General features: G+C 45.7%; 2 protein-coding genes and 2 pseudogenes across 27 annotated transcripts; 3 read left to right on the top strand and 1 right to left on the bottom strand.

Moving 5' to 3' along the window:
• Positions 1-9,315: 9,315 nt before the first annotated feature.
• On the top strand, positions 9,316-17,677 carry LOC129050309 (golgin subfamily A member 6-like protein 7; annotated as a pseudogene).
• Positions 17,678-24,186: 6,509 nt separating this feature from the next.
• LOC129050004 (protein WWC3-like) lies at positions 24,187-44,272 on the top strand (annotated as a pseudogene).
• LOC112131910 (histone-lysine N-methyltransferase, H3 lysine-36 specific-like) lies at positions 28,004-113,837 on the top strand. 26 transcript variants are annotated; one of them, XR_010137352.1, is made up of 21 exons: positions 44,576-44,667; positions 45,274-45,376; positions 48,668-48,792; positions 52,919-53,028; positions 57,064-57,140; positions 59,517-59,635; positions 60,758-60,913; positions 61,012-61,155; positions 64,180-64,305; positions 71,783-71,885; positions 84,025-84,257; positions 85,010-85,145; positions 88,705-88,826; positions 91,294-91,452; positions 91,538-91,654; positions 92,068-92,211; positions 92,304-92,428; positions 94,100-94,278; positions 101,070-101,204; positions 109,219-111,545; positions 112,845-113,837. XR_010137352.1 is itself a non-coding variant. In XM_063716518.1 (4 exons), exons 2-4 carry the CDS (start codon positions 45,355-45,357, stop codon positions 51,227-51,229), a joined length of 279 nt encoding a protein of 92 aa, XP_063572588.1. In that variant the 5' UTR covers positions 28,004-28,099; positions 45,274-45,354; the 3' UTR covers positions 51,230-51,244. The 26 variants fall into 26 exon arrangements, 4 of the variants coding, with proteins under 4 accessions (XP_063572588.1, XP_063572586.1, XP_063572587.1 ...); XR_010137353.1 differs by lacking the exons at positions 57,064-57,140; positions 60,758-60,913; XR_010137345.1 differs by lacking the exons at positions 44,576-44,667; positions 45,274-45,376; positions 48,668-48,792; ... (5 more) ...; positions 64,180-64,305; positions 71,783-71,885 and adding an exon at positions 94,358-94,455 and having other exon boundaries at positions 83,608-84,257; positions 91,341-91,452; positions 109,219-109,289; positions 109,390-111,545.
• Positions 103,283-111,232, bottom strand: LOC112131784 (golgin subfamily A member 6-like protein 7). The gene is made up of 8 exons (XM_054545941.2): positions 111,069-111,232; positions 109,413-109,541; positions 108,242-108,292; positions 108,060-108,153; positions 107,871-107,977; positions 106,536-106,594; positions 106,066-106,207; positions 103,283-105,768 (listed from the first exon to the last, which is right to left on the bottom strand). The coding sequence occupies exons 1-8, from the start codon at positions 111,150-111,152 to the stop codon at positions 104,635-104,637; spliced, it is 1,800 nt and encodes a 599-aa protein (XP_054401916.2). The 5' UTR covers positions 111,153-111,232; the 3' UTR covers positions 103,283-104,634.
• Positions 113,838-134,000: the final 20,163 nt, after the last annotated feature.

Below are 134,000 nucleotides of genomic sequence, written 5' to 3' on the forward strand. Positions count from 1 at the left end.
CTCCTGACCTCTAGTGATCCACCCGCGTCAGCCTCCCAAAGTTCTGGGATTACAGGGGTGAGCCACCTTGCCCAGCCTATTTCATATTTTAAATATTAAAAAGTAGAACCTGGCCAGGGGTGGTGGCTCACACCTGTAGTCCTAGCCCTTTGGGAGGCTGAAGTGGGAGGATTGCTTGAGCCCGGGAGTTCAAGACCAGCCTGGGCAACAGAACAAGACTCCATAGTGAGAAAAAAAAAAAAAGAATTAGGAATTTTGTCACAGTGCATTGTTTCTTCTACCTGCTTATTTTTAGAATAGGAAAACAAAACAAAGGCTGTTTTTCCTAATTTTGCCATGAATCCCCCCTTGTTCCAAATGACAGCATCACGAAGCAGCTTCAAGACAAAAAGCTTGGGCACTGCCCAGCTTGCCCGCTGCCCATCGACTTCTGTCCTGGGGACACAGAGGGTAGCAGCATCCCCGCCTGCACCAGTGCCATCCTGCTGATGTGATAGGCTAGCAAGATTTTGGTTAAAATCATGTCTGTGATTGTAACCGTCTGTATGAATTATTTTAAAGAAATAAAAATCCCAGAAAGAGAAAAAGAAAAAAAAAAAAAAGAAACAGTGAGGCTACTAAGCAGAGTGTCCTCAGGCAGTGGCCTCACAGAACTGCCTGCAGCCCTCTTAAGAGCGGCTTGGCCACTGCAAGACAGGACACAGTCAGCTGGGTGGGCTGGGCCCAGAACAAGTTGATGCTGAGACAACGGAACTTGCACCAGAGATCAAGAACCCTTGAAGGAGTGGACATCTCAGCCAACACCAGCATCCAGGGCTGAGTAGGCACAAGAGAAGACCCACACAGTGCGGCCAGAATGAGCTGGAGGACTGGGACTCAGGCCCCAACACCGCTCCGCCTCTTCCATCCTCATTCTGGTCTAGATCCATATTGAGCTCCTCGCCTGCGAGGTGTTACTATTTCATGCAGTAGACAGACAAAAGCAGTCCACTGTTGGCCGGGCGCGGTGACTCATGCCTGTAATCCCAGCACTTTGGTAGGCTGAGGCAGGCAGATCACCTGAGATCAGGAGGTCAAGACTAGCCTGTCCAATATGGCAAAACCCTGGCCCTCTAAAAATACAAAAATTAGTTGGGGATGGTGGTGGGTGCCTGTAATCCCAGCTACTCGGGAGGCTGAGGTGGGATAATCACTTGAACCCGGGTGGAAGTTGCAGTGAGTCAAGAAGGCGCCACTGCACTCCAGCCTAGGCCACAAGAGCGAGACTCCGTCTCAAAAGAGAAAGCAGCAACAACAAAAATTCCACTGTCAAGACAGCAGCGTGACCACATGCTACATCTCTTTCTTCTATAGAACATCATTAGACATAGTAAAAAAAAAAAAAAAAAAAAAAATGTATTTTGAGACAGAATTTCGTTCTGTCGCCCAGGCTGGAGTGCAATGGCATGATCTCAGCTCACTGCAACCTCCACCTCACAGGTTCAAGCGATTCTCCTGTCTCAGTCGGCCGAGTAGCTGGGATTACAAAAAATACATATATTTTAAAGCAGAGTGACAAATTCATAACTAAGCATGGAGTGAAAGAGGGGACCCCCAGGGAATTGAGATGGTAACATCTTTCTTTAAAAAAGAAAACAAAGTGTGCAAAATGGATGTCTTCTTGTCACTTCACACAGCCTACTGACATAGTGCCCCAGCCCCAGCCCCCAAACTCACTGTCCTGCTCGGGGACCCCCAGAACACACTGAACATTGAGGGCACACCACCTACTCTCCTATCCTCACCTCATTCATGCAGGAAATGGCTAAATAACTCAGAAGAGAAGCCAAAAAGAAAATGCACACGGGGAACAGGAGAGAGCAGTCTGCCATTCAAAACACACCTAGACAAGCCTCTCATAGCAGACAAGGGCAGAACCAGGAATTAACACATGTGGGGGAAGATATACATCACAAATAGACAGTAAAATCCGTGGAAGAACCAAGGGAATGGCGAAGCGGAATGTCAGGAAAGGACTTTATAATATGTAGGCCTTAGAGAAATAGAGAAGGAACTGAGACAAAAATCAGTTTGAATCCTTGGAAATAAAAAATGTCATGACTGAAATTAACAATTCAGCAATTACTGAACTGAGAGCTGAACAGAACTTGTAAAGAGTTGTGTGTGTGTGTCTGTATACACATGCTCACGCACACATACAGAATGAAACTTCAGAATATCAAGGACAAAGAAAAAGAGAAAAAAGGTACCGGGAGAAGAGATGATGAATGATGCATAAAACATTGAAAATCAGGCCAGGCTCAGTGGCTTATGCCAGCACTTTGGGAGGCCGAGGCAGGTCGATCGCTTGAGCTCAGGAGTTCAAGACCAGCCTTGGCCACAATGCGAGACTTTGTCTCTACTAAAAATAAAAAAGTTAGGCCAGGCGCGGTGGCTCACGCCTGTAACACCAGCACTTCGGGAGGCCAAGGCGGGTGGATCACGAGGTCAGGAGACTAAAACGGTGAAACCCCGTCTCTACTAAAAATTAAAAAAAATTAGCTGGGCAGGGTGGCGACTGCCTGTAGTCCCAGCTACTCAGGAGGCTGAGGCTGGAGAATGGCGAGAACTCGGGAGGTGGAGCTTGCAGTGAGTCGAGATGGTGGCACTGCACTCCAGCCTGGGTGACAGAGTGGGACCCCATCTCAAAAAATACATAAAAATAAAAAAATTAAAAAATTAGCCAAATATGGTGGTGTGCACATGTAGCCCCAGGCTGAGGTGGGACAATCGCTTGAGCTCAGGAGTTTGAGGTTTTAGTGAGCTATGATCATGCCACTGTACTCCAGCCTAGGCAACAGAGTGAGACCTTGTTTCAAAAGAAACCCCAAAACCAAACAAAATAAAATCACAAAAATGAAAATATATCAGATTTCTTCTCATTTTTTAGCTGTATTCTGCATATGAAAGACAAAAATGCAGGACCAGGCCAGGCATGGTGGCTCACACCTGTAATCCCAGCACTTTGGGAGGCTGAGGGAGGTGGATCACCTGATGTCAGGAGTGGGAGACCAGTCTGGCCAACATGGTAATTACATTTTTTATTTCCAAGAATTCAAATGGATTCTTGTCTCAGTTCCTTATTTCTCTAAGGTCTACACATTATAAAGTCCTTTCCTGACATTCTGCTATCACCACTCCCTTGGTTGGTCCATGGATTGTACTGTCTATTTGTGGTGTATAATTTCCCACGTGTTAATTTTTGGTTCTGCGCTTGTCTGCTATGCTAACGTTGAAGCAAGGATGATAATAGAACCTCCCTAAAACTGATCCTGTCCTTGTCCAGGGGCTGAACCCACTTTTGTAAGATGAATGAAAGGCCACAAGATTAGGATTTGGGGTGGGGATCCTGAATTCTGTGAAAATACAGGCATAGTTTCTGTAATCCCTTACTGCTCAGGAGTCATGTGGCCAGAGGTCACAAGATTTGTGTCTTCCCCAATGACTCCTGTAGATAACATCACTATCGTGGAACCGAAGATTGGCCTTTTGGGATGTTTCTTAGACTCACCCCACCTGGACTTAACCTGTGGCCTCATCCAGACGTGGACTCAGTGCATGAGGACCATGTCCACACCCCTGTGATTGCATCCCCAACCACTTGGGGTAACATCATTAATTCTTTTGCACGTGGAAATCCAGTTTTCCCAATACCATTGTAATTCCCCGGTGGGTTCTTCCTGCTTGCTGCACAGACAAAACCAGTTCACTGAGGCCATGGTATTGCAGAAAGGAGTTGAATTAACTCAATGCCAGCCACATGGAAGGACTGGAGTTATCACTGAAATCTGCCTCCCCAAAGGCTCAGAGTTTAGGGTGTTTCAAGGAAAGTTTTGTGGGCAGGCAGGGGACTCAGGAATGGGTGCTCTTTAATGGTTAGGGCTTCTCTAGGTGTGTTCTGAATGGCAGACTGTGCCCCACAGGCAGCACCCGGAGACATCTCTTTGCAGCGTATCAGCCCAGGCCTCCAGACTGGCCTCTGCTCGCCTCTCCTGTTCCGCATGTGCATTTTCTTTTTGTTTTTGGCTTCACTTCTGAGTTATTCATTTAGCCATTTACTGCAGGAGTGAGGTGAGGATAGGAGAGTACTTGGGGTGCTCTCAATGACCAGTGTGGTCTGGGGGTCCCTGAGCAGGACAGTGAGTTTGGGGTCTGGGGCTCAGGTGCTATGGCAGTAGACTGTGCAAAGTGACAGGAAGACATCCGCCTTGCATATTTTCCTTGGTTTTAAAGAAAGACGTTACCATTTCATGTTATATTTGTTTTCTGAGACACAGTTTTGTTCTGTCACCCATGCTGGAGTGCAAGGTGTGATCTCAGCTCACTGCAACCTCCACATCCCAGGTTCAAGCGATTCTCCTGCCTCAGTCTCCCAAGTAGCTGAGATAACAACCAAAAAGTACATTTTAAAGCAGAGTAACAAATTGATAACTAAGTGTGGAGTGAAAGAGGGGACCCTGGAGGACTGGAAATGGCAACGATAGACTATGGACTACGTTTCTCCCATGGCTGATTTGGCCTATGCCCAGGAATGAGCAAAGACAGCAGGCCCGTGAGACTGGAAGCAAGATGGAGTCAGCCATGCTAGACTTCTCTCACCATCATCTTTGCAAAGCTGGTCTCACCATTTATTGAAGTGAATATTCTCTTTTTTTTCTTTGAGACGAAGTCTTGCTCTGTTGCCTAGGCTGAAGTGCAATGGTGCGATCTCAGCTCACTGCAACTTCCATCTCCTGGGTTCAAGAAATTCTCCTGCCTCAGCCTCACTATGCCTGGCTAATTTTTGTATTTTTAGTAGAAACAGGGTTTCACCATGTTGGGCCTTACAACACACATCAGCCCATCTCCTCTCCTGCTTGGCAGGTATGGTCATGATCCTCATTTCCCAGTTAAAGAAACCAAAACTCCATTATGATGTTTCACCATATTGGCCAGGCTGGTCTCGAACACCTGACCAAAAGTGATCCAAGTGCCTCAGCCTCCCAAAGTGCTGGGATTACAAGTGTGAGCCATCGCACCCAGCCAATTAGGAGTAAATATCCAACATTTAGCCAGGTGCAGTGGCTCACTCCTTAACCCCAGCACTTTCAGAAGCTGAGCTGGGAGGATCACTTGAGCCCAGGAGTTTGAGTCCAGGCCTGGCAACATAGTGAGACCCTGTCTCAACAAAACATTTAAAAATTAGCCAGGCATGGTGGTGTGCACCTCTAGTCACAGCTACTTGGGAGGCTGAGATGGGAGAGTATTTGAGCCCAGAAGGTCAAGTAAGCTGTGGTTGTGTCACTGTACTCCAGTCTGCATAACAGAGCAAGACCCTGTCTCAAAAAAAGAAATCCAAAATGTATAAATAATTGATACAACTCAAAACAACCCAATTTTTAAAATGTTAAAAAAAAACTTGAAGAGACCTTTCTTTAAAGAAGATATAAAAATAGCAAGTAGGTATCTGAAAGGTGTTCCGCATTGTAGATCATTAGGGAAATGCAAATCAAACCCACTGAGATACCCCCTCACACCCCTTATGACCATTATCAAAAAGTCAAAAGATAAATGTTGGCAAGAGTGTGGAGAAATGGGAACTTTTGCATGCTATGGATGAGAATGTAGATTGGTACAGCCATTCTGGAAAAGAGTATGAAGATTTCTACAGAAATTAAAAATAGAACCACCATATGACTCAGCAATCTCTCTCCTCAGCATACAGCCAAAGGAAATGAAATCATTACTTTGTAAAGATACCTGTATTCTCATGTTCACTGCAGTCTTAATCACAATAGCCAAGATATGGTAACAATCTAAGTGTACATCAATGGATAAATGGATAAAGAGACTGTGGCACACATACACAATGGAATATTATTCAGCCCAGAAAACAAACAAGGTCTTGCCATTTGCCACAAGATGGATGAGGCTGGAGGATGTGATGCTACGTGAAATAAAGCATACACAGAAAACCAAATATTGTGTAAACTCATTTATATGTGGGATTTAAAAGTGTAAATAAATCTACAGAGATAGAGAGTAAAATATTGTTTACCAGGTGAGGTAGGAGAGGGGAGGAATTGGGGACATGGAGGCCAAAGGATACAAAGTAGCAGGTATGAAGGATGAACAAGTCTAGAGATGTAATGTATGACATGAGGACTGCAGGGAACAAAATTGTTCTGTATGTGAAATTCATGCTCAGTGAGTAGATTTCAACTGCTCTTGCCACAAAAGCAACAAGGAAATGGGGAACTATGTGAAATGATTGGTGTGTTAATTTCTTTCAGTATAGGAGTCTTTTTACAATCTGTATATAACACATAACATTATGTTGTAAGCCTTAACTGTACACAAGAAAATTTATTTTTAAAAAAGAAAAATTGACAAAGACTGACAAAGCAAAGACTAAGTAAATAAAAACAGGGGTAACTCTATTTATATCTGTTAAACAAAAAATGAGCAACCAACTGAGGCAAGTGCCTCCATCAATAGACCTTTGTTGAGCACAATTTCATGACACCCCTGGAAAAAACACAAGCCACAGAAACACCTGTGCCCTGTGCTTTCCAAAGAGGGTTTTGGGAACTGAGCACGTAAGGGGAGAATGGAGGCAGGACAGAAGAAAGGGAGGGGGAGCAGGCAGTGAAGGGGTGGTTACATTCTTAGGAAGCTCTAATTAGTGCTCAGTAATCTTCATTTTAGGTAAGATAAGGTAAACATCTGAAAAGAGGGAGGAAAGAGTCAATTATGCAGCCATCTTAGGGTAGGTGGAAGAGTGATTGATCTCATGTTCTTGTTCTGTACCTGGGAAGATAAGCCTGTAATCAACATTGTCAGTGTCAGATTGAATAGAACTCAGTTTTACATTTTAAGCTGAGGTTGCAGAGCCAGAGTTACAACTGGCATATGTTTATTTTATAGGGGGACATAGATCCGGAAAGATTTAGGGGCTAGCAAGTAATGTCCCTTTGAACAATTTGTAAGGGGGGCCATATGGAGAGGTACATGGCCTTTTGTGGTAGTGGGGACCTGGCTTATGTCTAATGCCATCACACAGGATTGTGAAATGGCAGCTATCTCTTTGGGGAGAAAGAATGGCAGTGTTGCACGACTCAGCTCCCAAACTCATGTCTCCCTTAGCATAACAGGTTTGGTGGTTCCAAGACTTTATTTTCTTTTACATATTAAAAAATACTCTAATGAAAGAGCTATGTGAGAGATAAAGAGGGTATTTCCTAATGATAAAAGGGTGCAACCAGCAGGGAGAAAAAGGAATTCTAAATTTGTTTATGCCTGGTAACTTAACCTTAAAACACACAGAACAAAGCTTAACAAATGAAAAAAAGAAATAAGTTGATGATCATTGTGGGAAACTTTAATATCTGTCTGTCAGCCACTGAAAAATAAACAGCCAAACATCAGTAAGGAAATAGAATCTTTAAAGGATGCATTTAACACGCTGGACCTAATTGAGATACGTGGTACACTACACTCAACATGCAGAATACATACCCTTTTCAAGTGCAGAAGCAATATTTATAACAATCATATTTATGATCATTGAGAAGACACAAATTCCAAAGAGTTTTAGTTATACAAATATTTAATCAGAGTGGAACTATAAGTTTGGAAATTAAGCAAAACATTTTCAGTATGGTAAAGGGATGAATAAAATCAAAGTTTGCTTTTTTGAAACACTAATAAAATTGATGGCCCCTGCAAGATTGATTAACAAAACAGACAAAAGGCACAAACTCTAACCGCAGACCTTATAAGTATTAAAAAGATAAATGAATAATAGAACAACTTTGAAATTTTAGATAAAATGAACAAATTGATTCAGCAAACACAGGTTACCAGAATGAATATTCAAATATATGTAATTGAACCTGTAATTAAACACCTTAAAAAGAAAACTACAGTCTCTCATGGCTTAATAAGTGAATTCTTTCCAAATGCTTAAGGAAGAAATAGCACACATCTTACATCAACTCTGTCAGAAACAGGAGAAGAAACATTTTCCAAATTGTCTAACCAGCATAGCTTTAATACTATGTATTAAAACCTCACAAGTCTGGGTGCGATGGCTCACGCCTGTAATCCCAGCACTTTGGGAGGCAGAGGCGGGCAGATCACAAGGTCGAGTTCAAAACCAGCCTGGCCAACATGGTGAAACCCCGTCCCTACTAAAAATACAAAAAAAAAATGAGCCAGGCGTGGTGGCATGTGCCTTTATTCCCAGCTATTAGAGAGGCTGAGGCAGACGCCGTGACAGTGAGTCGAGACTGCGCCACTGCACTGCAGCCTGGCAACAGAAGGAGACTGCATTTCAAAAAAAAAAAAAAAAAGGATGAAAATTGAATTGCAGTATAATCTTAAAACTTTTGAGAAATCTATGTTTTTCAGTTAAAAAGAGACAGACTCAGCCTTTTGACCTTCCTCTTTCCCTCCTTGGAAGGCAGTCCAAGAGCTGGAAATACAGCAGCCACTTTGTAACCACAAGAATGAAAACATGGCTAAGGAAGTATCAGGAAACTTAAAAGAACCCTGGACTGCCTTCCTCTGCAAATTTTAAGTGACAATAATGAAATCTATATTTCTTTAAGTCACTGAATCAGATTAAATTTATGTAGCCCTAAATGAGGTATTAAATACTAAAATACACACTAAAATACAAAAATTTTGGTCTTGAACTGTTGATCTCAGGTGATACACCCATCTCAGCCTACCAAGGTGCTGCGATTACAGGCATGAGCCACCACACCCACCTCAAAACCTTTGTGTTTTTAAAGATATTAGACATGTCTCTAGTTTGAAAAAAAAAAAAGCCCTTAACAATAATGTAGGAGAATAAGAGAAACTTTTTCCAAAAAAGAGAAATCACTGTGATTATTTTATCTTATTGGAATGTTGGATAATATAGTCTGCTTTATTAATCATCAAGCATGCTGTAAATTTTCCATTATAATAGGATTTGTACCTCAATTAAGGTGATAAAGTTTTAAAGTTTAGAAAGTGAAAGCCAGCCCCGCCCCTCTCCCAGAGTGCGCGGGGACAGCAGTTGCATAGGCAGCTTTCCTTGTGACATCACAGGACCTTCATGACACGCTGCTGTCTGGCCCCACCTCCTTTCCCTTTCATCTTTCTCATTGACCAATGGGCTTGCAGCATTAAGGCCACGCCCCTATTCTGCATTCTAGTGCAGCCCTGGTGACGCCTCCTCTGGCTCAGTCACATAGCTGCGTGGTACGTGACTGGAGGCATATCATTGTCCTCGCCTGGATCACGCCAATGTGGCCCCAACCCCACCTCCCCACCCCATGATGTCAGAAAAAACCCAACAGAGCAAATTGGCTGAGGCCAAGGAAAAGGTAAAATGCATCAGATTGTGACACCCCAAACCCAACCCTGCCCCAGGCCCCTCTGACAGCAGAACAGCTGCCAGAGTCCATGTCACTCCAGAGGTACACCGGGCTGGGCCCCCCCAGTGCCTCTGGGCTCCCCTAACCAAAATCTTGTGTCAGCCCCAACCCCTCAGCAGTCTGCCCCTGACCTCATCTGACTTTGAGCTGGCGACTCATGGGGCTCCCCACTCTGTACTCTGCCCTCACCCCCTCTTGCTCAAAAACTGACCTCCCTGGGCCCTTTGGGCTCATGTTTCCAAGGAACTGGATGCCCCAGCACCTGCTCTCACCAGTCACCCCAGGGTGACTTTGGGCAGGTGACTCCTGGGACTCCCCGCTCCATACTCGGCCCTCACCTACCGCTGCCCCAAGCCCAACCTCCCTGGGCTCTTTGGGCTCACGTTTCCAAGTACCTGGGTCCCAACCATGTGAACACCACCCCAATCTCAAAGAGGCAACTTGGGCATGGCACTGATATGTCCCCCATCCCCCACCACACCAGGGAGGAGTGGAACGTACTGATGGCACAGTCCCTCTAGGAACTGTCATTACTGCTGCAAGACTGGCCTTTGATCTTAGGACCCATCCCCTAAGTGTTCTCATGGTTCCTCTGGTTGCAGCACAGATTTCCAGCTGGAAGGGGAGTGGGGACCGTGTGACCTAGGAGTGAGAAGTTTCAGGATGCCTTACTCCCTTAACACAGACGTTGACAGTTTGAAAAGCCTACACCTCCCTTGTGAACTCAAAATGTTGACAGTGTCTCTGGGTGGCAGTGGGAAAACAGGTTTGGTTTGGTTTGGTTTTCTCCCAGGCTTCTACTCTTCAGAGAGACTTCAACAGTTTTTCCTAAGTTCTCCACCTCATATTTGAATTCTCCATGGTTCTGGCACCAGAGTGCCCATCAGTCAGTGATCTTTGAAGTGAGATTTGCTCATCTTCTGCAGAAGAGATCTTGGGAAACTGAACTTGACAACTTGAATCTTCCTCATCTCATCTCATCCTGGGGTACTTTGAGTACCACAGGATACATATGAGGCATCTTTCTGAAGCATCAGTTTTCCTTGATTCTCTTGGGAGAGACAATACATTAATGTTCTTAGGGATGATAGTCACATAGATTTCTGAGTATACAAGACTTCTCTCTGAAATGCAGCTTGGGTTGTCCTCTTTTGTTTAATTCCCACATTTAACAGAAAGGCTGCCTTCTGCCCTGAGGATACATGACTCTAACAGGATGTGTGACTGTAAACCACACAGTGTACACCTTCCTGCCTACTTTTTATTTTTCTACCTCTGCCTCTGGTTTTGGTCCCTGGCAGCTGCTGATTTGTGGCAAAACCACAGAGCTCACAGTCAGAAGACTGAGTTTAAGTTCCATTACTGCCTTTCTTTTAGCCACGGTATCAATCCCTCCCAGTCACTAAGTGATTGCGACAGCACCTCGTACAGTTGTTGGTGGCATTAAATCAGATGGTCTATGAGAGTGTTTTGTATAAACTGTAAAGTGACTGTAGGAGCTTGTAGTTCTCATGAGTATCACTCCTCCTCTTTTCCACAGTTTACAGACTATCATCAGTGGAACAGTGCTGGTGTTGGTACCGGAGCAACCGACACCAAACAGAAGAAAATAAATAATGGCACTAACCCTGAGACAACCACTTCTGGTGGTTGCCATTCAGCTGAGGATGTGAGTCTTGGCTGGCTGGTCTCCTGAGGACAGGGGACACAAGGGGAGGTTGAGGGTAACTGTTAAGATTGTAGAAGGAAGAACTGCCGGGTACTGGTTAAGAATTCTGGGTTTGAATCCTACCTCTCTCTCCATCTGTGAGGGACATGATTTACAGCAAATTGCTTGAGTTCTTTGGACCTCTCTTTTCACATCTGTAAAATAGGGGTGGTAATGTTTTACTTACATGTGTGAAGTTTAAATCAGATTTGTTATTGTTGTTGTTTTTGTGTTAATCCCTAGTCCAGCACCTGCTGTAAACGCCTCTCCTCTTTGGGCTTCCATTTCCTGAGGAGGTACAGTTAGAGTGTCAGAGGTTTCTGTTTGCTCTGAGAGTCTGTGATTTAAAGATTCACTAGAATGGAAACCTTGGGGCCAAGGGCTCCTGTCTGCCTTTTCCATCCTATATCCCAGCTGTGAAGAACTGTCCCCGGTCCCCATGTACTTGGTCAATGCTTGTTGAATGAACACATCTTTCTAAATCACAAGCTAGCAGAAGGGTGGGCTTTTCTCACATTCCATGTCTGAAGGTTTCTGTTACCGTCTTTTCCAGAGAATCTAGTTTCAGACTTTCAGTTCTGTGGCTGTGGGCAAAAACCAACAAAGAACCAAATCCTTTTTCTTTGGGAGTTAAGGAGTGTTGACCAGTTCATGCTCCCACTGGGTCTAAGAACTTTGCCCTTAAAATCCATTCCTGACCCCTGCTTACCACTTCCTGGCCTGGAGAATAGAGTCAAGGGGCCACCCTCAGTCACCTTCCTTTGACTCTCCCCACAGAAACAACAGAACCGAGCTCAGCTGAAAGAAGTAACATGGTTTCTTTGTTTGCTCATGACATGACTGCTGGGTTTGGGGGGCACTCAGATGTAGAGGCCCAAGTCTCCTCTCGCCTACTCCCAGCCTGGGGAGGAAGGCTCACCTCCCAGATTCCAGCCCATCCCCACAGGGTCCCTGATAACCTGGTCCCATGGGTGGGCCTGTCCTGGGGCAGGGGGCTATTCTGGGGGCATGTCTCTTGCTGTGGATCTCTGCTTCCCCCTAGTAAGAGCTCTGTCTTCCTCTTCCTATAGGAAAAGAAGGTGAGCCATCAACATCAGCCAGCCCTAAGGAGGCAGCTAGAGGTGAGTGGAGGGTGTGAAGTTCCCTCCTGTCCTCTGGATGAGGTTTCTTTGCTTCTCTTTCAGCACTTGCTTGTCTTTTCTCCCAAAGGCCCAGGATCATACCGTACAAATCCTTATGTGTCAGAAAACTGAACTGGAGACAGTGCTCTATTACAGCCAGGATGCTGCCGGGAAATTTGAAGGTGGGAATCTGGGCACCCCATCATCCCTCAACCTCGCACTTTCACAGGCCTTTAGGGGGAGTCCTTTGGGCCGCATCTCAACCTCTCTCATTCCAGGAGAGTCCCAGGATCTGGCAGGCCACCTGCATCATTCCTGGCACTTTGAAGGAGAGTTACAGCGGGCCCTCTCCTCTGTGCCCACACAGCACAAGAAGGCAGACAGGGTGAGTCCAACCACCTGCCCAGTCCCATGGGAGCCCAGCTTTGCAGATAGAGGAATGAGCCTAAAGGTCCCTTCTGCAGGATGCAGCGTCCTGCCCAGAAGACAGCATGGGCCATTTCTTGCTGCTTTTGTGTGTGGTTGTTAGAGGCAGGTTAGGGCTGAGTCAGCTGCTGTGGGTGAGTTGCGGGGTGCTGTGGGGAGCGAGCACTGGACACAGAGCTCCGAGGCCAAGTGCCCACCCTGCCCATACTTGGCTGCACCCTTGGTCAAATCCTAGGTGGGGGTTAGGGTACTTGTACCATGAAGGTACAGAAGAGTATCTTTAGTATGTTACCATTTGTGTAGAGAGAGGGAACACATGTACGTGTGTGTGTGTGTCTCTGTGTGTGTACGTATTATGGTAATATACATAAAACATGTTTGTAAGGATTCATAAAAAACTCAGGAGATAGGAACAGTATTGGGGGGAAATATTTCCCTTCTGTACCTTCTGATGTTTGGACTATGCCAATGTATCATTCTTTCAAAAATCAACAAAGGATTAATTTCCTTCTCCTTATCTGTGTCCCTACCCCCAGCGAAAGAATGGGCTTAGAGAATCAGATATACCTGGGTGTTGAAATCCCAGCTCTAAGTGATCTTAGGCAAGCACTTAACCTTTAATACCCCATGTTTTTCATCTACACAATAGAGGTGATCATGGTAACTGTCTCCTATGGTGGTTGTGAGGATTAAATGGGATTGTTAGCATCGTGCCTGGTGAAGCACTCAATAAAGGTTCCAACAGTGGTAGTAATAACAGTAATAGCAATAGCAATATTATCTCATCTCTCTGGGACCCTGTTAGCCAGCTATCAATTCAATCTCTTTCCCTGTCCCTTCCACCCTTACTGAGTTCTTTGAAAAACAAGTGAGAGCCAGGTGCGGTGGTGCATGCCTGTAATCCCAGCTACTTAGGAGGCTGAGGCAGAAGAATCACTTGAACCCAGGAGGCAGAGGTTGCGATGGGGTGAGATCGCGCCTGTGCACTCCAGCGTGGGCAACAAGAGAGAAACTCCATCTGAAAAAAAAAGAAAGAAAGAAAGAAAGAAAGAAAGGAAAACAAATGAGACCATGGGCTTGGAAATGTCTTCAGAACATGTCAGGTGTGATTGAGAGGGAGCAAGAGTTACTGTGGAGTAGTCACTGTAGCTGTCGTTACTGGTCAGCCAGCTGCTCCTCTGCCTGCTCTATCCTGACTTGACCTTTCTCTATTTGTAGTACATCGAGGAGTTAACAAACGAGAGGGACGCCATGAGTCTGGAGCTGTATAGGAACACGTAGGATGGGGGAAGGTGGGATGGGAGGTCTGGGAGCCCTTAGTGGGGGTGGTGTGCTGGGAGGTGGGGTGTACAGGTGAGCATGGTGAGAGGCTCATACAGGTTTTCATGTGGGCGCAGGGAAGCTCCAGTGCTGACTGTGCCACTGACTCATAGGGTAGCCTCAGGCAACTCATGTCCTCTCTCTGGCCTGCCACCTGGGACTTTTAATTCCTGGGGTCCCTTCCAGTGCCATGATTCTGTGGTTGTGGGGTGAGGCAGAGCGTCGATCACCAAAGCAGTCCTTTCTGTTCTTCATTCATTCCTTTCTCTACTGCCTCTGGCTATAGCATAACCAATGAGGAGCTGAAGGAGAAAAATGCCAAACTACAAGAAAAACTTCAAATCGTAGAATCTGAAAAGTCTGAGATCCAGCTCAACATCAAGGAGCTAAAAAGGAAGCCAGAGAAGGACAAAATCCTGCTGCCACAGGTGAGAGACTGCAGCCCTCAGAGCTGTGGGAGCAGCATCCAGCTGGGACCATGGTCAAGGGATCATGCAGGGTATGGGGAGTGTCCAGCCAAGAGTTGGAAAATTTGGGCCCTTATTCTGGTCCCGCCATAGAATCCTCTAGAGTGTGCTAAAAATCTACAAAGTGGGGACCTGCCTGGGAAATCAGAACCTCAGGGTTAGGGCTTAAAATTTCTTTTTAAAGAACCATAGATGAAAACCATTGTTTTATAGATTACATTTATATAGTTAGCTTATGAGTCTATTTCCTTTTCAGGTTCAAACCAACACTTTACAGGAGGAGAAGATGTGGAGGCAGGAGGAGAAGCTTCAGGATCAGGAGGAGAAGATACGGAAGCAGGAGGAGAAGCTACGGGATCAGGAGGAGAAGATACGGAAGCAGGAGGAAAAGATGCGGAGACAGGAGGAGAGGCTGTGGGCACAGGAGAAGGAGCTGCGGGAGCAGCAGGAGCAGATGTGGGAGCAGGAAAAGAAGATGCAGGAGCAGGAGCAGCAGATGAGGGAGCAGGAGCAGCAGATGGGGGAGCAGGAGGAGAAGATGTGGAGACAGGAGGAGAAGATATGGAGACAGGAGGAGAGGCTGTGGCAGCAGGAGAAGCAGATGCGGGAGGAGGAGGACAAGATGCGGGAGCAGGAGGAGAAGATGTGGAAGCAGGAGAAGGAGCTGCGCGAGCTGGAGGAGCAGATGCAGAAGCAGAAGGAGCAGATGTGGAAGCAGGAGGAGCAGGTGTGGAAGCAGGAGGAGCAGAGGCCCAAGCTGGAGGAGCAGATGCGGAAGCAGGAGGAGCAGATGCGGAAGAAGGAGGAGCAGATGAGGAAGCAGGAGGAGCAGATGCGGAAGCAGGAGGAGCAGATGCGGAAGCAGGAGGAGCAGATGTGGAAGCAGGAGGAGCAGATGAGGAAGCAGGAGAAGGAGCTGCGTGAGCTGGAGAAGCAGATGCAGAAGCAGGAGGAGCAGATGAGGAAGCAGGAGGAGCAGATGCGGAAGAAGGAGGAGCAGATGCGGAAGCAGGAGGAGCAGATGAGGAAGCAGGAGGAGCAGATGAGGAAGCAGGAGGAGCAGATGCGGAAGCAGGAGGAGCAGATGAGGAGGCAGGAGGAGCAGATGCGGAAGCAGGAGGAGCAGATGAGGAAGCAGGAGGAGCAGATGAGGAAGCAGGAGAAGGAGCTGCGTGAGCTGGAGAAGCAGATGCGGAAGCAGGAGGAGCAGATGAGGAAGCAGGAGGAGCAGATGAGGAAGCAGGAGGAGCAGATGCAGAAGGAGGAGCAGATGAGGAAGCAGGAGGAGCAGAGGCCCAAGCTGGAGGAGCAGATGCGGAAGCAGGAAGAGCAGATGAGGAAGCAGGAGGAGCAGATGCGGAAGGAGGAGCAGATGAGGAAGCAGGAGGAGCAGAGGCCCGAGCTGGAGGAGCAGATGCGGAAGCAGGAGGAGCAGATGAGGAAGCAGGAGAAGGAGCTGCGCGAGCTGGAGAAGAAGATGCGGAAGAAGGAGGAGCAGATGGGAGAGGTGGAGGAGCAGATGTGGAAGCAGGAGGAGCATATGCGCGAGCTGGAGGAGCAGATGCGGGAGCAGGACGAGAGGCTGCGATTGAAGGAGGAGAGGCTGTGGGATCAGGATGAGAAGATGCGCGAGGAGGAGGAGAAGATGTGGATACAGGAGGAAAGGCTTCAGGAGCAGGAAAAGGAGCTGCGGGAGAAGGAAGAGCAGATGCAGAAGCAGGAGAAGATGCGGGAGGAGGAGGCGAAGATGCGGGAGGAGAAGAAGAAGATGCGGGGGCAGGAGGAGAAGATGTGGGAGAAGGAGATGATGGGAGAGCAGGAGGAGAAGATGCAGGAGGAGCGGTGCTCAGAGCCCTGCCTCCCTCCCTCCAAAGACCTTTCTGATAGGAGCCACCCTGGCAGCGTGGAGCCTGCACGAGAGCCCGGGAAGGGTTATTCCCATGACAACCGCACTGCACAGCAGATGATGCAGCTGCTTGGTGGAAGGAAGAACGCCCAGGAGCGCCCAGTCTTAGGCAGCACCTCCTGCATCCCATTCTTCTACCGAGGAGATAAGAAAAAGATGAAGATCATCAGTATCTAAAAGCCGGCACTGTCAACAAGGCCTACAGAAGTGTAAGCCGCCGTGGAACTTTGTGAATATAGTCTGAGAACAAACTTGAAAAAAAGAGAAAAAAGAAAATTTATTTTAAATTGTGGCAAAATACTGGCTTGGTGCAGTCGCCCACACTTGTAATCGCAGCACTTTGGGAGGCCTAGGCAGGTGGTTCACCTTAAGTCAGGAGTTCAAGACCAGCCTGGCCAACATGATGAAACCCCGTTAAAAAAGTTAGCCGGGCATGGTTGCGCACGCCTGTCATCCCGGCTACGCGGGAGGCTGAGGTTGCAGTGAGTCTACATCACACCACTGCCTCCAGTCTGGGTGACAGAGTGAGACTACATCTCAAAAAAAAAAAAAAAGTTTCTACCTGAGGACTATAATATCTATGTACGTTTCTATTGTTTTTTTCTTGGTCTTTCTCATTTAGTCTTGTGTTGTCTTGTCTTATGGCATGCCTAGTAAACTTTTATCTGCCTCCAGAGAGTAATGACTTTGACTTTATGGCACACAATTGGAGTAAGAGCAGACCACCTTCATCTGGTTTGGGACTAAGCTAGTTCAAAGCAGGTTGTAGGTTTTGTGACAGCTGGTCTATGTTTTATTCATTTGGACTCCTAGGGGTGGCCCTTCCAGGGTCCCCACCAAGGTCCCATCTCCTTCCTGGGATCCAAATTCTCATTAGGTCATTTCAGCCCTGTGAGAGTGCCAAACATTCAGCTAGGCTCTCCAGCCTCTTAACTATCACTTCACACTCAGTTTCTTAGCCTCTTAGCCCTCTACTGTTGACCAATCACCAAATGTGGGAAAAGCACTATAGACTGTCGGGGTCACTTCCTAGGCCTGGTCACTCAAGTCCTGGCTGAGATCTTCAATTACCTTCCAACAACTGTTTTTGATGGTGGGGGGGACACATTTTTTTGTGAGAGTCTAAATAGTTTCTGTGGCATAAATGCATGGTTTAATGGTGCCTGGGTTGTAACAGAAAAGTGTATGGGCAAAAATCATAAGGGAAAAATGATTCATATTTTATGTCTGTCTACATTAGACCTGCTCAGGGAATAGAATTTGGGAATCACATAATAAATAAGAAACTGCATGCTTGATTGAACGCTTGCTTTCTTCACTATCAGGACATGGGGACATATATTTTAAGGCTTTTAAAGGCATTTGGGAGAGATTTTATATAGGCCATAAAATGCATTACCCCTCAAAAATAAGAATCACTGAAGAATATAGTTGACTCACAGAAAAAAAAAAAAAATCCTCTCTAATTTTAAGCCGCTATTAGTTCTCTTTACAAAAAACTTGGGAAAGTTATTATTTTTATTTTTTTGCAAACTTTAACCATGACCTCGCTTTACTTCCATGTATTTAATTTCACTGAAATTATATTTCAAAGAAAAGTCTTTCTGGAAATTGTTTTTACTTTAATACCCAAAATTGGAACAACAGCACTCACAGGAGCAAGGCTCCAACCAGTGGATCAGCTGTTTGGCGTGGATGTAGAAGAAGGTGCATTGAAACTCAGTACATCTGTGTTTAGCCTTAGGCAGAAAGTCTGTTTCTTCAAGTAAACCTAATGTACTAAAGATACTCCCTGCAGATGGCTTGTTTCCAGCCCATGGCAAGGTAGACAAGTCACATGGCTTTAAAGGCAACGCCGTCTTGTCTGTCTCATGGGGACATAAGAACAATCGATTGTTGAAGGAATCCTAGGGCTTTTGGCTTCCAGTACAGACAGACAGATGTGCCTCTCTCGACCTTGCTGAAGCAGGCCCCAAATATTCACTCCTAGAACATGGAGACAAAGAAAGAAATTGAACTTTCCAATATATTCCAGTTTCTTCTAGATTCAAATATAGCTCTGAAATGAAGATGAGATTGTTTGCATTGTTGCATTGTTTTGAAATTTTATTATTAAACCCCACAATTTGAAGGCACGGAAATGTTTGCCTAGCATTCAGCACACCCCAAACATTTCCAGATGGGTTGCAAGAAGTCAACCTCATCCAGATTTTGTTTCTGCTGGAGATGTCGTCCCTTGCTGTATGTCCTTGCATATTTTTCCTGCCAGCTGTGGGAAGTGACAGGACATGGTTTAATTTGGGCTGCTGTTCTGTTTCTTTAAGCCTGCAGCAGACAGCCCTTTTGAAACTCACCCTTTGCCTCTCCTCCCTCCTATAATTCATTTTTTCCTCATTTTTTTTCTGATAGTGCATATTACTTGAGATTTTCCTGGAAAAGTTGTGATTATCTGGAATTGGATCTTCTGCCACCTTCAACAGCTCGAATCCTTGTAGGCTAGCAGCTAACCTAGAGCTGGCAGACTCAAATGGAATCTTGATCTCTTCATATTTAAGGCTCAGAAAACTCAAAAGGAGTGCTTTGTAAAATACTTCTGTTTATATTATATGTATGATAATTAGCATGAGTACAAAACGGGCAAAATTTAGCTGGGCTCAGGTAGACTTTCCTATGGATCAGATAAATGGAAATGAAAAAAAGTATGAGGACACAGATTTGCTGATTGTTCTCCATCTTTTATATTTATTTCTTAACTTGTCTTGGTCTACTGTAGAATGTTCCAGAAATGTCATTGGGTATAATGTCTGATTTAGCACTGACTTATTTGTGGGTTTGCTTCGAGTATATTTTCCTTGGGCTTTGGGTATATGACTGCCACAAATTTTAATTACACTAATTAGACATAGGTGGATGGTTAAGCCCAGTTGGAGTCCTAGCCCTGTTCAGCTGCCTCTGTCATTAGTTTTTCTGGTGACATGGTTTGGCACCATCTTCCAACACATTTTCCGGAAATTAGTTTTAAGTTCGAAAATAACTTGTCTAATAAAGCTACTGACATTCAACTAGTGTCTTTAACTTGTTGAAGTGGACTTGAGTAAAATGCATACATTTAAACTGTAACTTGTGTACCCATTTCTTTCCTTAACTGTGGGCTTTCAGATTTGTTTGGTGGCTAGAGAGGGAGTCATGCCCGATCCTCATGAGTCCCTGTGCTCATGTCTAGTTTAGGTGAAGCCTGACTTGGCTCAGGGCTGGTTGGCAGGTTTTAACGTGTGTGGCAATGCTAGTCAATTGGGGATATCCACATGGCTCATAGTGTAGAGAAGGCTTCTGAGGTCTAGACCCAGCAGGTGGGAAGCCAGCCTTGGTTAGTGCCGTGGACCACGGGCACAGGAGGAGTCAGTCTCAGGAGCACCTCTGCCCTGCATCTCCCTCGGAGGATATAGGGCCATGTGTGCCTGCCACTTCCCTGTTCTCACAGCTCTTTGTGATGTCAGAGAAGCCTTTGGATTTTGTTTTTGGGAGAGTATGCCAAACTATGGCCTCCACAGCACGGGGTTCAGGTTGAGTTTGCCATTCCTAGTTGCTCCCTGGAAACATATCCCTCCTCTTTAACCCTACTTAAAGGGTTTAAAACATTCTACTCTTACTTTTAAAGGATGCTTTAAAAATACAGGCCACATCTGTTTCACTTAATCTGCATTCAACAGCACCTCATGACACAAAAAGTAATGCAGTCTGTTTGCCAAGCAAGCACTTGGAAATTTCGAGGCACGGAAACTGATAGGAGCCTCCGTTTTTCCACCTTGAGGATTGTTGCACTTTGCATCCACCCAGGTCATCTCTCAGCAGCATCCACGCTCACAGGGCTGCCTCTCATCCTCTCACATATTTTCAGGTGTGTTTGTTCACTATTCAATGCACTCAGCTTTTGTCAAGTGCCCACTTGCTCTCTGCAAGGTGTTTTGAATTCACGTATGGCCAGGGGCTCTGGTGCAGGGAGGAGCACACAGAACCAGAAGACATGGAGCATGGGGCTTCCAAGGTCTTCCCTTCAGGAAGCCAGATTATGAGGGCATTTCTCCTTTGTTACTTTGCTAAAGCGGCTGACAGTAGTTAGACACAGCTGAGGAGGCGGGAGGCCCGCAGCGCTTCTGGGGGTCCAGCATGCTGTTTAGCTACTGATGAGGGTGGGCAGAAGAAACAAGCAGACTCCCTCCTGCTCTGGGACAGTTTCACGTAGGAAACCAGGAGTCTGAGCCGCCCAGAGTATGGGCATGTTGAGGGCTGCTGGCCTTTTTGTCAGGTCTTCGGAACAGGCACGATGGGGTTATTGTCATCTCGAATCTCAGGCTAAGGGAGCTTCAGGAAAAGATTTCTGCACCATTTTTTTAGGACATTGTTTCCAAATCCTTTAAAGTCTAAGGGTCACTTGGTGCAATCATTTCACTACTTATTTGGCAAAGGGAGTTTACAGAATCAGTGTGGAACGTGGAGACGATGTGAAGATGGCGTTTTCCGTCCGCTGATGTCCTTGTTTCCTCCCTGTCTCTCTTGCAAAGTCGCCAACATCCAGCAGCAGCTGGCCCAGCTTGACAATGAGTCCCGGCCAGGCACGGCCGAGGCTGACAGGCACCGGCTGCAGCTCATCAAGGAGAAGGAGGCCCTGCGGCAGGAGCTTCAGCTCATCATTGCACAGCGCCGCTCCGCGGGAGATGTGGTCCTGCTGGAGGAGGAGCGGGAGCGCCTGGAGGAGAAGCTGCGATGTGCCCGGGCCACCTCCGCACAAAGCGCCATGGAGAGATGGGTCAGCGGGGACAGGACCTCCAGCAGAAAGCCTGCTGGAAAAACTCCACAGGGTGGCTTGTGTGTGGCTGAAGAGTGTTCCTGATGATCGCTCAGAGCTTCTCCTGCCTGGATGTTCCCTGGTCTAGGAGGGGCATGCGGTGGGGGACACTGCCTTCTGCTCCCTGGGTCTCTGGAGCCTCTGCTCTGAAGCAGGAGGTGATAAGGGGGAAGGAGTGAGGGAAGATGGGTGACCTCCACCTCCCACCATGCCCCACCCTTCCCGAAGTTTGTGCTTGGTGCTTTCACCTGCCTTTGTGGGACAGTGCCCTGAGCAGGCTGTGGTCCCACTCCGGCCCGGGCAGCTCTGTTGCATGGGGGGAAGAATTCCCTGTTCCTGACAGGGTGAGCATGGTGGGAATCCACCTACTGCTTTCCTCTCCAACTTTGATTTCTAACCAGGAGAGCCTGCTCTTCTCTGGCATTAGGAAGCTGGCCACCTGTCGTGCATCTGTCCCGAGGCTCCTTCACCACGCAGGACAAGCAAAGCCAGCATGGTGGCTTTGGTATTCGGTGCCACTGGGTCGTTCAGCCTTTCCTCGTGTGCCATGTGTCCTGGTTTCCACTTGCTGTGTGAGATTGCAGATTGTGTCAAAGGCTGGGCCTGCCTTCCACACTTAACAGCAGTTTCTCTGTGGCTATCAGCTGGGCTTTGGAGAGCAGCCCCTCCCCCACGTGTTAAAGTCTCGCCCCCGGAGCTCACATGAGCAGCTCCACAGAGACTCTAATAGACGCTTGTATGATTGGATCTGTTCAGATGCTCTTACTCCTACTGTTTCACAATGGGTGTCTGTATTGTTGGCGTCCTTTATGCTTGGATGTTCATGGGTCATCTTCATAGGAGACAAGTCTGTGGCTTGGCACGAGGGGCTCATGGCAGCCTCAGGAAAGCAGTGGTGTCTGGAGAGTTGAGCTCAGAGCCCTGGGCAGGTGAATTTCATTTTGCCTGAGATGGTGGCATGCCCTGTCACCTCACCCAGAATCAACCACGAGGAGAATCTGAATGTGAAAGGGACTGTGCAGCTGAAGTTTTCTACTGTGCTCTTGCACGGCTGCATTTGTTTTCAGCTAAACATTTCCTTCTGTTCCACCCCTGATATTCTTGTATGTGTGTTCTGCATAGGAGGACCTGGGAGTTGCTGTTGCTTCTCTGTGAAGGGGGGAGGACTTGGCCCCACAAATGTCGCCTGCATCTCAGGGCCCCACACCCATGCTCATTTGACTGTGGCTGCTGTCAACATGTGGAAATCCAGCACACACACATGCTGTGGCCCCTGAGTACAAGTCTGCAGCCCTCCATGGAGCCAGTGTTAGCCCCGATGCCTGGGTTCAAGGGTGGGGACAGCAAAGCCAGACCAGCTTTGACTCACATGGGGGCCTCACGTGAGACCAGCCCAGGTGCTGAGTCCTGGGACTCAGAGCCCTCGACCAGGACCTAATAGCCCCAAGTGTGTTTCCTGAATCTGCCGCTAAATGACCTTGGCGGGAGAAGCACATCCACATGTGCTAAGCACTGGCACGCACATCTCATGGGGGTGGGGCGCTTGTAGCTCTGGGCCTTCTGTGCCGGTACACACAGGGCCCATTTCTCCACGCCACCTCCCTTCAATGGAGGGGTGCTTGCAGTGTGCAAGTATGGGGCCACATGGTAGGAGGCTTCCCCCAGCACAGGCTGGCAGCATTAGGAGACTGGCGTGGGCCAGGTGCAGAGAGAGTGAGGTTGGCGCCTTAAGGCTGAGCTGTGCCAGCTGTAGAGCTGGGCCCAGTCTTCCTGTCTCACCTGCAGTGTTATCAGCAGCAAATGGGAGGCGTTTGCCTGGCTGGGGTGTCATCCGGGGGGAGAAAGAGAGAGATGCTCACCTCCTTCAAGCCTCCCGCCCTGGCAGATGATACGTGCAGCGGCCTCCCAGCTGCTCAGAGCCGGCATCTCTGGAGGGAGCTGGTGCACATCTCCTGGGCTGAGGGAGCAGGCTTGAGGTGAAGGACACATACCTAGATAATCTCTCGGAAGGCTTGTGTCAATGCTTGTGATATCCTTTGTTATTTTAGCTTGCTCATGTTAGTGTGTGGCAGGCATTTATACAAGATGCTGATGTTCAACAGAGAACCCCACGTCTCTATTGCAAGATGCCTGTCATCCTGAGAAATCCTCTTTCCAAGGATGACTGCTTTTATTATAGGGGTGATTATAAAATGAAAGATCTATCAAAAAGCAAAAATTTGGTTCTGCTGAACCTGAAGTCATGTTTTCCTTTGTCATAATTTAATGGCATCTTTACAATAAAGTACTTTATGTAAAGTAAATGAAGACAGTAAATTAGACTTTATATTTTCTTAATCTGTTAGCTTACTTTTCTACTCCTTTTCATAGCAGTGGTAAATATTCTTTGAAGTTCATTTCCTTTGAATTGGAGACACAAGGCTATGTGCTTTAGGAGTTGGGCCCTGGCCAGTTTTCTGCCAGGAAACTGTAACCCCTTTTCTTTTTGTTGAAAATATAAGTACAGAAGTCAGGCAAATGTCTAAGACTCTTATTCTAGCAGTTTATTTTCCAGCCAGTTTTTAGATGTCTCAGTTATTGCCAGCGTGGCCCCTGTTTGGTAAGGAAGTTACATTTTTAGTCATCTGCAACTTTCAGAATAACCAGCATAAAATTAGACTGCATATGTGGCACTCATGGGCACTTGTGTGTGATCTTGTATCCAGATGCACTGTCTCTTGCACACTCCAAAATGCACCTATTTGTATAATGACAAATGTGTTGTATTGGATAGAAGGGGGGAATTTGATCTAAAACTTTTTTCACTACAGATAAAACAATCTGAAAATAAGTCATGACTAAAGGCAGTCTAAAACCGAGCCGTACATATGAATGTATCTGTATGTCATCTGTGTGAAAACAGAGCTGGAATGTGCTGATGGATTTAGCGATGGGTTGGAAATTCTACCTGGTCACTCAAGAGTGGAGCCAGTTTTCAGTAGGAACTCAATTTAGATTCTATTAATTTGGGATTTGAGCTAATAGAATTCAGGTTGGGTTAGAATTTCTGAAAAGCATTAAGAAAAAAGTTAATAGCCTTGGACCAGGCTTGGGTAAATTCCCTACAACAAATCGCTTCCTGGGGCTGGTCACTGTTTGCCACTGGATACGCTCTGCTGGTGTCATCTCTGCCCCTGGGGTCCTCTGTGACTTAATAGTGTCCTGGTGCTTGTGAGAGTGGGTTCCAAGTTACAGCTCCAAAGCCCAATGAGGGATGTATTTTGAACTCACTTTTAAACTCCCTTTGAAAACTCTCAGCTCCCCATCTTCTGAAAAAGATGGGGTTTTTGAGGATATCGCCCTTGATAAGCATCAGATAGGATGTGAGTATCACAGAAAATTGGGGAAATGTTTTTCAGTAGTAAAGGAAATGCCTGTTTGTTGGTAATGTGCCTTGGCTTTAGGGTCAAGCCAGCCTGACCGAACTTTGAACTTGTGTAGCAGAGGCAAGCTACTTTATATGAGTTTCTTCATCTGAAAAGCAGGGATACAACCCAAAGACCGGTAAGGAATGAGGCAGTGCATACAAAGCAGTGTGGCTTTCTATAAGCCCCTCAGTGGAACTTCAGAATTGCTTTTTCTTTTTTTTTTTTTTTTTTGAGACGGAGTCTCGCTCTGTCACCCAGGCTGGAGTGCAGTGGCGCGATCTCGGTTCACTGCAAGCTCCGACTCCCAGGTTCATGCCTTTCTCCTGCCTCAGCCTCCCAAGTAGCTGGGACTACAGGCACCCATGACCACGTCCAGCTAATTTTTTGTATTTTTGGTAGAGACAGGTTTCACTGTGTTAACCAGGATGGTCTCGATCTCCTGACCTCGTGATCCGCCCACCTCAGCCTCCCAAAGTGTTGGGATAACAGGTGTGAGCCACCACGCCTGGCCCCAGAATTGCTTTTTAAACATTACTTTTATCTGTACAAGCTATCAAAACATTTTCCTTAAAAATTAAAATATCATAGGTAAGTGGAATCTTAGAACATTCTACTCAAGAGTTTATTACACGTGTTCTCAAATATTTTGGTCTCAGAACCTCCTTCCAATGTTAAAATGCAGTGGATTCCAAAGAGCTTTTGTTTGTGTTGGTTTTTTTAAAGTTCTTTTTTCTAACTGTTTGGTTTTGTTTTTCATTTTTCCCCACCCAGGGACCTGTCAGTGTTTACGTGGATTTTTATCTGTCAGTATTTACTAATTTAGAAGTTAGCCCTGGGGAATTTTTAAAATATTTATTTATTAAAGATAACAATAGGCCAGGCACAGTGGCTCACGCCTGTAATCCCAGCACTTTGGGAGGCCAAGGCAGGAGGATTACTTTAGTTCAGGAGTTCGAGACCAGCCTAGGCAACACGACAAAACCTCTTCTTTACAAAAAATACAAAAGTTAGCTGGGTGGGGTGGCACGTGCCTGTGGTCCCAGCTACTTGGGAGCCTGAGGTGGGAAGATGGCTTGAGCCCGGGAGGTGGAGGTTGCAGTGAGCTCTGATCACACCACTGCACTTCAGCCTGCACAACAGAGCAAGGCCCCATCTCCACAAATAAAAAAAGACAATAAAAACCCTATTATGTGTTAATATTAGTAACATTTCTATGACTGATAACTTTTTTGAAACAAAAAACTATAGTGAGAAGAGTGATATTATTTGCCCTTGCTGTCCATCTCTTTAGCATCTGGCTTGCTAGAAGGCAGCTGCTTTGGCCCTTGGTGCATTTGGCCAGTTGAGATGGGGTCATTTTGAGAGAACACATGAAGACCATCTAGCTGCCTACTGAATGCCTTTGGGAAGGAGGAGAACTCATGGGACCCTTGAAGGCGTTTTAGGGATCCGCAGGGGTCTTTGGATCACGCTTTGGAAAGCATTGGTTTCAATATATGATATTGAACTTGAAAGTGGGTTGTGTCGTGGCTCCATGTAGGACGATGCTTGTACTCTCTCGCCAGCTGACCTCTGCATGGCACCATTTGGAATTTTGTTTGCATCAAGAGAAACAAAGGCTCATCAGAATTTCTGGCATGTGGTTGAAACTCATAAACAAACTCAGACTGGTTTGTCTTCCTTATCCTAAGTTGGTGGCACATCTGTTTCCTTTATGGGTGATAGCAGCTCTTTGTCGATCACCTGTCATTTGCAGTACATTATTTTATCTATGCAGCATCAGTTCCCTGAGCTGGAGATTGTGGACTCCATTTTTACAGGTAATGAAACTAAGGGCTCAGAGAGGGTGAGACATTTGCCTAAGGCCACACAGCTTGTGAGTGACCGGCCAGGTGGGATTCTCTGAATCCCAGGCTGCTGTCGGACACTGTGTCTGGTTTCCTCTCACTCCCACCTAGCCAAGCTCTTCAAACCCCTTCAGCATGTCCCGTTCCCTGTTGGTGGAAAGAGGAAGGTATTAAAGGGGCCTACTGTGGCCACACGTCACAGTGTCATTTCCATTTGTAAACCAGGAGTGTTTCCTTCTAGAGGTGAACATATTTATTCATGGAGTTGTCCAACAACTGTTTATTGAGTGCCTATCCATGGTAGGCTCGATTCTAGGTGGTGGGCTTTATTGCAGTAGGAACAAATTTTATTCTAGAAAATTACTAAGTAGAAAAAAGTAGAAGGAAGGAAAACAAAAATACCTCCAACCCCGTAACCTGGAGATGGCAACGGCTGCTATTTTGTTTCATTTGCTTCTAATGTTTTAACTGTATAAATTTAGAATGATATTTGTTCTTGTCTAGAAGGTGGCCTAGTATGAGGGAATCTGATTTGTTCCAAGGAATTTGAACAGATGACTGCGTGCTCCGCATTTGAGCTCATCTGCTAGTTATCTGTCCTTCTGCTCACTTACCCCTCTTCCCATCCATCCAAGCAGCCATCCCCAGACACCCGTCCAACCACCCACGAAGCCACCCACCAAGCCACCTACCCAGTCAGCCATCCACCCACCCAGCCACCCACCCACCCACCCAGCCACACATCCAGCCACCCACCCACCCAGCCACACATCCAGCCACCCATGCACCCACCCAGCCACTCATCCACCCATCCACCCACCCAGCCACCCACCCACCCATCCATCGATCTAGCCACCCATCCAGCCACCCACCCACCCATCCACCCATCTAACCACCCATCCAGCCACCCATCCATCCAGCCACCCACCCACCCAGCCACCCATCCAGCCACCCACCCACCCATCCACCCATCTAGCCACCCATCCAGCCACCCACCCCATCTAGCTGCCCGCCCATCTGTCCACCTGTAGCTCACCCACCCAGCCACCCACCCACACATTGACCCATCGCTGTGCCCACTCCTCTTCTCACGCATCCCCTCCCCCGTGCACTGTGCCTGGCGCTTTCACAGAGTAGCAGGCCCTGCTCAGGGTGCCAGGGATGTGTGATCTTGGCCCTTGTGACCTGGGTGCTTTGAGAATGGGGGGTCATTGCAACCTGATTCAGCTAGAGGGAATTCATAGTGGAATGTCTTGTTATGAAAATATTCTCCCTGTCTTTGAAATGTACTCATCGACTGTTTTCTTACCTACAGGATTCTGCTTCAGGAAAAAAGGAATTGTCTACTTATGCAGCTGGAAGAAGGCACCCACTTAACATCCTCCCTCCAGTCCCAGTTAAAAAGGTAGGTTACTTTCAAAGAGAAAACTGTATTTGTTCATAGTGTTCCAATGACTGGTACGTGAACTCGTTTCTTGTAGCTTATTTTTCTCCTACTGGAGCTCGACCTGAAATGTTGTTAACACAGAATGGATACATTATACATTTAACACGCTACTGCTGTATGACTCAAGGAATATGGAGAGAACCACATTTGGCTTCAGGGTAAGAGGCCTGAAGTCAAATGTATTCAAGGATTTTGTAACCTAATTAACAGTTTCAGGAGTGTACATCTATACACATGCACATTTTTCTTTTGGGTTTTTTTTTAAAGCATATGAATTTTTTAAGCTAGTAAGATTTGGCTGCTCAAGAATGGCTCTGCGCACATTCTTCAGCCCTTACCATATGGTAGAGTGCAATGTCAAGGGCCTTAGATGTGTCATTTTCTCAGATATTCCTCCTAACAATGCCCAAGGTGGGAACTGTTCTCACCCCAGCCCCAGTGAGCCCGTGGGAGCCCAGAGGGGATGAATGGCTTAAGCAAGTGTACCTGGCTAGTAGGTGTTCCAGCCAGGACTGGGACTGGGACTGGGACTTGGGCACGGGTCTCTGCTGTTGCCGACTTGACTGCTCTCTGCTACTCTTTCCGTGCTCACAGGGTGAGCAGGGGTGGCTGCCCTGCCATCTCAGATGACCATACTGTCTCATTTCAGCCTGTGTGCCAGCACCCTGCCAGTGTCCTCGGAGAGCAGCCGTGGTCTCTGGCCTCCAGCTGGGGCTCCCTGAGCTCGGTCAGCTTCATGGACATCTACAGCCTCCCGCAGTACGAGAAGCCCATCGCTGAGGGCAACCAGCTTCTACACTTCCACCTCATTCCCTTCAATGCGCTGGGGTGAGATGCCCCCTTTTCAGAGCCCCCAGGTCCCTCCGGCTTCCACAAGCAGAGGCAGTCCCTGGACACACCCCAGTCTCTGGCATCGCTGTCCTCCCGCTCCTCCCTGTCCTCGCTGTCACCCCCAAGCTCACCCCTGGACATGCCCTTCCTCCCTGCTGGCAGGACTCGCCACTGGCGCAGCTGGTGGACAGCTGGGAGGGGCCAGGCCTGGGGGCCCTGGACACACTGTGGGGCCACGCCTCAGCTTTGGGTGACGAAGACTTACCAGGCGTGGCAGCCCTTGAGCCACACGGGGTCCCTGGGGATGGGGAAGGGTCGCACGAGCGAGGACTCCCACCAGCTGGCGCTCCCCTGGGTGGAAGTAAGTGCAGACACGGCCTCCTGCGGGGTGAGGGTTATGTCCAGGGAGGAAACTGTGGGGTCCAGAGTGAGGACGGCTGGCTTTCCAGGTCCATGGTGAGCTCTACGTTTAGGAATATTGATGTGATCGGGAAGAGCACACACCTGCTCTTTCTGATCTGTGTTGGGGAAAGATCATTGAAGTTGACAAAGTTGTCTTTCCTAGGTATTTGGCTTGTTTTCAAAAAATACTTAATTGTTGAAAACTAGGGTAAGAACCACACAGTCTTCCACATTCAGAGGCTGCTAGAGATGGATCAGGGCCTTCGTGACCTTTGCAGCATGCCTGCTGAGATGGAACCGTCAGTGTGTGCCCACCTGAGACCATTATGCCAACAGGTGTCTGCTTGTAACTAGTGGAAATCTCGACTTCTTTTGTTGCTTTGACATCTCTGTATCTTTTATAGTTTTCAAGAACATAATTCTATCAAATGTGGAAGTGAAAATAATTGGGTAATTTCAAAAGACATGCCTGTACGTATCAGTCATTTCTACTGAATTGGTTTCTCTGGTGGTTCTTCAAATGGAAAAACACAGAGCTCCGTGGAGCCTCATCCATTCAGATGGTGTTGGTTCAGCTCCTCCTTGGAGCTGGGGTCTTTCTGCTTGTAGCCTGCTTGGAAGACCAAACTGCTATGGAAGGGAATATTGATCCCATGTGCTTTTGTGAGCCACCCATGGCAACTTTATCTTCCTTTGGTTTTAAAGAGGATCAAGAACAAGGTCTCCCGTTCCTGAAGTTCAGCCCATTTAATTGACTTTTATTTGCACAGCAAAAATGTTTTAAATGTTCCATTGAGGCAAACACTAGATAATTTGTGCAGCATAGTGGATCTCAGCCAGGGGTGTTTTTGCCTCCTGCCCCTGGGGAACACTTGGCAATGTCTGGAAACATTTTTGGTTGTCACAACTAGGGGATGGGAGATGCTCCTGGCATCTGGCGAGTGTAGGCCAGGGATGCTGCTAAGCACCCTACCATGCACAAGGCAGCACCCCCTCCCCCTCGAGAATGGTCCAGCCCCAAATGTCAAGAGGGCTGAGGCTGAGAAACCCTAGTCACATACCATGGAGTATTTATGCTTCAAAGGGTAGAAGTAAAACTAGAGAGCAGAACCAGTGTGGTGTAGTGGAAACAGCTTCAAACTAGCACCTGGGAGACCAAGCTTTTGTTCCCTGCCCTGTCCACTTCTAGCTGTGTGACCTTGAACACATACCTGGACTGAGTCTCACCTTTTCCACCCTTGAATGCAGTCAACTCTGTGACCCCTTCCATTCACCACCATTCTGTTACCCAAGAGATAGATGGATTGGTGGATCAATAGATAGGTTCATCACTCTATAAAATAGTAGTCTGTTGGCACTTATGTGCGTAACCAGAGGCCATCATGTCCTCAGACTTCCCCATGGCTTTTTGGCATCTCTATTTTGGTGTCTGCCCCTGTGTTTGCAAACACACTTTGGTATCCCCAGATATATTGTTTCTGAAGTCCATACATGCAGGTATCCTTCATTAGCTTTGTTCCTCTTTATAACCACACGTTGATTGCTCCATGTTTATTCCGTTCAGTCAAAAAGGAAATATCCAATTAGGACTTTTTTCTTAGTCTCCCTCCTCTCTCCCACCACCTTCTCCTTAAGGGATTGAGAGTCCAGAATGTCAGTCTAGTTAGGCATAAAATCTGCACAAGGCCCAAGGGCCACTTTGGGACAGAGGAGAGACAGAGTGGGAGAGAGAAGCGCTGACTTAATTTCACATCCTGATTTCTTTATTTTTTCCTTTGCTTTCCGTGGCAGATGCTATAATGGTCGAAATTTCTGACTGGGAAGTATTTGCTTACGTGTGTAGACGCTGCCATCTCGTGGTGGAGTCATAAGTCATTCGTGATTATTACTTGTATTACACTGCCATCTTGTGGCGGATTCATATATGACATTGATGATGAATTCTTGTATGGCACTGCCATCTTGTGGCGGATTCGTATATGACATTGGTGATGAATTCTTGCACGGCACTGCCATCTGGTGGCGGATTCTTATATGACATTGGTGATGAATTCTTGTATGGCACTGCCATCTGGTGGCAGATTCTTATATGACACCGCCGATAAATTCCCGAGTGACACTGCCATCTGGTGGTAGACTCTTATATGACATCGGTGGTGGTTTCTTGGGTGACACTGCCGACTAGTGGTAGCTTTTTATGATACTGCCATCTGGTGGTAGTTTTATACGTTACATCTATTACATTGTTTCAAGGACACATATGTATTATGTTGTTCCAAGGACACATTTATTTGTGTCCTTAGAAACTTGACATACTTGACCCTGCTGGGTGTCCCCAGAGGGCCGGGTTGGGTAGCCAGCTTCAGGCATGGACACTGGGGGGCTCCTCGCCTCCCCTGCCCCATCATGTATCAGCTGTGCTGGGAACATTGCAGTCTAAGTTCGTCCCCCAGCAAGTCTTAATAAGACAAAATTTTTGTAAGATAAAAATCAAGGTTGTCCAAACTTGCAAACCAGCCTCTGAATGATTTTTTCCTTGTGTTTTCAATCAATTGGAGGAAACAGAAGGCAGGTCAAAGGAGTGGGGCAATACACTGTGGTCTTTCATGCTATTTACGTTTTTGTTACAGTTTTGTCTTCCCTGGATTTTAAAAAGTCAAATGTGTTGCGATTATGAAATACTCATCTATTTTTATCTACCCATTAGTATTAGCTAATCAAAACCTGTAAAAATCTTGACTTTGCTCATATTGATGTTTTTATGATACTGATACTCCGTTTAATGTTGTTGGCTTAAATTCTGCAGTGTTTTCACTTTGTGCCTTTTTTTTTTTTTAATCTGTTCTCATGCGGCTCGACAGAAGTGCTCACTGTAAGTGGCCTTGGGAGTCCCCTTGCTCAGTGTTGTTGCTCAGGCCCCAGGCATACCTTTGTGCTGTGGATGGATGTGTTCAGGATGGCTGGGGTGTGGCCATTGAGGGTTATCTTATAGCTGCACTTCAACACAACTTAGCAATTGGCCTTATCATTATCTCATTGTTAATATTCATGGTGGCTACAAAAGCTGTTTAAGAACTTTCCTAGAAGCTTTCACTGTTCATTCCCTGTGTGTGTTTGTTTCTGGAACGTAATGGCGTTCATTGCTGTCATATGCCACCTGGCAGCTTTGCTATGCTGTGGTTTTCACTATATTTTCTTCCTTTTTACCTAGCAGTGTTCACGTCCTTGGCTCTTAGTGTCCGTCTTGAATGATGAAAAGGGAGTAAAGAGATTTTCACATGAACATGGGGAAGATTTGATCCTTCTCTCCCTGGCACTGCTCGTGAGGGTCCACTTCTGTGCCTTGAAGCCTCAGGGCAGGCATCCTGGGTGTGGAGCGTGGAGTCTGTGCTTTTTCTCAGCCGGGGCAGTTGCCGATGGGACTTCCTCCTGGCAATTCCTACTTCCACCCACCCTGTGGGTCCAGTGACTCAGCCTGGGCTTCGAGGATTAGCTCCTTCATTTCTTTCCTCTCTGCATTGACTTCTATGGCAATGATGAGAGAGAAATGTGGCCAGACTTGTGCCTTGGGCTAGGGTGGTTGCAGTGCTTAGCCTCGTTACCTGGTGATGTTTCCTTGCAGGCATCCACAGCTGAATCTGGGGACCACGCGTGTCAGGGCTGGGAATGCAAATGGTAGTGGTGGTTTCCTTTGCTGGGGGTTGATGCAGTGGATGGGGGTGCTTCCATTTGCAGTTTAGGGCCAGGTGTTTGGGTCCTTCCACGTGGCGGGGATAAAGAGGAGAGCTGGCGTCTGGAGTCCTGATCTGTCTGAGAGGCAGTGACTCCGGCCACCCCAGGATGGAGGCCAGCTTCCAGCCCTGGCTGATGGGGGAGAAGCAGCAAATTCCTCGGATGTGGCATGGCGGACCTTTGGAAGATTCACTCGGCCTCCACTTGACCTCGCAAGGCCAAAGGCCACAGCCCCATGTGCTCCGTGTGCTGTTGAACATGTTTGTATTTCATTGGCGTGGATGATAGTTTGGTTGAAAGGAGAGATGGTCGCCAGTGGAGTCAGTTTAGGAAGGCACAAAGGTCAACCCTTTCCGTTTCTAGAACTCAGCCAAAGAAAAGTGCAGAGATGAAAGCGGGAGCTGGCTTTGAGTGACGGTGGAGTGCCCAGCTGGGGCTTCCAATTTGATTCCATATTCCAGCCGAGTGCGCCCCTCCAGAAAGCAGACTCCTGGGCTCACAGGTGCATTTAGCGTGGGAAGATTATATACACGTTTGTATTGGTTTTGTTAAAAGGAACTTATTGCTATGAGGAAATGGGTAGAAATGGCTGATGAAATGTTAAAAGGAAATGTTTCAATGGCTATTTTTGGCTCTTGAATAAAATAGATGTGAAAGATAAAAATAGGCGTGCCAGGAATAGCAGCGTGCTAACCCAGAAGGGCGGCTGGAAGGCTCCTGCCTGCTGTCACTGAGACGACCAGGCTTGAGCCCCAGCTTCCTCCCCCCGGGGCCGCAGGCCTCCCAGGTGGTGTTTTCAGAGGATGAGTGTGGGTTCAACTGTGTCCTCTGCTTTGAAGGTTGCTAATTTTTCCAGCGTTTATTTGGATAACTAAAATGTTTTTTTCTTGAGTATAAAAGCAGTATTTGTTGTATAAAACATGGGAAATATCCGACAGCATAAAGAAGGCAGTGAAAACCATGACCTCTTGGCGAGCGCCACTGCTGTTCCCATCAGGCTAATGCTGCTTTCGTGTCTCGTGGGTGTGCGCGGCTTTCAGAAAGTGCCATTTGAGGGGCTTCTCACCATCATCTTATGTTCTGTGTGTTCATTAAGGGGGTGGAAATAGATTTATGAATCCAAGAGGTAGCCAGAAGTTCATTTATTCAATTTTCCAATGTGAAAAACAACTAGAGCGCAGCATGTCACCGTGTGTGTGTCCCAGTGAGTCTCTGGAACACTCAGTGATGAAGTGTGTGCTCCAGCGTCAAGGACCCCGGTCCCCGGTGCTGTCATTTCCTGACCCTGTGTGTGTCCCTTACTTGCAGCAGTGACTCTTTGAGAAGACAGTGCCAAGAGGTTGGAGAGGAGGGTACGCTGCATCTCCACATGCCTGTCGGATTATTCACTAGCCAGCGACAGTGGGGTGTTTGAACCTCTAACCAAAAGGTCTGAAGCCAGTCTTACTATTTTGTTCTCCGTATGCAGAATCACCTGTGTTACTGGAAATCACAAAAAGATTCTGTACTGAACCTTTCATGCATTGACACTTTGTTCATTTTTTGAGCGGTAAGATATTTTTCTAGCTTCTTTCACCTTTGGGTGATTGGGTTTTAGAAAGAAGTCTTTCTCCCTGGCCCTGGGGGCCTAAGGCTTGAGTCTGATGGAGCTCAAAAAGGAGAATCAATGTATGCATCTTTTTATATATTTTTTATTTTTTTGAGATGGAGTCTTGCTCTGTCACCCAGGCTGGAGTGCAGTGGAGCTGCCTCGGCTCACTACAACCTCCGCCTCCTGGGTTCAAGTGATTCTCGTGCCTCAGCCTCAGTATGTTACTCTATTTTTTATTTAGGAAAAGAGTTGGTAAACTTTTCTTAAAGTGCCAGATAGTAAATATTTTAGGTTTTATGAGCCATAAGGTCTCTGTCACCTAATAGATGCACCCAGTACGGAATTTCTCACTTTAATTTCCAGTCTTTTGTGCTATCTGCTGGTTTCATTGTGAGCTGCAAGGAAATAGAGAGCTGGAGGATTGAAACCTAGTCTGAGAAGTTACTCTGTGAGAGAAGCAAACCCCAAAGGTAGAGTGGAAACAGCAATTATAAGAGGAAACGCGGCCAGTTGTGGTGGCTCAAGCCTATAATCTCAGCACTTTGGGAGGCTGAGGCGAGCAGATCACCTGAGGTCAGGAGTTTGAGACCAGCTGGGCCAACATGGTGAAACCCCGTCTCTACTAAAAATACAAAAAATTAGCCAGGTGTGGTGGCATGTGCCTGTAGTCCCAGCTACTTGGGAGACTGAGGCACAAGAATCACTTGAACCCAGGAGGTGGATGTTGCAGTGAGCCAAGATCATGCCATTACACTCCAGCCTGGGCGACAGAGCGAGACTCCGTCTCAAAAAAAAAAAAAAAAGAGAAAACGCAATAAGACACAGCCTGTGGAACCTGCCAAGAAGAAGACAAAAGAAGGAGACTGTCTAGGATTGAGATCCAATTTGTGTGAGGAGGGTAGTGATGGAGGGGGCTAAGGGGCATGATGTGACAGCATAGGGACCTGTTTTAATGAACAGTGTTCATGGGGAGTTTTGAGAGACGTTGGGATGGAATTATGACCTTGCCACCTCAATAATTAACTAATTTGTCGGGCGCGGTGGCTCACGCCTGTAATCCCAGCACTTTGGAAGGCTGAGACGGGCAGATCGCGAGGTCAGGAGATCAAGACCATCCTGGCTAACACAGTGAAACCCCGTCTCTACTAAAAATACAAAAAGATTAGCCAGGCAAAGTGGCGGGCACCTGTAGTCCCAGCTACTCGGGAGGCTGAGGCAGGAGAATGGCGTGAACCCGGGAGGCGGAGCTTGCGGTGAGCCGAGATCGCACCACTGCACTCCAGCCTGGGCGACAGAGTGAGACTCCATCTCCAAAAAAAAAAAAGAAAACTTAACTAATTTGATGGGTTTGTGTAAGTCACCACCCTGCTCCCACTTTGAGACAGGGTTTTGTTCTGTTGTCCAGGCTGGAGTGCAGTGGCACAATCCTAGCTCATTGCAGCCTCGTACTCCTGGGCTCAAGTGATCCTCCCGCCTCAGCCTCCCAAATAGCTGGGTGGGACTACAGGTGCTTCCCACCACACCTGGCTAATTTTTTAAGTTTTTGTAGGGACAGCATCTCGCCATGTTCCCCAGGCTTGTGTTGAACTCCTGGACTCAAGTAATCCTCCGGCCTGTGCCTCCGAAAGTACTTGGATTACAGGCGTGGGCCACTTTGCCTAGCTGTTTTCATCATTACTTTGAAGAAAAATATATACTTTGATATTTTGATCATAAAACATGATAAGATTTTGCTATTTTTTTTTTTTGAGATGGAGGCTAAAGTTCAGTGGTGTGATCTCGAGGGGTTCAAGCAATTCTCCTACCTCACCCTCCTGAGTAGCTGGGCCTACAGGTGTGCACCACTACACAATTTTTGTATTTTTAGTAGAGATGGGGTTTTTCCATATTGGCCAGGCTGGTCTCGAACTCCTGGCCTCAGGTGATCCGCCCACCTTGGCATCCCAAAGTGCTGAGATTTCAGGCATGAGCCACTGTGCCCGACCTGTAACAAGATTTTTTAAAGGACATACCCAAAATTCCATTTTTAATCTTTCAATTTTTTTCTTTTCTTTTGATCCATAAAGCAATTGCATATATATTAAATCTTATTCTCCTGCATTTTGCCTACATGACATATACTTTTATCTTATAGAGATAATGACATATAATCAATTATATATATTATTATTATTTTGTTTTTACAGATAGGGTTTCGCTGTGTCATTCAGGCTTGAGTGCAGTGGCACTGTCTTGGCTCACTGCAGCCCCTATCTCCTGGGCTGAAGCCATCCTCCTGCTTCAGTCTCCCATGTAGCTGGGACCACAGGTGTGTGCCACCACAGGCAGCTATTTATTTATGTTCAGTAGAGGCACGGGCTCACTTTGTTGCCCAGGCTGTTCTTGAACTTCTGGGCTCAAACCATCTGCTCACCTTGGCCTCCCATGTCTGTTATATTTTTTGATAATTCTGTTTAGATGTACAGTTCTCAGTTTTTTAGCATGAGACAATAACACAACCATATGACACTAAATTGATGAAGTGTTTATAAAGTGGTTTTGAAATTCATGTGGTAGTGCCAATTATATAATATTCTGTTGAAATGTCATTCTGATATTCTACATAATCCACAGAGATGTTGTTTAAAATGCAGGTTGAGCATTCCTAATCTGAAAATCCAAAATGCTCCAAAATCAAAATCTTTTTGAATATTGACATAATGCCACAAGTGGAAAATTCCACAGTTGACCTCATGCAATGGGTCAGTCAGAACACAGGAACACAGCACAGTTTATTCAACATCCCCCAGGGAAAAACTATCCTTCCAGCTCCCTTCAGCTTAGATGTATCTTTTACGTGCATGGCCAGATTTTCCCATGCAATTATAGCCATAAAAGGTGATAAAATGGCACACGTGCAGGCTGGATGCATCAACAGAAAGTTTTCCAAAATAACCCACATGGGGCAAAAGCCTCCTTGCATTATTCATTGTGTTTTGAAATTAAAAACAATTTTTTTCCTGCTTTGTGGTATAAATCTTTTGTTGAACTTTTCAGAAAGCCTGCAGATATCCCCATGGATAAGAGTAATAAGAAAAGAGGAAGAATTTATGTTTATGTATAGTGCAGAAAGTAAGTCAGGCTCTTGGAGAAACTAGACAGTGGTGTAAGTGTGAAATATCTTACAGAAGAGTATGGTGTTAGAATGACCACCATGTATGATATGAAGAAACAGGAGGGTAACTGTTGATGTTCTGTGCTGAAGGTGATTAACAGAAGTTAATGAAATATAGAAAAACACCACATGAAGCTAATAATGAAGATCTCCATTGTGTATTGAGAGTGGCTCCATCAGCAATGCAGTGAACACATGCAACTTACTGTGCACTAATCATGAAATAAAGATATATCATGATGAACTGAAAATTGAAAGGAACTGTGAATATTCAACAGGCTGGTTGCAGAAATTTCTGAAAAATCATGATATTAACATTTTAAACATTTGTGGTGCTAGGGCCGGGCATGGTGGCCCATGCCTGCAATCCCAGCACTTTGGGACGCCAAGGCAGGCAGATCACCTGAGGTCCGGAATTTGAGACCAGCTTGGCCAACGTGGTGAAACCCCGTCTCTACTAAAAATACAAAAATTAGCTGGGCATGGTGGCGCGTGCCCGTGATCCCAGTTACTCGGGAGGGTGAGGCAGGAGAATCAGTTGAACCCGGCAAACAGAGGTTGCAGTGAGCTGAGATCATGTCATTGTACTCTAGCCTGGGCAACAAGAGTGAAAAAATCTCTCAAAAAAAATGAAAAATAAAAAATAAAAATAAAAAAGATTTGTGGTGATAAAGCATCTCCTGATTTTTTTTTTTTTTTTTTTTTTTTTGAGACAGGCTTTCACCATATTGGCCAGGCTGGTCTCGAACTCCTGAGCCACCGCACCTGCCCCAAAGGCATGAATTTCTTACCAGTTAATTATTATGCTAACAGAAAGGCATGGATATCTAGGGACATCTTTTCTGGTTGGTTTCACAAATATTTTGTAGCAGTAGTTGGTGCTTATTTCAGGGAAGCTGGACTGGATGATGACTGTTCCTCCTTAAAACTCTTCAGCTCATCCTGCAGCTGCAATTTTATCACAAATAATGTTTATGCTGTGTGCTTTCCCTGAAGTGTGACTTCACTGCCATGTGACCAGGGAATCCCTAGATTGATGAAGAGTAAACATAAAAACACTTTCTTGAACAATACGCTGGCAGCTGTGAATAGATGTATGGGTGTGAAAGGGTTTCAAAAGGAGTGAAGGATGCCATATGTGCAGTTGTCAGGGCCTGCAACACAGTGACTAAAGGTACAGCTGTGCATACCTGGCACAACTTCTGACCTTCAACTGTATTCACTGATGATAATGAACAAGGTGGTGATTTTGATGGTTTCTTCAGGAAAGTGAGAAAAATATGTAACATCCTTACATATGCAAACAATATACCTTCAGTTTGTCAGTAAGCTGGAAGAAGCGGATAACAAGAAAGCTTTTAATATCGACAAAGAGGCTCCGGTTTCTTCATTCACCCATGGTGATAGAGCTGACATTGATCTGAATCAGGGTGATTGTGATAATGACGACATTAACACTGCAGAAAAAGTACCTATAGATGACATGGTTAATGTATGTGACGGGTTTACTGAAGGACCAGAACAGTGTTCATTCATAACAAAAAGAAATCATGTCAGTTTATAAAATGAGAGCCTTGGGCTGGGCACAGTGTCTCACGCCTGTAATCCCAGCACTTTGGGAGGCCGAGGACGGCAGATCACTTGAGGTCAGGAGTTCAAGAACAGCCTGGCCAACACAGTGAAACCCTGACACTACTGAAAATACAAAATTAGCTGGGCCTGGTGGCAGGCGCCTGTAATCTCAGCTACTCGGGAGGCTGAGGCAGGAGAATCATTTGATCCTGGGAGGCGAAGGTTGCAGTGAGCCGAGATCACACCACCGCACCCCAGCCTGGGTGACAGAGCGACACCCCATCTCAGAAAATAAATAAATAAATAAAACGAGATCCTTCTAGACAATACTCATTGTTAATGAGACAGATGACTTTAGAGGAAACATTTTAAAAAGCCATCCCTCAGAATGCCTCTTTATTCCTAGAGGACTCCCTGGAATTCTTCTCAACTGCTTCTGATGATGTTTCTGCTTACTTTTTTTTTTTTTTTTTTTTGAGAAGGAGTCTCGCTCTGTCGCCCAGGCTGGAGTGCAGTGGCACGATCTCGGCTCACTGCAAGCTCCGCCTCCCGGGTTCACACCATTCTCCTGCCTCAGCCTCCTGAGTAGCTGAGACTACAGGTGCCTGCCACCATGCCCGGCTAATTTTTTGTGTTTTTAGTAGAGACGGGGTTTCACCGTGTTAGCCAGGATGGTCTCGATCTCCTGACCTCACGATCTGCCCACCTCGGCCTCCCAAAGTATTAATTTTTTTTTTTTTTTTTTTGAGATGGAGTCTTGCTGTGTCACCCAGGCTGGAGTGCAGTGGCCTGATGTCTGCTCACTGCAAGCTCCGCCTCCCAGGTTCACGCCATTCTCCTGCCTCAGCCTCCCAAGTAGCTGGGACTACAGGCACCTGCCACGATGCCCGGCTAATTTTTTGTAATTTTTTAGTAGAGATGGGGTTTCACCGTGTTAGACAGGATGGTCTTGATCTCCTGACTTTGTGATCCATCTGCCTCGGCCTCCCAAAGTGCTGAGATTACAGGGGTGAGCCACAACGCCCAGCCAAGTATTAAATTTTTTATTTGAAAAATCTCCTCTCTCCAAAGATCTCCCAGTGTTTCTGCAGAGGTCTTTACTTAGGTAAAGAGAAGAAGCAATTCTTGGCTGGGTACAGTGGCTCACGCCTGTAATGCCAGCACTTTGGAAAGCAAGGTTGGTGGATTCCTTGATCCCAGAAGTTCCAAGATCAGCCTGGCCAACATGGTGAAACCCCATCTTTGCCAAAAATACAAAAATTAGGCGTGTGTGGTGGAGTGCACCTGTAGTCCCAGCTACTCGGGAGACTGGGATAGAAGGACCGCTTGGGCCTGGGAGGTCAAGGCTGCAATGAACCAAGGTGGTGCCACTGCACTCCAGCCTGGGGAACAGAGTGAGACCCTGTTTAAAAAAAAAAAAAAATTATTTGTGAGGGTGAAAATTAAATGCCTTTGATTGTGCATAGCTATCAGTTATTCCTTGTTTTAATATTTAGTTTATTGTGAAATATAACACATATAGAAATGTACATAAAACAAAACACAGGGCCAGGCCCGGTGGGTCAGGCCTATAATCTCAGCACTTTTGGAGGCCGAGGCGGGCGGATTACTTGAGGTCAGGAGTTTGAGACCAGCCTGGCCAACATGGTGAAACCCCATCTCTACTAAAAATACAAAAATTAGTCGGATGTGATGGTGCATGCCTGTAATCCCAGATACTTGGGAGGCTGAGGCAGGAGAATCGCTTGAACCTGAGAGGCAGAGGTTACAGTGAACCAAGATCGTGCTACTGCACTCCAGCCTGGGCAACGGAGTCAGACGCTGTCTAAAAAAAAAAAAAAAATAGTCTGGGTGTGGTGGCTCATGCCCGTAATCCCAGCACTTTGGGAGGCCGAGGCAGGCAGATCACCTGAGGTCAGGAGTTCGAGACCAGCCTGACCAACATGGAGAAACCCCGTCCCTACTCAAAGTACAAAATTAGCTGGGCGTAGTGTTGCATGACTGAAATCCCAGCTACTTGGGAGGCTGAGGCAGGAGAATCGCTTGATCTGGGAGGCGGAGGTTGTTGTGAGCTGAGATCATGCCATTGTACTCCAGCCTGGGCAGCAAGAGCGAAACTCCGTCTCAAAAAAAAAAAAAAAACAAAACAAAAACAAAAAACACAGTGTAACATGTTATTATAAAGTCACTGCTCAGGGACCAACTTGCCCACTCCTGTGCCTCTAGAGGGAAGCTCCCTCCTCCCACTGTTCTTTAGAGTTTTATATCTTAAGCACAGGAGTCAACAAACTAGGCCTATGCATCACATCTGGCACCCAGCCTTTATTTTTTTGAGATGGCATCTCACTCTGTCACCCAGGCTGCAGTGTGGTGGCACAATCTCAGTTCACTGCAATCTCCGCCTCCCAGATTCAAGCAATTCTCCTGCCTCAGCCTCCTGAGTAGCTGTGATTACAGGTACGGGCCATCATACCCGGCTAATTTTTGTATTTTTGGTAGAGACGGGGTTTCGCCATGTTGGTCAGTCTGGTCTCGAACTCCTCATGTCAGGTGATCCACCTGCATTGGCCTCTCAAAGTGCTGGGATTACAGGCATGAGCCATGATGCCTGACCCAGCCTTTTTTAAAATGAAGGTTTTGGCTGGCGTGGTGGCTCACTTCTCTAATCCCAGCACTTTGGGAGGCCAAGGCAGGTGGATCAGCTGAGGTCAGGAGTTTGAGACCAGCCTGGCCAACATGGTGAAACCCCATCTGTACCAAAATACAAAAATTAGCTGGGCGTGATGGCAGGCACATGTAATGCCAGCTACTCAGGAGCCTGAGGCACGAGAATCACTTGAACCCGGGAGGCGGAGGTTGCAGTGAGCTAAGATCACACGATTGCACTCCAGCCTGGGCAACAAGAGCAAAACTCCATCTCAAAAAAAAAAAAAAAAAAAGGATGTCCTTTTTTGTCTCTCAACCCTGTGTTTTATTTTTTTTTATTTTCAGACAGGTTCTCGCTCTGTTGCCCAGGGTGGAGTGCAGGGGCCCGGTCTTAGCTCACTGCGGCCTCAACTTCTCCGGCTCACATGATCCTCCCACCTCAGCCTCCCAAATAGCTGGGACCACAGGTGGGTACCACCATGCCCGCCTAATTTTTGTATTTTTTGTAGAGATGGGATTATGCCATGTTGCTCAGGCTGATCTCTACCTTCTGGGCTCAAGTATCTCTCTGCCTCCACCTTCCAAAGTGCTGGGATTATAGGCGTGAGCTACCATGCCCAGCCCTGCTTTAATTTAAAGTGTATTACATTTGATATTAGTACAGCCCCTTCAGCTCTTTTTTGGTTACTATTTTAATTGTATCTTTGTATACTTTGACTTTCAATCCGTTTCTGTATTTAAAATATTTATCTTGTAGATAGCACATTAGTGGATCATATTTTGTTTTTTAATCCTTTCAGCCAGTCTGCTTTTCTTTCTTTCTTTCTTTTTTTTTTTTTTTTGAGACAGAGTTTTGCTTTTGTTACCCAGGCTAGAGTGCTATGGTGCGATCTCAGCTCACTGCAACCTCTGCCTCCTTGGTTCAAGCGATTCTCCAGCCTCAGCTTCCTGAGTAGCTGGGATTACAGGTGCGTGCCACCAGGCCTGGCTAATTTTGTAATTTTAGTAGAGACACGGGTTTCTTCATGTTGGTCAGGCTGGTCTTGAACTCCTGACCTCAGGTGATCCACTGCCTCGGCCTCCCAAAGTGCTGGGATTACAGGCGTAAACCACCACACCCGGCCAAAGTGGTGTATTTTTTTTCTCAGGAAATCTATTCCATTCTTTTTCCAGAAACCAAATTTGTACAAGTTAACTAAAATAAATATTTATACTCTAATTTTTTTGTTCTGAGGTCTTATTGAGTTTTTAGAATTTTATCTTTACATGTTTAGAAAAATTAGAAAATATAGATAAAACATAACCAACAAAATAATAACATCTTTCCTTCTGTGCAAAGTTCATTACTATTAGCCAAGTGCAGTGACTCACACCTGTAATCCCAGCATTTTGGGAGACTGAGGCGGGTGGATCACTTGAGCCCAGGAATTTGAGACCAGCTTCGGCAACATGGCAAAACCCTGTCTACAAAAAATACAAAATTAGCCAGGCGTGGTTGCACGTGCGTGCAGTCCCAGCTAGTGGCAAGGCTGAGGTGGAGAACCACCTGAACTCGGTAAGTCAAGGCTGCAGTGGTGCAGCCTCTGTCCCCCAGGCTGGAGTGCAGTGGTTCAATCTCGGCTCACTGCAACCTCCGTCTCCTGGGTTCAAGCGATTCTCCTGCCTCAGCCTCCCGAGTAGCTGGGATTACAGGCATGTGCCACTACACCCAGCTAATCTTTGTATTTTTAGTAGAGAAGCGGGTCTCATCATGTTGGCCAGGCTGGTTTTGAACTCCTGACCTCAAATTATCCACCTGCCGCGGCCTCCCAAAGTGCTGGGATTACAGGCATAAGAAACCACACCCGGCCGGTATTTTTCTTTCTTAGAGGCAGGATCTCACTCCCAGGCTGGAGTGCGGTGGCACGATCTCAGCTCACTGTAGCATTATTGACCTCCCAGGCTCCGGCGATTCTCCTCTCTCAGCCTCCCGAGCAGCTGGGATCACAGGTGTGTGCCACCACACCTGGCCAATTGTTAAATTTTTTTATTTTTATTTTTTAGAGATGGGGTCTTGCTATGTTGCCCAGTCTGGCAACATGGGATCCTCCAACTCCCGGCTTCGAGGGATCCTCCCTCTTCGGCCTCCCAAAGGCTGAAAATTACAGACATGAGCCAGCATGCCCAGCCTATATTGTTTTATATTTCTTCAATTTTGTTTTGTGGTCGCTGGAGGTCTGTTTCCTTCTTGGATTCCCTGCACAGTGCTTCCACAGCTGCTCCGTGTAATCTGCCCAAGACTTTTGCTGTGTTCAGTTGAACACACAGGAGGAAGCTCTGCAGGCCCAAGCGGGCCGACCGCACAAAGATCTGTTCTCATACCCAGGGCAGCTGGTCTCCCCACTCGACCCGCGCCCTGGATAGCTCCAGTTTGTGTGAGCGCGACCACCTGCCGCCGCGTGATTAAGAGCGCTCTGGGCCAAGCAGTCTCCCCTGGGAGTGCTGGCGTGCGGAAATCCCGCCTTCCGGCGCCCGCTGTTGGCCTTGGCGCGGCCAGGGCGCTCCAAATAGGAAGATAAGCGGGATTGCTGGAAGCGGGAGAGTCGGGAGGAGCGGCGAAGGGCTCCTCTTCCCCATTGGCTGCGCCCGCGGAGCAGCGTCGTTGCGATTGGCCGTACGCAGGGGGGCGGCAGTCCCGCGTCGGCCCGCCCCTCGGGCCGCGAGAGGCGCCGGGATCGCGGGCGCCGGCTGAGCCAGCGGCTCCTGGGAGGCTGCGTCCGCACGTCGGCGGGGCGAGGCCACTGGGCCCTGCGCGTCAGGTCCTGGCCTGGGGCACCTGGGCGGCCGGTGGCGGGGGCGGTGCGGGCGCGGGGCTGGTGGGCGGCGGAGCCCGGGAGGCGGGCGTGGACGCGGCGGCAGCACCGCGGCCTGCGCTGACCGCCCGCGGCGCAGCCTCGGGCCTCTCTCCATCTCTCAAGTGGTGGCGGCTGTGGGTTTTTCTGCAGGCGATCCTTTTGAGTGATTTGTTTCACGCACGCGCCCTGCTGTGGGGTAAAGCGGCAGATTCATGCTGCTGTCATTTGTCGTTAAAACGATGGGCTTGTGTGTACCTTTTGGATTTGAGGGCAGGGAGATGACATTGTGACTTGGCTTGCTGTGACCGTCCATTCTCAAGGTCTCGTCAGCGTGGTGCAGAAACTCGGCACACCCTGCCTACCTTGGAAGGAGGCTTTCCCTTCCCCACCTCCCTCTCCCTCCATCTCTTCCCTCTTTCCTTCTCTCCCTTTCACTCCCCTCCCCAGCTCTTCTCTCCCCCCTTTCTGTTCTGTCTCTCTCTCTTTCCTTTTCTGCATTAAACCTTTCGGGAGTGTCTTTGTAAACTATTAAAAAGCGTTAGGTCTTCAACATGTATGTTTACTTTGCAGGCCTGAGACCTGGGAGGAAGCTGGAGAAAAGATGCCCTCTGAATCTTTCTGTTTGGCTGCCCAGGCTCGCCTTGACTCCAGATGGTTGAAAACAGATATACAGGTGGGGTTTGACATGTGTTTTTGTTGGTGTGTTTCTGCTTCCATGTTTAAATTTCTCATGTAAGGCTTTTTTTAGGGTATGTAAGGGAAAGTCAGTTGTATCTTGCTATATTGAGGAGCAGGTTTGTTTCCTTTAACTTAAAATGTTAACAGTCTTTATGGCTGTTTTTGTAGATCGTGCAAGGCTGCCTTTTAATTAGTTTCTTGCAAGTGCACGAAACTTGAGATCTATTAATAGGCAAAATTTTGTTCCTATTATTACTGGTTAAGAAATCTGCCACACTCCTAACCATATCATGGTGACTGTTGTTTGTTACTGATAGTTTTTGAGCTGTTGAGTTAACTGTGGAGGGGAAAATTGGAGAAGTAAGTTGCAGTAATTATGGCTGCTAGGAACTCACTCATTATGAGGCCTTGTGTTTGTGTTTCTGGAGAGAGGAGTTAGTTCATTTGAGCTGTTTGTTTTGTATTTGTAACTCCTTATTAAGAGGAGTGCTCAGATTTTCACATCAAGAATATGAGGAAACAGTGTTGGCCTTAGGTCCTAATTTTTTGATTTAATGAGGTAATTGCAAGCTTGTCAGGACGTTATTAAATAAATAACAGTAATATTTCGATAGACAATTCTTTACACCTAATCTACTTTTATTTGGAAATAGCTTGGAAAAACTACTTTTGGAACTCCTTATCAGCAGCAAAAAGAAGTGTTTGAAATATTTTGTGTGTGTCTGTGTATTTTCCTACTCCCTAAGGTTAACCATTTTAAGTATTAAGTAATCTGCCTTGACTGTTCATCAAAAGTGGTGTAGGCTGTTAAGCAGTAGTTGATCATGGATACTTACACTGAAGTGTTATTGCCCCTTCCTAATTTTTCCTTTTGTTTTTAAACAGGTATTGAGTGTTGGTAGATATGAGAGTCCAGTGTTTAGAACTGTGTTCAGTGTGGCCGGGTGCAGTGGCTCACGCCTGTAATCCCAGCAGTTTGGGAGGCCAAGGTGGGTGGATCCCCTGAGGTCAGGAGTTGGAGACCAGCCTGACCAACATGGTGAAACCCCGTCTCTACTAAAAATACAAAATTAGCCAGGCACGGTGGTGTATGCCTGTAATCCCAGCTACTCGGGAGGCTGAGGCAGGAAAATCGCTTGAACCTGGGAGGCGGAGGTTGCAGTGAGTCAAGATCACGCCATGCACTCCAGCCTGGGCAATGAGAGCAAACCTGTTTCAAAAAAAAAAAAAAAAACTGTTGTGGATGATGGGATTGTTATTCATAGTATAATGTTACATAAGACAGAGCACAGAGAATTGGGTCAAGAATTGGTGTAGTTACTCTTTGGGTTTGCTTCTCTTTAAACATGTCCTTTGATTTAGCTATAATGGTCTGTTTTTGTCATTTTAAGTGGATGGGAGAGGTGAGAGATGAGTACTTTCATATTTCTGAAATCCTGAGATTCAGGCAAAGTTGTTTTAATAATTGTTTTTATATTAGTGTCTATGTATTTTGAGAAACATTTTAGAGTAAAGGACTTTACCTAATAAAATTTTTTTCTTAATAATTGTAATTTAATAACTGCTAAATATGAGTTCTAGTGTCTTGACCTAAAACCAGTTTAATGCTGAATTGAGTTCCTATGATGGGTTAGGCAGATAACCCAGGGAGGCACATTTATGTCTTAGAGGGCCTGTTGTTTTGATTTATTAAGTTTAATACACAGTACTTGGTCCTTGTTACACATTTCCAATATGATTAGAAAGTCTTTTTTTTTGAGACGCAGTCTTGCTCTGTCGCCCAGGCTGGTTGCAGTGGTGCAATCTTGGCTCACTGCAAGCTCCGCCTCCCGAATTCAAGTGATTCTCTCCACTTCAGCCTTCTGAGTAGCTGGGATTACAAGTGTGAGCCACCATGCATGCCCGACTAATTTTTGTATTTTTAGTAAAGACGGGGTTTCACCGTGTTGGCCTTAGAGGGCCTGTTGTTTTGATTTATTAAGTTTAATACACAGTACTTGGCCCTTGTTACACATTTCCAATATGATTAGAAAGTCTTTTTTTTTTTTTTTTTTTTTTTTGAGACGCAGTCTCGCTCCGTCACCCAGGCTGGAGTGCAGTGGCATGATCTCGGCTCACTGCAAGCTCGGCCTCCCGGGTTCACACCATTCTCCTGCCTCAGCCCCCGGAGTAGCTGGGACTCCAGGCACCCGCCACCATGGCCGGCTAATTTTTTGTGTTTTTAGTAGAGACGGGGTTTCACCGTGTTAGGCAGGACGGTCTCGATCTCCTGACCTTGTGATCTGCCCACCTCGGCCTCCCAAAGTGCTGGGATTACAGGCGTGAGCCACCGCGCCTGGCCTCTGCTTACCTTATAAAATAAAACAGGATACAGTAACCTTTTAATCAAAACACAGCATCATAGATGGAGACGCAAAGCCGGACGTTGTTATTACTGTTTTTTTATCAGCCGGTACAAGTATTCTAGTGATGGTACTGTGCTGCTTAGCTACCCTGAACACACTACTTTCTCACTGTGTTAAGGGTATGTCATATTTTTACTGTTAAGTACTTATGTGTGAATAAGTGTAAGGAAATGTTTGCCTATCAGTAGCATATAAATTCAGAGGCAGGAATGATGGTAATGCCAAACAACCACAGATATTCCACGTGGGTGGCTGAGATAATGACACTTTTGCTTTCTTACGGTTCACTGTACACAAACTTTGTGTAATGTAGAAAATAAATGTTTTGTAAAATTACCTTCAGGCTATGTGTATAAAAGATGTATATAATACATAAATGAGTCTGGTGTTTCAACTTGGGTCCCATCCCCAAGATAACTTATTATGTAGATGCAAATATTCCAAAATATGAAAAATTCTGAATCACTTCTGATCCCAAGCATTTCAGATAAGGCATACTTAATCTGTAATTCAAGATGTATTTTACCCATTTACCTGATCTAGATGCTATATTTTTGTTAGGTGTATATTAGCTTTATGTGTACAGGTGTCAGTGACTATAAGACCTGGCTTTAAATTTAACCTTTTCCTTAATATTGGATGGGCCCCATATATACTGTTGTATGTGTATATAAGGTAACACAAGTCCTTTTGTCTCCCCCAGTTCCTTTTGCATATGAGAAAACATAAGCCATTTTGTGCCTCTTGCATCTTAAGCCATAGTCTATTTTACTATGTGGTTTCCCATCTGGTTATTTTTGGGAGTACCAGATGGTCTCATAAAAACAGTGGGTTTTCCTGAAACTTTTGGATTAATATTGAACTTGTTTATCATCTTTTAGCTGTGCGGTCAGAGAAGAAATGCCTTAGAAAGGCAAGCAAGTGGCTTTTGGAATATACAGAAGAATATGATCAGATATTTACTCCTAAGAAAAAACAAAAGAAGGTACAGGAGCAGGTGCACAAGGTGTGTTGCAAAATTTCGGCAAACTTTCACTGGTCCTTAGGAAACTGAAATTTTATCTTCAGTGTCATACTTTAACTTCATGAAATAATAATTTCTGTAACTGGGATCTTGTTTTTTATTCTCAGCTTCTAGCACAGTACTTAGGATTTAGTGGTTATTCAGGAAATATATAAATGAGTCTACATATTATATTTCTTTATGTATATATTTTTTCCTCTTTGTCTTCAAAGAGTATTTAATGACTTAGGAATATTGTTGTGATTTTATCTTAAGTAAAAATATAGGATATAAAGTGAAATATATATAGTCTGATCCTAATTTCAAAAATAAATACATCTTGTCTTATTTTTTAATTCAGTTGTTTTAAAATGAAGTATTTAAAGTAGAGACATTTTGACATTCTACGCCTACATAGGTTAATATGTAGTTAAAAAATGGAACATTTTCCTTTATAATCAATTTAACAGACTTACATCTTATATAAGATCTGTTTATCTGACATCAGCTGTCTTTCAGATTTCACCAATTATCCCCTAACCTTTACCTTTGGATTATTCATACCAGGTCTCAGTCTAGGACTACTCATTGTAACTGGTTGTTATGGTTCTCAAATCCCTTTGAATTCAGAGCAATCTCTTTTTCCTGATCAAGATCATGTCTTTAAGAGAGTGACATGTAAAGTTATCTACTTCTCTATATTTGTGTAATTGCTTTCTCATAGGTGTCACTTAGATTTTCTCTATCTCCTGTTCTCTGTGAAGTGGAAGATAGAATCTATCAGTTTGATAGATTGAAGTTGAACATTTTTAGCTAGACTATATCAGAGATGATAATGTGTAATACATTGCATATTGAGGGTTTAAAAAAAAAGGAATATTTTATTCCCATCAGCCATTCCCCGACAGTTTGTTTTTTCTTTTTTAAAATTGAGACAGGGTCTTGCCCAAGCTGGAGTGCAGAGATGCATGAACACAGTTCACTGCAGCCTTGACCTCCTGGGTTTAAGCAATCCTTCCATCTCAGCCTCCTGAGTAGTTGGGACCACAGGTGCACACTACCACACCTGGCTAATTTTTAACAACAAGTATTTTGTAGAGGCGATATCCCACTATGTTGCCCTTGCTAGTCTGGAATTCCTGGGCTCCAGTGATCTTTCTGCCTGAGCCTCCCAGAGTGTTGGGATTACAGGTGTGAGCTACCACGCCCAGCTTCCCTGATGGTTTTTTGAAAACCCCAGTTGAAGATCTTTACCTATATTAATAATTTTATTAGAGGTTACAAAATGAAGACTTTCAGATTTTATTATTTTCTCTATTTTTATTAAGTGATAGTCTCTTTCATTAACTGGACTCTATTATTGTCCTGAAATACTTGAAAGGCAGAATAAGTGCTTCTTTCTTTCCCATTAATTACCAATTGTAACATTAAGGAGTTCATTAGTAGTTGTTTTAATTGGAGACATTAGAGCAGTCTTTTTCCCCTGCCTTTGAATTATTGTTGTGGACTTATCAATATTATAGCTTCAGTGTATCTCAGTCAACTTCATTTTTTTCTTTATTTAATTTTGGTTAAATATACATATATATAAAACATTTTATTATTTTATTTTATTTTATTTTTTTGAGAGAGAGAGTCTCACTCTCGCCCAGGCTGGAGTGCAGTGGTATGATCTCGGCTCACTGCAAGCTCCATCTCCCGGATTCACACCTCCTTCTGCCTCAGCCTCCCATGTAGCTGGGACTACAGGTGCCCGCCAGCACACCTGGCTAATTTTTTGCATTTTTAGTAGAGACGGGGTTTCACCGTGTTAGCCAGGATGGTCTCGATCTCCTGACCTCGTGATCTGCCCGCCTCGGCCTCCCAAAGTGCTCGGATTATAGGCATGAGCCACAGCGCTGGGCCTGTTTTATCCATTTGTAAGTGTACAGTTCAGTGGCATGAAGCACAGTTACATTGTTGTGCAACCATCTCCACCATCCATCTCAATAATTTTTTTCATCTTTCCAAACTAAAAGTCAATACCCATTAACCAATAACTCCCTTTTCTGCTCAACCCCTGGCAATTGCCATTCTATGTTCTGTCTTAAGAATTTTCTTATTCTGGATACCGCATATACTTGAAATCATATGATATTTGTTCTTTGTGTCTAAGTAATTTCCCTTAGCATACATAATGTCTTCAAGGTTCATCCACTTTTTGTAGCCTTTGTCAGAATTTCATTCCTTTTAAAGTGCATTATTCTTTTTGACACTTAAATTACAACAATTTTGGCCTGTGGACTCTAATTTTATTTTTTGTTCTTAGGTAAGTTCCCGCTGTGAAGAGGAAAGCCTTCTAGCCCGAGGTCGATCTAGTGCTCAGAACAAGCAGGTGGATGAGAATTCTTTGATTTCAACCAAGGAAGAGCTTCCAGTTCTTGAAAGGGAGGCTCTGTAGATCAGGCGCAGTGGCTCACGCCTGTAATCCCAGCACTTTGGGAGGCCGAGGCGGGTGGATCATGAGGTCAGGAGATGGAGACCATCCTGGCTAACATGGTGAAATCCTGTCTCTACTATAAATACAAAAAATTAGCCGGGCATGGTGGCGGGAGCCTGTAGTCCCTGCTACTAGGGAGGCTGAGGCAGGAGAATGGCATGAACCCGGAAGACTGAGCGTGCAGTGAGCGGGGATCCCATGACTGCACTCCAGCCTGGGTGACACAGCAAGACTCTGTCTCAAAAAAAAAAAAAAGGAGGTTCCATTTTTGGAGGGCCCCTTGGCTCAGTCAGAACTTGGAGGTGGACATGCTGAGTTGCCACAGCTGACCTTGTCTGTACCTGTGGCTCCGGGAGTCTCTCCACGGCCTGCCCTTGAGTCTGAGGAATTGCTAGTTAAAACGCCAGGTAAGGTGTGGTTGGGGTCTCAGTATTTGAGCAGATATGATTAGAGGAAGCAGGAGATTTTAGTATGTTTTGATGTAAAGCCAACATTGTATCTATATACAATAAACTACCCCCTTTTATCCTGGGAAATAGTTACAATGATGGCTAATTAGATATAGTTACTAACTATGAATTGTGGCACGCTATCAAGAAGACATATTTTTGATAACTATGCTCCTTGCTCCAGTGTTGCTCTTCATGATTGTTGATCAGCCACTGTGTAAATTACAACCAGCATAACAGGGCTTCAAGAGGGGCACCGCACATTAGTGGAATAAGCACTGTGCTTCAGGTGCTGGCTCCACCAGTCCTTGTGTTACTTGGGAAGTTGTTTAGTCTCTGAACTTGTTTCCTCATCTATAAAATGGAGATCATAATGTATTAATGTATGATGTTATATACCTGACCACATAGTAATTACCAGTTCATTAGAAGTTAATTACCAGTTACTTCTCACTTGATCATTCTTTATGAATCACCTGGGGAGAGTTGGATCTAAACATATTGTCTCTAATTCACCTTGTAACTATTGAATATTATAGTCAGTCAAGGAATGGGAAGAATCCTCTTTTCTGTACCCCTTTAAATTTTGGATGTAACTTTTTTACATCATCAACAGGAGCTTTTGATGTTATTCCTTAAAGAAATGATTCCAATTGTGCTTAAACTAGTTGGGTATAATTAAAAAGATTTTTGAGAGAATAGTAAAGATAGTTGTTGTTTCAGTACCTATTATGTGCCAAACTCGATTTATTAAGTCAGCTCTTTTATATAATTCTTGAGTCATCCTATGAATTATCTTTTACCTATTGAATTTTATTTTCTTAGGGGCAGAGCAGAAACTGTAATCGTGGTCCATTTATGACCATTATCCAAGCTCTATTTCACTCCTCCTTATTTTGTCCTCACCAACAATCAGTTGTCATAAAGATAGTTCTGTCCTTTTGATTTCTCCCTTAGTTATTTTGTGATTTAAAGTCAACACACACACATCCCTCACATTAGTTTGTGTTTGCATTGAGAACTGTTTACTTGTTTTGTTTACTAATATTTTATAATCAAATTACCATCCTGCCTCTTCCCATAAGATGATGGAGAAAACATCAGAAACATTGAGATTCACTTTGTGTGGTATACGGATTTTTAAAAAATTAACTTGTGCCCAGTTTCTAAATCATTTAATATAAAGATACATGCGTTTCAGGACTTTATGAAAGTAAACATCAAAGAAAACCAACTAAGAAACTTCTTGAATCCAATGATTTAGACCCTGGATTTATGCCCAAGAAGGGGGACCTTGGCCTTTCTAAAAAGGTATGTTATTTTTGTAAGTTCTAAAAGAAATAAACTCAGGAAATGAGGAATTTTAAAAATGACATTTTGAGTAGTAGTTATAACATTGATGTACATACATATAGAAATTAGTGTGTGTGTCAGCAGGCATACATGATCTGAGATTTCCTACAGGAAAGGCTGTTTTGCAGTTGTGTAACCATGTATGTGTATAAACTGGTTTCAGGTGTCCTTTCCAAGTGAAAAAAATTTTAAAATGCTTTTAAGATTAAGTTTGTGTTTGTTATAATTTCTTTTCTGGGTTCAAATCCTCTTAACTGTTTTCTACTAAACTACTATCTCAAACATCACTAGTCTGCTCTATCCTATTGCCATGTCGTTGTAGCCCTTTTGTTTTTTTTTTTTTTTTGAGACAGGGTCTGATTCTGTCACCCAGGCTGGAGTGCAGTGGCATAATTTGGGCTCACTGTAATCTCTGCCTCCCAGGCTCCCCAGATAATTTTTTGTATTTTTTTGGTAGAGACGGGGTATCAATTTTTTTGTGTGATTCATACTTTTTGTGTTTTATTCAAGAAATCTAGTGTGATGGCTTAAGCCTATAATCCGGGGATTTAGGGAACCTGAGGCGGCAGGATTGCTTAAGCTCAGGAGTTTGAGACCAGCCTGGGCAATAAAGGAGACCTTGTCTCTACAAAACAAAACACAATGCCAAAAACACCAGAAAACGGCTGTGGTGTTGCGTGTCTGGTCCCAGCTACTCAGAAGGCTGAAGTGGTAGGATGTCTTGAGCCCTGGAGGTCAAGGCTGCAGTGAGCTATGATTGCACTATTGCACTCCACCCTGGGTGACAGAGCAAGACCCTGTCTCAGTCAGTCAATCAATCAGTGAAATCTTTGTGTACCCCATGGACACAAACGTGTTCTTCCTGTGTTTTCTTTTAGGAGCTTTTTGGTTCTGGTTTCACATACAGATCTTTGTTCCATCTTGAATTTTTGAGATGGAGTTTTGTTCTCCCCCATATTGATGTCCAGTTGTTTTACCACCATTTACCAAAAAATCCCTGATATTGGCTGGGTGCGGTGGCTCACACCTGTAATCCCAGCAGTTTGGGAGGCCGAGGCGGGCAGATCACTTGAGGTCAGGAGTTGGAGACCAGCCTGGCCAACATGGTGAAACCCCATCTCTGCTAATAATACAAAAAAAAAAAAAAAAAATAGCTGGGTGTCGTGGTGTCTGCCTGTAATCCCAGCTACTTGGGAGGCTGAGACAGGAGAATTGCTGGAACCTGGGAGGCAGAGGTTGTAGTGAGCCGAGGTCATGCCACTGCACTCCAGCCTAGGTGACAGAGCCAGACTCTCTCTCAAAAAAAAAAAAAAAAAATTCCCTGCTATTTATCCTCACCATCTCTCAGATGCCTAATCTCTTTTAAGTATTAATTATGCTTAATAACTCTTTGTCACTGTTGAATTTTTACTTTTGGGGAGAGGGGATTGCCATTAAATTTGGGATCAGAGCAAGAGAAAATCAGAATTATTGGTTATGGCTAGCACCAAACTCTGGAGAAAAGTGCCTTCTTGTCTGTTTGGGAGTCTGTCCTGCCATCTGACCTGGCCTACTTCATTGTTGAAGTCCTGGTTACTCTGAGGTATATTTTGTCATAAGGCTAAAGCCATGATTCAGTTCCATTTTAGTTTACCAGGCACACCACCACCCTGTCTGCAGGTGGATTAATCAGTAACAGAATGAGAGATGATCTGTTCTGGTAGTGCTTTAAGGGTACTCTGGCTGAATGTATATCCACACTAGGCTCTATATACACAGTAAGTCACTGGAATCTTAGTCACATCCTCTAAGAAGTTCTTTGGTCTTTTTCATTCTAAACAGAACAGTTTGATTTTTATTCATATGGTATGATTCTTGTGTGTGTGCGTGGGTGGGTGGGTGTGTGTGTGTGTGTGTGCTGTTAATTTTTATTTTAATTTATAAAATTGATCAGAATAGAAATGAGAATATTTCCTGCATTATTCTCTGACTGTAGTTTGGGGAGCATTGTAATTATTTTATTCCACAGCTTTTGGGTAACTGTTAAAGAATGAACTAATTTGTTATCTAAATGAAATGATTGGTATTTAAAGAAAATTGCGGAAATGTATTTTGTGGATTTGTCTAGGAGTCTCGTTTTGTTGAATTGGATACCTAACATTTGCCCATTCATTTTACTTCACTTGGTTAGACTTCTGATATATACTGAACATGAGGAGAATTGCAGTCTTATGATTTATTAATATGATAAAATGAGCATTGAGAAATTCACAGCTGTATTTTATCTTGTTTTAGTCCCAAACATTAGGAACTCTATAGCAAGAATGGCCTTTATTTTTTATTTATTGATTTATTTGAAATGGAGTTTTGCTCTTGTTGCCCAGGCAGGATGCAATGGCGTGATCTTGGCTCACCACAACCTCCGCCTCCCAGGTTCAAGTGATTCTCCTACCCCAGCCTCCCGAGTAGCTGGAATTACAGGGATGTGCCACCATGCCCGGCTAATTTTTTGTATTTTTAGTAGAGACGGGGTTTCTCCATGGTAGTCAGGCTGGTCTCGAACTCCCGACCTCAGGTGATCCACCTGCCTCACCCTCCCAACATGCTGGGATTACAGTCGTGAGCCACCATGCCCGGACAGAAGGGCCTTTATTGTATTGACTTTTTGTGACCACTAAATGTTGTTTTACAGTTATGATGAGGAATATTATCATTCTTGTAGGAAAAGACATTTGCTTGGGTTGAACTAATTCATACAAGTACAAGTATTAGTAGTGGGTGAATAAAATGTCCGTTGATTAGACTCCTGATGTTGAGTATTTGTTTTGAGTTTTAATGTTGCTTTAATTTGGATTAATCTGAAGTCATTTTAAGTTGGAATGCCATTCAGTATTTCAGAACTGTTTAATGTACAGTTCACCAAGTAAACAGGTCTGTGTCAAATCTAATAGCTGTGAACACAATTGTAGGAAGATGGATTATTTTTCTTTTTTTTTGAGACTTGCTCTGTCTCCAGGCTGGAGCTCAGTGATGCAATCTTGGCTCAATGCAACCTCCACCTCCTGGGCTCAAACAATTCTGCCTCAGCCTCCCGAGTAGCTGGGATTACAGGCATGTGCCCCCGCACCTAACTAATTTTTGTATTTTTAGTAGAAACGGGGTTTCACCATGTTGGCCATGGTTGGTCAAGCTGGATTCAAACTCCTGACCTCAGATGATCTGTCCCCCTTGGCCTCCCAAAGTGCTGAGATTACAGGCATGAGCCACCGTGCCTGGCCAGGAAGATGGATTTTAAGTACAGGGTGCAGTGCAATAACATTGAACCTGTGGGTCTCTGGGTACATACCCCTTCTCTTTCTCCACTTCAGTCACAGAAAGCATAGTGTATTCACAGAAAGCATTGTGTACCTAGTCTATATAGTCTATATGTTGGAAATCTCTGGCCAGTCTTTATTGTGGTGTTCACAAGTCTGTTGGAGTTTTTTTTGTTGTTGCTTTTTTTTAATTTTTGTTTTTGTTTCTGTTTTTTTGAGATGGAGTCTCTCTCCTTGCCCAGGCTGGAGTGCAATGGTGCGATCTCGGCTCACTGCAACCTCCTCCCTCCGGGTTCAAGCAATTCTCCTACCTCAGTCTCCCAAGTAGCTGGGATTACAGACATGTGCCATCATGCCCGGTTAATTTTGCATTTTTAGTAGTGACGGGGTTTCTCCATGTTGGTCAGGCTGGTCTTGAACTCCCAACCTCAGGTGATCCACCCGCCTCAGCCTCCCAAAGTGCTAGGATTACAGATGTGAGCCACCGTGCCCAGTCTGTTGAAGCATTTTTAAATCTGATTCCTTTTCCCCCTGAAGTTTCTGTTTCACCCTTTACTGTGGTCATGTTGATTTTTTTAATTGCTAAAACAAGTCAAAAGTGTATATCCATAGCAGCTGACAATTTAGACTTTGGCATATAAGGTAAAGGGTTTATTTTTTTCATTCATCTGTAAATGGTGTTGTTTTCACTTATTTGTAGTGCTTAAGAAGCTGGTCACCTGGAGAATGGAATAACTGAATCTTGTGCCACATCTTTTTCAAAAGATTTTTGTGGAGGTGAGTATTTTTGAGATTTAAAGAATGTAATACAGTAGTAAGTTTGAAGCACTTTGTCCATTAACCACAAAAAATGTTTCATATGTAAGCCAGACCAGTGAGGTACAAGTTTTCAAACTGGTTTGCCCAAAATCTGCTTCCTGAAACAGATAAAATATTCATAAATTGAACATCTACTCTACCAGGACTTTTAGTAGGAATGCTACCTGTAATCTCTCTAAAGCATTACAGAGAGTTTGGTTATTATCTATAGTATTCCTGTTTTATAGAAGAAAAGTGAAGATGAACAAGGTAGCAAGGTCAGGGAACTAAATCCACACCTGACCAATTTCATGGTCATACTCCTGTCTTCTTATCCACCCCAGGTTTCCTCCTTGCCACTTCTGTCTTCCACTCTTCATTTGTCTGCCAAAGCCATTTATTGATTAGTGTCATTTTTGAAATGTTATTCCAAATTTGAGCACACTGCAGCAGACATGATCTGCCAGCAAAGAGTATCATGGAGGCAAGATTATTTTTCATGTGACCTACGATTATTAAATTTTCTAACAAGTAAATAGCAATATGTTAGCTTATTTAGCCATGTGGCAATTGTAATCCCATAGGTTGGTCAATTTTCTTGTAAGATTTAAAAATAGGCTGCTTTCAAAAGAATATCAGGCCGATCATGGTGGGCCACAACTGCAATGCCAGCACTTTGGGAGGCTGAGATAAGAGGATCACTTGAGGCCAGGTGTTCCACCCAGACCAGGCTTGGCACTTAGTGAGACCCTGTCTCTATCTACAATTTAAAAAACATCAGCTAGGCATGGTGGTGTATGTCTGTAGTCACAGCTGCTTGTTAAGCTGATGTGGGAGGATCCCTTGAGTCCTAGAGGTTAAGGCTACAGTGAGCTGTTGCTCACAGCAGGCACTGTAGCCTGGGCAACAGTGAGAGACCATGTGTCTTAAAATAATAGTAGTAATAATAATATCATCAGCTCTTTTCCTATACTTTTATATTTCATTTTAAAAATAAAACTTAAAACATGAACTTTATCCATTATAAATTTTGTGTAAGTGTTCCAGCTTATGAGAATTTCAAACCTTTCTGTTGTGCTCATATTAAGTTGTCTTATAGTGTTAGGCTGCGAGCAGTTTTGATGGCAGAGCTTCTCCAGCTCAAATCAGGCAGTCAAAAAAAGAGCTCACTGAGGCAGTCTTCAAAACTCCAGCTTTCATATTGTTAACTAGCAGAAATATCCTGGAATGTTTTATGAAATACCTCTTACATTCCTCTTTGTGTTTCTATAACACAGTTGAAATGTGTTTAATGGAAAGTGCAGGAGGGACTAGAAGAATTTCTTTTTTTTTTTTTTGGTTTGAGACAGAGTCTGGCTCTGTCGACCAGGCTGCAGTACAGTGGCACGATCTCGGCTCACTGCAGCGTCCGCCTTCTGGGTTCAAGCGATTCTCCTGCCTCAGCCCCCTGAGTAGCTGGGACTACCGGTGTACTCCACCATGCCCGGCTAATTTGTTTTGTATTTTTAGTAGAGACAGGGTTTCACCATGTTGGCCAGATGGTCTCAATCTCCTGACCTCATGATCTGCCTGCCTCAGCCTCCCAAAGTGATGGGATTACAGGCGTGAGCCACTGTGCCCGGCCTCAACTCTCCATCTTAATCCTTTTTTTCTTTTTTTTCTTCTTGAGATGGAGTTTCGCTCTTGTTACCCAGGCTGAGTGTGGTGGCGTGATCTTGGCTCACTGCAACCTCTCCCTCCTGGTTTCAAGTGATTCTCCTGCCTCAGCCTCCTGAGTAGCTGGGATTACAGGCATGCACCACCATGCCTGGCTAATTTTGTATTTTTAGTAGAGATGGGGTTTCACTATGTTGGTCAGGCTGGTCTTGAATTCCTGGCCTCATGTGATCTGCCGGCCTCAGCCTCCCAAAATGCTGGGATTACAGGCTTGAGCCATGGTGCCCAGCCCTTAATCCTTAAATCATATAGTGATTGATATTATTGTCTCCAATCTTGAAGCCTAGGGAGTGCTATCTTTTCATAACTAGTAAAATGCATTTCCACTTCATCTATAGGATTTAATTCCTTTGAGGAACTACAAGATTTGTCATTTCAATCACATAAATTAAAATTTCTGTAATAACCTATACACTTACTATTTAATCTGTATGAGGGAGAAGTTACATATATGTAGCCATTTCCCAACTAGTTATGTCATGATGAGTTAGTCTCAATTCTTATTTCCCCCATTTTCCTAATCCATAAAGCTGGAGAATTAAATGAGTTTTAAGGTTGGTTTTTATTCTAATAATAGGATAAGAGATTTTGGACATGTGTGTTATTAGCCAGCAGATAGCACCTATTTTCCTGTCATAGGCACTATCAAGATATTTGACAAACCAAGGACGGGAAAACGACAGAGGCATGCTGCAGCCAAGATGCAATGCAAAAAAGTGAAAAATGATGACTCATCAAAAGAGATTCCGTGCTCAGAGGTATTACTCAGTTCCTGGTCTCTTCACCTTCTAAAGAGAAGCTACTTTTCACACCAGAGGCCACATCCCTGTTTCCCTTGAGTTTTCTTAAGAACACTATTCTACCGAAGTGGCTCATGGCCACAAGGCATCCTGGAGGAAAAGTAGAGCCTTATCCTAATAATAAGGCAAGGCACGTATTGCAACTGTCAATATGGTCTTTTTAAAAGATCATCACATCCTGTGCTGTAGGTGTCCAATCAAGTATATGTGTTTCATCGTTAAGTAAACTTGTAAAACCAGAGAGCACAATATCAACTCAACATGTGACCTGAAGGAACTTAGATACTGCCCTATAAATGTTGAGACTGGCCAGGCACTGTGGCTCACGCCTGTTATCCCAGCACTTTGGGAGGCCGAGGCGGGTAAATAAATTGAGGTTGAGAGTTTAAGACCAGCCTTGCCAACATGGTGAAACCTCATCTCTGCTAGCAATACAAAAATTAGCTGACTGGTGGTGTGCACCTGTAATTCCAGCTAATCAGGCAGAGGCACAAGAATCGCTTGAACCCATGAGGCAGAGGTTGCAGTGAGCTGAAATCATGCCACTGCACCCAGCCTGGGTGACAGAGTGAGACTCTGTTTCAAAAGAAAAAAGTTGAGACTGCTGGCTGGTCGTTGTGGCTCATGCCACTCAGCTCTTTGGGAGGCTGAGGTGGGAGGATCATTTGAGAACAAGGTTTCAAGACCAACCTGGGAAATACAATGAGACTTTGTCTCTATTTAAGTAAAAAAAAAAGTTGAGACTGCTGTGATCAGCGGGAAGATTTACTTGCTTATTTTTTGAGACCATCAGCCACTTAATCTTAGGACAATTTTTATGAATATCGACCTTCAGGAAACAAAAGATTTAAAACCATTTCCTTGTAAAGCATCAGTGCAATCATGGATATGACCTTTGGGTTTCCAACTCAGGTTAAAAGAGAGTTAGAAGTCAGGTCAGCATCACACATTATGATGCAGAATGTTTCTTTCCAGGACGATTTGAATAGAATGCCCAAGAGGGGCATTATTTAGGAAACACTGACCTTGGAAGGACAAATAAGTAATCAAATAAACTTAAGAATGTTTTCTCTCCCTTAGTGAAACCTTAAAATGGAACAGCTCAGAAAGTTCCAGTGGAACAAACAGCCTGAGAGCAGTTAGTGGCAGGGCATGAGGCGCCCACTACCTGCCCAATCACAGCAGGGTTAGAACTAACATTGCATGCAGTCCGCCCGAGTGATTGGCTGAACATCTGTAAGTGCTTAATGGCTAGACAAATAGCCCAGAGGGAGGGGGTCAAATGGAAGAGACATCAATAATACAGATGTGGGACATTGTTTTTTCTTTGCAAGGGAGAACTAATGCCTCACAGGACGGCCACAAGCCCCAAGGAGACTGTTGAGGAAGGTGTAGAACACGATCCTCGGATGGCTGCCTCTAACACAATGCAGGGTGAACGTGGTGGAGGAGCTGCACTCAAGGAGAATGTTTGACAGGTAGAGAAATATTTGCCCACTTGTGTTTTCATTGCACGTTCATCTTTAAAGGGAAACCCACTCCATCTCTTTATGATGGTTTCTTGGTAGAATAACAGTGCTTTTGGATGATTCCAGTAGAGTCACTTTCTTTAAGGATTTGACCCTTTTTTCTTCCCACAAAGAAAGATACTTGGAGAAATAGTTTAGTGTTGGTGAACCACCTGCCCTTAAGGCCCATGAAGGAATATATGCCGTGAAGCAAGTCTGAGATGGAATATGTGAATCTCTGGTGGCTTATTTAAATATAATTCTCCAGTACTTCTCATGGTGTCAGAATCTTTGGGTTTGTAAGGAACTTTTGAAGGGTAATTTTAGTTTTGAGATATTTTTCCTTTAACGTGGTGACTTTAGAAAGCCTATCATCTATATTTTATTTACTTAATAAATATTTATCCAGTATTTCCTATGTATGAAGTATTGTTCCAAGCACTTTATAAATATTACATTATTTAGTCATTGTAATAATCGCATAAGTAGAGTTCTGTGATTATCCCCATTTTGCAGACGAGGAAACTAAATTACAGACAGGATAAATAGCTTGCTTATATTCATGAGAGAAGCCTGGCCGTCTGGATATGGAGTCTCCCTCTCCTTTTTTTAACCTTTAAGCTCCGTTGGACTTGGTTGGTTTAGAGTCTTAACCATTGTGCTGGATTGCCTCTCTGTGAGGTAGGGGATTCCACTTTATTGTTAAAGAGCCTTTAAGTCTTTGTGAGTAGAGTCAATGACCATTTGAATTTTTTTTTTAATGGTCTTGATGTACCTATGTAATTCTTAAAATTTGGTGTATAAAAACTTGAAGATAGGCAATGCGCAGTGGCTCATACCTACAATGACAGTGCTTTTGGAAGCTGAGGCAGCAGGATTGCTTGAGGCCAGGAGTTCTAAACCAGCCTGGGCAACACAGTGAGACCCCTGTCTCTATTTTTAAAAAATTTGTCTTTTTTTAAAAATTAGCCAGCTGCATTGGCTCATACCTGTAGCCCAAGAGGTCAAGATTACAGACTTTTAAATAAACAAAAAACTTGAGGATATTAGTTCTTTTTTAAGTTGAAACCATAGGCCGAGCACAGCACTAATCTCAGCACTTTGGGAGGCTGAGGTGGGTGGATCATTCGAGCCCAGGAATTTGAGACCAGCCTGGGCAACATGGTAAAACCCTGTCTCTGCCAAAAATATAAAAATTAGCCAGGCATGACAGTGCATGCCTGTAGTTCCCCTACTGGGAGACTGAGGTCATTGGATCACCTGAAGCTGGGGAGGTAGAGGCTTTAGTGAGCCATGGTCATGCCACTGCACTCCCACCTGGGTGACCGAGTGAGACCCTATCGCATAAATAATAAATAGTAATAGATAAATAAGTTGAGATCTCTAAAAAAGTAAACTCAGACCAGAAAATGTTATCGTGGCCAATATAATTTCAATTGAATTTCTTTGCCTGTTATCTTCACTATTACATACTTGGACCAGATCCCAAACAACAGTGTTAATCATCAAAAACAGTTATGCCCATTATTTACTTAGTGAGACAGGTCAGAGTGTAAATACATTTTGCAAAGATCATTTAATAAAAAGATTAAAGGTAAGGTGACCCTGTGGTCCTGGCTTGTCTGGATCGGTCTTTGTGTAGGTCCCTTGTTCTGTCATAATTTATTAATAGCACTTCCTTTCACTCTCAAGTGTCCCAGTTTGAAAGATAAATTACATGGTTATCCCAGTTGAAGAATTAGTCTATAACATTTAGTTAATGCAAAAATGTTGTTTCTAATTCACATTGTAATGAACATTTTCCTATTTAAGTGCTGAAGGTCAGTTTTTTTTCACTATATATAAAAACTTATGTTATTGGCACTCTGAATATGCGAAGTACAATGTATAATGCTATTTTTCAATTTTTACATGTGAATAGTAGATAATGGGGAGTCAGACATTTGAGGATAGCTCAGACTATAGGTTGATAAAGTCCCTGGGGTCCCCTATCAATTCTAGCCTACCTCTCTAACCTTTCTCCCTAAAGCTGTCCTAGTTAGTTTTTTATTTAAGCTTTAATTCTTAAGTGATCAAGACCTATTCTGTTTCTATGAGTTCTTGAAGCTAAAACTTATTTAGTCACCTTTCCCCTTGTTTGCCTTTCATAGTAGTACAAGGCTTTAAAAAATATTTGGGCTGGGTGCAGTGGCTCACACCTGTAATTCCAGCACTTTTGGAGGCTGAGGTGGGTAGATCATGAGGTCAGGAGTTCGAGACCAGCCTGGCCAACATGGCGAAACCCCTCTCTACTAGAAATACAAAAATTAGCCAGGCGTGGTGGCGCGTGCCTGTAATCCCAGCTACTCCGGAGGCTGAGGCAGGAGAATCACTTGAACCTGGTCAGCAGAGGTTGCAGTGAGCCGAGATTGCACCATTGCAGTCCAGCCTGGGCGATAGAGCAAGACTCTCTCAAAAAAAAAAAAAAAGTACATAAATCTTACAGTGTTTTATAATGACAGATGCCTGTTGTTATTTCCTAAGCCCCTGTCTTAAGTGAGGCCCTATCTTAGCTGAGATTATTTCAGAAAAGTGATCTCTCTCTGGGATGGTTCTAGATGTGTCCCAAAAGGGCTGTTCAGACCTTGATGGGAGCTCTTTTGGAACTTTATGGCCCAAGTCTAGCTAGCCAGTGTCTGTTGCTTGAACCATTCAGTAGCTTTCTGGTTTATCTCTATGCTCTTTTCTGACCTTTCTACTCTTGAACTCGTTTTCTGTGTAGCAGTCAGAACAACCTTTTTAAAAATGAATACCTGATTTTAGCTTTCCTTTGGCAAAGCTCTCCAATGGTACACCTTTGTAACTAGAATAAAATCTACAACTACAGGCCCTTGCCTCTTTCTCACCTCATTTTTTGCCACTTTTAACCTTTGTTTATTTTAACCCACTGACACTGGTTTTACTCTTCATTCTCAAACATGGAAAAACAGATAGATGTTTTCTTTCTCTTAACAGAATTGTGAAAAATCAGGTGAGCTGCTGTTATGTGAGGCTCAGTGCTGCGGGGCTTTCCACCTGGAGTGCCTTGGATTGACTGAGATGCCAAGAGGAAAATTTATCTGCAATGAATGTCACACACAGGTAAAGTAGATATCAAATGGTCTTCCTCCAAAGAAAGTTTGAATTTTAAGTTTTCCTTTTTTTTTTTATTATACTTTAAGTTTTAGGGTACATGTGCACAACGTGCAGGTTTGTTACATATGTATACATGTGCCATGTTGGTGTGCTGCACCCATTAACTCTTCATTTAACATTAGGTATATCTCCTAATGCTATCCCTCTCCCCTCCCCTCTGAATTTTATTGGAGACACTTTCCTGTGGCAACACTGGGCTAGTTGTTACACATATAGAAATGGTGCTGTGGGGTCACTGCTTTCAGAAAAGTTACCAAGTGAATAATAAGTGGGTGGCATAATACAGTGCAAAAAGCATTGTGTTGGTGATACATTTAGAGTGTAATGTAAGCAAAGATGAGCTAATGCTATAGAGGAAGAGATCTGTGTTTAGCTTTAAGAGAGAAAGAGAAAATGGTGTCGGGAGGGGAAGGGCAGAAGGTCCAGTAAAGAAAGTGTGTAAAACATTTGGGGAATATAGAATACAGGCCAATGTGTTTAGAGTTTAGGATATTTTAGTTAAGAGGCATAGGCAGTAACTAAGAGGGCTTCTTGGTTACTGGTAATGTTTTATATTTCTTAATCTGCATAGTGATTACATGAGCATGTTTACTTCATCAACTATACTCTTAGGATGTGTGTGCTTCATGGTGTGTACATCATACATCAATAAAAATATGTACCAAAAAAGTAAAAAGATAATAGATTGGGTTAGAAAATAGGAATAGTCAGCTGAGACCTGCTGGTAAAGCCCTTCATAAAGCTGTGCTAAGTAAAATGTCCTTTTTTTTTTTTTTTTTAAGAGATGAGGTCTTGTGGTCCAGGTTGGAGTGCAGTGGCGTGATCAGAGCTCATCGTAGTCTTGAGCTCCTGGGCTCAAGCAGTCCTCCTAACTCAGCTTCCCAAGTAGCTGGGACTACAGCCACTTGCCACCATGCCTGGGTAATATTTTTTTACTTTTATTGAGAAGGGGGTCTTACTATGTTGCCCAGGCTGGAAAGTGTTCTCTCTCTCTCTCTTTTTTTTTTTAGCATGATATGTAGACATTACAGCATGTAAACTGAAGAAATCAGGGCTGAGGTATGGATCTTATGCCTGTAAGTCATTGAAGCCGCACATATAGATCATACTTCCCAAAGAAAAAGTGTCATTAGGGTAAGATAATGGTCAGTGACACTACCTGGGCATATAGGCTCTTATAATGAGTTACTGGAAGGAGAGGAGGAGCTAGTGAATATCTCTGAAGCCACAGGAGTCAGGTGTTATCTGTAGGGGCAGATGCAGCAAAGACACTAAGGAGGTTCCAGAGTGAAGAGAGGCTTTTGTATGTGGCAGTGAGAAAATGCTTCAATTTTTGCCAGAGGATGTCTCATTACACTAGATTGAAGGGTGAGTGAATAGCCGTATACATAACTTCTTGAAGAAACTTGACTTCAACAGAAAGGAAGACAGTACCTAAAGGGAGGATATTACATGGTCAAGAGAAAAATCATTTTGAGTGTGTAAAACAGCTCTATTAAGGTAGAATTGAAGTGCAAAAAATTGCACATATTTCAGGTGCATGATTTGATAAATTTTGATATGTATATATGCGTGCACCTGTGAAATCATCACTCAGCATTATTATTTTGAGATTCAGTAAGGTGGTTGTATGTATCGATAGTTCATTTCTTTTTATCGCTGAGTAGTAGTTTGTTGTATGGATTTAATTGGTTGTTGATCCATTCACCTGTTGATAGACATTTGGGTTGTTTCCCGTTTTGGTTATTATAAATAAAGCTGCTAAGAACATTCAAGTTTTTGGACACTTTGTACCCTCCCTGCCCCTCCCCTCCCCCTCCCATTTTTCTTTTTTTCCCTTGAGACAGGGTCTCTCTCTGTCGCCTAGGCTGGAGTACAGTGGTACAACTCTGACTCACTGCTGCCTCAACCTCGCAGGCTCAAGCGATCCTTCTGGCTCAGCCTCCTTAGTAGCTGGGACTACAGGTGCCTGCCACATGCCTGGCTAATTTTTAAATTTCTCTGTAGAGACAGGGTTTTATTACTTTATTACCAGGCTGGTTTTGAACTCCTGGGATGAAGCAGTCTTCCTTGTTCAGCCCCTGAAAGTGTTGGGATTATAGGTGCAACACACAACTTCTGGCCACATTTTCTTTTTCCTTTTTTCTTTTTTTTTTGAGATGGAGTCTCGCACTGTTGCCCGGGCTGGAGTGCAATGGCGCAATCTTGGCTCACTGCAACCTCCGCCTCCTGGGTTCATGTGATTCTCCTGCCTCAGCCTCCCAAGTAGCTGGGATTACAGGCATACGCCACCACGCCCGGCTAATTTTTGTATTTTTGGGAGAGACAGGGTTTCTCCTGTTGGTCAGGCTGGTCTCGAACTCCCGACCTCAGGTGGTCCACTTGCCTTAGCCTCCCAAAGTGCTGGGATTACAGGCATGAGCCACTGTGCCTGGCCAACTTTTTCTTTTTCTTAATGATGTGTTTGTAAGACTAATAGTTCTTAATTTTTATGAAATCCAGTTTATCAATTTGTTCTTTTTATGGACTGTGATTTGCTGTCATAGCTAAGAAGTTTTGCTTAAGCCAGTGTCACAAAGTTGTTTTTTTTTTTCTTTTAATCTGCGACAGAGTCTCACTCTGTCATCCAGGCTGGAGTGCAGTGGCGCAATCTTGGCTCACTGCAACCTCCACCTCTCGGGTACAAGTGATTCTTGTGCCTCAGTCTCCCAAGTAGCCAAGATACCAGGCATGCACCACTATGCCCAGCTAACTTTTGCATTTTTAGTAGAGACAAGGTTTCACCATGTTGGCCAGGCTGTTCTCAAACTCTGGTCTCAGATGATCCACCTGCCTTGGCTTCCCAAACTCTCAAAGTGCTGGGATTACAGGTGTGAGCCACCGCACCTGGCCAGTGTCACAAAGATTTTTAGTTCTATGTTTTCTTCATAGAATTTTTTAGTTTTACATTTCACTATTAGGTCTACAATCTATTTTGTATTAATTTTTGCATATGATGTGAGGTATAGAGAAGATGGAATTTTTTTATTTTTGGTTTTTTAAATTTATGGATTTTTTTCCCTTTTTTCCTAGGAAAGCTATTATCTTTGAGAGTAGGAAATTTTACCAGTTTTGGTACAGTGTAAGAAATGGGAGTCATTTTTTAGTGCTCTTGGCTTACCCTATTTTCCTTCAATAGGGTGATCACATCATTGTTTAGATTGCTCAGGTTTAATAATAGCTACCATGCCTGTAATCCCAGCACTTTGGGAGGCTAAGCGGGGTGGATTATTTAAGGTCAGAAGTTTGAGATCAGCCTGGCCAATGTGGCGATACATCATCTCTACTAAAAATACAAAAATTAGCCAGGCGTGGTGGTGGGCACCTGTAATCCCACGTACTTGGGAGGCTGAGGCACAAGAATCACTTGGTCCCAGGAGGTGGAGGTTGCAGTGAGCTGACATCATGCCACTGCACTCCATCCTGGTCAACAGAGGGAGACTGAGTCTCAAAAAAAGAAGAAAAAAAAAAGCTACCAGTTATTCAGCATTAGGTAGTGTTTTGCCTGTTTACATATTGAAACATTTTTCTTAAAATATTTATTTGCTGGATGTGCTCAGTGTTTATAGATAAAACAGGTGATTTGAACGAGCTTCCATTTCCAGCAGTTGCCCACAGGAGGATTCATGTTGAGGTCTGTTTGGCTGTTAAGCTTAGGCTCTTTTCCTTATGTTGCACTGCATTTCACAGAGAGAGGTCTGTGGTTTTTTTTTCTGAGAAGAGTCTCCTTCTGTGGTCTGGGCTGGAGTACAGTGGTGCGATCTCAGCTCACTGCAACCTCCGTCTCCCAGGTGCAAGAGATTCTCATGCCTCAGCCTCCGCAGTAGTTGGGATTACAGGCGCTTGCCACCACACCCAGCTAATTGTTTTGTATTTCTAGTAGAGACGGTGTCTTGCTATGTTCCCCAGGCTAGTCTTGAACTCCTGGCCTCCAGTCATCCAACTGCCTTAGCCTCCCAAGTGCTGGGAGCACTGCTCCTGGCCTGTTTTTGACTTTTTATTACAAAAATCTTAAGACATACACCAGGGTAGAACAATGTAAAGAATCTCCATGTTGGCCGGGTGCGGTGGCTCATGCCTGTAATCCCAGCACTTTGGGAGGCCGAGGCGGGCGGATCACGAGCTCAGGAGATCAAGACCATCCTGGCTAACATGATGAAACCCCGTCTCTACTAAAAATACAAAAAGAAATTAGCTGGGCGTGGTGGCGGGCACCTGTAGTCCCAGCTACTCGGGAGGCTGAGGCAGGAGAATGGTGTGAACCTGGGAGGCGGAGCTTGCAGTGAGCGGAGATCGTGCCACTGCACTCCAGCCTGGGTGACAGAGCAAGACTCCATCTCAAAAAAAAAAAATGTTCATTGCCATTTTTATTCATAAGAGCCCCAAATGAAAACAACCTAAATGTCCATCAACAGGAGAGTGAATAAGTGGTGATAGTCACATCATGGAATACTACACAGCCAAAAAAGAAAAATGAAGCGGTAGGAACGTTCAACGACATGGGTGAATAGAGGGAGCCAGGTATGAGAGACAGTGCACTGTACCAGCCCACTTAGATGAAGCGCAGGAAGGCAGAACTGACGATGATTGAAGTCAGAAGAGTAGTTTCCTTTGTGGGAAAGTTAGATCAGGAAGGAGCTCTCTGGGGTACTAGAAATCTGCCGTATCTTGGCTGGGTGCAATGGCTCACACCTGTAATCCCAGCACTTTGGGAGGCCTAGGCGAGAGGGTCACTTGAGCCCCGGAGTTAGAGACCAGCCTGGGCAACATAGTGAGATCCCATCTCTACAAAAAGTTAAAAATTAGCATGGCATGCTGGTGTGCGCCTGTAGTCTCAGCTACTCAGGAGGCTGAGGCAGGAGGATTGCTTGAGCTCAACAGTTTGAGGCTGCAGTGAGCTATGATTGTGTCAGTGCACCGCAGCCTATCACTTCAGTGACTGAGCAATACCAGTCACAAGAAGTAAGGAAGGAAGGAGAAAAGAAAGGAAAGGCTGAGCGCAGTGTTTCACATCTGTAATCCCAGCACTTTGGGAGGCCAAGGCAGCTGGATCACTTGAGGCTAGGAGTTTGAGACCAGCCTGGACAACATGGCAAAACCAAAAACACAAAAATTAGCCAGGCATGTTGGTACATGCCTGTAATCCCAGCTACTCAGGAGGTTGAGGCATGAAAATTCCTTGAACTCGGCAGGCGGAGGTTGCAGTGAGCTGAGATTGCGTCACTGCACTCCAGCCTGGGTGACAGAGCAAGTGTCTGTCTCAAAAAAAAAAAAAAAAAGTGAAAAAAAGAAAGAAAATAAATTTACCATATCTTGACCTAGGTGAGGCTATCACATACGTTGATATATATTGGAATATATGTGTGTGTGTGTGTCTCAGTGTATATGCCAAGATGCACATTAACAGATTCCTGCCAGGCACTGTGGCTCACGCCTATAATCCAAGCTCTTTGAGAGGCTGAGGTGGGCAGATCACGAGGTCAGGAGTTTGAGACCAGCCTGGCCAATGTGATGAAAGACCTCTCTACTAAAAATACAAAAATGAGCCAGGCATGGTGGTGCACTCCTGTAATCCCAGCTACTCAGAGGGCTGAGGCAGAGGAATCGCTTGAACTCAGGAGGCTGGGGTGACAGTGAGCCCAGATTAGGCCTCTGCACTCCAGTCTGGGTGATAGAGTGAGCCTCTGTCCCAGAAAAAAAAAAAAAAAAAAAAGATTCCATTAGTAAACAGAATGATTGAATTATAAAAATCACCATTTTGGGCCAGGTGCAGTGGCTCACGCCTATAATCCTGGGATGACACTTTGGGAGGCTGAGGTGGGCGGATCACGAGGTCAGGAGATCGAGACCATCCTGGCTAACACAGTGAAACCCCATCTCTACTAAAAATACAAAAAATTAGCTGGTCGTGGTGGCAGGAACCTGTAGTCCCAGCTACATGGGAGGCTGAGGCAGGAGAATGGCATGAACCCGGGAGGTGGAGCTTGCAGTGAGCTGAGATCGCGCCACTGCACTCCAGCCTGGGTGACAGGGCAAGACTCTGTCTCAAAAAAAAAAAAAAAAAAAAAAAACACCATTTTGGCCAGGCGCCGAACTCATGCTTGTAATCCTGGGATGACACTTTGGGAGGCCAAGGAGGGTGGATCATGAAGTCAGGAGTTCAAGACCAGCCTGACCAATATGGTGAAACACTGTCTTTACTAAAAATACAAAAATTAGCAGGCATGGTGGCATGGGCCTGTAATCCCAGCTACTCAGGAGGCTGTGCCAGAAGAATTGCTTGAACCTGGGAGGCAGAGGTTGCAGTGAGCCAAGATTGTGCCACTGCACTCCAGCCTGGGCGACAGAGCAAGACTCCGTCTCAAAAAAAAAAAAAAAAAAAGAAAAGAAAAAGACTCTGGGTTGATACCTGGAAGAATCGTATCTTATTTGCTCCCCAGAATCCTTATAATGGAAAGTGACACATGAGAAATTGAACCACGGAGAAATACGAACATTTCTGGATTCTGAATATTTGTTGGGCAGAGTCTTTAGTACCATTTTTCCTCCACCAACAAACCTGACTTCCATGTTTCTTCCCTTTGCCTACAATCAGTTAACATCTCAATAACTTCTCTCCCTGAATAAAGGAATATAAGTTAAAGTAGGCAAGTGATCTGCCTGCCTTGGTCTCCCAAAGTGCTGGGATTACAGGCATAAGCCACCTCACCCAGCCACCATAAATACCTTCATTACGGATGTTCTCAAACACACAGATAAAGAAGGGAGAAAGCATGCAATTCACATAACTTTATATACACTACCCACGTTAATCAGTTAGCAACTTCCTGCTGATCTTTCAACTTTTAATCTTGCTAGGAAAGGCAGTCACGTGTGTGCAATCTTTTGACCCCTGTTTGGCAGCATTAGAATAGGCCTTGGGTGGCCAGGTGCAGTGGCTCAAGCCTGTAATGCGAGCACTTTGGGAAGCAAAGGCAGGCGGATCACAAGGTCAAGAAATAGAGACCATCCTGGCCAACATGGTGAAACCCCATCTCTACTCAAAATACAAAAATTAGCTTGGTGTGGTGGCGCACACCTGTGGTCCCAGCTATGTGGGAGGCTGAGGCAGGAGAATCACTTGAACCTGGGAGGCAGAGGTTGCAGTGAGCCGATATCATGCCACTGCACTCCAGCCTGGCAACAGAGTGGGACTCCGTCTCAAAAAAAAAAAAGCCCTTGCAACTTGGACTGGGTTTATTTCCCTATGTGGTAATATCTTTCTCTGTTTCAGACTCAATATTGTCTTCTTTGTTCTTCTAAAGCATGTGCTTTATGTAGTACTTGGCCAACCTCACTATTCCATCTTTCCTGGTGGGGAGGACACAGGATCTTTTGTCTACAGCACAGGAGAGGTGCAAGCCGAACACCACCCCGTGTAGACTGAAGGTTGCCTTGGGAGACTGATGCCCACTGTTGAAGCTGATCTTGCCCTGCCTCTTCTCAATGTGAGTAAAGTGTTGTTCACCGCCTATATGAGTTGGGTCTTTCTTGGTGACCATGACATCTGCAAACTATGGAGTGAGTTGACATTCTGAGACTGCTACACCTGTACTCCTGGTGCCAGGCATTGTTTTGTTTTTGTTTTGTTTTACTTTGTTTTGTTTTGTTTTAGGTGGAGTCTCACTCTGTTGCCCAGGCTGGAGTGCAGTGGCATGATCTCGATCCCAGCTCACTGCAACCTCCGCCTCCCAGGTTCAAGCGATTCTCCCGCCTCAGCCTCCCAAGTAGCTGGGACTAGAGGCGCATGATGCCATGCCCAGCTAATTTTTTTTTAATTTTTAGTAGAGATAGTGTTTCACCGTGTTAGCCAGGATGGTCTCGATCTCCTGACCTTGTGATCCTCCCGCCTGGGCCCCCCAAAGTGCTGGGATTACAGGCATGAGCCACTGTGCCCAGCCAATGGCAGGCATTGTTATGCCTTTTTTTTAGACAGAGTCTCACTCTGATGCCAGGCTAATTCTCCTGCCTCAGTCTCCCAAGTAGCTGGGATTACAGGCATGTGCCACCACGCCCAGCTAATTTTTGTATTTTTAGTAGAGACGGGGATTGACCATGTTGGCCAGGAGGGTCTCAATCTCTTGACCTTGTGATCCGCCCTCCTCGGCCTCCCAAAGTGCTGGGATTACAGGTGTGAGCCACTGTGCCTAGCCTTTTTTTTTTTTTTTTTTTTTTTTTTTTTTTTTTGAAGAGAAGAGGTCTTACCATGTGTTGCCCAGGCTGGAGTGCAGTGACTATTCATACGCATGAATATAGAACACTACAGCCCAGCCTCAAACACTCCCCTGCCTCAAGTGATCCTCCTGCCTCAGCCTCCCAAGTAGCTGGGACTATAGGTGTGAGCCACCACACCCAGCTGTTATTCTATTTGCTATCCTCCTTGGGGTGGTAACAGGTGTCATCTGTTGGCAAATCTATATCCACTCTTGCTCACACACTCACTTTTTTCCTTATGAGATTTTTAAAAGTGTAAATCCCCAACATAATCATTTAAGCTATAAATACTTTAGTAGTTATCTGTAATAAAGACATTAACCTAACCACAATTTTACCATCACACCCAACAAAATCAACAATCCTTCCTTAACATTATTTATACCCTATTTGTGTTTAATTATTCTTGATTGTGGCCTCAGACATTAAAATAGAATAACATTTAATGCCAAAGACAATGGGACAACACCTACAATGTTTTAGAAAAAGAAAGTATGGGCTGAAGCCAGGAATGGTGGCCCACACCTGTAATCCCAGCACTGTGGGAGGCCAGGGCAGGCGGATCACCTGATGTTGGGAATTCGAGACCGGCCTGACCAACATGGAGAAACCCCATCTCTACTAAAAATACAAAATTAGACAGGCATGGTGGTACATTCCTGTAATCCCAGCTACTCGGAAGGCTGAGGCAGGAGAATCACTTGAACCCGGGAGGCAGAGGTTGCAGTGAGCCGAGATCGTGCCATTGCACCCCAGCCTGGGCAACAAGAGCAAAATTCCATCTCAAAAAGCCTGGACTTCAGAAGTATATTTAAAAAGAATAAGCAACCACTTCATACCTACTAGGATGACCAAAAAAAAAAAAACCCACAACAACAACAAAGAAAAGAAAAAAGGCACCTAGAAAATAACAAGTATTGGTGAGAACATGGAAAACACGGAGCCAACACATTGCTGGTGGCAATGTAAAATGACGCCACTGCTGTGGAAAAATTTGGCAGTTCCTAAAAAATTTAAGCATAGAATTACTATGACTCAGCAATTCCCCTCTTAGCTATGTCCTCAAAATAATTTAAATCTGGGACTCATACAGATACGTTTACATAAGTGTTCATTGCAGTGAGCATTTTGGCTCACTGCAACCTCCCCCTCCTGGGTTCAAGCGATTCTCCTGCCTCAACCTCCCGAGTACCTCTCAGAGTTGTGCATTCCTGGGGTGCTCTTCCGGAGCCTGCTGCGGCTTAGACCTGCACCAAATGAATACAAGTGATCTTCAGTATGGCGAACACGCACGGCAGATCCAAAACCAAGCCCTGGATGGGCCACGGCTACTTCCCAGGTGGATGCACCGCAGCCCTGCACTCCTTAGTGCTCTGCGAGGCAGAGCTTTTTGCCGGTGTGGTTTGTGCTGGGAGGCCCCGGACGGGACAGTTTTGCCGATGCAGGATGTGGCAGGCTGTGAAACAGTCCATTTCCGTTGCTTCCAGAGGGACTGAGAAAGTCTTGTGGTTCTTGGCCATATTCTCAGGAGAAGAATATTAAGAGCTGTCTGGGAAGGATGTGGCCCCCGAGTCATGGGTTGTGAGAGAAAGTGAACTCATGTAATAATTTACATTGCAGAATGCAGGTGAAACTTTCTCTGAGCAAGCCAGGTGTGGCTTCAGAGAAGAGATAAAGGGCCTAACAGTCTCGAATGAAAATATAAAATCATGGATAGTTTAAGGAATTCAGCTTTGAAGTAAAAGCATAGCGGACTTCCCATACAATTTAATTAAATAGAATTAAATAAAACCAAGTATGATTTCCCAAGGAAGCAGATGTGTCTGTCTCTAAGGCACACACATACACACACACCGCAGCCACACTTCAGGGAGCACCTGTCCATATGACAGGTCCCAGGACTGCGTGAGATGGTCAATGCACATGACCTTATTAACAGGATGGCCCGAGAAAGCACGTCACCCCCCAATCCACGGCCCTAGCATCAGCATGAGGAAAACACCACACAAACCGGAGTAGAGGAACATCTTGCAGTACACCTGACCAGTCCTCTGTGAAGGTCATGGAATCTGAAAGCACGTCACAACCAGGAGAAGCCTAAGAACACGTGAACACCAAATGGAAGACATTAGGGAAAAATGAAGGAAAGCTGATTACAGGCTTTAGTTTTCTAAAAAATTGAGGAAAACGGTGTTATTTCAACCCAGCTCATGTGGCTCAAAGGAATTGATGAATAAGAAAATAAACAACAGATCAGCCTTTTAAAAAAAACATGATAGGCCAGGCGCAGTGGCTCATGCCTGTAATCCCAGCACTTTGGGAGGCTGAGGCAGGTGGGTCACCCGAGGTCAGGAGTTTGAGACCACCCTGGCCAACATGGTAAAAATACAAAATTTAGCTAGGCATGGTGGCAGGCACCTGTAATCTCAGCTACTCCGGAGGCTAAGGCAGGAGAATCGCTTGAACCCAGGAGAGGGAGGTTGCAGTGAACAGAAATCATGCCATTGCACTCCAGCCTGAGCGACAAGAGCAAGACTCCGTCTAAAAAAAAAAAAAAAAAATGCCAGGCGCGGTGGCTCAAGCCTGTAATCCCAGCACTTTGGGAGGCTGAGACAGGTGGATCACGAGGTCAGGAGATCGAGACCATCCTGGCTAACACGGTGAAACCCCGTCTCTACTAAAAATACAAAAAAAAAAAAATTAGCCAGGCGTGCTGGCGGGCACCTGTAGTCCCAGCTACGCGGGAGGCTGAAGCAGGAGAATGGCATGAACCTGGGAGGCAGAGCTTACAGTGAGCAGAGATCGCGCCACTGCACTCCAGCCTGGGTGACAGAGCAAGACTCTGTCTCAAAAAAAAAAAAGATAGATGCTGTTTCTTGTCCCTATATACTATGCTTTCATTTATTTATTTATTTTTAATTATTATTTTTTGAGACTGAGTTTTGCTTTTGTTGCCCAGGCTGGAGTGCAATGGTGTGATCTCGGCTCACTGCAACCTCTGCCTCCCGGATTCAAGCGATTCGCCTGCCTCAGCCTCCCGAGTAGCTGGGATTACAGGCGCGTGCCACCACACCTGGCTAGTTTTGTATTTTTAGTGGAGTCGAGGTTTCATCATGTTGGCCAGGATGGTCCCGAACTCCTGACCTCAGGTGATCTGCCCACCTCAGTCTCCCAAAGTGCTGGGATTACAGGCGTGAGCCACCAACACCCGGCCTATATTATGGTTTTAAATTAATCAAAGTGAACTTGTGATTTTCTTTTTTTTTCCCAAGCCCCCGACACTGCATGGTGTTAGGCTTTAGCCCTATGATTCTTCAGAACCTCCTGTCCAGGAGGCCATTAGTGCCTCAGTTCTTCCCGGTCTGGACCCAAGGTCCTTTCCATCCCTGTGAGCCACCCATCAAGGTGAGCTGAGAGACCAGCTGGCGGGGCAGAGTCACTTATGGCTGAGAGGAATTGTTTTGGGATTTGGTTAGTAAGTAGGAGAGAAAAGGAGAAGAAAACGTGTATAGGGGTTGAGCACCTCCTGCCGAAGAAGGCAAGGGAGGCATGGAGGTGTCTTACACTAGGAAACATTTCTAAGTCATGTGGCACCAAAGTATGTTACCAGTGGGGAATCCATGTGGGACTCCAAGTTTTAGAGCAGGAGTGAAAGTTTTTTTGTGGAGACAGAATCTAGCTCTTTCGCCCAGGCTGGAGTGCAGTGGCGTGATCTTGGCTCATTGCAGCCTCTGCCTCCCAGCCTCAAGCAATCCTCCTGTCTCAGGCTCCCATATAGCTGGGATTACAGGTACACGCTACCGTGTCCAGCTAATTTTTGTATTTTAGCAGAGACAGGGTTTCACCATGTTGGCCAGTCTCCCATAGAACTCCTGACCACAGGTGATCTGCCCACCTTGGCCTCCCAAAGTGGTGGGATTACAGGTCTGAGCCACCATGCCCTGTCAAAAGTTTATTTAAAAGCTTCAGAACAGGAATGAAAGGAAGTAAAGTAGACTTTGAAGAGGGTCAAGCTGGCAACTTGAGAGATCAGGGGCCTTCATTAATTTCATACTTCGCCAGTGGCCACCCAGTGCCATGGATTCAGGCTAGCTGTGTCACTCATGGTGGGAGAAGATAGACATAGAGTCTTGTTTCAGTGTCTGCTTTGATTTGTTCAACAGATACTGATGAAGCTTTTTTTTGTTTTTGTTTTTGAGACAGAGTCTCGCTCTGTCACCAGGCTTGATCTCCTGACCTTGTGATCCGCCCGCCTCAGCCTCCCAAAGTGCTTTTTTTCTTTTCTTTTTGTTTTTTTTTTTTTGAGACGGAGTTTCACTCTTGTTGCCCAGGCTGGAGTGCAATGGCGCAATCTCAGCTCACTGCAACCTCCACCTCCTGGGTTCAAGCGATTCTCCTGACTCAGCCTCCCGAGTAGCTGGGATTACAGGCATGCACCACCATGCCTGGCTAATTTTGTGTTTTTAGTAGAGACGAGTTTCTCCATATTGGTCAGGCTGGTCTCGAACTTCCAACCCAAGGTAATCCACCCACCTTGACCTCCCAAAGTGCTGGGATTACAGGCGTGAGCCACCATGCCCGGCCTTGATGAAGCTCTTATAATGTACCATGCATTGTGTAGGTGTTGAGAATACAGCAGTTTTAAAATCTACTCGCCGTAAAATCCTTTTCTACATCTGTGGCAAGCAGCAGAATTGACCAGTACGAAATGACAGAAATAGAGGATGAGGAGGAGAGGGGAGATACGCAAGCACCAGAGAGGGAAGTTCTTGCTTTAAGGGAGACCTAGCGTGACAGTCCTTATGCTGGAAAAAGTTGTGTCTTACTGAAAGTTTAAGCTTTAAACTTTTTTAAATAAATTTTTTGATGGATTCAGGGGTACAAATGCAGTTGTGTTACACGGATATATTGCACAGTGGTGAAGTCTGGGCTTTTAGTGTAACATCACCTGAATATAATATTTCATCCCTCCCACCCTTCCCTTCAGGTTAACCCAGCTAGCCTGAATCAGTGGCACTGGGTGGTCACTGGCGAAGTATGAAATTAATGAAGGTACTTGATCTCTCAAGTCGCCCGCTTGGCCCTCTTCCAAGTCTACTTTACCTTTCATTCCTATTCATTTGGAGTTTCCAGTGTCTGTTATTCCACTCTGTATGTCTGAAAGTCAAAAACCACATGTTCTCACTTATAAGTGGGAGCTAAACAATGAAACTTTAAATGAATTGCCAGGTGCTAGCATTTCTAGATTTGAGATTCTAGAGAGTCTCATCTTCAGGGGAGTCAAGTTCTGGTCACAGTCCTTCTACTGGGGGGGTTTGAGGCATGGCTTCCTCTTTCACTTTTTTTTTTTTTTTTTGAGACGGAGTCTTGCTCTGGCGCCCAGGCTGGAGTGCAGTGGTGCCATCTCGGCTCACTGTAATCTCTGCCTCCCGGGTTCAAGCGATTCTCCTGCCTCGGCCTCCCCAGTAGCTTGATTACAGGCGTCCACCACCACACCTGGCTAATTTTTGTATTTTGAGTAGAGGCAGGGTTTCACCATATTGGCCAGGGTGGTCTTGATCCACCCGCCTCGACCTCCCAAAGTGCTGGGATTACAGGTGTGAGCCACCTCACCCGGCCTTCTTTCAGTTGTAGAGGAACTTTCCAGAGAATCAGCCAGACACACAGTACAAGTCCCAGTAGGCCAGGGAGCGTCCTCTACAGCATAGGCTCAGATGGGACCTCCTGCCTTCTTTGCCATGCTTTTGGATGACATAGTCCAGGGAGCGTGCTACAGCATAGGCTCAGATGGGACCTCCTGCCTTCTTTGCCATGCTTTTGGATGACATAGTCCAGGGAGCGTGCTACAGCATAGGCTCGGATGGGACCGCCTGCCTTCTTTGCCATGCTTTTGGATGACATAGTCCAGGGAGCATGCTCTACAGCATAGGCTCGGATGGGGCTGCCTGCAGACTTCTTTGCCATGCTTTTGGATGACATAGTCCAGGGAGCATGCTCTACAGCATAGGCTCAGATGGGGCTGCCTGCAAACTTCTTTGCCATGCTTTTGGATGACATAGTCCAGGGAGTGTGCTACAGCATAGGCTCGGATGGGACCGCCTGCCTTCTTTGCCATGCTTTTGGATGACATAGTCCAGGGAGCATGCTCTACAGCATAGGCTCGGCTGGGGCTGCCTGCAAACTTCTTTGCCATGCTTTTGGATGACATGCTGTGGGAAGCAGGCAGGGAGGCAGGTGGGTCGCGTTCAGTGTCAGAGCCCCATTGAAGCAGGGCTTATGGAAGAGAAACATTCACAGGATGTGAAGACATTTGTGGAAAGCCCATGGCAACATTAGAATAGCAGTGCCATCACTCAGCAGGTGCAGCAGAGGCTGAGTGTGCCTGGGTGGGTGAGGATGGGCCCAAAGTCAGGCTGCGCAGGAGGGCTGCCATTGAGGGGTTCGCATGGCTGCCCTGGGACAGGCTTCCTGGGGACAGTCTCAGGAAAGTTGTGTGTTTAGAATTTACTGAAGGCTTTTAAGAATTGGGTGGGAGCCAGGCATAGTGGCTCACACTTGTAATCCCAGCACCTTGGGAGGCCGAGGTGGGCAGATCGCCTGAGGTCAGGAGTTTGAGACCAGCATGGCCAACATGGTGAAACCTTGTCTCTACTAAAAATACAGAAATTAGCCAGGTATGGTGGTGGGCACCTGTAATACCAGCTACTCGGGAGGCTGAGGCAGGAGGTTACAATGAGCTGAGATCGCACCATTCCACTCCAGCCTGGGCAACAAGAGCATAACTCCATCTTAAAAACAAAAAACAAACAAACAAAAAAGATCTGGGTACCTCTCTATTACCAGTCCAAAGAGGACAGGATTCATTCCAGCCAAGGACATGAGAAAGAGGAATGGAACTGGGTGGTGACGAGCAGGACAGCAGAGGTGCTGACCAAGTAACAAATACAATGAGTCTGTGAAAATCACTGACATGATGGACCAGAGGGTGGAGAGAAGGTCAGACCAGGTTGCTCATCTGTAACACTGAATCTGTTTTATTTTTGACAAAGACATTTGGGGGATCCCAGCATCTTCTCCTTCCCTTAATTTGGCATACTTAACTGTGTTAGTTTTTTCTTACAGCTCTTCACAAGTTATATACCTTGTAGCTTAAAACAACACATGCATATCGTCTTACAGTTCTGGAGGTTAGAAGTTCCACACAGGCTTTACTTGGCTAAAATCAAGGTGCAGACAGTATTAGGTCCCTCTGGAAGCTCCTGGGAAGAGTCTCATCCCTGCTCTTTCGGTTTCTAGAGGCCGCCTTTGTATCTTGCCTCGTGGCTCCTTCCTCCATCTTTGAAGCCAGCAATGTCACTTCTCTCGCCACTCATCCATCATCATAGCTTACTCTCTGACTCTGACACTCCTGTCACCCTCTTGGAAGGACCTTTGTGACTGATTTGGGCCCACATGGACAATCCAGGGTCAGCTCCCTCTCTCAAGATCCTTAGTTGCCTCCTCAGAGCCCTTTTTGCCATGTAAGGTGGCACAGTCAGGTTTCAAGGTGAGGACGTGGATATCTTTGGGCATTCTGCTTACCACATCCACTTACCATTTTACCAAGTGAGGCAGTTCATAAAAGCCAACTCCTGGCTTTTAATCACTATCCTACTGTTCTACCTCAATTCACCTTGAGTTATTCCTGTATTTTTCAGAAAGTTTCTCCCTGCTCACCCCCAACAAATGTTTTGGAAAATGCCCTACTACATTTGTAGGTCATCAATGGCCTTGAATAAACTAAATAATATTAATTGAAAAGTATTCATATAATAGAAATGCTTTAAAATGGCAGGGAATGCCACTATTCATTTTGGAAGGACAAAGGGCAGTTTTAACTAGTGATAGGGGGTTGAGGTAAAGAAAAAATGATCATCTGCTTTGCTGTTCTGATGCTTTTGTTGTAACAAAACCAAAACATACAAGAGTAATTGGGGAACAATTTATACATAAGAAAACTATTTGATTTCCTAATACATGATTTTTTAAAATACTGTTTTAAAGCTGTTGAAGTCTTGTCATTGTTGCAGAGGCCCATGCTTCTGTAACAATGACAAGACTTCAACAGCTTTACTGGGGTTTAATTGACATATAATAAACTGCACATATATAAAATGTATGATTTGGTAAGTTTTGACAAGTGTCTTATGATGAAAACATTGCCATAAACAAAACAGTGAATATCCCCATCACACCAAAGTTTCTTTTTGACCCACTGCAATCCCTTCACCCTCCTTGCCTCCTCTACTCCTAGGGACCCATTCATCTGCTTTCTGTCACTATACATGGGCTTCCATTTCCTAGGCTTTTATATAAATGTAATCGTTGAGTACACACTGTTTTTTTGGTCTGCTTGTTTCACTTACATAATTATTTTGAGACTCAGCTATGTTAAGGCATATATCAATAGTTCATTCCCCCAGCTTTTTTTTTTTTTTTTTTTTTTTTTTTTTGAGGTTTTTTTTCTGAGGAGTTTCACTCTTGTCGCCCAGGCTGGGGTGCAATGGTGCAACCTCAGCTCACTGTAACCTCTGCTTCCTGGGTTCAAGCAATTCTTCTGCCTCAGCCTCCCAAGTAGCTGGAATTACAAGTGCCTGCCACCACGCTTGGCTAATTTTTGCATTTTTAGTAGAGATGGGGTTTAGCCATGTTGGCCAGCTGGTCTCAAACTCCTGACCTCAGGTGATCTGCCCGCCTCAGTCTCCCAAAGTGCTGGGATTGCAGGCATGCACCATTGCACTTGACCAGTTCATTCCCTTTTATTGCTGAGTAGTGTTCTATTATATACATGTGCCACTGTTTGTTTATCCTGTTGATGGACATTTGGGTTGCTTTCAGAGTTTTAGCTATTACAAATAAAGTTGCTATGCAATATTCAGTTACAAGTTTTTTTTGTCTTTTTTTTTTTTGAGATGGAGTCTCGCTCTGTTGCCCAGGCTGGAGTGCAGTGGCATGATCTTGGCTCGCTGCAAGCTCTGGCTCCCTGGTTCACGCCATTCTCCTGCCTCAGCCTCCCGAGTAGCTGGGACTATAGGCACCCGCCACCACACCCGGCTAATTTTTTTTTATTTTTAATAGAGACAGGGTTTCACCGTGTTAGCCAGGATGGTCTTGATCTCCTGACCTCATGATCCATCCGTCTCTGCCTCGGAAAGTGTTGGGATTACAGGCGTTACAAGCATAAGCCAACGCGCCCAGCCAATTAGAGCCATTTTTCATCAATCTACCACATCACCTGAGACCAACTTGTCAACCATCTTTCAATATTCAATGGAATTCCTTATCTAACAGTGTCACCTAGCCAAAACATGGCTGAGACCAAAGAAAGTAATAGATCCTCTGAGCCAGTTCTAAGATGCAAGTAATAGGCCCTCTGAGCCAGTTTTAAGATGATTGCTAAGCTCACGGCAGATTAAAATGTTTAAAATTAGAAGCTGCATAGTGACCTAGACCAAAACCAGAGTGGTCAGAGGCTGTGTATACAGTCTAGAACACAACAGTCCAATAGGATCAGAGCCTGAAAAGGACAAATGATATTTGGTGTTTTGTTTCAATAAAGTGCATAATTCATTTTACAAATATCCTCACTCCACATGATTTAAATTTCATATAATAGTGTTTCTGTGTCTAGTCACAACCTGGAACAACATTCCTAAGGGACTCTACACCTGCAACCACGGAATCATTGATTTACTAGGAGGTCTCAATCTAGCTGGCTACTCTTTGCTTCTTATGAATGAGCTCTGTCTTTGACTACTTCTGCAGAAACCACATTGGTGGATCCCAAGGAATTTCTCCTTTCCAGGAGGAGCCAAGGCAGGATAGCCTAACAGTTGGTTTCCTGTATATCTCATGAAAAATAAATCTGCGCTTTGGGAGGCTGAGGCAGGTGAATCACGAGGTCAAGAGATCGAGACCATCCTGGCCAACATGGTGAAACCCCGTCTCTATTAAAAATACAAAAATTGGCCATGCGCAGTGGCTCACGCCTGTAATCCCAGCACTTTGGGAGGCTGAGGCGGGCGGATCACGAGGTCAGGTGTTCGAAACCAGCCTGGCCAACATAGTGAAACCCCATCTCCACTAAACATACAAAAATTAGCTGGGCGTGGTGGTGCACACCTGTAATCCCAGCTACGGGGAGGCTGAGGCAGGAGAATGGCTTCATTGAACCCAGGAGGCAGAGGTTGCAGTGAGCCGAGATCGTGTCACTGCTCTCCAGCCTGGATGACAAGACTCCGTCTCAAAAAAAAAAAAAAAAAAAGCCGGGCGTGGCGGCGCGCGCCTATAGTCCCAGCTACTCCAGAGGCTGAGGCAGGAGAATCGCTTGAACCCGGGAGGCGGAGTTTGCAGTGAGCCGAGATCGTGCCACTGCACTCCATTCTGGCGACAGAGCGAGACTCCGTCTCAAAATCAATCAATAAATCAATCAATCTGCTCTCAGTGTCTCGAGGCGGGCTTTCACCAAACCTCAACCTCACATCTATTCCCTGACCCGGTCAGTAAGGAAGGGCCCAGTGGTGGAACTACCACTGCTACTTCGGCCCGCCCCATCCCGCCCCCAGGTTTGGACGCACCCTTTCCCCGCCTCTTGCGCTCTTTAGGGCACCGTTCTCCTATGGCATCGCCCGGGGACACCAATTAAATGCAGCTTCACACTGTGACTGCCCCTGGGAACCCTCATTTTATTTATTTATTTTTGAGACGGAGTCTCGCTCTGTCGCCCAGGCTGGAGTGCAGTGGCTGATCTCTGCTCACTGCAACCTCCGCCTCCCGGGTTCAAGCGATTCCCCTGCCTTAGCCTCTGGAATAGCTGGGATTACAGGCGCGTAGCAACACGCCCAGCTAATTTTTGTATTTTTAGTAGAGACGGGGTTTTCCCATGTTGGTCACGTTGGTCTCTACCTCCTGACCTCGTGATCCGCCCGCCTCGGCCTCCCAAAGTGCTGGGATTACAGGAGTGAGCCACCCTACCCAGTCGGAACCCTAATTTTAAATAAGCGCCACGCCAGACTTTCATTTTGAACTCCTGATGGGCCAACACCACCTGGCAAAATACTGTCCTGCTTACTACACTTCCAGCTTCCTCCCTCCCGAGGTCCAGCCTTGATCCTGGCGCCACGTTCGGCCCCGCCGCCGTCCCAGCCCCTGGCCCCCACCGTCTTTTCCGCCCCCGTCCCTGCCCCGCCCCTCCGCGCCCGGCTGACTGGGACCCTGTGAAGAAACCGGAACCCGGCGGGAGAGCGCCCCGGGGCGGGGTGTAGGTCGTGCAGCACTGCGCGTGCGCGCGCGGCCTCTTGCGTCATTTAGCCGTGCCTATGTTTTCCGGCGCAGGTCGTAGGTGCAGGCATTGGTGATGACTGCGGATTCACAGGTTGTCCTTGGCAGGTTTTTATCGGCGCTTCTCTGTGGAGGAGGCGGTGCGCACGGCTTCAGCGCCGAATGCTGCACCTTCCACTGGACGGCGACGAAGGCGGTTGCCGTGCCAGCGCAGGACTGGGCGGCCTGTGTGGGAGTGTGAGCTGCGGTGCCCCGGGCAGCGCTCCAGAGGGGAAGCCGCGCGGCAGGTAGGCCTGCGGGTTAGGGTGAGGTCGTCACTTCTTCCTTTCAGGTAAGCGCGAAGGGGCTGACTTGATGGCGAGCCAGCCCGTCTTGTGTCGGAGAAGGGTTCTTCGGGCAGCTTTCCTTTCCGGGTGTTCTGAGTCGGAAGCGTTTTTCCTGGTAATCTTCACTGTGGAAACCCACCGTGAATCGGATTGCCCTTCAGTCCCACAAGTAAGCCTGGCTCGTTGGCCATGTCGGGGACGCATGTTCATTAAGTTCATTAAAATAGTTTCATTTGTCTTTGTATTAGAAGGTGGCTTCAGCTGCTGCGGGGATCATAACTGACAGTTAAGCCTTAGAAGTCTGCTGTGATGTTTTGAGCCTGGCTGTTTTAATTTTTTTTTTTTTATAAAATCACGGAATCCTATTTCCCTGTCTATACAGTTGCGCAAAACTGTGTGTTTACTTTTGTGTTTGTGCCTCCTTAATTTCTTTCCTAGATTGTCAGTTCAATACAGGACTGCATGTTAAGTTCTGTTTCTAGAAATCCTGTATATAGCCATATGCCCGGTTAGTACTTTTTTTAGTAAGAGGAAATATCAGAGTCGAGAGTTTCCATTCCAGTAAGCTGCCTGTCGAAGCAGTAGTTACGCTCAATTGAGTAGGTTTTATGTTGATTGCTTGGCAAAATGAGTATGAAGGCTAGCAACCAAATTTTAAAACGTACTCAGCAACTTTAGTCGTTTTGCTTACTTCTGTGTTTTCGTCTTTCTAGGCTGGAGCTACTCGGCCAGGGTTTCAGACTTTAAATGAGAATAAAGGGTGGTATTTACGAGGAAATGAGAGTGAATAAGTCATCTCTAACCTCTCCCAGCCTTTTTTTCATAAGAGAGACCATATTAAACTTACATGTAAGTTAAAATTGTAACTTATAACTAATATTATTGCCTAGAGTTGGAGATTTAGGTTCTGTAATATTTATAAGTACAGTACTGCTTTAAAAAATTATTAGCCAAATGAGAGGTTGGAAAAAATTAAATCTAACTTATGTATTTAATTTTTCTGAGCCAGGGTCTTGCTCTGTCCCCAGGCTACAGTGTGCGATCTGGGCTCACTGCAACTTTTGCCTCCCGGGCTCAAGCTGTCCTCCCACTTCAGCCTCCGCAGTAGCTGGGACCACAGACATGCGGCCCCATGCCTGGCTAATTTTTGTATTTTTTTTAAAGTCGGGGTTTCACCATGTTACACCTGCTGGTCTCCAAATCCTGGACTCATACGATCCAACCACCTTGGCCTCCAAAGTGCGGGGATTACAGGCGTGAGCCACTGAGCCAGGCCTAAGCTAACTTAGATAGCAATGGAAACCAAGTAGTAAAGATTTCGTAAAAAAACTAAGAGGTCTAAAGTTGTTTTTCGTTTGTTTTTGTTTTGTTGATGTTTTTTTCTTTGAGACGGAGGCTTGCTCTGTCACCCAGGCTGGAGTGCAGTGGCACGATCTCTGCTCACTGCACCCTCCGCCGCCCAGGTTCAAGTGATTCTCCTGCCTCAGCTTCCCGAGTAGCTGGGATTACAGGCGCCCGCCACCACGCCTGGCTAACTTTTCTATTTTTAGTAGAGACGGGGTTTCACCATGTTGGCCAGGCTAGTCTCGAACTCCTGACCTCATGATCCACCCGCCTCGACCTCCCAAAGTGCTGGGATTACAGACGTGAGCCCCCGCGCCCGGCCGACACTCGCTTTTTCACGCGAATGCATGTCACCCGCCCTCACTCAAGGTCCGCCACAGTGGCCTTTGTTGAGGAAACTGCACACCCGCTCACACCTCAGAGCCCCTGCACTTGCTTCTCTCTCCTTTGTTCTTTTCAAAAAGCTCTTGGAAGCTTCTGCTCAAGTGTTACCTGCTCAGCAAGGCCTCCTAACTACGGTCATTAAAATAGATTCCCCCAACTCAACTCCCCAGTGCCCTTCATATGTTTTATTTTTTACCATAACATTTGCCACTTTTCCAGAATAATGTCTTTATTTCGTTTATTATTTCGCCCTACCTCTAGCAGGAGATAACCCCATGTGGGCTGTTGTACCCCTGCTCCTAGAATATTGTACGTGCTCAGTAAATGTTGGTTGGTTGAGTAAATGATATAAGCAAGCTGCATGTTCACTGGGAGCCACAGTGAAGGCAATACTAGTTAAGTACCAAAGTAACCGTAAAGAGGGGTAGTTAGTGTCAACCAAATACGGAGGAGGAAAGGTAGGAGCAAGTTAGAATAGCAGCAGAGTGCTGACCGGGGTAGAACACAGGATGTGTGAAATATGGTATGGGAAATAAAATGTAGGCCGGGCACGGTGGCTCACGCCTGTAATCCCAGTACTTTGGGAGGCCGAGGCGGGTGGATCACAAGGTCAGGAGATGGAGACCAACCTGGCTAACACGGTGAAACCACGTCTCTAGTAAAAATATGAAAAATTGGCCGGGCGTGGTGGTGGGCACCTGTAGTCCCAGCTACTCGGAAGGCTGAGGCAGGAGAATGGCGTGAACCCAGGAGGTGGAGCTTGCAGTGAGCAGAGATGGGGCCACTGCACTCCAGCCCCTGCGAGAGAGGGAGACTCCGTCTAAAAATAATAATAATAATAATAGGTTTGGAACAAATGGCGAAGGGTCTTTGTTACTAGGTTACACAATTTGGTCTTCTTGCTACAGACAGTGATTCTAAATTCTTCAGCAGAAGACTGAGATTGGCAGAGATGAGGAGGCCTGGATTATGCTTCTGCTTCTGCTACCTCAGCTGTGTGACGAGTTACTTAACACCTCTGGACCTGGTTCCTCATTGTGGGCCCTTACCACATGTCTTTTTAACTAAGCCTTTGTTAAAATGAAATGTCAAAAATGCTGTGAAAAGTTTAATGGTGTCCATGTACTTCAGTTGGTGTAATTTTTTCAATTTTTTCTTTTCTTTTTTTTTTTTTTTTTTTTTTTTTTGAGACGGAGTGTCACCCTGTCGCCCAAGCTGGAGTGCAGTGGTGCAATCTTGGCTCACTGCAACCTCCACCTCCCGGGTTCAAGCGATTCTCCTGCCTCAGCCTCACCAGTAGCTGGGATTACAGGCACCCGCTCTCACGGCAAATACAAAAAAATCATTTTTGTGTTTTTGTAGAGACGGAGTTTCACCATGTTGTCCAGGTGTGTTTTGTAGAGACGGGGTTTCACCATGTTGACCAGGCTGCTCTCAAAGTCCTGACCTCAGGTGATCCTCCCACCTTGGCCTCCCAAGGTGCTGGGGTTACAGGTGTGAGCCACCGTGCTCGGCCAAGTTGCTGTGATTTTTAAAGTTTGCTAACTTTGGTGATTTTGTTGCCTACTGATAATCATTTTGCAAAGCAGGTCCTAGTTTAGGTTTTCTTTATTAGAATACTAGTCCATTTTTGCCTGTTCTTTAGTTATGTGTTTTCCACATTATTTAAGAAGGTGGAACGATTTCATAATTTTCTTTTATTTGAGATGTATTTTTTTCCACTTTTAACATGCTTTATGTTTAATGAAAGTTCACATTACAAATATTAGTAAAATCAATTGTGAAAATTGAATTTGTTGGCTGGGCGCCACTCCTGTAATCCCAGCACTTTGGGAGGCCGAGATGGGTGGATCATGAAGTGAGGAGTTCCAGACCAGCCTGGCCAACATAGTGAAACCCCGTCTCTACTAAAAATACAAAAAATTAGCTGGGCATGGCAGTACACGTCTGTAATCCCAGCTATTCAGGAGGCTGAGGCAGGAGAATCACTTGAACCTGGGAAGCAGAGGTTGCAGTGAGCTGAGATGGCGCCATCGCACTCCAGCCCGGGTGACAGTGCGAGACTGCGACTCAAAAAACAAAAAAGAGTTTGTTAAAATTTAGAGAGAACAAGCAGAACAAAAAAATTAGCTAGGTGTGGTGGTATGCGCCTGTGGTCCTGTCGATTTGAGTGGCTGAGGTTGGAGATCACTGCAGCCCAGGCATTTGAGACAGCAGTGAGCGATGATCACGTCACTGCACTCCAGCCTGGGAAACAGAGCGAGACACTGTCTCAAAAAAAAAAAAAAAAAAAAAAAAAACCCTTCCCCTCCCACACACAAAGAGAATAAGCAGAAAATCATAAGGGTCTTTAAAAGTGTTTAAAATATCAGTAGGTTATTTTTGGAATTTTTAATTCTCTTAGTTGTGGAGTCCTTGAGGATAGGCCCTTTGATCGTCTTTACAACTTCAGTGCCTGGCAGATAATAGCTGCTCAGTGTTTGTTGAGCAATGGTCACAGTTGGGATTACTCCCCTGAGTCCCTCTAAGTAAATTGGGCAGGTGAACCACATGGAGCTTGTCATCTGTGGTTTGGGAACCTAGTTGAAGTGAAATTTAGAAAGTTTTACTGTTTATCTGTCTTTAATACTGGCCCTGCCTCATGGCTAATTCTTAAGAATAAAAAATGTCTCTGTTGCAGGCTCTCCCGGCTGTGATTGACCTTCAGTTACAGAGAGAGGGAGCAGAGTGGGACCAGGTCTGAGAATAGTGAAGCAACTCATTCCTTTCAGGACATTCCCTCTGATGTCCTATTTTCAAACTGTAAGTCAGAATGAGATCACTTATTTTCTTGGTGGCAGAAGGCTGCTTTATAATTTGAAGGCTTGCAAATTGTATGCTGCTTGTCATCCCCCAGCCCTCCACACATACACCCTGGTACAGTTCCATGCATGAACAAACAGAACAACCAGATCACCTTATTTGGTGATGTGCCTCATTCTAGAAAGGCTTGTAAATCCAATTTGCTACCATAAATGAGTGCCTTTTGTGGGGAAACTACCACAAAAAAACCTAAGTAATTGTTTTTAAGGAACGTAAAGAGTTTACCTTGAAGATAGAATAGTAATTGAGAATTAAATTTAAAAGGCTAAGTAAATAGTGGAAAGAAGAGAAAATGCCTGTGGGCTGAAGTTAATTGCAGAAGTCTTTTTAAGGTGTACCCTGGCTTTGAGTGGAGAGCAGGCTTTGGGTTGCAGGAGGAGGAGGGGAGGGCCTGTCTGAGGGTGTGAGGTTCCTGTGTTGGGAATGAAGAGGGCAGGAGAGGGGTGCCTGGCCAAGGGGACTCTCGAAAGCCATATGCACATGATGGACCCAGCTGGTCAGAAAAGGCCTTCTCTCTGCTTTTTGTGTTTGAAATTTCCCATAACACATAGATTAAAGGGAAAGGGGAAACTAGATTTTAAATAGCATCATGAAGCATTATGTAAAGTAAATGTGGAGAAAATCTCATATGATAGCCAAAGTAAGGTTAGGAATAATTTTCAGTGGCCTTAGGATTAAATGGGTAAAATTCCATTATATGTATTGTTTTAATCACCTCTTCACCTTGTCAGTGGGGGAGGGATTTCCATCCCACAGTACTGACACTGGGCAGACTAGATGGACGGAAGTTTCTTAGTCTTTCGCTCAGGATAGAACAGAGAACCAGGGGCTGCGAGAGGCAGGCTGTGTGGTAACGAGAGTGGCTATGGTTCCTGCAGAAAGACTTTAATAATTGCTTTAAGAATTCCTTGGGCTGGCAGGGCAGTGGGGCCTACTCCTCAGGCATAAGCTGGAACTGTACCTGTGCCTGGTCACTGTGATGAGAATTGTTTGGCATCAGGGGGAGGGAAACTTGCCCTGAGGCCATTAAAACCTCCCAGTTTATATCAGATGTCAAGGCAACATGTAATATTGGGTCTTAATGTTAGACCTTACACCACATGTATGTAACTTGCATTTAGTGAAAGTTAACATTAAGTGTTAGTAAATATTAGTAAATTAAGTAGTTACAAATCAGTTATTTGAAAGATTCATAGTAGAGGTAAAATCTGGTCAGGATGCAGAGTAAACCATGTCTTTGGAGAGGCCTGGCTTCTATAGATTCTCAAGAAAATGTCATCTATTATAGGAACATATTCTGGATCCTAAGAATAGGATATTTCGCTAACTTTGCAATTTCTTCAACTAGTAAGACTTCTCTACCCTAATCCCCACTGCCTCATACTTTTCATTTGTAAAGTATAGATTGCAGAGTGCTGGGTTCATTCCATCCATATTCATTTAACAAATACATACAAATGTCGGTCAGCTTTATGAGGCTTCCATACAACCAGATGCATGAGTTTCAGATGTAGAGTTGGGTGGGTTTTGACAAGTGCACGCAGTTGGGTCACCACCATCAAGACATGGGGTGCTCCCGTCGCTTCCAGGGCCGTCTTTGTACCCTTTTGATCCCCACTTCCTACCTCTAGTTCCTGACAACCTGTGATCTGCTCTCTGTTGTTATTATTTTGCCTTTTCTATAATTTAATATAAACAAAGCCATACAGTGTATGGTGTTTTGTTTCTGGCGTCTTTCACTTAGCAGATGTCTTGAGAACACGCCATGTTGTTGTGTGTATGGGTAATTCATTCCTTCTGTTGCAGATGGACCATGGTTTTGGGCCATTGTGAATAAAGCTGCAATGGACTTTACAAGTCTCTTTTTTTTTTTGAGATGGAGTTTTGTTCTTGTTGCCCAAGGTGGAGTGCAATGGGGCCATCTCAGCTCACTGCAACCTCCGCCTCCTGGGTTCAAGTGATTCTCCTGCCTCAGCCTCCCAAGTAGCTGGGATTACAGGCGCCCACCACCATGCCCAGCTAATTTTTTATTTTTAGTAGAGACAGGGTTTCACCATGTTAGCCAGGCTGGTCTCGAAGTCCTGACCTCAGGTGATCTGCCCTCCTTGGCCTCCCAAAGTGCTGGGATTACAGGTGGGAGCCACCGTGGCCGGCCTGTCATACGAGTCTTTAACAAACACTGTTTTTATATTTCTACTGGATACCATGCTTGGCATCGGGTTCCAACTGAACAAAAAGTCATGGAGGTGTTAGGTGTTGGAATTCTCTCTTCCTTATTTTATAAAGTACCTGGAAGGTGAAACTGGCCTGATGCTGTGATGGTCTAAATTTGGATATTGAATTTCCTTTGCTAATAAGAAAAAACACCAAGAAGAAGGGCATTCCTGTTTGTTCCCGTCCTCCCCAGGGTCTCTGGAGGAGCCTAAGGTGATCTCTGCCTTCTCTGGAAAGCAGGCCAGGAAGCACGTGGTGCACATCGCTTGCGGGAGCACTTACAGCGCGGCCATCACTGCCGAGGGGGAGCTGTACACCTGGGGCCACGGGAACTGCGGCCGGCTGGGCCACGGTATGTCTGCTCTGCATGAGTGGGAGCGTGCAGCAGGAGGTGGCCTCTTACAGGACTTAGTAACCTCTGTCCTATCTGTTTGAAGGCTCCAGTGAAGATGAGGCCACTCCGATGCTGGTAGCTGGGCTTAAATAAGGACTGAAGGTCACCGATGTGGCGTGTGGGAGTGGGGACGCTCAAACCCTGGCTGTCACTGAGAATGGTACGTAGAGCTCTCGCCACCCTGGATAGGCCCTCAAGGACACACATGGCAGCTTCCCTGGAGGAAGAGATGAGGAGTACAGTGGGCCTCATGAGGCCGCCCACCCTGTCATCCAGTGGGTGTAGGGCTCAGTGGCATTGGGGAAGAGGCCCTGGTGGTTACTGGACTTGTTTGCCTGGGGGCTGTCAGCTGGTTAGCAGCTGCCGCCATTCCTGTGTGGGCATTTTATTTATTAAGAATGAGAGTTGAAATGGAATGATTGATACTCTGAATTGTCTCTGGTTAGTAGTATTACATTTCTTAACATTTGGCCACTCTAGATTCCCTGTGGTAAGTCTTTCTGTATTCTATAGTCTGACGTTACGGGATCTACTTGCTTTTAATTTTGGTTTTATGTTTGTGTTCCTAACCAGACAGTGGTGACCCTGGCCAGGAGCGCGGACGTGCTGAGCATCGTGCAGTCGGCTGCCCAGGCCGTGCTGCAGAGCGGCTGTCCGTGCTGCTGCCCACCACGGAGGAGCAGGCCCGGGCACTCTCTGCTCTCCTGCCCTGCGCAGGTGGGCTCGGGGAAGGAACAGGAGAGGGCATGGGTCAGGGTGCTGGGAGGGGATGGCGTTTCACTCCAATTGCCACACACTTTCTATTTCAGTTTCAGGCAATGAAGTGAACCTAAGTCCAGGTCGTCAATTCATGATTGATCTTCTGGTGGGCAGCTTGATGGCTGCTGGAGGGTTGGAGTCAGCCTTACACGCAGCCATTACTGCGGAGATCCAGGTATGGCCTTGGAGGCACACATGACCTGGTGGTGCACTGAGATCGGAAATACACACTCACACATGTGAAGAATAACAGAACACAGTAAAACACTCAACTTTTATCATATCCAAGTATTTTTTAAATTAAAATTATTTTATGTGCTTATTTATTTATTTATTTTTGAGACGGAGTCTCACTCTGTCACCCAGCCTGGAGCGCAGTGGCACCATCTCGGCTCTCCGCAAGGTCCGCCTCCTGGGTTCACGCCATTCTCCTGCCTCAGCCTCCCAAGTAGCTGGGACTACAGGCGCCCATCACCACGCCTGCTTAAGTTTTTGTATTTTTAGTAGAGACGGGATTTCACCATGTTATCCACGATGGTCTCGATCTCTTGACCTTGTGATTGGCCTGCCTCAACCTCCCAAAGTGCTGGGATTACAGGCGTGAGCCACCGCGACTGACCTTATGTGCTAATTTAAAATTTTTTTGAGTTATGATTTAATTGTGATGAAATACTGCAGGTTGTCTGTTTCAGTGAAGTTAACAGGTAACCTGTTCCTCATGTAGACCATTCCCGTCACCCGGAAAGATCCCTGTGCCCTTGGCACTTGCAGCCAGGATACTCCCCTGCCCTGAGATTAGATTCATTTTGCCTGCTCTGAGTGTTGCAGCAATATAACTGTATAGTATGCACTCTTTCCTGTTTTGCCTTGGAGAATGATTTTCAGATTCACTCCACACTGTTATGTGTATTGTGACTTCGTTTTTCTTATTGGGAAGTGTTCTATTTTATAGGTGTAGTACTGTTAATTCATTCCCCTATTGAAGGGCATTTAATTGCTTTTGGTTTTTGTTTTCTTTTTTTTTTTTTTGAGACAAGGACTTGCTCTGTCACCCAGGCTGGATGCAGTGACCTGATGTTGGCTCACTGCAGCCTTGTCCTCCTAGGCTCGAATGATCCTCCCATCTCAGCCTCCTGTGTTGCAGGGACCACAGACATGTTTCCATGCCCAGCTAGTTTTTTGATTTTTTTGTAGACACAAGGTTTCGCTGTATTGCAGAGGCTGGTCTCGAACTCCTGGGCTCAAGTGATCCCCCCACCTTGGCCTCCCAAAGTGTTGGGATTACAAGCGTGAGCCACCATGCCCAGGCTTTCTGGTTTTTGGCCGTGTAGAGCTGCCACGATTGTGCTGTGTACAAGTACTTTAGTGGACATATGTTCTCCCTTTGGGTAAACACTTGGAGTGGAATTTGTTAGGTCCTGGGGTCAGTGTGTGTTCATAGTTTCCCCAAGTGGCTTTGCCATTTACATTTGAACCAGTGTGTGTGAGAATTCCAGCTTTTTCTTGTCCTTACAAAGCAGCTGGATGCTGCGTGTGTGGGGCAGATCACATTGGGTTTTGTGAGAGCCAGTAGCAGGGTTAAAGATTTTAGGGACTTCACAGAAGGAGGTTGGAAAGCATCAGCAGAGGCAGCCTGGACCTTGGATCTGTAAAAAGAAGACACTGTTTGGAACTGCACAACTGAGTTAGGGTTTCCAACAGGGCAGGTGGGGGCCTGTGGGTAGGTGTGTGCGTTAGCCACGGAGGCTGGGATAGCTTGGCATTGGGGTCAGGGCTCAGCCAGCCTGTGTGCCTTCACACCTGCTGATGAGATCACTTGTAAACAATTTCTGTTTATGAATTACAGGATACTGAGGCCAAAAAAGAAGCACAGAAGGAAAAAGAAATTGATGAACAGGAAGCGAATGCCTCAACATTTCATAGAAGCAGGACTCCATTGGATAAAGACCTTATTAATACGGGGATCTGTGAGCCTTCTGGCAAACAGTGTTTGCCTCTGGTTCAGCTCATACAACAGCTTCTTAGGTAAATCGTAGTAGCTGTACTGTATTGTATTTATTTACTTTTTTTGTTTTTTTGAGACAGTTTCACTCTTGTTGCCCAGACTGGAGTGCAATGACGCGATCTTGGCTCACTGCAACCTCCACCTCCCAGGTTCAAGTGATTCTCCTGCCTCAGCCTCTTGAGCCGCTGGGATTACAGGTGTGTGCCACCACGCCTGGCTAATTTTGTAGTTTCAGTAGAGGTGGGGTTTCTTCATGTTGGTCAGCTTGGTCTTGAACTGCTGATCTCAGGTCATCTGCCCACCTTGTCCTCCCAAAGTGTTGGGATTACAGGCCTGAGCCACCATGCCCAGCCTATTTATTTACGTAATAATTTTTTCTTTTATTTTTATTTTTTTTTTTTTGAGACGGAGTCTTGCTGTATTGCCCAGACTGGACTGCAATGTCACGATCTTGGCTCACAGCACCCACCGTCTCCTGGGTTCAAGCAATTCTCCTTCCTCAGCCTCTCGATCTCCTGATCTCGTGATCCACCTGCCTCGGCCTCCCAAAGTGCTAGAATTATAGGCGTGAGCCACTGCACACAGCCTGTGAAAAACTTCTGAGTATCATCATACCCTCCAACTTCTCCTCTCACCTATATTTAAAAGGGTCTGCTCTTTATCCTAACATCTATACTAGGTAATTTTCAGAATATTCCTTCAATCACCAAACACATTTTTGAGATTTTTGTGCTAGATTTCACTATCTTAATATGAAAACCAATCATCACCCATTAAAATACAATACAGGCCAGGCACAGTGGCTAACGCCTGTAATCCCAATACTTTCAGAGGCCAAGGCAGGTGGATCACCTGAGGTCAGGAGTTTGAGAGCATCCTGACCCAATATGGTGAAATCCCATCTCTACTAAAAATACAAAAATCAGCTGTCTCACAGAACATCTCTAGGCTTGTTCATCCTTCATACCTGCTACTTTGTATCCTTTGGCCTCTATGTCCCCAATTCCTCCCGTCCCCTACCTCTCCTGGTAGACAATGTTTTACTCTCTATCCCTGTAGGTTTATTTATTTACATTTTTACATCCCACATATAAATGAGTTTATACAATATTTGATTTTCTGTGTATGCTTTATTTCACTAAGCATGACATCCTCCAGCCTCATCCATCTTGCAGCAAACGGCAAGACCTTGTTTGTTTTCCTGGCTGAATAATATTCCATTGTGTATGTGTGCCACAGACTCTTTATGCATTTATCCATTGATGGACACTTAGATTGTTTCCATATCTTGGCTATTGTGATTAAGGCTGCAATGAACATGAGAATACAGGTATCTTTACAAAGTAATGATTTCATTTCCTTTAGCTGTATGCCCAGAAGAGGGATTGCTGAGTCATATGGTAGTTCTATTTTTAATTTCTGTAGAAATCTTCATACTCTTTTCCAGAATGGCTGTATCAATCTACATTCTCATCCATAGTATGCAAAAGTTCCGATTTCTCCGCACTCTTGCCAATATTTATCTTTTGACTTTTTGATAATGGTCATAAGGGGTGTGAGGGGGTATCTCAGTGGGTTTGATTTGCATTTCCCTAATGATCTGCAATGCGGAACACCTTTCAGATACCCACTTCCTATTTTCATGTCTTCTTTAAAGAAAGGTCTCTTCAAGTTTTTTTTTTAAACATTTTAAAAATTGGGTTGTTTTGAGTTGTATCAATTATTTATATATTTTGGATTTTTTTTGAGACAGGGTCTTGCTCTGTTATGCAGACTGGAGTACAGTGGCACAGTCACAGCTTACTTGACCTTCTGGGCTGAAACACTCTCCCATCTCAGCCTCCCAAGTAGCTGTGACTACAGACGCACACCACCATGCCTGGCTAATTTTTAAATGCTGTGTTGAGACGGTCTCACTATGTTGCCAGGCCTGGACTCAAACTCCTGGGCTCAAGTGATCCTCCCACCTCAGCTTCTGAAAGTGCTGGGATTAAGGAGTGAGCCACTGCACCTGGCTAAATGTTGGATATTTCCTCCTAATTGGCTGAGTGCAGTGGCTCACACTTGTAATCCCAGCACTTTGGGAGGCCGAGGCGCTTGGATCACTTGCGGTCAGGCGTTGGAGACAAGCCTGGCTAATATGGTGAAACCCCATAATGGAGTTTTGGTTTCTTTAACTGGGAAATGAGGATCATGACCATCCCTGCCAAGCAGGAGAGGCGATGGGCTGATGTGTATTGTGAGTCCCAAGATGGTGAAACCCCGTTTCTACTAAAAATACAAAAATTAGCCAGGCATGGTGGTGGGCATCTATAATCCCAGCTAGTTGGGAGGCTGAGGCAGGAGAATTGCTTGAACCTGGGAGGTGGAGGTTGCAGTGAGCCGAGATTGCACCATTGTACTCCAGCCTAGGCAACAGAGCAAGACTTCATCTCAAAAAAAAAAAAAAATTCACTTCAATAAATGGTGAGACCAGCTTTGCAAAGATGATAACGGTGAGAGAAGTCTAGCATGGCTGACTCCATCTTTCTTCCAGTCTCACGGGCCTGCTGTCTTTGTTCATTCCTGGGCATAGGCCAAATCAACCATGGGAGAAGTTTAGTTCATAGTCTAACGTTGCCATTTCCAGTCCTCGGTGGTCCCTTCTTTCCACTCCACGCTTAGTTATCAATTTGTTACTCTGCTTTAAAATGTATGTATTTTTTTTGTAATCCCAGCTACTCGGGAGACTGAGGCAGGAGAATCGCTTGAACCTGGGAGCTGGAGGTTGCAGTGAGCCAAGATCGCGCCATTGCACTCCAGCCTGGGCAACAGAATGAAACTCTGTCTCAAAATACTGGTTTTTTTTTACTATGTCTAATGATGTTCTATAGAAGAAAGAGATGTAGCATGTGGTCACGCTGCTGTCTTGACAGTGGAATTTTTGTTGTTGCTGTTTTCTGTTTTGAGACGGAGTCTTGCTTGTGTGGCCTAGGCTGGAGTGCGGTGGCGCCTTCTTGGCTCACTGCAACTTCCACCCGGGTTCAAGTGATTCTCCCACCTCAGTCTCCTGAGTACCTGGGATTACAGGTGCACGCCAGCACGCCCGGCTAATTTTTGAATTTTTAGTAGAGATGAGGTTTCACCATGTTGGTCAGGCTGGTCTCGAACTCCTGACCTCGTGATCCACCCGCCTCAGTCTCCCAAAGTGCTGGGATTATAGGCATGAGCCACATTTTTAGTAGAGATGGGGTATCACTGTGTTGGCCAGGCTGCTCTGGAACTCCTGACCTCAAGTGATCCTCTCACCTCGGCCTCCCAAAGTGCTAGGATTACAGATGTGAGCTACCACACCTAGCCGTATTTTGTATTTTTAGTAGAGATGGGGTTTTGCTGTGTAGGCCAGGCTGGTCTTGATCTCCTGGGTGCAAGTGATCCTCCCACATTGACCTCTCAAAGTGCTGGGATTACAGGCGTGAGCCACCACACCTGGCCAATGGGACGTCTCGCTTCCCTTCTCTCCAGCATTCCATAAGCAATGTGTCTGGGCAGTATGTGTTCGATTTTCTCTGTGTCTACTTTGAACTGTACAGTAGTGAAAGGAAGAGTAGACAACTTTGAAGCTGATGTGGTGTGGTCTTGGAGCTGGTGGTGCTAATTACTCTTGGTTGTTTTCATACCCTCCAGTGACTTCATCCTGCTTTTGCTGTTGTAAAATGTTGTAATTTATGCTCCTGAGAATAACTCTTCAGGTGTACTTAGGGTTCTTGTCTGCTTCCTGGTGACTGTCGAAGCTTTTCATCTTGAAGAAGGGAGATGAGCAGTGTTCCAGTGTACTGAGTTTAAAATTAAGAATGTTGCATTTTTTTAACGTGTAAAATTTATAGCCAGATGTAGGGTAGGGGTGGCCTACTTTCTCTAAAGGGCCAGATAGTAAATATTTTAAGGTCTCAATGGACCCTATGGTCTCTGTCATAGCCATGGGACCTTGCAGCTGTAGTGCCAAAGTAGCCACAGACAATACTGCGTCAGCGGGCAGGGGACGTTCATTCTGTAAAGTTGATTTATGGACACAAAAGATGAAGTCCTCAGAATGTTTGCAAGTCACAAAACGCTGTTTTTCTTTTGATTATTTTTCAATTATTAAAAAATATAAAATACAGTGGCCGGGCGTGGTGGCTCACACCTGTAATCCCAGCACTTTTAGAGGCCAAGGCAGGCGGATCACCTGAGGTCAGGAGTTCGAGACCAGCCTGGCCAACATGCTGAAACCCCATCTCCACTCAAAACAAAAAATTAGCCGGCCATGGTGATGCACGCCTGTAATCCCAGCTCCTCGGAGGCTGAGGCACGAGAATCACTTGAACCTGGGAGAATCGCTTGAACCTGGAAGGCACAGGTTGTGGTGAGCCAAGACTGTCTCAAAAGAACAACAAAAGTAAAATACTTTCTCTGCTTTCAGACCATACACAAAGAGGCTGTGGGCTGGGTTTGGCCCCTGGGCTGTGGTTTGTGACCACACACACACACACACACACACACACACACACACACGTAGGGCAGAGTGTGGCATTTAGAGCCAGCACCTGTGTTCTCACCTGAGCTATGTTTCTGGCTGGGTTCTACTCTGTATTCTGTGATCCGAGGTGTCTACCTTGGTAAACTGGAGACAACAAAGCCTGCCTCCTTCAAGGTTGTTTGTAAAGATTTAAAAGGGTAATGTATTGTTGTTAGGCCAGAGGCTTTGCATAGTACATGTTGGGTTATTTTCACTTTTTTTTTTTTTTTTTTTTTTTTTTTTGAGATAGAGTCTTGCTTTGTTGTATAGGCTGGAGTCCAGTGGCAAGATGCCAGCTCACTGCAACCTCTGACTCCCAGGTTCAAGCAATTCTCCTGCCTCAGCCTCTCGAACTGCTGGGATTACAGGTGGCTGCCACCATGCCAGGCCAATTTTGATATTTTTAGTAGAGATCAGGTTTCACCATGTTGGCCAGGCCGGTCTCAAACTCCTGACCTCAAGTGATCCGCCCACCTCGGCCTCCCAACGTGGTGGAATTACAGGCGTGAGCCACTGCATCTGGCCCATTTTCACTTTCCATTAGCTGCTTTTTTCCCCCATTCATTTCCTACCTTCCTGTGTATGATTTCTGAATTAAATGTATTTCATGTCTTAACCTTCTGAATTGTTTGTTCTCTCATTTTCCATGTTGTTAAGGAAAATAAGAGGCTAAGTGAGACTTATTAAATGTGCATGTAGTTTCTCAGATCAAGATAAATGCTCACCTGTTGCAGAACGGGACTCTGCTCTTGCTTCACCCAGGATGCGTTTCCTAGTTCCTTCCTAGAGTGGGGCCACACCCTACTCCAGCCCTCCAGACCCAGCTCCCTGCTCTGACATGATTCCACCAGACTATTCCAGCTGTCCTCCCTGGACCTAGGTATTTTCCTTTTTTTTTTTTTTTTTTTCTGAAATGCAGTCTCACTCGGTGGTCCAGGCTGGAGTGCAATGGCGTGATCTCAGCTCACTGCAACCTCCGCCTTCCAGGTTCAAGCCATTCTCATGCCTCAGCCTCCCAAGTACCTGGGATTACAGGCATGTGCCACCAAGCCTGAGTAATTTTTGTGTTTTTAGTAGAGACAGGGTTTCACCATGTTGGCCAGGCTGGTCTCAAACTCCTGACCTTGTGAATTGCCCACCTCAGCCTCCCAAAGTGCTGGGATTACAGGTGTGAGCCACCACACCCAGCCAACATTTTTTTAACTAAAAAACTTATATGAAATTTATTTTATTGTGGTATGTAGTTCAGTAAATTTTGACTTCTATAGATTCACGTAACCCCCATCATCATCAGGATGGAGAAGTTTCATCACCCTAAAAGCTCTCTTGTGCTGCTCCTTTTTATCACGTGTTCCCTGGCCTCGTATCCTGGCAACCACTGATCTGTTCTCCATCAGTATAGAGTATTCTTTTTGAGAATGTAATGTGAGTGGAACCATATTTTAAGTAACGTTTTGAAACCATCTTCATTTACTCCCAGTTATATGTTTGAGGTTTATCTGCTGTTCTGTGTATTGATAGTTCTTTTTATTGCTGAATAGTATCTCGTCATGTGCATGTACAACATGGTGTTTATCCATTCTGCTACTGTGGGACCTTGTGGTTGTTTCCATTTTTCTTTCCCAATTGTAATCCTGCTGTGAGCATTTCTGTACAGATTTTGTGTGAATATAGTTTCCATTTCCCTAGGATAAAGACCTAGTAGTGTGAAAGTTGGGTCATGTGCTGAACTGTTTTCCAAAGTGGCTGTTTTAGTTTGCCTTCCCGCTGGCAATCTGTCACGTTTCTGTTGCTCTGTGTCTTTGTTAGCACTTGGTGTTCTCAGTGTTTTTTAGTTGAGCCATTCTAACAAGTCTAGTGGGATCTCGTTGTGGTTTTAATTGCACTTCCATAATGGCTAACGATGCTGAATATCATGTTCTTCCTTGCCACTCTTGTATCCTCTGTGAAGTTTCTGTTCAGATCTTTTGCACAGAAAAACTTGTATCATGGAACCAGTAAAATAACCAAGGAGAGGTTGATTAAAGTTCTGTTTATAACCCTAGAAGATTCCTGCCCTAGGGATATGGGATGGCTGAACATAGGACGCCGACACTGGACAGATGAAATAGCAGTTTATTAGTCACACATGCTCACAGCCCTGGGGGTGGGGGACACCACATGCCATTCAGTTAACGATGTGTGTTGTAACTTTTCGGGGAGGGACATTTGCAGAGACTAACGGTATGACATTCTGAAAAGCAGTTACAGATTAAAAAATCTTTAATTCTGCAGATGATAGTGTCGAACCAAGTGGAACAAAGAAAGAAGATCTGAATGACAAAGAGAAAAAAGATGAAGAAGAAACTCCTGCACCTGTATATAGGGCCAAGTCAATTCTGGACAGCTGGGTATGGGGCAAGCAACCAGGTAATCTTCTGAGTTTTGGCACTTTGAAAAGCTTGATCTGATGCTCCTTTTCTAAATGACTTGGATGGATTATTTGTATTTTTTCATAACAATTTAAAAAATGTAATTAAAAAAATTTACATATTGTGGTAAAATATACATACCGTAAAACTTGCCGTTTTAATCATTTTTATGTGTACAGTTCATTGGCATTAAGTATATTCACATTATTGCCCAGCCATCACCACCATCCATCTCTACAACTTTTGCCTTTTCTCTGACTGAAACTCCGTATCCATGAAACACTAACTCCTTGTGTCCCCAAGCAACCACCATTCTACTTTTGTCTCAGAATTTGACTATTCAAGGTGTCTCCTATAAGGGGAGTCATGTGGTATTTGTCCTTCTGTGACTGGGTTATTGAACTTCTTAGGTGTTTGGGGTTCATCCACATGCATCAGAATTTTCTTTTAAAGGCTCAATACTCGTCCATTATATATGTAAGCCACATGTTATCCCTTCATCAGTGGGCAATCAGGTTGCTTTCATCTCTTGACTGTTGTAATGCTGCTATGAACATTGGTTTACAAGTGTCTTGAGTGTCTGCTTTTCATTCTTTGTGTCTATACCTAGGAGTGGAATTGGTCAATAATGTGGAATGCTTACATATTTATTTATTTATTTTGAGACAGCATCTCGCTCTGTCACCCAGGCTTGAGTGCAGTGGCGCCATCTCAGCTCACAGCAAGCTCCGCCTCTCAGGTTCACGCCATTTTCCTGTCTCAGCCTCCAGAGTAGCTGGGACTACAGGCGCCCCCCACCATGCCTGGCTAACTTTTTTGTATTTTTAGTAGAGACGGTTTCACCGTGTTAGCCAAGATGGTCTCGATCTCCTGACCTCGTGATCCACCCGCCTCAGCCTCCCAAGTTGCTGGGATTACAGGTGTGAGCCACCATGCCTGGCCAATAATGTGGTAGTTTTATGTTTAACTTATTATTGTTGTTTTTGAGGTTGGGTCTTACTCTGTTGCTCAGGCTGGAATGCATTGACATAATCATAGCTCATTGCAGCCTTGAACTCCTGGGCTCAAGTGACCTTCTTCCCTCAGCCTCTCAAGTAGCTAGGACTAGAGGTGCAGGGAATTTCTCATCTTCTCTCTACTGCCTCTGAGTTGGAGATATCAGAGGGAGCCATGGCCCACTGTAAAGTAACACAATGTCCCCACCCACAGGGTTAGAACCCCTCTTCTTGAGGCAGCTCTGAGGGGAGCAGTCACATGTGGAGAGTGCAGGGCTCTGTGTCCAGATGGGGGAAGGGGGTTACCAAGGGGGTTGACCCCCCTCTGGCCAGGTGGCTGCCTTCTGACACACCAGTCTGTCTCTCTAGCACAGTGGCCCCCACACACCCAGCCTGTCAAACCTACAGCCCTCAAGAAGACTTTGGCCAAATCCATGAGCTGCTCCCTCTGTTAAGAAGGAAGCACAGCTGAAGCATGAGGAGGGCGGTAGAGCGTGTATGCTCTGGCCCATCTCCCCACAGTCTGACCAGAAGGAAGGGTCCTTTCAGCCAGGCTTGCCCAGGCTGGGGTTGGAGTGTCAGTATCAAGCCAACGTCTTCTTGCTTAATGGGTGAGCCCAGCTGCTCCCGTGCAGCTGCCACCATAGTGAGGGTGAACCAGCAGGAGGCTCCGCAGCACTTTCAGGCTCAAGCTGCCTGGTGAGATCTACTCTGTGGGCTCTGTAGGCTGGTAGAGGCTTCCAGGAGGAGGAGGGGATGCAGCCATCAGTCCCCACTCCTGGGAGTCATATTTCTGAAAGCTTGGGTATACAGTAAATATTAGGCTGTGGGCTGGTTTATCTATGGATTTCATGTGGGAGGGTTATAGGTACAAGCAGTTTAAAGATGGAAATTTTGAGAGAGCAGGCAGGGATTTAGTGCTGGGTAAGGCAAGCAGTCTTGTCAAAGTAGCTCTTTTGGGGAGGCCAGAATCCTGTACCCAATGTCCTCAGCAGGTTCATCAGCTGCTGGAGGAGTGCCGGACAGGATGAAAGCACAGGAGAACTTTCTGGATGATAGAAATGTTCCATATCTTCAAAGGAGGTGGGTTACATGGATAATGCATTTGTTAAAAGTCATCAAAATGTAAACCAGATCTGTGCATTTCACGGAATATAAATTATACCTCAAATCAGAAACATTTTTAAAAAGACAGATGGGCTGGATGCAGTGGCACACGCCTGTAATCCCAGCACTTGGGGAGGCTGAGGCGGGTAGATCACCTGAGTCAGGAGCTCGAGACCAGCCTGGACAACATAGTGAAATCCCGTCTCTACTAAAAATATAAAAATTAGCCAGGGGTGGTGGCACATGCGTGTAATTGCAGCTACTTGGGAGGCTGAGGCAGGAGAATTGCTTGAACCCAGGAGGCGGAGGTTATAGTAAGCAGAGATTACACCACTGCACTAGAGCCTGGGCAACAGAGCGAGACTCCATCTCAAAAAAAAAAAAAAGGTTTTCAACATTCATTAAAGACAGAATAGCTTGTTATAGATTAGCCTCCCCACAGGAACAGTTAGAAAAACTGGACAAAAATGTGTCCCCCCTCACCATCAAAAACAATTGTTGGAAGGTAATTGGAGACCTCAGCCAGGACTTGAGTGACCAGGCCTAGGAAGTGACCCTGACAGTCTGTAGTGCTTTCCCCCATTTGGTGATTGGTCAACAGTGGAGGGCTAAGAGGCTAAGAAACTGAGTATGAAGTGATAGTTAAGAGGCTGGAGAGCCTAGCTGAATGTTTGGTGCTCTCACAGGGCTGAAATGACATATTGAGAATTTGGGTCCCAGTAAGGAGATGGGACCTTGGTGGGGATCCTGGAAGGGCCACCCCTAAGAATCCAAAAGAATAAAAAATAGACCAGCTGTCACAAAAACTAAAACCTGCTTTGAGCCAGCTTAGTCCCAAACTAGATGAAGGTGATCTGCTTGAACGCCAATTGTGTGCCAAAAAGTCAAAGTCAATACTCTCTGGAGGCAGATAAAAGTTTACTAGGTATGCCATAAGACAAGACAACACAAGACTAAACGAGAAAGACCAAGAAAAAAAAAAAATAGAAACATACATAGATATTAGAGTCCTCAAGTAGAAATTTTTTTTTTTTTTTTTTTTTTTTTTTTTTTTTTGAGATGGGAGTTTCACTCTGTCAGCCAGAGAGGAGTGCAGTGGTGTGATCTCGGCTCACTGCAACCTCAGCCTCCCACGTAGCTGGGATTGGTGATCCCCCCGCCTAGGCCTCCCAATGTGCTGTGATTACAGGTGCAGGCCACCGTGCCCGGCCAGTATTTTGCCACAATTTAAAATAAATTTTCTTTTTTCAAGTTTGTTCTCAGACGATATTCACAAGGTCACGTGGCGGCTTACACTTCTGTAGGCCTTGTTGACAGTGCCGGCTTTTAGATACTGATGATCTTCATCTTTTTCTTGTCTCCTCGGTAGAAGAATGGGATGCAGGAGGTGCTGCCTAAGACTGGGCACTCCTGGGCATTTTTCCTTCCACCAAGCAGCTGCATGATCTGTGCAGTGCAGTTGTCATCAGGAGAACCCTCCGTGGCCTCTCGTGCAGGCTTCACGCTGCCAGGGTGGCTCGTATCATACAGATCTTCGGAGGGAGGGAGGCAGGGCTCTGAGCACCGCTCCTCCTGCATCTTCTGCTCTCCCGTCCTCTCCTTCTCCCGCATCTTCTCCACCTGCCCCCGCATCTTCTCCTCCACCTGCCCCCGCATCTTCTCCTCCTCCTCCTGCATCTTCTCATCCTGATCCCACAGCCTCTCCTCCTTAAATCGCAGCCTCTCGTCCTGCTCCCTCATCTGCTCCTCCTGCATCCGCATTTGCTCCTCCAGCTCACACATCTGCTCCTCCTGCTTCCGCATCTGCTCCTGCTTCCGCATCTGCTCCTCCTTCTCCTGCATCTGCTTCTCCTGCTTCCGCATCTGCTCCTCCTGCTCCTGCATCTGTTCCTCCTGCTTCTGCATCTGCTCCTCCTGCTTCCGCATCCGCTCCTCCTGCTTCCGCATCTGCTTCTCCTGCTTCCGCATCTGCTCCTCCTCCTTCCGCATCTCCTCCTCCTGCTTCCGCATCTGCCCCTCCAGGTCGCGCATATGCTCCTCCTGCTTCATCATCTGCTCCTCCTGCTTCCGCATCTCCTCCTCCTGCTTCCGCATCTGCCCCTCCAGGTCACACATATGCTCCTCCTGCTTCATCATCTGATTCTCCTGCTCCCACATCTGTTCCTCCTGCTTCATCATCTGCTCCTCCTTCTTCTGCATCTCCTCCACCTGCTTCCGCATCTGCCCTTCCAGGTCGCACATATGCTCCTCCTGCTTCCGCATCTGCTTATCCTGCTCCCACATCTGCTCCTCCTTCTTCCGCATCTGCTCCTCCAGCTCGCGCAGCTCCTTCTCCTGCTTCCGCAGCCTCTGCTCCTGTCTCCACATCTTCTCCTCCTGCTTCCGTAGCTTCTCCTTCTGATCCCGTAGCTCCTCCTCCTGATTCCACATCTTCTCCTCCTGCAAAGTGTTGGTTTGAACCTCAAAAGGAAATAGACTCATAAGCTAGGTATATAAATGTAATCTATAAAATAATGGTTTTAGTCTATGATTCTTTAAAAAGAAATTTTAAGCCCTAACCCTGAGGTTTTCTGATTTCCCAGGCATGGTCCCAATTTGTAGATTTTTAGCACACTCTAGAGGATTCTATGGCGGGACCAGAACAAGGACCCAAATTTTCCAGCTCTTGGCTGGAGCCTCCCCATACCCTGCATGATCCCTAGACCATGGTCCCAGCTGGATGGGGCTCCCACACCCCCCGGGGCTGCCGCTGCTCACCTGTGGCAGCAGGATTTTGCCTGTCTCCAGTTTCCTTTTTAGCTCCTTGATGTGGAGCTGGATCTCAGACTTTTCAGTTTCTACAAGTCGAAGTTTTTCTTGTAGTTCGGCATTTTTCTCCTTCAGCTCCTCATTGGTTATGCTATGGCCGGAGGCAATAGAGAAAGGAATGAACGAAGAACAGAAAGGACCGCTTTGGTGATCGACCCTCTACCCTCGCCCCACAACCACAGAACCGTGGCACTAGAAGGGACCCAGGAATTAAAAGTCCCAGGTGGCAGGCCAGAGAGAAGACATGAGTTGCCTGAGGCTACCCCATGAGTCAGTGGCACAGCCGGCACTGGAGCTTCCCTGTGCACACATGCAAACCTGTATGACCCCCTGCCATGCTCACCTGTACCCCCCACCTCCCAGCACACCACCCACGCTAAGGGCTCTCAGACCTCCCATCCCACCTTCCCCTATCCTACGTGTTCCTGTACAGCTCCAGACTCAAAGCGTCCCTCTCCTTTGTTAACTCCTTGATATACTGCAAATAGAGAAAGGTCAAGTCAGGATACAGCAGGCAGAGGAGCAGCTGACCGACCAGTGATGACAGCTACAGTGACTACTCCACAGTAACACTTGCTCCCTCTCAATCCCACCTGACATGTTCTCAAGGCATTTCCAAGTCCATGGTATAATTTTTTTTTCTTTTTCTTTTTTTTTTTTTTTTGAGATGGAGTTTCGTTCTTGTTGCCCAGGCTGGAGTGCAATAGCGCAATCTCACCGCACGGCAACCTCTGCCTCCCGGGTTCAAGTGATTCTTCTCCTCAGCCTTCTATGTAGCTGGGATTACAGGCATGTGCCACCACACCTGGCTCTCACTTGTTTTTCAAAGAACTCAGTAAGGGTGGAAGGGACAGGGAAAAAGACTGAATTGTTAGCCGGCTAACAGGGGCCCAGAGAGATGAGAAAATTTTACTATTACTGTATACAGCATTATTACAGTAATGCTGCTATTGCTATTATTACTACCACTGTTGGAAACTTTATTGAGTGCTTCACCAGGCCCTAAGCTAACAATCCCATTTAATCCTCACCACCACCATAGGAGACAGTTATCATTATCACCTCTATTGTGTAGATGAAAAACATGGGGTATTAAAGGTTAAGTGCTTGCCTAAGATCACTTAGAGCTGGGATTTCAACACCCAGGTATATCTGATTCTCTAAACCCATTCTTTTGGTGGGGGTAGGGGCACAGATAAGGAGGAGGAAATTAATCCTTTGTTGATTTTTGAAAGAACGATACATTGGCATAGTCCAACCTTCAGAAGGTACAGAAGGGAAATATCTCCCCCCAATACTGTTCCTCTCGCCTGAGTTTTTTATGAATCCTTACAAACATGTTTTATGTATATTACCATAATACGTACACACACAGAGACACACACACACACGTACATGCGTTCCCTCTCTCTACACAAATGGTAACATACTAAAGATACTCTTCTGTACCTTCATGGTACAAGTACCCTAATCCCCACCAAGGATTTGACCAAGGGCACAGCCAAGTGTGGGCAGGGTGGGCACTTGGCCTCGGAGCTCCGTGTCCAGTGCTTGCTCCCCACAGCGCCCCGCAACTCACTGACAGCAGCTGACCCAGCCCCAACCTGCCTCTAACAACCACATACAAAAGCAGCAAGAAATGGCCCATGCTGTCTTCTGGACAGGACACTGCATCCTGCAGAAGGGACCTTTAGGCTCATTCCTCCATCTGTGAAGCTGGGCTCCCAGGGGACCGGGTAGGTGATTGGACTCACCCTGTCCGCCTTCTTGTGCTGTGTGGACACAGCAGAGAGAGCCCGCTGTAACTCTCTTGCAAAGTTCCAGGAATGATGCAGGCATCCTGCCAGATCCTTGGATTCTTCTGGAATGAGAGAGGTTGAGATGCAGCCCAAAGGCCTGTGAAAATGCCAGGTTGAAGGAAGATGGGGTGCCCAGATTCCCACCTTCAAATTTCCTAGCAGCATCCTGGCTGTAATAGAGCGCTGTCTCCAGTTCAGTTTTCTGACACATAAGGATTCGTATGGTATGATCCTGGGCCTTTGGGAGAAAAGACAAGCAAGTGCTGAAAGAGAAGCAAAGAAACCTTCTCCAGATGACAGGAGGGAACTTCACACCCTCCACTCACCTCTAGCTGCCTCCTTAGGGCTTGCTGATATTGGTGGCTTTCCTGCTTTTCCTATAGGAAGAGGAAGACAGAGCTCTTACTAGAGGGAGGCAGAGATGGCACAGCAAGAGACATGCCCCCAGAATGGCACCACTGCCCCAGGACAGGCCCACCCATGGGACCAGGTTATCAGGGACCCTGTGGGGATGGGGTGGAATCTGGGAGGTGAGCCTTCCTCCCCGTACTGGGAGTAGGCGAGACGAGACTGGGGCCTCTACATCTGAGTGCCCCCGAAACCCAGCAGTCATGTCGTGAGCAAAGAAAGAAACCATGTTACTTCTTTCAGCTGAGCTCGGTTCTGTTGTTTCTGTGGGGAGAGTCAAAGGAAGGTGACTGAGGGTAGCCCCTCGATTCTATTCCCCAGGCCAGGAAGCGGTAGGCAGGGGTCAGGAATGGATTTTAAGGGCAAAGTTCTTAGACCCAATGGGAACACGAACTGATCAACTCTCCTTAATGCCCAAAGAAAAAGGATTTGGGTCTTTATTGGTTTTTGCCCACAGCCACAATACTGAAAGTCTGAAACTAGATTCTCCAGAAAAGACAGTAACAGAAACCTTCAGACATGGAATGTGAGAAAAGCCCACCCTTCTGCTAGCTTGTGATTTAGAAAGATGTGTTCATTCAACAAGCATTGAGCAAGCACATAGGGGCCAGGGACAGTTCTTCCCAGCTGGGATATAGGACGGAAAAGGCAGACAGGAGCCCTTGGCCCCAAGGTTTCTATTCTAGTGAATCTTTGAATCCCAGAGTCTCAGAGCAAACAGAAACCTCTAATACTCTAACTCTACCTCCTCAGGAAATGGAAGCCCAAAGAGGAGAGGAGTTTACAGCAGGCCCTGGACTAGAGATTAACACAACAACAACAACAGCAACAACAACAACAAATCTGATTTAAGCTTCACACATGTAAGTAAAACATTACCACCCCTATTTTACAGATGTGAAAAGAGAGGTCCAAAGAACTCAAGCAATTTGCCATAAATCGTGTCCCTCGCAGATGGAGAGAGAGGTAGGATTCAAACCCAGAATTCTTAACCAGTACCCAGCAGTTCTTCCTTCCACAATCTCAACAGTTACCCTCGACTTCCCCTTGTGCCCCTTGTCCTCAGGAGACCAGCCAGCCAAGACTCACATCCTCAGGTGAATGGTAACCACCAGAAGTGGTTTTCTCAGGGTTAGTGCCATTATTTATTTTCTTCTGTTTGCTGTCGGTTGCTCCGGTACCAGCACCAGCACTGTTCCACTGATGATCATCTGTAAACTGTGGAAAAGAGGAGCAGTGATACTCATGAGAACTACAAGCTCCTACAGTCACTTTACAGTTTATACAAAATACTCTTATAGACTATCTGATTTAATGCCACCGACAACTGTACAAGGTGTTGTTGCAATCACTTAGTGACTGAGAGAGATTGATACCATGGCTAAAAGAAAGGCAATAATGGAACCGAAACTCATTCTTCTGCCTCCGAGCTCTGGGATTTTGCCACAAATCAGCAGCTGCCAGGGACCAAAACCAGAGGCAGAGGTAGAAAAGTAAAAGTCACGTATCCTCAGGGCAGAAGGCAGCCTTTCTGTTAAATCTGGGAATTGAACAGAAAGAGGACAACCCAAGCTTCATTTTGGAGAGAAGTCTGCTAGTCTCTTAGAAATATATGTGTGACTGTCATCCCTAAGAACATTAATGTTTTGTCTCTCTCAAGAGAATCAAGGGAAAGTGATGCTTCAGAAAGATGCCCCATATGTATCCTGTGGCACTGAAAGTACCCCAGGTTGAGATGAGATGAGGAAGATTCAAGTTGTCAAGTTCAGTTTCCCAAGGTCTCTTCCACAGAAGATGAGCAAATCTCACTTCAAAGATCACTGACTGATGGGCACTCTGGTGCCAGAACCATGGAGAATTCAAATATGAGGTGGAGAACTTAGGAAAAACTGTTGAAGTCTCTCTGGAGAGTAGAAGCCTGGGAGAAAACCAAACCAAACCCGTTCTCCCATTGCCACCCAGAGACACTGTCAACATTTTGAGTTCACAAGGGAGGTGTAGGCTTTTCAAACAGTCAACTTCTGTGTTAAGGGAGTAAGGCAGCCTGAAACTTCTTGATCCTAGGTCACATGGTCCCCACTCCCCTTCCAGATGGAAATTTGTGCTGCAACCAGCGTAACCAGAAACGGGGTGAGAACACTTAGGGGATGGGTCCTAAGATCAAAGGCCAGTCTTGCAGCAGTAATGACAGTTCCTAGAGGGACTGTGCCATCAGTACATTCCACTCCTCCGTGGGGTGGTGGGGGACGGGTGACATCAGTGCTATGCCCAAGTTGCCTCTTTGAGATTGGGTTGGGGTTCGCAGGGTTGGGACCCAGGTACTTGGAGACATGAGCCCAAACAGCCCAAGGAGGTCAGCCATGGGGCAGCGGTAGGCAAGGGCAGAGTATGGAGCGGGGAGCCCCAGGAGTCACCTGCCCAAAGTCACCCTGGGGTGACTGGTGAGGGCAGGTGCTGGGGCATCCAGTTCCTTGGAAACATGAACCTGAAGGGCCCAGGGAGGTCAGTTTTCAGGCAAGAGGAGGTGAGGGCAGAGTACAGAGCAGGGAGTCCCTTGAGTCACCCGCTCAAAGTCAGGTGAGGGCAGGGGTTGGGGCTGACACAAGATTTTGGTTGAGGGAGCCCAGAGGCATTGGGGGGGCCCAGCCTGGTGTACCTCTGGAGTGACATGGACTCTGACAGCTGTTCTGCCATCAGAGGGGGCCTGGGGTTGGGGTTGGGGTCCCGCAATCCTATGCGTTTTACCTTTTCCTTGGCCTCAGGCAATTTGCTCTGTTGGTTTTTCTCTGACATCATGGGGAGGGGAGGGAGGTGGGGTTGGGGCCACATTGGCGTGATCCAGGCAAAGGCAGTGATATGCCTCCAGTCACGTACCACGCAGCTATGTGACTGAGCCAGAGGAGGCGTCACCAGGGTCACACTAGAATGCAGAATAGGGGTGTGGCCTTAATGCTCCAAGCCCATTGGTCAATGAGAAAGATGAAAGGGAAAGGAGGCGGGGTCAAGCAGCCACTTGTCACGAAGGTCCTGTGATGTCACAAGGAAAGGCGCCCATGCAACTGCTGTCCCCAGCCACTCTAGGAGAGGGGTGGGGCTGGCTTTCACTTTCTGAGCTTTAAAACTTTATCACCTTAATTGAGGTACAAATCCTATTATAATGGAAAATTTACAGCATGCTTGATGATTAATAAAGCTGACTATATTATCCAACATTCCAATAAGGTAAAATAATCACAATAATTTCTCTTTTTTGGAAAAAGTTTCTCTTATTCTCCTACATTATTAAGGGTTTTTTTTGTTTTGTTTTTTTTTTTTGAAACTAGAGACATGTCTAATATATTTAAAAACACAAAGCTTTTGAGGTGGGTGTGATGGCTCATGCCTGTAAACCCAGCACCTTGGTAGGCTGAGATGGGTGTATCACCTGAGATCAGTAGTTCAAGACCAAAATGTTAGTATTTTAGTGTGTATTTTAGTATTTATTTTAGTATTTAATACATCATTTAGGGCTACTTGTAGCCACAGAAAGAATAAATCTGATTCAGTGACTTAAAGAAATAGAGATTTCATTTTTGTCACTTAAAACGTGCAGAGGAAGGCAGTCCAGGGTTCTTTTCAGTTTCCTGATACTTCCTTAGCCATGTTTTTATTCTTTTGGTTACAATGTGGCTGCTGTTTTTCCAGGCCTTGGATTGCCTTCCAAGGAGGGAAAGAAGAAAGGTCAAAAGGCTGAGTCTGTCTCTTTTTAGCTGAAAAACGTAGATTTCTCAAAAATTTTAAGATTATACTGCAATTCAATTTTCATTCTTTTTTTTTTTTTTTTTTTTTTTTTGAAACGCAGTCTTGCTCTGTTGCCAGGCTGGAGTGCAGTGGCACAATCTCGGCTCACTGTCACAACATCTGCCTCCACGGTTCAAGCGATTCTTCTGCCTCAGCCTCCCTAATAGCTGGGAATACAGGCATGTGCCACCACACCCGGCTCATTTTTTTTTATTTTTAATAGAGACAGGGTTTCACCATGTTGGCCAGGCTGGTTTTGAACTCCTCCAGAACTTGTGATTTGCCCACCTCTGCCTCCCAAAGTGCTGGGATTAGAGGTGTGAGCCACCGTGCCCGGCCTGCAATTTTCATCTTTTGGCTGCAAATAAGTTATGTCACTATTCTCAGCTTGGGGAGTGTTTAGCTCACATATTGCTTCCTCTCTGTTGACAGGTTTTAAGATTTATGAATAGGTACTGAATTTTATCAACTGCTTTTTTCTTTCTTGATTGAGCAATGTTTTTTCTTATCTTTTTATGTTGATAAGGTAACTTAACAGTGATTGGCTTTTGAATGTTTAACATTGCACTTCTGGAATTAAATCAACTTTGTTGTGATATGTGATTAATACCATATTATGTGTGGTTGAGATGGGCTTGCTCATATTTCATTTGGTAATTTTGTACTTAACGTTCACAAGAGAAAGTGGAGTCTAAGTTTTTCTTCTGTTTTTTTTTTTTTTTTTTTTTTTTTGCCATGGAGTCTCGTCCTGTTGTCCAGGCCAGAATGCAGTGGCATGATCTTGGCTCATTGCAAGCTCCGCCTTCCGGGTTCACACCATTCTCCTGCTTCAGCCTCCTGAGCAGCTGGGACTATAGACGCCCACCACCACGCCTGGCTAATTTATTGTATTTTTTAGTAGAGACGGGGTTTCACCCTGTTAGCCAGGATGGTCTCAATCTCCTGACCTCGTGATCCACCCTCCTCGGCCTCCCAAAGTGCTGGGATTACAGGCATGAGCCACTGCGCCCAGACTTGTGAGGTTTTAATATGAAGTATTAAAGCTATGCTGTTTAGACAATTTGAGAAATGTTTCTTCTCCTATTTCTGACAGAGTTGATGTAAGATGTGTGCTATTTCTTCCTTAAGCATTTGGAAAGAATTCACTTATTAAGCCATGTGAGACTGTAGTTTTCTTTATAAGGTGTTTAATTACAGGTTCAATTACATATATTTGAATATTCATTTTGGTAACCTGTGTTTGCTGAATCAATTTGTTCATTTTATATAAAATTTCAAAGTTGTTCTATTATTCATTTATCTTTTTAAATATTTATAAGGTCTGCAGTTAGAGTTTCTGCCTTTTGTCTGTTTTCTTAATCAGTCTCGCTGGGGCCATCAATTTTATTAGTGTTTCAGAAAAGCAAACTTTGATTTTATTCATCCCTTTACCATACTGAAAATGTTTTGCTTAATTTCCAAACTTATAGTTCCACTCTGATTAAATATTTGTATAACTAAAACTCTTTGGAATTTGTGTCTTCTCAATGATCAAAAATATGGCTAATTTTTATAAATATTGCTTCTCCACTTGAAAAGGATATGTATTCTGCATGTTGAGTGTAGTGTACCACGTCTCTCAATTAGATCGAGCGTGTTAAATGCATCCTTTAATGATTCTATTTCCTTACTGATGTTTGTTTATTTTTCAGTGGCTGAGACACAGATATTAAAGTTTCCCACAATGATCGTCAACTTATTTCTTTTTTTCGTTTGTTAAGCTTTGTTCTGTGTGTTTTAAGGTTAAGTTACCAAGCATAAACACATTTAGAATTCCTTTTTCTCCCTGCTGGTTGCACCCTTTTTTCATTGGAAATACCCTCTTTATATCTCTCACATAGCTCTTTCATTAGAGTTTTTTTAATATGTAAAAGAAAATAAAGTCTTGGAACTGCCAAACCTGTTATGCTAAGGGAGACATAAGTTTGGGATCTTAGTCATGCAACACTGCCATTCTTTCTCCCCAAAGAGATAGCTGCCATTTCACAATCCTGTGTGATGGCATTAGACATAAGCCAGGTCCCCACTACCACAAAGGCCACGTACCTCTCCATATGGCCCCCCTTACAAACTGTTCACAGGGACATTCCTTGCTAGCCCCTAAATATTTCAGGATCCATGTCCCCCTATAAAATAAGCATATGCCAGTTGTAACCCTGGCTCTGCAACCTCAGTTTAAGACGTAAAACTGAGTTCTATTCAATCTGACACTGACAATGTTGATTATAGGCTTATCTTCCCAGGTACAGAACAAGAAAATGAGATCAGTCACTCTTCAGGCTACCCTGAGATGGCTGCATAATTGACTCTTTCCTCCCTCTTTTCAAATGTTTACCTTATCTTTGTAAAAGAAGATTTACTGAGCACTAATTAGAGCTTCCTAAGAATGTAACCACCCCTTCACTGCCTGCTCCCCCTCCCTTTCTTCTCTCCTGCCTGCTTTCTCCCTTTACATGCTGAGTTCCCAAAACCCTCTTTGGAAAGCATGGTTACAGTAGTTTCTGTGGCTTGTGTTTTTTCTGGGGGTGTTGTCAAATTGTGCCTCCACAAAGCTCTATTGATGCAGGCACTTGCCTTAGTGGGTGGCTCATTTTTTGTTTTGTTTTGTTTTGTTTAACAGATATAAATACAGTTACCCCTGTTTTTATTTACTTAGTCTTTGCTTTGTCAGTCTTTGACTGTCAATTTTTCTTTTTTAAAAATAAATTTTCTTGTGTATAGTTAAGGCTTGCAACATGATGTTAAAGGTTATATATAGATTGTAAAAGATTCCTATACTGAAAGAAATTAACACACCAATCATTTCACATAGTTCCCCATTTCCTTATTGCTTTTGTGGCAAGAGCAGTTGAAATCTACTCATTGAGCATGAATTTCACATACAGAACAATTTTGTTCCCTGCAGTCCTCATGTCATACATTACATCTCTAGGCTTGTTCATCCTTCATACCTGCTACTTTGTATCCTTTGGCCTCCATGTCCCCAATTCCTCCCCTCTCCTACCTCTCCTGGTAGACAATGTTTTACTCTCTATCTCTGTAGATTTATTTATTTACATTTTTACATCCCACATATAAATGGGTTTATGCAATATTTGATTTTCTGTGTATGCTTTATTTCACTAAGCATGACGTCCTCCAGCCTCATCCATCTTGCGGCAAATGGCAAGACCTTGTTTGTTTTAAGGCTGAATAATATTCCATTGTGTATGTGTGCCACAGTCTCTTTATCCATTTATCCTTTGATGGACACTTAGATTGTTTCCATATCTTGGCTATTGTGATTAAGGCTGCAATGAACATGAGAATACAGATATCTTTACAAAGTAATGATTTCATTTCCTTTGAGTGTATGCCCAGAAGAGGGATTGCTGAGTCATATGGTGGTTCTATTTTTAATTTCTGTAGAAATCTTCATACACTTTTCCAGAATGGCTGTATCAATCTGTATTCTCATCCATAGTATGCAAAAGTTCCCATTTCTCCGCACTCTTGCCAATATTTATCTTTTGACTTTTTGATAATGGTCATAAGGGGTGTGAGGGGGTATCTCAGTGGGTTTGATTTGCATTTCCCTAATGATCTATAATGCGGAACACCTTTCAGATACCCACTTGCTATTTTTATATCTTCTTTAAGGAAAGGTCTATTCAAGTTCTTTTTTTAAAACATTTAAAAAATTGGGTTATTTGTTTTGAGTTGTATCAATTATTTATATATTTTGGGTTTTTTTTTTTTTGAGACAGGGTCTTGCTCTGTTATGCAGACTGGAGTACAGTGGCACAATCACAGCTTACTTGACCTTCTGGGCTGAAACACTCTCCCATCTCAGCCTCCCAAGTAGCTGTGACTACAGGCGCACACCACCATGCCTGGCTAATTTTTAAATGTTTTGTTGAGACAGGGTCTCACTATGTTGGCCGGCCTGGACTCAAACTCCTGGGCTCAAGTGATCCTCCCACCTCAGCTTCTGAAAGTGCTGGGATTAAGGAGTGAGCCACTGCACCTGGCTAAATGTTGGATATTTCCTCCTAATTGGCTGGGTGCAGTGGCTCACACTTGTAATCCCAGCACTTTGGGAGGCCGAGGCGCTTGGATCACTTGCAGTCAGGCGTTTGAGACCAGCCTGGCCAATATGGTGAAACCCTATAATGGAGTTTTGGTTTCTTTCACTGGGAAATGTGGATCGTGACCATCCCTGCCAAGAAGGAGAGGAGATGGGCTGATGTGTGTTGTGAGTCCCAAGATGGTGAAACCCCGTTTCTACTAAAAATACAAAAATTAGCCAGGCATAGTGAGGCTGAGGCAGGAGAATTTCTTGAACCTGGGATGCAGACGTTGTAGTGAGCTGAGATCGCACCATTGTTCTCCAGCCTAGGCAACAGAGCAAGACTTTGTCTCAAAAAAAGAAAAAAAAAAATTCACTTCAATAAATGGTGAGACCAGCTTTGCAAAGATGACGACGGTGAGAGAAGTCTAGCATGGCTGACTCCATCTTGCTTCCAGTCTCACAGGCCTGCTGTCTTTGCTCATTCCTGGGCATAGGCCAAATCAACCATGGGAGAAATTTAGTTCATAGTCTATTGTTGCCATTTCCAGTCCTTGGGGGTCCCCTCTTTCCACTCCATGCTTAGTTATCAATTTGTTACTCTGCTTTAAAATGTACTTTTTTTTGTAATCCCAGCTACTCGGGAGACTGAGGCAGGAGAATCGGTTGAACCTGGGATGTGGAGGTTGCAGTGAGCTGAGATGGCAACATTGCTCTCCAGCCTGGGTGACAGAATGAAACTCTGTCTCATAAAACAAATATAACATGAAATGGTAACGTCTTTCTTTAAAACCAAAGAAAATATGTGCAGTGGATGTCTTCCTGTCACTTCGCACAGCCTACTGCCATAGCGCCTGAGCCCCAGACCCCAAACTCACTGTCCTGCTCGGGGACCCCAGACCACACTGGCCATTGAGGGCACCCCAAGTACTCTCCTATCCTCACCTCGCTCCTGCAGTAAATGGCTAAATGAATAAATCAGAAGTGAAGCCAAAAACAAAAATAAAATCCACATGTGGAACAGGAGAGGCGAGCAGAGGCCACAGTCTGGAGGCCTGGGCTGATATGCTGCAAAGAGATGTCTCTGGGTGCTGCCTGCGGGGTGCAGTCTGCCATTCAGAACACACTTAGAGAAGCCCTAACCATTAAAGAGCACCCATTCCTGAGTCCCCTCCCTGCCCACAAAACTTGCCTTGAAACACCCTAACCTCAGCCTTTGGGGAGGTGGATTTCAGTGATAACTCCAGTCCTTCCATGTGGCTGGCATTGAGTTAATTCAACTCCTTACTGCAATACCATGGCCTCAGTGAACTGGTTTTGTCTGTGCAGCAAGCAGGAAGAACCCACTGGGGAATTACAATGGTATTGGGAAAACTGGATTTCCACGTGCAAAAGAATGAATGATGTTATCCCAAGTGGTTGGGGATGCAATCATAGGGGTGTGGAAATGGTCCTCATGCACTGAGTCCATGTCTGGATGAGGCCACAGGTTGAGTCCAGGTGGGGTGAGTCTGAAAAACATCCCAAAAGGCCAATCTTAGACAAGAGTGACGTTATCTACAGGAGTCATTGGGGAAGACACAAATCTTGTGACCTCTGGCCACATGACTCCTGAGCAGTAAGGGATTACAGAAACTATGCCTGTATTTTCACAGAATTCAGGATCCCCACCCCAAATCCTAATCTTGTGGCCTTTCATTCATCTTACAAAAGTGGGTTCAGCTCCTGGACAAGGACAGGATCAGTTTTAGGGAGGTTCTATTATCATCCTTGCTTCAACGTTAGCATAGCAGACAAGCGCAGAACCAGAAATTAGCACGTGGGAAATTATACACCACAAAAAGAGAGTACAATCCATGGAAGAACCAAGGGAATGGCAATAGCAGAATGTCAGGAAAGGACTTTATAATGTGTAGACCTTAGAGAAATTAGGAACTGAGACAAGAATCCATTTGAATTCTTGGAAATAAAAAACGTAATTACCATGTCAGCCAGGCTGGTCTCAAACTCCTGACCTCAGGTGATCCACCTGCCTCGGCCCCCCAAACTGCTGGGATTGCAGGCATGAGCCACTGCACCCAGCCAAGAAGTGACTATTCTTTCTCCATTGTGTCCTCTTGATGCCCTTGTCAAAAGTCAGTTGACCAGATATGTTTGGATTTATTTCTGAGCTCTCTGTTGTATTACTGTCAATTTTTCCATATCCTATTTTTCTTTGTTTTTGTTTTTTTTTTGTTTTGTTTTGTTTTGCTTTAAAAACTTTCTTCCCCTTTGGTCCAAGGCTTGGGAGAAGGCTGGAGGGTGGTTAAAAAGCTGCCTACTGGCTGGAGGGAGAGGGTCAGGCAGAAGCCTTGATACCAGGAGGTGCAGAGGAGCCCCTCAAAGACTGCTGGGCTCTGGAGGCCCTGGTTGTGCTTGCGGGTAGGCTTTTGGAAAAGAGGAGACTGGTGCAGGCGGGCCTGGGGGCTGGCTGGCCAGCAAAGGTAACTGCAGTGGTTGCCCGTCATCTTGAAGAGTTTCATCTTCCCATTTAGGAAATGGCTGTCCTGAAAGTCACAGAGATGAAGGTCTGTGTGGGCAGAACCCATGGCATGCAGATCCATAAGGGCCTGATTCAGATTCTTCTCCAGGCGATGGTGGCTTTGATGGCATCCATGGTTTTCCCCCCTCATCTAGAGATGGCTTCTGTGCACGTTGGAAGATGGTGCAGCTCGTTTTGCACTTCCAAGAGACACACTGTGCCCTTGTGCTTCTATTGAACCAACTCATGGAAGAAGCAGCCAAAGCCCTCCAGAGCCAATCATTGTGGTTGAAATAGAAGCCCAGGGAATTGTAAGTTCTGGAGACCCACCGATACACATGGACCAGGCAGCTGACCACAGTTTCCTTCTTGGTGGAATCATTCTGACGAATCTGGGAGGTCGTGGTTGTTCTGCAATAAGGAGCTAACCTTATTTCTAACAACAATGGGGTTGGCTGGTCCTGGAGGCAGGAGATGGCTGAGAAGATGGTCCTGGAGGTTGTAACTGGAGAGGAGATTGGAGGTTAGGAGAGGCTGGAAGAGAGGGAGGGCTCAGGTCTGTCCTAACACTGTTGAAACAAGGGACAGATGTGTGGGACCACTGGGAGTGCTACCTGGACCTGTATTTTATTTATTTGTTTGTTTGTTTGTTTGTTTATTTGTTTATTATTGAGACAGTCTCACTCTGTCGCCCAGGCTGGAGTTCAGTGGTGCAATCTTGGCTCACTGCAACCTCTGCTTCCCGGGTTCAAGCAATTCTCCTGCCTTAGCCACCTGAGTAGCTGGGATTACAAGCTCCCACCACCATGCCCAGCTAATTTTCATATTTTTAGTGGAGACGAGGTTTCACCATGTTGGCCAGGGTAGTCTCCCACTCCTGACATCAGGTGATCCACCTCCCTCAGCCTCCCAAAGTGCTGGGATTACAGGCGTGAGCCCCCACGCCTGGCCTGGACCTGCAATTTTAATGTGTGTCTTTCATATGCAGAATACAGCTAAGAAATGAAAAGAAATCTGATATATTTTCATTTTTGTGATTTTATTTTGTTGTTTGGTTTTGGGGTCTTTTTTGAAACAAGGTCTCACTCTGTTGCCTAGGCTGGAGTACAGTGGCATGATCATAGCTCACTACAGCCTCAAACTCCTGAGCTCAAGCGATTGTCCCACCTTAGCCTGGGGCTACATGTGCAAACCACCATATTTGGCTAATTTTTTAAATTTTATTTTTATGTATTTTTTGAGATGGAGTCTTGCTCTGTCACCCAGGCTGGAGTGCAGTGACACCATCTCGGCTCACTGCAAGCTCCACCTCCTGGGTTCATGCCATTCTCCTGCCTCAGCCTCCTGTGTAGGTGGGACTACAGGTGCTCACCACACTGCCTAGCTAATTTTTTTTTTTTTGTATTTTTAGTAGAGATAGTGTTTCACCGTGTTAGCCTCCTGACCTCTTAATCTCCCCGCCTTGGCCTCCCGAAGTGCTGGGATTACAGGCATGAGCCACCATGCCCAGACTAATTTTTTTATTTTTAGTATAGACAAAGTCTCGCTATGTTGCCAAGGCTGATCTTGAACTCCTAAGCTCAAGCAGTCGACATGCCTCGGCCTCCCAAAGTGCTGGCAGAAGCCACTGAGACTGGCCTGATTTTCATTGTTATATGCATCATTCATCATCTTTTCTCCCTGGCACTTTTTTTCTCTTTTTCTTTGTCCTTGATATTCTGAAGTTTCATTCTGTATGTATGTGTGAGCATGTGTATACAGGCATACACACACAACGCTTTACAAGTTCTGTTCAGGTGTCAGTTCAGTAATTGCTAAATTGTTAATTTCAGTCATGACATTTTTTATTTCCAAGGATTCAAATTGATTCTTGTCTCAGTTCCTTCTCTATTTCTCTAAGGTCTGTGCATTATAAAGTCCTTTCCTGACATTCTGCTTCACCATTCCCTTGGTTCTTCCATGGATTTTACTGTCTATTTGTGGTGTATAACTTCCCCCACATGTGTTAATTTCTGGTTCTGCCCTTGTCTGCTAGGAGAGGCTTGTCTAGGTGTGTTTTGAATGGCAGACTGCTCCCCGCAGGCAGCCCCCAGAGACATGTCTTCACAGCGTATCAGCCCAGGCCTCCAGCCTGTGGCCTCTGCTCGCCTCTCCTGTTCCCTGTGTGCATTTTCTTTTTGGCTTCTCTTCTGAGTTATTCTTTTAGCCATTTACTGCAGGAATGAGGTGAGGATAGGAGAGTACTTGGTGTGTCCTCAATGTTCAGTGTGTTCTGGGGGTCCCCGAGCAGGATAGTGAGTTTGGGGTCTGGGTCTGGGGTGCTATGACAGTAGGCTGTGCGAAGTGACAGGAAGACATCCGTTTTGCACACTTTCTTTGTTTTTTTTTTTTAAGAAAAACATTACCATTTCAAGTCCCTGGGGGTCCCCTCTTTCATGCCATGCTTAGTTATGAATCTGTTATTCCACTTTAAAATATATGTATTTTTTGTAATCCCAGCTACTCGGCCGACTGAGACAGGAGAATCGCTTGAACCTGTGAGGTGGAGGTTGCAGTGAGCCAAGATCGCGCCATTGCACTCCAGCCTGGGCAACAGAACGAAACTCTGTCTCAAAATACATTTTTTTTTGTTTTGATTTTAGTATGTCTAATGATGTTCTATAGAAGAAAGAGATGTAGCATGTGGTCACGCTGCTGTCTTGACAGTGGAATTTTTGTTGTTGCTGTTTTTTGTTTTGAGACGGAGTCTCGCTCTTGTGGCCTAGGCTGGAGTGCGGTGGCGCCTTCTTGACTCACTGCAACTTCCACCCGGGTTCAGGTGATTCTCCCACCTCAGCCTCCTGAGTAGCTGGGATTACAGGCACCCACCACCATCCCCAACTAATTTTTGAATCTTTAGAGGGCCAGGATTTCACCATATTGGATAGGCTAGTCTTGACCTCCTGACCTCAGGTGATCTGCCTGCCTCGGCCTACCAAAGTGCTGGGATTACAGGCATAAGCCAGCGTGCCCGGCCAACAGTGGACTGCTTTTGTCTGTCTACTCTGTGAAATAGTAACACCTCGCAGCCCAAGAGCTCAATATGGATCTAGACCAGAGTGAGGTTGGCAGAGGTGGAGCGGCATTGGGGCCTGAGTCCCAGTCCTCCAGCTCACTCTGACCACACTGTGTGGGGTCTTCTCTTGTGCCTACTCAGCCCTGGATGCTGGTGTTGGCTGAGATGTCCACTCCTTCAAGGGTTCTGGATCTCTGGTGCAAGTTCCATTGTCTCAGCCTCAACTTGTCCTGGGCCTGGCCCACCCAGCTGACTGTGTCCTGTCTTGCAGTGGCCAAGTCGCTCTTAAGAGGTCTACAGGCAGTTCTGTGAGGCCACTGCCTGAGGCCACCCTGCTTAGTAGCCTCACTGTCTGTCTCTTTTTTTTGTTTGTTTTTCTCAGATTTTTATTTCTTTAAAATAATTCATACAGATGGTTACAATCACAAACATGATTTTAACCAAAATCTTGCTAGCCTACCACATCAGCAGGATGGCACTGGTGCAATCGGGGATGCTGCTACCCTCTGTGTCCCCAGGACAGAAGTCGATGGGCTGCGGGCAAGCTGGGCAGCACCCAAGCTTTTCGTCTTGGAGCTGCTTCGTGATGCTGTCTTCATTTGGAACAAGGGGGGGTTCATGCCAAGATTAGGAAAAACAGCCTTTGTTTTGTTTTTCTAAATTATTCTGAAAATAAGACAAGCAGGTAGAAAAAACAATGCACTCTGTGGCATAAAAAAAAAACGGGAAGGATTCATTGTCCTGAGAAGTTTGCCAACTGCCTCATTCCGGGGCATGCTCCAACATAAAAAAAAAAAAAAAAACCCTCAAATTGACTTCCGAATGCTCCTTCAGGTTTCCTTTTTGTTGACAGCTAAGCAAACAGATCTTTGTAATGTTCTAAAAACTGTACACAGACAAGAACATTCGTGGGAGAATAACTACTGACTTCTGCTTAATGAGGAAGGCGAAGGACACAGGGCAGAGTGCCCATAAGACTGAAGACGACAACTGACACGAGGCCCAGCGCTGCCCCCTCCCACCTCCTGACAGCCCGGACAGTCTCTGCAGTGCCAGGGCTGCCACACAGGTGCCTCCTCCACACAATCTGGTCCGAGGGTTTCCAGGCCCTCTGCCCAGGTGCCCGGGCTGGAGAGATCCTCCAGGGCTACAACTGGTCACTGGCGTGGTCTCTATCTGCCTGGGGCTTGACAGTTTGGCCAGGAGAAGGGGCCCCTGTGGGGCGGGTGGGCCACAGGGGGCAGGCTGTGGGATAGGGACACGGCGATGTGCAGGATACCTTTCACAGCAGCTGGGATGTCAGTGGGAGCCACTCCCACCACGCCCTGAGGGTACCTGTAGGTGGCCCCGTTGAGCTCAGGGTGCACGATGGCGGGGTCCACGCTGGCGCAGTGGGTGGCGGCCGTCAGATGGTCCTTGTTGACACAGTTCTTCAGCCTGTCTGGGATACGGCTCTGCGGATCTCCTGCGCCGCCTCCTCTGGCATCTCGGTGGATGCCTGCTCGCTGTACCACGCAGCATGGGGGGTGCAGAAGAGATTGGGTGCAACCTTCAGGGGCCCTGGCTAAAGCTAAAGGGTTCTGACTCATGCATGACCAGGGCCTTGCCGCGGATCTGACCCTCCTTCAGGGCCTGGGCCAATGCCTTCTTGTCCACCAGGCCGCCCCAGACAGTGTTCACCAGTGTTCACCCTTGTCTCACTCTAAAGAACAGCAGCATTCCAAACGAAAGCGGCAGCCAGGCGCAGTGCTTCACGACTGTAATCCCAGCACTTTGGGAGGCCAAGGCGGGTGGATCACTTGAGGTCAGGAGTTTGACATCAGCCTAGCCAACATGGTGAAAACCCATCTCTACTAAAAATACAAAAATTAGCTGTGTGTGTTGCTGTATGCCTGTAATCTCAGCTACTCAGGAGGCTGAGGCAGGAGAATCGCTTGAACCTGGGATGCAGAGGTTGTTGTGAGCTGAGTTGATGCCACTGCACTTCAGCCTGGGTGACAGAAGGAGACTCTGTCTCGATGAATAAATAAATAAATAAAATAAAGGAAAGCAACATAAACTGTGTTGTGTGTACAAACGGTTTAGGCACAGTGAGCCACTTTTATTAGGTAGGGAATGGTGACACACCTCTCTAAACCCAAGTTCCCAGATGCCAGCTTTGCAAGCAGCCCTCTCTGAGGACAGTAGTCTCAGACCTGCTATTCTAATTCTTCTGAACAGCATCCTAGACAAAATTTCTAATTTTTTTTTTCCCCTGCTAGGGAGTCTTACTCTGTTGCCCAGGCTGGTCTTGAACTCCCGGGCTCAAGCAATCCTCCCACTTCAGCCCCCCAAAGTGCTAGGACTACAGGTGTGAGCCACCACATCCGGCCAGGTTCTACTTTTTAATATTTAAAACATGAAATAGGCTTGGCACGGTGGCTCACCCCTGTAATCCCAGCACTTTGGGAGGCTGAGGCAGGCGGATCACTAGAGGTCAGGAGTTGGAGACCAGCCTGGCCAACATGGTGAAACCCCGTTTCTACTAAAAATACAAAAATTAGCTGAGTGTGATGGCAGATTCCTCTAATCCCAGCTGCTCGGAAGCCTGAGGCACTTATACCAGGGAGGTTGAGATTGCAGTGAGCCGATAACATGCCACTGCACTCCAGCCTCAGTGACACAGCGAGACTCTGTCTCAAAAAAGAAAAAAAAACTAGATGGTGTCAGTGATTTCTATTGCATCAGGTCTGGAGGCGCTCTGTACCTGATTGCTCCACTTTTAGTGGTGCTAAGTTCAAATAATTCAGGTGGTGAGAAACTGACTCCTTCACTGCAAACATCCCCCATCATCCTCTCATCTAATACGGTATTTTCATCCATTGCCATCTTTGCCTCAATAAATTAATTAAATACCACAAAATGGTGATTTTTTTTTTTTTTTTTTTGAGATGGAGTCTCACTCTGTTGGCAGGCTGGAGTGCAGTGGCGCGATCTTGGCTCACTGCAACCTCTGCCTCCCGGGTTCAATTGATTCTCCTGTCTCAGCCTCCTGAGTAGCTGGGATTAAAGGCACGCACCACCCCACCCAGCTAATTTTAGTATTTTGAGTGGAGACAGGGTTTCACCATGTTGGCCAAGATGGCCTCGATCTCCTGACCTTGAGATCTGCCCTCCTCAGCCTCCCAAAGTGTCATCCTAGGATTATAGGTGGGAGCCATGGCGTCCAGCCAAAATGCTGATTTTTATAGTTCAGTAATTCTACGTTTACTAATGGAATATATATATATATATATATATTTTTTTTTTTTTTTTGAGATAGAGTCTTACTCTGTCACCCAGGCTGGAGTGCAGTGGCCCGGTCTTGGCTCACTGCCACCCCAGCCTGCCTGGTTCAAGCGATTCCTATGCCTCAGCCTCCTGAGTAGCTGGGATTTCAGGAGCGCACCACCATGCCTGGCTAATTTTTGTGTTTTTAGCAGAGAGGTCTTTCATCATATTGGCCAGGCTATTCTCGAACTCCTGACCTAGTGGTCCACCCATCTCAGCCTCTCAAGGAGCTTGGATTAGAGGCATGAGCCACAGCGCCCAGCCAGAATCTTTGTTAATGTGCATTTTGGTATATACACTGAGACACACACACACACATATTCCAATATATATCAATGTATGTGATAGCCTCACTTAGGTGAAGATATAGCAGATTTCTTTTTTTTTTTTTCCTTTTTGAGACAGAGGCTTACTCTGTCACAGAGGCTGGAGTGCAGTGATGCGATCTTGGCTCACTGCAACCTCCGCCTGCCGAGTTCAAGAGATTTTTCATGCCTCAGCCTCCTGAGTAGCTGGGATTACAGGCATGTACCAACATGCCTGGCTAATTTTTGTGTTTTTGGTTTTGCCATGTTGTCCAGGCTGGTCTCAAACTCCCAGCCTCAAGTGATCCAGCTGCCTTGGCCTCCAAAAGTGCTGGGATTACAGATGTGAAACAGTGCACTCAGCCATTTCTTTTCTTTTCCTTTCTTTCTTCCTTTCCTTTCCTTTCCTTTCTTTTTTTTTTTTTTTTTTTTGTGACTGGTCTGACTTAGTCACTGAAGTGACAGGCTGCAGTGCAGTGGCACAATCATAGCTCATTGCAGCCTCAAACTCTTGAGCTCAAGCAATCCTCCTGCCTCAGCCTCCTGAGTAGCTGAGACTACAGGCGCACACCAGCATGCCATGCTAATTTTTAATTTTTTGTAGAGATGGGATCTCGCTATGTTGCCCAAGCTGGTCTCTAACTCCTGGGCTCAAGTGACCCTCTCGCCTAGGCCTCCCAAAGTGCTGGGATTACAGGCGTGAGCCATTGTACCCAGCCAAGATACGGCAGATTTCTAGTACCCCAGAGAGCTCCTTCCTGATCTAACTTTCCCACAAAGGAAACTACTCTTCTGACCAATCATCATCAGTTCTGCCTTCCTGCGCTTCATCTAAGTGGGCTGGTACAGTGCACTGTCTCTCATACCTGGCTCCCTCTATTCACCCATGTCGTTGAACGTTCCTACCACTTCATTTTTCTTTTTTGGCTGTGTAGTATTCCATGATGTGACTAACACCACTTATTCACTCTCCTGTTGATGGACATTTAGGTTGTTTTCATTTGGGGCTCTTATGAATAGAAATGGCAATGAGCATTTTTATATGTCCTTTTGTGGACATACACACTCATTTCTCTTGTGTACATGCTTAGGATGGAATTTCTGAAGGTAGGCATAGATATAGCTTTAGTAGAAGCTGCCAAACAGGTTTCCAATGTGCTTATACAACTTTATGCTACTGCCAGCTTGACAGTTCTTGTAGCTCTACATCTTCACAATACTCGGTATAACACAGCATTTAACTTTAACTACAGATAAACCGATGGAAATATCCAAAGAAGTGTGCATGTTCCTGAAGAACATCCAATAAAGGGCCTATTTTATTCATCTGTTTCTGGCACTGAAAACCACTGGATGGCCAGATCAGGAAGGAGGCCTGGTACAACTCCCAAGGAGGCACGTGTCCCTCGGGTGGGCTTCATGTCCCAGAAACTCCAGAGAAGGGGTGGAGAGGTACCTTCTAGGCAAGCTGGTCTCCTCTGGCTTTTCTTGTCCCCTAGGGCTCCCTGCAAAGAGACAGAGCACAGCCTGGCCAGTGAGCAGTATCTCCTACTGCGCTTGCTGTGAGCCAGCCACTCTGCCCTCTTTCAGGAATTACAAAATCCATAGGTCCCCGGCATCCTTATTTATGTATTTATTCATTTATGAGGCATGATTTTCCTCAGCTCTGTTGGATGGGTCTCTGTGAAGGGAGCTTGGTGGGGGTGAGTGGCCCCTCTCTGGAGGAGGCAGGCCCCTGGTCAGGATCTTTGGGGCTCCAGGTCTCATGAGTGGGGGCCAGGCTCCCTAGAGAAACCCTTCTTGGCTAGGGCTGGGGAGCCCACCAGAGTGACCCAATCAGTTCTCAGGGCCTGTGATGGGGCCAAGTGGTTTTGAGAAGCCACTGTTCAGCTCCATCCTAAAGAGCACTCATGTAAGTTGGGGAGGACGGCTGGGGTGCACAGCTCTGAGCTGAGTCAGACCCACCTCAGGACTGAGCCCAGCAGAAGGAGGCCCAGAGTCACAGACCATAAAACAAGCAGATGCCTCCCCTGTGCTGGTGGAGATGAGTCTTGGGCATCAACTCTAATAATTTCTAATGCACCCAGAAATACTGATTCACACAGCAACTAGTGAATAATAGCCTTTTAGAACTAAAAAAGCCTTGTATGATTTATTATAAAATAACATATGCATTTTACACAAACTAGAGGCACCATGATGGGCAAGCAGCAGCCTGTTCAGGGGCCACAGCAAGGAGACTGGATTTCCTTAAGTGCAATAGGAGTTACTGGCTAGGGTTTAAGGTTTTAGCCACAGAAAAGATGAATGTATTTCAGAGCAATACGGGTGGATTCAAAATAAGGTTTAGAACTAGATCAATTTTTTTTTTTTTAGAGAGTCTGACTCTTATTGCCCAGGCTGGAGTGCAGTGGTACTATCTCAGCTCACTGCAACCTCTGCCACCCAGGTTCAAGCGATACTCCTGCCTCAGCCTCCTGAATAGCTGGGATTACAGGCACCTGCCACCAAGCCCGGCTAATTTTTGTATTTTTAGTAGAGACGGGTTTTCACCATCTTGGCCAGGCAGTTCTTGAACTCCTAACCTCGTGATCCACCCGCCTTGGCATCCCAAAGTATTAAATTTTTTTTTTTTTTTTTGAGACGGAGTCTTGGTGTGTCGCCCAGGCTGGAGTGCAGTGGCCTGATGTCGGCTCACTGCAAGCTCTGCCTCCCAGGTTCACCCCATTCTCCTACCTCAGCCTCCCGAGGAGGTGGGACTACAGGCGCCCGCCACGATGCCTGGCTAACTTTTTATATTTTTTTAGTAGAGATGTGGTTTCACCGTGTTAGCCAGGATGGTCTCGATCGCCTGACTTCGTGATCCATCCGCCTTGGCCTCCCAAAGTGGTGGGATTACACGGGTGAGCCACCACGCCCGGCCAAGTATTAAATTTTTTATTTGAAAAATCTCCCCTCTCCAAAGATCTCCCAGCATTTCTGCAGAGGTCTCTACCTAGGTAAGGAGAAGAAACAATTCTTGGCCGGGTACAGTGGCTCACGCCTGTAATACCAGCACTTTGGAAAGCCAAGGTTGGTGGATTCCTTGATCCCAGAAGTTTGAGACCAGCCTGGCCCACATGGTGAAACCCCATCTTTACCAAAAACACAAAAATTAGGCGGGTGTGATGGAGTGCACCTGTAGTCCCAGCTACTCGGGAGGCTGAGGTAGAAGGACGACTTGGGCCTGGGAGGTCAAGGCTGCAGTGAACCAAGGTGGTGCCACTGCACTCCAGCCTGGGGAACAGAGTGAGACCCTGTTTAAAAATAAATAATTATTTGTGAGGGTGAAATTTAAATACCTTTGTGCATAGCTATCAGTTATTCTTTGTTTTAATATTTAGTTTATTGTGAAATATAACATATATAGAAACGTACATAAAACAACACACAGGGCCAGGCCCGGTGGGTCAGGCCTATAATCCCAGCACTTTGGGAGGCTGAGGCGGGCAGATTACTTGAGGTCAGGAGTTTGAGACCAGCCTGGCCAACACGGTGAAACCCTATCTCTACTAAAAATACAAAAATTAGTCAGATGTGGTGGTGCATGCCTGTAATCCCAGATACTTGGGAGGCTGAGGCAGGAGAATCGCTTGAACCTGGGAGGCAGAAGTTACCGTGAACCAAGATTGCGCTACTGCACTCCAGCCTGAGTGACGGAGTCAGACTCTGTCTAAAAAAGAAAAAAAAAATAGGCCGGGTGTGGTGGCTCATGCCTCTAATCCCAGCACTTTGGGAGGCCGAGGCGGGCAGATCACTTGAGGTCAGGAGTTCGGGAGCAGCCTGACCAACATGGAGAAACCCCGTCCCTACTAAAAGTACAAAATTAGCCAGGCGTGGTGTTGCATGACTGAAATCCCAGCTACTTGGGAGGCTGAGGCAGGAGAATCGCTTGAATCTGGGAGGTGGAGGTTGTTGTGAGCTGAGATCATGCCATTGTGCTCCAGCCTGGGCAACAAGAGCGAAACTCCGTCTCAAACAAAAAACAAAACAAAAACAAAAAAACACAGTGTAACATGTTATTATAAAGTCACTGCTCAGGGACCAACTTGCCTGCTCCTGTGCCTCTAGAGGGAAGCTCCCTCCTCCCACTGTTCTTTAGAGTTTTATATCTTAAGTACAGGAGTGAACAAACTAGGCCTATGCACCACATCTGGCACCCAGCCTTTATTTATTTTTTGAGATGGCATCTCACTCTTGTCACTCTGGCTGCAGTGTGGTAGCACAGTCTCGGCTCACTGCAACCTCCGCCTCCCAGATTCAAGCAATTCTCCTGCCTCAGCCTCCTGAGTAGCTATGATTACAGGTGCATGCCACCACATCCAGCTAATTTTTATATTTTTGGTAGAGAAGGGGTTTCACCATGTTGGCCAGTCTGGTCTCGAACTCCTGACATAAGGTGATCCGCCTGCGTTGGCCTCTCAAAGTGCTGGGATTACAGACATGAGCCATGGTGCCTGACCCGGCCTTTTTTAAAATGAAGGTTTCGGCTGGCATGGTGGCTCACGTGAGGTCAGGAGTTCGAGACCAGCCTGGCCAACATGGTGAAACCCCATCTGTACCAAAATACAAAAATTAGCTGGGCGTGATGGCATGCACATGTAATGCCAGCTACTCAGGAGCCTGAGGCACGAGAATCACTTGAACCCGGGAGGCGGAGGTTGCAGTGAGCTAAGTTCACACGATTGCACTCCAGCCTGGGCAACAAGAGCAAAACTCCATCTCAAAAAAAAAAAAAAAAAAAAAAAAAAAAGGATGTCCTTTTTTGTCTCTCAACCCCGTGTTTTATTTTTTTTTATTTTCAGACAGGGTCTTGCTCTGTTGCCCAGGGTGGAGTGCAGGGGCCCGGTCTTAGCTCACTGCGGCCTCAACTTCTCTGGCTCACATGATCCTCCCACCTCAGCCTCCCAAATAGCTGGGACCACAGGTGGGTACCACCATGCCCGCCTAATTTTTGTATTTTTTGTAGAGATGGGATTATGCCATGTTGCTCAGGCTGATCTCTACCTTCTGGGCTCAAGTATCTCTCTGCCTCCACCTTCCAAAGTGCTGGGATTATAGGCGTGAGCTACCATGCCCAGCCCTGCTTTAATTTAAAGTGTATTACATTTGATATTAGTACAGCCCCTTCAGCTCTTTTTTGGTTACTATTTTAATTGTATCTTTGTATCCTTTTACTTTCAATCTGTTTCTGTATTTAAAATGTTTATCTTGTAGATAGCACATTGGTGGATCATATTTTGTTCTTTAATCCTTTCAGCCAGTCTGCTTTTCTTTCTTTCTTTCTTTTTTTGAGACAGAGTTTTGCTTTTGTCACCCAGGCAAAAAGTGTTATGGTGCGATCTCAGCTCACTGCAACCTCTGCCTCCTGGGTTCAAGGGATTCTCCAGCCTCAGCCTCCTGAGTAGCTGGGATTACAGGTGCGTGCCTTCAGGTCTGGCTAATTTTTGTATTTTTAGTAGAGACACGGGTTTCTTCATGTTGGTCAGGCTGGTCTTGAACTCCTGACCTCAGGTGATCCACCGCCTTGGACTCCCAAAGTGCTGGGATTACAGGTGTAAACCACCACGCCTGGCCAAAGTGGTGGATTTTTTTTCTCAGAAAATCTATTCCATTCTTTTTCCAGAAACCAAATTTGTACAAGTTAACTAAAATAAATATTTATACTCTAACTTTTTTGTTCTGAGGTTTTACTGAGTTTTTAGAATTTTATCTTTACATGTTTAGAAAAATTAGAAAATATAGATAAAACATAACCAAGAAAATAATAACATCTTTCCTTCTGTTCAAAGTTCATTACTATTAGCCAAGTTCAGTGACTCACACCCGTAATCCCAGCATTTTGGGAGACTGAGGCGGGCGGATCACTCGAGCCCAGGAGTTCGAGACCAGCCTGGGCAACATGGCAAAACCCTGTCTACAAAAAATACAAAAATTAGCCAGGCGTGGTTGCATGTGCCTGCAGTCCCAGCTACTGGCAAGGCTGAGGTGGAGAACCACCTGAACACGGTAAGTCAAGGCTGCAGTGGCGCAGCCTCTGTCCCCCAGGCTGGAGTGCAGTGGTGCAATCTCGGCTCACTGCAACCTCTGCCTCCTGGGTTCAAGCGATTCTCCTGCCTCAGCCTCCCAAGTAGCTGGGATTACAGGCGCGCGCCACCACACCTCGCTAATCTTTGTATTTTCAGTAGAGGAGGGGTCTCACCATGTTGGCCAGGCTGGTTTTGAACTCCTGACCTCAAATGATCCACCTGCTCCGGCCTCCCAAAGTGCTGGGATTACAGGCGTGAGCCACCACTCCCGGCCGGTAGTTTTCTTTCTTAGAGGCAGGATCTTACTCTGTCGCCTGGGCTGGAGTGCAGTGGCACGATCTCAGTTCACTGTAGCATTGATCTCCCAGGCTCAGGCGATTCTCCTGTCTCAGCCTCCCGAGCAGCTGGGATCACAGGTGTGTGCCACCACACCTGGCTAATTGTTAAATTTTTTTATTTTTATTTTTTAGAGATGGAGTCTTGCTATGTTGCCTAGTCTGGCAACATGGGATCCTCCAACTCCTGGCTTCGAGGGATCCTCCCGCTTCGGCCTCCCAAAGCGCTGAGAATTACATACGTGAGCCACTATGCCTGGCCTATATTGTTTTATATTTCTTCAATTTTATTTTGTGGTCGCTGGAGATCTGTTTCCTTCTTTGATTCCCTGCACCGTGCTTCTACAGCTGCTCCATGTAATCTGCTCAAGACTTCTGCTGCATTCAGTTCAACACAGAGGAAGGAAGCTCTCAGGCCCGAGTCAGCCAACCAGACAAAGATCCGTTCTCATACCCAGGGGAGCTGGTCTCGCCACTCGACCCGCGCCCTGGATAGCTCCAGTCTGTGTGAGCGCGACCACCCGCAGCCGCGTGATTAAGAGCGCTCCGGGCCAAGCAGTCTCCGTGGGAGTGAGGGCGTGCGTGCGTGTGGCGGAAATCCCGCCTTCCGGCTCCCGCTGTTGGCCTTGGCGCGGCCAGGGCGCTCCAAGTAGGAAGATAAGCGGGATTGCTGGAAGCGGCAGAGTCGGGAGGAGCAGCGAAGGGCTCCTCTTCCCCATTGGCTGCGCCCGCGGAGCAGCCTCGTTGCGATTGGCCGTACGCGGAGGGCGGCTGTCCCGCGTCGGCCCGCCCCTCGGGCCGCGACAGACGCCGGGATCGCAGGCGCCGGCTGAGCAAGCGGCTCCTGGGAGGCTGCGTCCGGACGCCCGCGGGGCGAGGCGGCCGGGCCCTGCGCTTCAGGTCCTGGCCTGGGGCACCTGGGCGGCCGGTGGCGGGGGCGGTGCGGGCATGGGGCTGGCGGGCGGCGGAGCACGGGAGGCGGGCGTGGGCGCGGCGGCCGCACCGCGGCCTGCGCCGACCGCCCGCGGCGCAGCCTCGGGCCTCTGTCCATCTCTTAAGTGGTGGTGGCTGTGGGTTTTTCTGCAGGCGATCCTTTTGAGTGATTTGTTTCACTCACGTGCCCTGCTGTGGGGTAAAGCGGCAGATTCGTGCTGCTGTCATTTGTCGTTAAAACGATGGGCTCCCTGTCGTGTGTGTGTACCTTTTGGATTTGAGGGCAGGGGAATGACATTGTGACTTGGCTTCCTGTGACCGTCCATTCTCAAGGTGTCGTCAGCGTGGTGCAGAAACTCGGCACACCCTGCCTACCTTGGAAGGAGGCTTTCCCTTCCCCACCTCCCTCTCCCTCCATCTCTTCCCTCTTTCCCTCTCCCCCCTTCACTCACCTCCCCAGCTCTTCTCTCCCCCCTTTCTGTTCTCTCGCTCTCTTTTTCCTTTTCTGCATTAAACCGTTCGGGAGTGTCTTTGTAAACTATTAAAAAGCGTTAGGTCTTCAACATGTACGTTTACTTGCAGGCCTGAGACCTGGGAGGAAGCTGGAAAAAAGATGCCCTCTGAATCTTTCTGTTTGGCTGCCCAGGCTCGCCTTGACTCCAAATGGTCGAAAACAGACATACAGGTGAGGTTTGACATGTCTTTTTCTTGGTGTGTTTCTGCTTCCATGTTTAAATTTCTTGTGTAAGGCTTTTTTTTTTTAGGGTATGTAAAGGGAGATCAGTTGTATCTTGCTGAATTAGAGGAGCAGGTTTGTTTCCTGTAACTTAAAATGTAACAGTTTTTATGGCTGTTTTTGTAGATTGTGCACGGCTGCCTTTTAATTAGTTTCTTGCAAGTGCACGAAACTTGAGATCTATTAATAGGCAAAATTTTTTTCCTATTATTACTGGTTAAGAAATCTGCCACACTCCTAACCATATCATGGTGACTGCTGTTTGTTACTGATAGTTTTTGAGCTGTTGAGTTAACTGTGGAGGGGAAAATTGGAGAAGTAAGTTGCAGTAATTATGGCCGCTAGGAACTCACTCATTTTATGAGGTCTTGTGTTTGTGTTTCTGGAGAGAGAAGAGTTAGTTCAGTTGAGCTGTTTGTTTTGTATTTGTAACTCCTTATTGAGAGCAGTGCTCAGATTTTCACATCAAGAATATGAGGAAAGAGTGTTGGCCTTAGATCCTAATTTTTTTATTTAACGTGGTAATTGCAAGCTTGTCAGGACATTAT

Source organism: Pongo abelii, chromosome 16 (assembly GCF_028885655.2).
Source record: "Pongo abelii isolate AG06213 chromosome 16, NHGRI_mPonAbe1-v2.0_pri, whole genome shotgun sequence".
NCBI classification, from domain to species: domain Eukaryota; kingdom Metazoa; phylum Chordata; class Mammalia; order Primates; family Hominidae; genus Pongo; species Pongo abelii.

Coding starts and splice junctions, on each gene's coding strand:
- LOC112131910 (XM_063716515.1), top strand. CDS start 46,286: ATGAGAGTCCAGTGTTTAGAACTGTGTTCAGTGTGGCCGGGTGCAGTG. Junction 46,371..48,667: donor CAGCAGTTTGGGAGGCCAAG/GTGGGTGGATCC, acceptor ATCATCTTTTAG/CTGTGCGGTCAGAGAAGAAA. Junction 48,793..51,097: donor TACAGGAGCAGGTGCACAAG/GTGTGTTGCAAA, acceptor TTTTGTTCTTAG/GTAAGTTCCCGCTGTGAAGA.
- LOC112131784 (XM_054545941.2), bottom strand. CDS start 111,152: ATGTGGCCCCAACCCCACCTCCCTCCCCTCCCCATGATGTCAGAGAAA. Junction 109,542..111,068: donor TGCCTGAGGCCAAGGAAAAG/GTAAAACGCATA, acceptor TCTTTTCCACAG/TTTACAGATGATCATCAGTG. Junction 108,154..108,241: donor CCCTAAGGAGGCAGCTAGAG/GTGAGTGGAGGG, acceptor TTTCTCCCAAAG/GCCCAGGATCATACCATACG.